At 39.7% G+C, this 142,972-nt stretch overlaps 3 protein-coding genes across 12 annotated transcripts; 1 reads left to right on the plus strand and 2 right to left on the minus strand.

The window, feature by feature from the left end:
* Nucleotides 1–7,447: 7,447 nt before the first annotated feature.
* Nucleotides 7,448–39,124, minus strand: ANAPC10 (anaphase promoting complex subunit 10). 5 transcript variants are annotated; one of them, XM_084204480.1, is made up of 5 exons: nucleotides 39,022–39,124; nucleotides 33,382–33,498; nucleotides 31,984–32,074; nucleotides 31,133–31,253; nucleotides 7,448–7,834 (listed from the first exon to the last, which is right to left on the minus strand). In XM_084204480.1, the coding sequence occupies exons 2-5, from the start codon at nucleotides 33,494–33,496 to the stop codon at nucleotides 7,604–7,606; spliced, it is 558 nt and encodes a 185-aa protein (XP_084060606.1). In that variant the 5' UTR covers nucleotides 33,497–33,498; nucleotides 39,022–39,124; the 3' UTR covers nucleotides 7,448–7,603. The 5 variants fall into 5 exon arrangements, with proteins under 5 accessions (XP_084060606.1, XP_084060608.1, XP_084060610.1 ...); XM_084204482.1 differs by having other exon boundaries at nucleotides 39,031–39,085; XM_084204484.1 differs by lacking the exon at nucleotides 39,022–39,124 and adding an exon at nucleotides 38,811–38,996.
* A 78-nt stretch (nucleotides 39,125–39,202) lies between these two features.
* Nucleotides 39,203–57,141, plus strand: ABCE1 (ATP binding cassette subfamily E member 1). Of its 2 annotated transcripts, none has more exons than XM_084204250.1 (18): nucleotides 39,203–39,339; nucleotides 46,200–46,367; nucleotides 46,687–46,772; nucleotides 47,280–47,377; nucleotides 47,768–47,885; nucleotides 49,704–49,841; nucleotides 49,986–50,055; nucleotides 51,125–51,221; nucleotides 52,183–52,272; nucleotides 52,865–52,986; nucleotides 53,635–53,856; nucleotides 54,285–54,344; nucleotides 54,433–54,491; nucleotides 54,725–54,835; nucleotides 54,926–55,068; nucleotides 55,160–55,282; nucleotides 56,257–56,368; nucleotides 56,609–57,141. In XM_084204250.1, the coding sequence occupies exons 2-18, from the start codon at nucleotides 46,265–46,267 to the stop codon at nucleotides 56,654–56,656; spliced, it is 1,800 nt and encodes a 599-aa protein (XP_084060376.1). In that variant the 5' UTR covers nucleotides 39,203–39,339; nucleotides 46,200–46,264; the 3' UTR covers nucleotides 56,657–57,141. The 2 variants fall into 2 exon arrangements, with proteins under 2 accessions (XP_084060376.1, XP_084060375.1); XM_084204249.1 differs by lacking the exon at nucleotides 39,203–39,339 and adding an exon at nucleotides 39,989–40,158.
* Nucleotides 57,142–58,709: 1,568 nt separating this feature from the next.
* Nucleotides 58,710–87,147, minus strand: OTUD4 (OTU deubiquitinase 4). 5 transcript variants are annotated; one of them, XM_084205088.1, is made up of 23 exons: nucleotides 87,007–87,147; nucleotides 83,587–84,079; nucleotides 81,967–82,050; nucleotides 79,043–79,093; nucleotides 78,690–78,736; nucleotides 76,911–76,983; nucleotides 76,338–76,419; nucleotides 75,962–76,106; nucleotides 74,035–74,092; nucleotides 73,537–73,654; nucleotides 73,245–73,309; nucleotides 71,464–71,564; nucleotides 70,099–70,223; nucleotides 69,801–69,981; nucleotides 69,083–69,248; nucleotides 68,128–68,248; nucleotides 66,398–66,453; nucleotides 65,694–65,852; nucleotides 65,065–65,203; nucleotides 63,985–64,064; nucleotides 63,795–63,909; nucleotides 63,063–63,103; nucleotides 58,710–61,415 (listed from the first exon to the last, which is right to left on the minus strand). In XM_084205088.1, exons 2-23 carry the CDS (start codon nucleotides 83,749–83,751, stop codon nucleotides 60,189–60,191), a joined length of 3,399 nt encoding a protein of 1,132 aa, XP_084061214.1. In that variant the 5' UTR covers nucleotides 83,752–84,079; nucleotides 87,007–87,147; the 3' UTR covers nucleotides 58,710–60,188. The 5 variants fall into 5 exon arrangements, with proteins under 5 accessions (XP_084061214.1, XP_084061212.1, XP_084061213.1 ...); XM_084205086.1 differs by having other exon boundaries at nucleotides 63,795–64,064; nucleotides 65,694–65,849; XM_084205087.1 differs by having other exon boundaries at nucleotides 63,795–64,064; nucleotides 65,769–65,852.
* Nucleotides 87,148–142,972: the final 55,825 nt, after the last annotated feature.

The following is a 142,972-nucleotide window of genomic DNA, read 5'->3' on the forward strand; positions in this document are numbered from 1 at the left end:
AGGCTGAATTTATTTTTGAAAACTCCAGCCAAAACTATTCAGCCATTTCAGAGAAATGCTCTCACAATCTTTTATTTGGAAACTTTAAGCACTCAAATGCTTAAGAGATTCTGAAATTAGATGGGAACAGAGAGAGAGTAGGAGATATGCATAGAACCATTTATGAAAGTCTGCTCAATTTTGGCCAAGACTAAAAATGCACACCCCACAGAACAATCCTGAACATGATCTGGTGTGAAGCTGCTGGGCAAAGTCAACCTTTTGCTGTAATAGCTGCTTTCAGGTATTGTATCCTTGGGCTGGGTTGAGTATTATAACCAAAAGCAGAAAAATCTCTCCCCTGTGCTCTCAGTAATTTCATCATCTGTGACTTCATCAGGATGGGAAGAGAGCTGACAGGCAGAATATGTATTATGCAATGTGGGGAAGAAGCATGTGGTATTAGCTGGGACTAGCTGGGAAAGAAAGGAAAATCTCCAGGAGTAGTAGAGGGAAAATGGAAAATTAGGGAATTTGGGGGGGATATCAGGAAAATGAGTAGTGGGTGAGAAAATATATGACTAAATAGGATACAAAATACTGCCACAGTGACTGGGAAAGGGACAGACAAAGAGTTCTGTAAAAGGAAAATAGGGGTGAGGGGAAACCTAAAGCCTAGGGTGGAAAAGACTTGGAGATGAGACTGGGGCCAGTTTGAAGACTGGGTAGGAAGCAAGCACTGCAAATGAGCAAAGCAGGGTCCAGACACAATGACTTCTAGAGGAAAAAAAATAAGGGCCATCAGAAGCCAGAGAAATCAACTAATTGAATGCAAACTTTTGTCCCCAATAAGTAAGTGACATTGTTTTTAATGGAAAGATTTTTTTTTTCAGTTTATCTCTTGAGCTGAATAGAATGAATGATGCAGCAAGCCTCTGCCCTCAACAACATCTGAGAATGCCAGGTACTTCCACTAAAACTTTAGAAAATCTGAACCAGAGTTCCCAGAGTAAATCCTCCAAGAAACAGACAATGAGTGATCACCTATGAAAATATTCAAGTGACTTTGCTAGAGTCATTGTGTGGGAAAATAAAGATGGAGTCCAATTTTCCAAACAGCAATCTGTCTTAATCAAAAAACCATGTCCTCCCTTTCTGCAAGACTTCACCTCATTCACTCCATACTTTTCAAATTTCCAGAAGTAATAGACTCCTTCCACTATGTTATTTTGATTCACTGCTAAAATAAGGTGGGGAAAAAAGAACACATAATCATATAAAAAAGGCAGCATAGTACAAACTATTAACATAGATAAACCTGTCATTACAAACTTCCCAAGACACGCATATCAATCTTTTCTCATTTAGTATGCAAGAATTGACTCTCTCCTGGCTTTCACTGTTCCACTGGTTTAATGAGGTTGCCTTTGCTTTATGTTAACAAGAGAACACTGTTAATTTTTCTATCTGGAAGAAATGAAAACTGCAGTATGTGGAGGAAAGCCGTCTATACAGCCATTTATATACTCAAAAAATATTTCCAAGATATCTAGGGATGACACAAACACTGTATTGGTAAATATAATAGACAAATAATTTCCTGGTTTTTTCAGGTATATCCAGATGAACTTATCTCCTTTTAGAAGTAAAACTACTTGATAAAAACCCCTCATAAAATATGAAAACGAAGGAAACAAACGAAAAAACCGCATCACAAACAAGGAAGAACAAAAAGCATATTGTTACTGCAGGTAGAAAAATTAGGTTACGGAAGAATTAAAAAAACCAAAAGACCAGAAAACTAAAAGAAAAAATATTTTTTATTACCTACCTCACTGCTTTATTGTAAGGCCTTAAAAACTACATTGAATAATCAGAGCATGGAAATACAGTAGGATTGGGAATGTGGGATACAGCAACATCTGAGCACACGTACTCCCACTGAGATTTACATCTCTACCTACGAGGAAGGTTTAGAATAACTTGAGACTTAGTTGAGAAGAGACAAGAATATAAAGACTGCTGGTTTCTCAATAAACTAATGATAGAAAATCAAACAGAACAAAGATATACATAACTTGTACTGAGAGATGAGCTATCTCTGCTAGAAGATTAACAATAGCCTGGAACTTTCAGTAAGATTTCAGTTTAAACCTTTGTCTCACTAGCATTCCCACTGGTTTTCCAATGGAAAAATGCACCTTTAGAAAGTGCTGTAATTCTCTCCTGTCAACTGCCAAATAATGGGAAATAGTAGCAGATGGAACAGATAAGAGGCGTAACATCTGAAAAATTTAAGACTAGTCTCAACTAAAAATAGAATAAGTTTTATCTATATAACTGGGGAGTCACTGATCCCACTTAATTTCCTTAAATTAGAGTATTAAATATTGGCTAAACTGTTCCTTTACAGTTATTTATAATTATTATTATAATCATATAGTTATTTATAATTAACAGCAGTAATTCACTTCATTGGGATCAGAGTTCAGGTATTTAATGCTTCCAACAATCCCAAACTTACTTTCTCACTTCATATATAATTGCATCTGGATTATATCTTCTAGCTGCATCAAGTATTAGCATAATTTTCATTACGTGGGCTTTGGGGTTGGGGCTTTTTTTTTCCATTCTTCCATTAAACTAAACCATGCTAATACTGTTGACTGCCGCAAGAGAGGTTTATTCTTTGGTGCAAATGGAGAAACTGTCACAGGCAATTGTTAGGCTGACGTAAAACAGCTCGTTGAAATGTCAGCCTGGAGTTACGGCAAGTATGTCACGTGAAGGATGACTTTCAATTTGCTTCCATGAACAATGTTTAATGATGCTTTATGCAGCTTTATAAAAGCACCTTAACACCTTTCTGATTTAAACCAGAACACTTAAGTATTCCAAACCAACAGCAGACCACCCAATACCTTTGCCTGGAAGCCACAGCAATCCCATCTTTAGAGGGACATACTCTTCATATTATGAACATTTTAATTGCATTTCGACTTTTATCTCATGCTCCAGCAAAAAACTATTGCATTTAATTCAAGAAGTAATGTGGTAGTTAAATATTAAATAAACAGCTATTTTTGTGTATACATGCAAAGGAATGCCAAGCATTCTTGTAATCAACGCATCAATGTTAATTAACCATTAACACAGTATGACAAAAATTAGGAATAAGACCACAAAGGTTACCAGGAATTAAACAAGTCAGGCTCTGAAAGCACAGCACTGCACTGCTTGTTATAATCATGGTTTCTTCAGAGCCCAAACCTCTACTTCCCCCATGCAGGCAAGCACATGCCGAGGTCAGTCTGGGTGATCCAGTGATCCCAAAGATCCAGATAGATTATCCTAAAGCTGCAGAGCTTACTGGTAAATTCTGTAAAAATATCCACTAAAAATCATCTCCATAATTCATTGACATAGCAAAACACAGTAACACTATGATGAGCATTTATGCTTTCATTTAGGCCTGCCAGAGCAATGAACTCTTCTTTTGTGTATTACTAAGCAGACCCATCCTGAAAATACAGTTTATAGAAAAAAACCCTCACCCTTTTTGAAGCAAAGACACATATTTATGGTTGACAAATGGCTGAAGTGTTTGGAGCTTCCTGAGAAGTTTACTAGAGGAGCTTCTGGCTCTCCTTCTTTCTTTACAGGGTGTAGTACAATTCTGCTCTAATTACGAGGTCCAGTCTTATCACCCTGACTCACTTCAGGTGACACGAATTGCCTGAGCACCTGTTTCACTTGCAGTTTTTGAGTCCAGGCAATTACAATTACTGCTGGCTACTGCTGTGTGAAAGGTGGGGATTTTCCAAGCAATGACCTAATGCCTGGAGCTGTGGCTTGCCCTATTAGGTGAGGCAACAATTTGCCTTCCCAATACCCAGTAGCTCTCCATGGTCCTTCAGTCTTTTCCATCGCATCATCCATTATGCCCAAATTCATAAGGTTTTGCTAATCAATACTGGCAATCTCAGTATCTGTCTCTCTCTCTAAAACATATAAACAGATTTCAAGCCTGAATAATGGTTCAATTACTTCCCTTAAACTGTTTTGACTCGGGTGAAGAAAAACAACTACCAACAGTAAGACTCACTTGAGGGAGGTAAGAACAAGCACCAAGGCTCAGCTGAAGTTTCAGTTGTGCATCTATAGTCAGAGTGCTGGCAAAAGGATCTCCCCTACAGACTAAACCAGAACAGCAAAACTCAAAATAGGTGTAAACTTTTAAATGGAATTATGAACAGAAATTGCATTACTGAAAAATTTGTCTTGGAAATAGGATCATTATCTGAAAATCAGTTTCACAGTGAAAAGAGAAGATAGATAGTGATGATATGCCTTTAACATCCAGCTTTGCCAGAGATTCCCTACGTGAATTTAAACAAAACATAAATGTTTTGCTGTTCTCCATTTGAGAAACCAGGAGCAGCAAATACCTCCTTTTCTCCCTCTCCTGCCATCTGCCTTTTTTATTTACACAGTAGTGCTAAAAAGACACACAGACATGACTTAGTCAAAACACAGGTACAGTCCTTCATTTCAACAGGAGTTCAAGATCCTGGTGACTCAGTTACCTCCCTCTTCTTAGCATCTGCAAAGGAAATAAGCTAAAGTTAAATAAAAAGGAAAGCTTTTACACTTACACTGGGAACCAAATTTCTTTTCAGTGAGGCAGAAAGGACTACTGACCTTCCAAGAAAAGGTTTTAAAACCCCTAAATTACTACTATTTAAAGTGATGAGTCAGATCACTGCCAAGTCATGATTTTTCAGGACAAATACATCTTCCATTTTGTCTGTCATTTATTCCAGTATTACTTGCACTACTCAATATTTATAAGGTGCTTCTTATACAAGAGAAAAGGAGAAAATGATAAGATTCCAGGCAACTGCATTGCCTGAAAACAATGAGCAAGGAAAAGAAGCAGCAGCTAAACACAACGTATGTGTAAGTAACTTCCTGAATGACTTGGCAGCCCAGTTTGTTTATCCCAATTCAAAGTACCATATTCATACACAAAGGCAACAACTTACTTTATTTTCAGACACACTTATCTAGGATCTCATCACTTAAAATCAGCAGCCTTATGTGACCAAGTGCCAAAGTGTTAAAAACCAAATGTACTTCCACAGATGTTAAATACCAATGCAATGTAATGTATCTACAATTGCTACAAAACAACACAGAAAATATTTCATATGGATTTAGAATGGCCACTGCACTTGTTTTCAAGTGCAGAAACTTCCCCAACACTAAAGCTTGACATAACCCAGCTTACCATGGGTATCAAGGATTCTTAAAACCACTTGAAGACAATCTGTAATTTCAGAAGAGCAAGATAAGTGGTCAAGCTATATTTCAGCTTATTCAACGACGCTGCCAGAAATAACAATTCCAAATTTTTGACACAAATGCTAACCACTATCCTGCATGAGCATCGATGTCCTGAAAAAAAAAATCAACAAAAGCTAGAATAGCTCTCTAAAAATCCAAAAATTATGCCTCCTGATGGAAGGACAGAAATAAGAAGAATAAGACTGTGCTGACTGGCTTGTTCCTAGCTTACTGGATAATGTTTGGCACAGAGCAGCATTAGTCTAGATATAACACTTGCAGAGTGACATGTATGAAAAAATAAATGTCACTGACCAAAGCACAAAATTACCAAAGAATTATCTGTGGTAGAATCCTTAGGTAGGAAACAGTGGCTTGACAATGCAAAACTAGGATGGATAACTGACATCTTAACTTCTGGGAGAAAACCAGGGAAATTCCATGCCTAATTATCTCCCTTCTTAAAAAACAATCCACAACTTAGCAAAAGTAACTGGATAAACCCAGGAGAGGTATATTGTTGTTTTTGTAAACAGAAGACTGAAGTGGACATCAAGAGTACATAATTTGCTTTTATTAAGTGAATAGGAATGCACAACTCTCTAACACTAGGTAAGAAAATCCATGGAAGTGACAAACTTGGTGAAAGGCAAAAGTTCAGCCAGCTTCTGCTGAACAGGAATTCTGCACTTGATCCATCCTCTACAGGGAAAGGCAAAGTTCCATTAAAGTCCTCCTGAAATGACTGAATCCACATTTAAATAGGAATCCCAAACTAGTCATGCACTTCTCTACACGGTTATCAGGAAGCACCCTGTTTAATGACCCTCCTAACTACTGTGGAATTCAGCCACTGATAAAACTTTTCAGTAAACAACTTCATCAAGTATATAAAACAAATTTCGACAGTTAAATCTTCCTCCTTCTTTGACAATCTTCCCATTTTCCTCTATTTCACCTCCTTTCTCCTCTGCAGAATGATGCACCATTGTTTGATGAGCCTCCACTATTATTAGCCTTTCCTTGCTCACAAATAAGAAGAGTGACAAAAATTTTCCTTGGCTGAGATTAGTCTAGATTGACCATCAACTTTCCTGGTGCTATGAGGAGGAATGGGTTTGATCAGTGCCAAACACTTTAAAAGAAACCTTTGTACTTCAACGTCTCATTCTAAAATCTACTCAATTTTTTTAAAAGTTTAAATAACTAGTGATTAGATTATGAGACATTAGTAGAGGTGTTAAATATTCCTATTCACAGCAAGCAGACATAGCACACATTTTTCTTGCAATGCCCTTTATTTAAAACACACATAAAAAGAATTCTGTGCTCTAACCATGAGATTACTTGTGTTATAGTTGAGTTCCCAGTACTTTAGAAGGTACATTGAACAACCACATTCATTCCTACATGGCTGTAGGATGCCAGAGCATGCCTAAATCACCTATTTTCAACAGCTATCATGGTCTAGATGACCTACACTCAATCTATCTATATAATTGCATATACTAAGTTGAATAATTTGGAAAGGTTTGATTTTCTCCATGTCATTGTCATCTTCACTGCATCATCAGTCACTAGAACAGGCTCCCCAGGAAAATGGTTATGACACCAAGCCTGTTACATTTCAAGGAGCATCTGGACAACATTTAGTCATATGGATCAGTTTTAGGTAGTCCTGCAAGAAGCAGCAAATTGGACTCTATGATCTTTCCATGTCCCTTCCAACTGGAGATATTCTGCAACTCTATTATTTACTTTGTAGTTACGCTGAAGGCTAAATCCATGCACACAGACACTGAGCAGAAACAACCCTCTAGAGAAAAGGGTACAACACATTAGCATTAGTAATAATAGGAAAATACTACTGATAATGTCTTTAGATCATACCTGTTCAAGAAGAGGAGCAACCTTTTAAAGGTAAAGGAATGAACTATTTCCATGCATGACCATTAGGGGAAGAAATCCTCCCCCAAAATATCTGTATTATATCAAATAAATTATTGATTCCTGCCCCAGTCAAATACATTCTTTTAAGACTGCCTGGATTGTTTTTTCTCTCTCAGAGAGTACAAGAACACTCAGACTCCTAGAAAAAGAAACAAAATTACAGACTACAACATACTGTAACACAAGATTATCTTTATTTCAAAATTGTACAAAGTATGAACAGAAAGATATAATTACACTGAAGTAAACTCTGCTCTTTAAGTATCTGAATACTTTAGCAATGATATGGTCGTGAAAAAATACCTTTATTGTTCCTCATGAGGAAATTTTATCTGATGGAGCGATACATCATGAAATCAATTGTTGTACATCTGGGGAATTTACCAATGGAGCTCTCCTCCACAGGGGTGTACACTTTGATTTGCCTCATGTGAGTGTCTCTTCCATTTTGGTGATTTGCTAGAACAGCAATCTGGATCATAAAGGTGCGAATGGGCTTCTTGTGGGTATCTGTTAGAGGAACATGGATCCAGCCACTGGGTTCCACTAATTCCAGTTGCTGCCAAAAACAAGACAGAAGAGCAAAACATTCAGAAACAGTTCACATACTTCACATAAATATCACATCTTAAACCCATTTAATAAAGCAGTCTTGTTAATCACATTTTAGTTACTTTTTCAAAATAATTTGAAATAACAGAGTTGAATACTCATAGCTGATTTACTGCTCATGTAAATGTATAGAAATTAATTTGGTTGTCTGCAGTTGTGTTTGCTTTTGCCTTTCAGAATTTATTCCTCATTTTGTTCCCTAATCTTAAAATAAAAATCAATATAAAAGAATACAGACTTCAGTAAAAATTTAAGAAAGTAAAAATGGACCTTCTTACAGAAGAAAAATGCTCAAACATGACATAATATGCATTTTAAATTGTTTTATCTAGGTACTCTGAAGTACAATATACTGGAGTGACTAATGTAGGAGACTAAATGCACACAAAGTTCTCAGAAAGTTTTCAGAAATTCCTTATATTATTAGGGGGACTGGGGAAGAAGAAAAGGAAGGTGACAGAGGAAAAAGCAGAGGATACCTCTAACTTTATCTAATGTATCATGACCAATTAATAATTGCTGCACAGCCACTAAATCACATTCTAATCACATTTGACTTGCCTTTTATACAACATACCCAGTGTGACATGATGATTTTTTCTTTTTCAATTTTAATCCTACACAAACCAATCAAGGCAAGCAAAGAACAGCATTTTTTTTAACTCTAAACCACATCACTCACACAAGAGATTGCTGAAATCAAACTGGATGCTATGCAGAGCATGGTAACAGCTTTTGTTTAAAACTAGCTGTCCAACTTCAAAGCACAGCTCAAAACACAAATGGAAGAGCACACAAGTAAGGGGGGGGGGGGGGGGGGGGGGAAGAAAACAAAACACAAAACAATTGTCCACTAGCAAGTGGATTCACACAGCTAAACAAATAAGAGTGCTGTTCTTAGCAGCTGAGTTCCCCTAAGGAAGATGTATGTGCTTTGAGCAGCTCAAAATTCCCATCTTTCTCCCAAAAACACTGCATGGTACATTCTGTCAAATGCCTTGTTTATGCTGAAGCTTTCAAAAGACCCATCTGAGAGCTACTGGCTCAGAGCAGACACCCTGAGAAAACAACCCAAGAAACAAGTAAAAAAGTTTGATGACAACTTCAGCCTAAAGTAGCAGACAAAAAAATCTTTTATACCTCCACCTTAAAAGAAAGAACAAGAAAAAAAACCAACAAATAACCACAACCCAAAACTCTCCACTGCTGCAGACTCTCCTACAAATTATTTCCAAAGCATTAAATTCACTAAACTTTAGTAGCAAATCATTTCACTTTGGGAGCTAGACATTTCCACAAACACACAGTCACTTATTTGTTGTAGCACTGTCCCTTTCAAAAAACTTTATTTTTTTTTTTCCATAGGAAACTTCAGGTCATGGCTGACTTTACAAGGGGATAAAAAATAGATGTCTTGTTGAAGCAACTTTACAAAGGGGAAATTTATCATGGTGAGGTGGCAGTAAACAGCTTAAACAAGGATGCTTTCCATCTTCATAGTAAACAGAGGAGGAGGATCCTCCTAACACTTTATTCAGCTACTACTAACGTCAAGTGACTGTGATTTTGAAGAGAATTACAAGGCCATTGCTAATTAAACTTGCATTTTAATATTATCCTCAGTGTTTACAAGTTTTGACTGCTAATTCAAAGTGGAAAATTTGAGTTCAAGAGCTAAGATACTGAGATTTTTATGCTTAGATCAGTATGAAACAGATTAGTTAACACTAAGTAACTTTAAAAAAAAAGGTAGGAAAGATAAAAGTATGGCATATTTCCCAACGCTTTGTTTCATCCCTGATCAAAGGAAGTGGTTCTATGTTCTATTTACAGCATGTTATTTTCCAGTGCTGTTACAAAGGCAATCAGTTTGTCCCCAAGTCTTTCTACAGGGATGGGACAAGTCATTCCTTCACCTGTAAAACTGGCAACTGAGGCATTAGGCTAATCAGACTAAAAGGTTCCCTGGCTCCAGATGTCAAACTTCACATACTCTGAGCCAGTTTTTACTGTCGTAAGGGCAATACAGGATTTTACAGGAGGTTTAGCTCCCACTGAGTTCACTTGCAGTTCTGCATTTCCGCAAATGGATACAAGTTCTCGAGCCAGCCACAACACAGAGTCTGAGCAGCCACCTAGGAACAGCCACTTGAGTGCCTCTTGTAGAAACACCAAGACTGAGCACAGACAGCACACAATTCATCAAGCACCACTGAGCTGTCTTAGCCACAAAGACTTTTTTTTATTTCCCCAAATCTCAGCTTCCCTCACTCTACATTTCTCAACTTCCCTAACAGATGAATACACAGCCTTTACTCATACAAATCCTGGACTCATCCTCAAAATAGGCGCCTTTCCCCATTCCAGTCAAATAGTTGCCTCTTGGACAAAACACACAACACTTGTGATGAAGTTGGAGGCTTAAGTTTAATAAGTGCAAATGTCAGACTTCAGTGTTTGAAAAAAGTAAGCTCTTGATTTCTGCCCTCTAACATTCCTGTACTGACATTTGAGACTAACCTTTTTTTTTTTGAAATTGATGCTCACATAGTTCATTAAAACCTTGATACCCACTCAGCTACTGAGGTTTAAATGCAACAAAACCAAACTGAACACTCAGTAGAAAAGGAAGTGTTGTTTTGCCAGTATAATACACACATTTTCTGTGACCAAAGGAATGGTATAAACCAGACACACACACTCTCCCAAATTCTTCTCCTCCACATCTGTCATGCTCTTTCAGATGAGTGAAACATTTTCTGTTTCCAGAGGGCCCAGGTCCGTCACCAGGGAGAAGGAACAGGACATGGGAAGAGGCAGGGGTGATAAAAGACACAATGCTGCCCACTCCTAGCTCAATGTCAGCACCCAGACCCAGCCGTCACAAGTCCAAGCAGAAGTGGGATGAAATATGTGGCTCTACTCTGCCCGGAGCATTCCCAGTGTGAACAGAATCTAAAGGAAGCTTACTGTGAAGTTTTAAGAAATTCCTATTAAGCCCATGCAAATGGCAATCTTTCAAAGCCTTGTAAACTGGTCTGGAAATTTGGGTGGATTTTTACAGGGAGGCAAAAGGCACATCCTCAACACAAAGGCTGAACTATTGCCAAATTTCAAATCCTTGCTTTAGAGCTTGGGGGCACTGGAGCATCAAAGAAGGACACCAGAATATTCTCACACAAGCAAAACAGCATACTTTTCGCTAGCCTTGTTCTTGGAACAGAACTGCTTTGGCTGAAACTTTCAAAAAATTCAACCCAAAGCAGATATCTCGCATGGAAAAATCTGTCTGAACGGAACTTTGGCAAAAGTCAAAGTAGCCAAGAGTTAAGCCTTAAAATGGAAAAGGTCACACAGCCTTAAGTACAGGTGGCACTGGCAGCTCCATCCATAATAAAGTACTATACTTGAAATCCATTTCAGTTGACTTTGCTCAAAATCAAGCTTGCTCTTTAAAAGCACAAACCACTGTATATACATACAGATACACACACATAGAGATATATTTACATTTCACCTCAACTCTAGAGCATCAGTCCACTACGAGCAAATACCAGATTAAGTTGCCTCCTGTATTTTTAATCTTATGCAGATCATTAAGACTCAGTCATAGTAAAAACACTGTCTTCCAAGAAATTTTTTAAAATGAGCATTATTACTGATCATCTGAGTGAAATTAAAAATTTAAAATTTCTGCTATGTGTTTTTCTAGAAAAGTCTTTTTTTCAACAACAACAACAAAAAAACATAGGAATGAATCAGTGCAAGCTAAGTATTGGTAACTCAGGACAGTTCTTGCAGCTCTAGTCTAATCTTACTGTACAATATACTAAAAGCCCAGGGTTTGTGGCTTTTTTATATTTGCTTCTAATACTATAAATTTTGTGACAATTGGAAAACAAGAAAACCATGAAAGTCAAAATAAAAGAACAAAGGCATAAAAATTGAAATGGAAAAATCACTCACTTGTCCTTGCTGCTGTTATACTCTAGCTCTTCTTCTGCTTTCTCTCCGTTGCTTTCTTATTTTTCCTGTCTTCTGCATGCTACAGCTTTATCTATGGACATATACTCTCAACTCCAGGAATCCAAATTATTTGGAAAGCCAAAGGAAAATTAATGTTCTCATTGGAATTCTCCTTTCCAGCCTCTTTAACAGACCTTTTTCTTCACTTTATTGTACAGTCCAGAGGTTCTACAGAATTCCATACATATTTGGCAAGGCTACTATTGCAACTAATGGGTGTCCTACCACAGAAGATGCAAACCACACAACAAAATAAAAATAAAAAAAAAAAGAAAATAAGACCAAGGGAACTTGAGGCTATACTTCAGAGAGATGACTGAACACAAGACTAGAGCTTTTAGGTGGAAACTTCTTCTACAGTCACCAGCCCCCTTATAGGCTAGGAAGTTATTTACCCAAAGAATACTTTTCTATAGTATTAATCCTACCTAAATTGAATATTGATCTCTTTTCCATAAGTAGTGATAATTTGTTTACATTCTGTGGTGTCTCCAAATGGCATATAACTCCAACTGCTACTCCTACTAGGGCTACAAATGCAACCCAAGTTTTTGGCTATATTTAAAATAGGCTAACACCCTTGAAATAAGACTTGATTTTCCCTGCCCTTTAAAAGTGTCCTTTGTGAAGATATAGAGAGAAAAAAACTCACTGTAAGTAGTTTCACATTTAGTGTAATTACAAACACATCCCAGATGTATGCTAGACAGGGCTCCCAGTTCAGGGGAATAAATATATATAGGAAGAAAAAGCAACTCATTGTTTCCCCCTGGGAAGCATGTGCAGAAGAGGACCTATGTATTGACAGAAAGCTGAGAATTCTTGCTGCCATCACAGCTTCAGCATGAAACATTATTCTGAGATGTTTGTACCTCATCAAATTTCCATTTCATCAACTTTACTACTAGATTCAAATGGCTGTGAAATTAAACACCATTTAATTTTACTCCTTCTACTTTTCTCATAAAAATGTTAAAGCTGCTTTTTGTTTTAGTGACTCAGCCAACTATGAAATGCAAAGTAGTGGCTAGACTCTTCTTCACACATATAATTTTGTCTATGTGCATAGCTAGTTCTTACAATACCGTTATTATAAAAACCTAAGCTTTTCAAAGCTGGTGTTCTCAATAAATAATGTATTCTTCCAAGTAGCAGATTATAAAACTAAGTTTCAGGGAAAAGAAATGCTATGTTCAGAAATGAAATCAGTACATGAACTTTCCCATGCAGAAAAAGGCTTTTTCCTGTTTAGCCATTGTTTTTTACAGCTATCCAAATATGTTTTCACAACAACTGGCAAGGAGAAAGAAGGGCGGCTTAATTTCCAAAATCCTGTTTCCATAACGGCCATGTCCTACCATTTAGTTACCAGGACTGAGAATCTGTGTGCTTCTGCATAATTCCAAGTATTGGAACTGTCAACACACGAAGTAGCAGAGCTTGGGCTTCAGCCATCACTTCACTTAGGAAGGAAGAGAACCAGTTAATAGCAGTGATGCACCAGTTCCAGCAGAAAAAATGAAGCATATCCAAAAGAAACTTGGTGAGTTCCAAGTGAGCCAAAGGAGGGACACCACATTAGCAACTTAACAGGGAACACAGCAACAGGCTCAAAGGACCCACTGTGAACAGCACACTTGTGTGCTCGGATGAAGCAACGACCACCTAAGGAGGTGCCTCTGTGGTCTTAATCAGCCACCTCCTTAAACGGTCAAGAAATCTCATTTCAGTCCATTAGGCAAGAGAAGTTTTCCATTCTTTTAAACAGCAGTTCCTGAAGAGTCTAAAGGAGCACAGTCCACCCCCTTAGGAAGAGTCAGCTGTGGATACGGTAGACTGAGATCAGTTGCAGAATAAGCTATATTAGAGAGTGAAACCTGCAAACACTAGAAGTTCCTATCTGTTAGTATCCAATAAGCTCTTTGTTCAAATAAAGCAAAAGAAATTACCTGTGGGAAGACTGGGAAGGTTAAAAAAAGGTCCAAAAGATCCTTGCAAGAAGCTTTCTAGAACCGCCTTCAGACTATTTTGGTCCAGATTAAAACACTAAAAATTAATCAATGCCCAGGTGTTAGAAAGTTGTATGCAATAAAGACAACTTAACACTTAAATCAAGATATAAAGAATATGTAGGAAAGGAAGAAAAGTAAATATAGAAATCCTTGGTGGGTCAAGGATTAGTATTCACAATGCTTAAATATAGATTGTTATAGTGCCTTTCTAAATTTCCTGTTTGGATTGAGCAGCACAAATATGTTGGTCAACATCAGTGGGTTGTGTCCCATTGCTGCTTTCTGAAGGGAGGCAGATGATGTCAATTGAGCCATGTGTGAGGCAACCTAAACTTCATTTGGCAGAATGACTCACCAGCAAATTCATGAAATGGTCTCAGTGACTGGTCCATTTTGATATTCTTTAGAATTGGGTGCCCTGATTATCATTTCCCCATTAAATGTTAAAAAGGAACCCTTTTATTTGGTTCTGCTGAGAAACCAATGCAATATCTTTTAAGATGCACACACTTGATGCAGGCAGAATTTCAATATTACAGCAGGAATAAAGTTAGGAAGAACTGAAATTTAATCCATGGAATGGTTAACAGGGAAAGTCAGCTTTATGAATGCCCTTATATTCTGTCTTTGAATTCTGCTGAAGTCGGATGAAGAACACCTAAGAGGACAACAATTAATCCTTAGACACGATGGGGAGCCTCTGGTGAGGAAGCACGCACATAAGCCTCCTGTTAAATGGAGGAAATGGGGTACAGGTGGCACACATTGTGGAATACCAAGAGCTTTAGGACATGGATTCACAGAAAACCAGCTCTTTCAAAAGCATCAAGTGACGAAGAATCCCAAACAATGATGTCTGCAAAAGGGTGAAGGCTGTGCTGAACTGCCCACATACAAAACTCCTGAGAGATGAAGTCATGGATGATCTGGACACGTGTGGAGGAGCCCCTGTCCGTGGTACTTAAACAACCACCACCCTGCCCTCACAGTCCCACCTCTGCATCTGCTCACAGCACTTGCGTAGTCAGGTACATCCAGCCTGACAGACAAATAAATAACTTGCCAAATGCTCAACCTCTGTGAAACTGTCAACCACAACTGTCTGACTCAATTGCAATTTCAGAAAATATCGTCTGTTTAACTCTGGGTGGCAGGAAAAAAAAGGCAAAAGGAAATGGAAAAAAATTGACAACAGTTTTTGAATACTTAATTCTCTAGAACGTGGCTGAAAACAGCTCTTCATTCTAGAAAATTTACCTGCAGAAACCATCAGGAATTTGTCACAGACTGTTTACTAGGAAAATCTCTCTGGAAGAAAGAAACACTGTTTTCCCATTTGCTGTGCCATATGCACTTTTTTTTTAGTATGTTCTGTGAAGAATGAGAGACAGGCAGCTCAACATTCATTACAAAAATACATACTTCAAGAGGTATATACTGCTTCAGAGAAGGACAAAAATGTTGAATAGTCTTGGACAGTTTGCTTTTCAGTCTCACCTTTTCAAGTCCTACTGTTAAGTGAGGTCATTTGAACTCTCACATAACACTTTATGCTGGACACATCCATAAATTAAAACTCGTTAGAGAAGGATTGCTATGCTGTGTATCCCTTAAGTGGCAACCATCCACTGGAACCTCAGAAAAAAATAAAAAACCTTCTCCCTGTCCCTTTGAAAAGCAGAATGATCCAACCAGCAAATACAGAATGACAATGCAGTCTAGAATGGAGTTTCATATGTGCAAGTACGGGATTAAGGCCTGAAACTCCAACACAAGCCTTCTACCCACAGCAGGAAGCTATCTAAGTTTAGTTTGGTATCAGCTAAAAGGGATTCCACTTTCCATCTGTTGCTCCAGAAGGAATACTATCTCCAATTGAAATCAGCCATAACAGCTGCAAAATTTTGGATCTCTGATTTAAAGAAAAACGGGTTTCATAACTCATTTAAGAAGCAGTCGAGAGTGGAGGAAGGGAAGGCAAACACACCCTAAGTGCAGTACTATGCTCCTGCAGGGACCTAATCTCACTGAACAGCTGTCACAACCCACAGGAATGCCATACCTTTGCAAGGGCATTGCAACTCTGAGAAGATTCCTGGTATCAGGGGAAATCCTTCACACGTACGTGACTCCAGTGTGAACCCATTACTTCCCCTGAGCTTGGCAGACAGTAAACTGAAGATGAAAAACCTACCAAAAAATTCTTGGCTGACAGCATCAAAAAACAGGTAATGCAGCCCAAAACAAGCTTTCTGCCTCAGTTTGTCTATTTCTGGTACCTAAGGTAAAGTTTTAGTTGCAGACATACTGAAACAGACTGCATTTGGACAGTCTGGCCTTAAAAATGAATGGAAGAAAATCCATGGTTTGCTGTGTCTTTTCAAAACTCCAGCATTTTGAAAGAAGAATGAGGGACTTTTAAAATATTTTTTTAAACAGGGTACTTTACAACTCAAATTATCAGTAATTTAGAGTTTTATAGATGCAGATGTGAGAAAAGAAACAGTACATTTAAAAAACCAAAAACCAACCAAGAAGTTACTATAAAATAAATAGCCAATGCTGCACATTGCACATTTAGAAAGAACTGCAAATCTCCTTTAGTGAAAACAAATGTTTTACACCTTTAGGGAAAGCACTTCAAATCAAAGTTTATCTAACTGCAATATTTCTTCATTTTATGGACAAGTAAGTAACTAAGGAGAAGTCCCCATGTGTACAAGGTAGCTGTGTAGGGATGCTTCTAAGTAGAAACCTGGCAGATGATGACCAACGTCCTTTTGAAAACCCTCAGTAACTTTTACCTGATCAGAAGCTTGGGAAAAAAACCAACTGTCAAACATAACAAAAGCCACTACAACTTCCCATGTTCACTCAAACAAATAGTACCATCTGCATTCAAAAGTTTTTAGTCATAACACAAAACAGTGACAAAAGTATCAAAAACCCCATCTGGTTAAGTTTGTGAGCCAAGGTTTTCATAACAACAGAAACAGGGCACACAGTTCTTAAAAATTACTTAAGACAATAAATTACTAACACTTTTATTTAAGTTTGTATCTTAGTCATAAATTCGAATTCTCACCCCCAAGCACTGAAAAGCCCTAAGATTTCCCTATACTGAGATAACAAAATCTTAGTCCCTCCCTTCAGAGCAGCACCCACCCAAAGCAAAGACATCATCTCCTACAACTTGCAGGTGAGTCAGGCTGCTCTCAGGGAAGAGTAGCACTTCAACCATCTACTGAGGAGAGGCAGGGGAAACCAGCAATGAAAGAGGAGACAGCTGCACAAAGAGAACAGAATCAGTTTGAACTGGGGTAGTGGAACATTCTACTGCAAAGTCTGAACATATATTTAAAAAACCATTCTGAAGCTCAGGTGAATTTGCATTACAAATGGAACTGTTGACTGAAGAATGGAACAAAGCAGCTGCCTTTTATGAAAGGCAACAGAACAGGCTGAACTTGATGATCTTAGAGGTCTTTTCCAACTTAAACGATTCTATGGTTAACACCACAGAATCTTCCAAGAAAGGGAGTATAGACAGAATTTTCTATGAGCAAGAAACAAGTGCTTTGAACAATGGCCTTATACAAGAGGACCTTAAGGCAAATAGAATGAACACATTAAAACCTAGAAGATAGCAAAGCATAAAGGGAGAAGTCTTGTGAATTTTTTTCAAGCTAGAACTGCTGGGGAGAAGCAGGAACAATGTAAATGTATTCTATAGGTGCACTGCACAAATTGTTTGAAAATGGAAGTAAAGGCTGGAAAACATTTCTGGGAAATAACCAATTTTACAAAGGGGCAGAAGTTTGCAAATTTGATGAAAACTGTATTGCAGATGTCTGCAGTTCCCATTTCTCCTACATACATAATGGAATGATACTATGTGTGTGAGAAAGTGCAAAAAAAAAAAAAAACCCAGGTCATAATTTACCTTGAAAATTGTTTAGCCATATCCAGGAAATATGTCTAGACATAGCTACAGTTAAATTATACAAAGAAAGTATTTGAAAAAAAAATTGTGCAAGGAATATTAAAGATTAAAGTGCCTGAAAACCGGCCACACTGAGTTAATTCTCTATCAAACCATCTCAAATAACTTCGTGGCAAAAACCTAGGGACCATATTTCATGCCATGTACTTTGCTTCCCAGAGAATGCAGAAAATTAATATGGTAAATGAACAAATGTAGAAAAAAAGGGAATATCATGATATTTAAAGAAAGTCCATAGTAGTAGCAGCCAGCTGCTAGCTCTCATTATAGGTTAGGGGAAGAAAGTACATCAAAACCAAAAAACCCCTCATTCCACTCACTGAGAAGGGCTATTACCAAACACTGAAGAGAACTAGATTTCTTATCTTCTACTAGAAGACAGGCCCATAAAACTGCATGGCTCTAACTTTTTACCTGTTACACAAGACTGTAGTTCCTGAGCTACTTCATTTGTCAGGAAAAGACTGGAACAAATTATACCTGAGTGCTACCAAATTAAAAAAACCCTACTCATTCTTTACCAGCAAGAGGAGAGGTTGTTGATTTAAGAGACAAAAAGCACTGGGCTTAAGAGAAAGCATTTCTCCTGGTTTCAAAGGGGTGGCTTGTTTCTGAGAATTACAGAGGGTTACCTCTCCCAAAAATCAAGGAATTTAAAGATCCTAAACCTCTGTAAATAATCTCCAAATCCTGCAGAAGTACAGTATGCAAACACTTCTGTGTCTGGATAAAGAATCCGTTGATGCTCAGTAAAGGCAAGTGGGGCAAAACCTGATGAACTTCAAGATTACTCAAGTGTGTTGTAGCACACAATAAGCAAATGCAGAGTAGCATTTCACAGGATCCAGAGCGTAATGCTCAGCTCAAGGAATATTTACTCATTAGAAACAAATCCAAAAGACTGTTGTGAAAACTATTTTGTGCAAATTTAAAATGCAATGCAGAGTCTCATCTCAGAAAGATCCCAAATTCATAAACATGTCTCACTGGAGATATATTTTCATACAAATGAACTTTAAAAGAGAAGAAATATATCTGTCAGAGATTCAGCTGGATAGTTTTATGTGAGCCAGAATACACTTCCATAAATTTGCAAAGCTGGAATCAGAACTGTTGCCCAATGGAAGCATTTAATTTTACATCTAAACAGAATTTCTTTAATGTACTGGAACAAATGCAGGAGAGCTTTTATTTTTGCTTGTGCTTTCTTACAAATCAATAAGAAGGCATGTCCAAAAAAAAAACCCACAAGGCTTTTATCTGTTATTTTATGTGGAGGTCAGACTTGAGACTCTGCTTCTTTCAATCTAAGTGAATTTTATTTCTTGACTTCTTTCTGGGAGTCAAAGGTCCCTCAAGTCACCATTCACTCAAAAAATATACAATTTAAAAAGGTATTCAGTGGTGCTATGCACTGTCCCTTGCTGCAACAGCATTTCTGCTACAAACAGCATCTGGAATAGCCTTTGTGCTACATCCTACAGACCAAGAACATGAGCTCTTCACCACGACCTGTGTAAGAATCAAAATAAAATTGCATCCTAAGTAGGCTCCTGAAAAATGAAGGGGCAGTGGAAAACAAAGCATGAGAATGAGTTAATTAAAAACTTGTTTACCAGCAGGCTTGCTATGTCCTCTAGAGCTACTGTGGGGTGTCATCTTACTGCTTAGCAAAGTGCGGTCAACAACAAGCAGATGGAATTGGATTGCAAATCTATGTGACTTACTGTACATCTACTGTGGCTACATATGCTCCTCTGCTTAATTTATTTCTGCTATGCAAGTAAATCTTTTAACTCCTCATGACAGTATAAAGAAATAGAAGAAAGCCCAGTAATTCCACAATAGAAGTTCCTACCCCACCAATGCCAGATTTACCAAGAACTGATTTATGAAAACCTCTGTTATAAATGGTGACCATAATAATCACAACAGAGACCTGGTCAAGGAGAGGGAAACCTACTTCAAATTTTTACTACATCATTTCTTCTGATACTGAATTGCAACTCTTTTTGAAACAATGAAAAAAAAAAAAGCATGATTTGATTTTTGCCTTACTAAGGTAAAAATGATGCACAGCAACATCACCTTTCTAAGTAACAGATTAATCTCAACTAAGAGAAACAAATTAGAGTTTTCTGCATTTGCTAGCAGAAATAATCCAAAATATTCTTCATACTTACAGTTGAATTTCATCTCTGACAAATACAGAGGGGGGAAAAATAACAATTTAAAAACAGGTATTAGGGCCTATGCCACATGATTCACTCAAAAACTGTGACTGAAAACAGCATTCATAAAAAGCTTCAATAAAAACTGTATTTGATAACATTCCTTTGACATGAGACATAAAACACTCCAGAATTCATTCTGAAATAAAATAGGACTGTTAGATAAACCTACTTTAGGAATTGGATGAAGGCAGATAGAGAGCACAGGCCCTCAAGCCAGACACATATGATACATTACTATTCTCACTCCACCCTCTCTTGCATGTTTGCACGGAAAATGGAAAAAGCCTGGGAAAGGTTTTTCCGATTCAAACACATGATCTTGGTTATCTTATGACAGATTAAGACAGAGAACAGCCCTCAGAAAGAAATAAATTTATACTTCATATCTCTAGAAACATTTCCATGCACTACTTGAGATAAGGAACAGGATAACGGCACATTCAATCCCTTCCCACCCAATAAAACTCAGCAAAGAATTGAATGTAGACCCTGTGTAGCAGTGTTCTCATCAAAGCTACACACAGACGTGATCTCTGACCAAAATAACATTTCAGTAATCACAGGAGCAAGACCTCCCTCTGGAAAGAACTGCCATGGTGACAGCTCTAAAGCAGCTGAGTCTTATGGTCCAGAACTCTGGATTTGTTCTAGATCTCTACCACCTGCCAGGTAGCATTTTCTTCTGAACACTGAGGATTGCTTTAATTTACCTTATTAACAGAATTCCTTTCAGCACTACTTTCCTAGTGACACTATGAATAATCTCAGCTTTCCATTAGAATGTTAGGCTTCAGAATGAAAAAAAAAAAAAAGAAAAAAGACTGATGGTAATTATAAAATGCCCCCATTTTTGGTTGTTTCTTTTTAGTGCTGACCTGACAAAGCATGGCACATGGCATGGCACATCCAGTGCATTTAATGGATTTGGTTTGGATTTTTTTTTAATTCTAATTAATAGCCATACCTGATAACTTTGCCACAAGGCAGTATGTACTATAAATAGCCAAGTGGGACTGCACTTCTACAGATGCAAATAAAGGTATTATAGCGTGGAAACCACACATACAGAGAATAATAAGTGGTGGGCAAATTGGCTCCTATATTCTTCTAAACTGGGGCCACTTCCTCCCTCCACCCTGCTGCCAAACTGGTGGTTTGGCAAAGGGTGGTGAACACAGTCACAAGAGGTTTCCAGCTGCTGGTGCCTACAAGTTGTTCAAGTGAAACAGAAAATGAGGCGTGCTGTGCCAGCTGACCAGCACCAGTTGAGATGGCAGCATAAAACTTTCTTAGGTATCCAAGAAAATTCCCATTCCTTTCATATCTTTTCTTAGGCTTAAACCAAATTAAATGTTGACTGCTGGCTTTACTCTTTGGAGGATTTTAATACTATGTTAGTAGGAGCACCCAGAGGGATCAGAATCAGTCTTGGATTCTGATCTAAATACTGCATGTATTTAGCACTTCTTAATTTTTGAAAATATCTAGTGCTCCCTCCAAGGATTACTCTCCACAGTTAAGTCTATGAAGGCAATCAGGAAAATCAAAGATGATTGTTTATAATTCACTGACTTTATCCTCCCAATCCTATTTCACAGTGTAGAAAAAATTGCTTAAAGGCAAGAAGTTTCCCAGTGGTGAGCAACCTCTCCAGAAAGAGGAAAGCAGGAGTGAGTGAGCAGCATCTTACTGTCAGCTTTGACATAAATTTAAGGATTTTTTTACATCCTTTAAGGAAAAGATGGTGGTGTGACTCCCACAGTGTTTTCACATTTGGAATCCAAAACTAGGAGATAATTTTGGATTACTCAGGCCTAGGGAATTTATAGAATGGGAAAGAGCCTGACTATGGAATGTGGTATGGTAGAAGCAGAAGAAAAATGAGATCGAGAAACAGCTCTTTATTTAACAACTCCAATGCAGGGCCCTTTACTACAGAAAAATATAATTTCCCTTCCAAATACAGGTCTGCTGCACTTTTCCAAGATCTCCTTCCTAATGTGCTGCCTTCTTGAGATCAAAGAAGCGTCCCTTGTTTCACACAGTTTCTTCAATGGTACCCACCTTCTTGCTCTGCTAAGTAACTGCAAGGTCAAATGTCTAGAGTTCACTTCCCCTAAAGCCAATAAATGATACAGCCAGACAAGAAAGATTTTCATTTTCCCTAGCTCAAACCTTGAAACCTTATGAAGGAACTCCTTGAAGGAACTCCTTCAAACACCCAAGTAAAAAGTTGCATTAAACAGTTTGCCTAGCAGGGTCTCTATCCTTCTATCCAAGTGCAGAGAAATCAAACACAAGAAATAAAGTAGATGCTGCTACATGCTCCAGTTTGCAAGTGCACAGTATCACATGTTTTGTAAACAACAGTTCAAATTAAATCTGATCAGCTGAGGGGGTTCACCTGACTGAGCACCATGAAGATGTTCTAGATGAGCATCACACTGACACCCACCATAAGCTGTAATGCTGGAGGCACTTGCATGTTTTAAAATGTAAACTAGACCCCACACTTGCATTAAAAAAGGAGGGGGGAGGAAGGGAAGGGGTTAAATACTGAAGAAGGGGTACCAGGTATGTGAATGTCTCCTGTCATGCTGTCACCGCCCCCTCCATCCACCCACCTTATTCCTCACTCCCATGTTCAGTCTCAGAGCTTAAATGAAGAGAAGAGCACCCAGATCTTTCTTGTTACAGTTTTTCTGTTGCCAAATCCCTGCTTGCTTCTCTTTCTTCTGAAACATTAATGATTATCTGCAAGAAGTATCTCGTGAGCCTACACTGGTACACTGTAATTAGAAATCCCTACAAATTTTGAAAAACCATTGACCAACAAGTATCCCTGTGCACTCTCCAAACACAGAACCTTTATTCCAACAGGAACTTCCAGTAAAAAATGATGTGTGAACAGCAGACACTGATGTTCACACAAGCTTACTGCATACAACCCAGCAGGCGATTTTTCTGGTTTTTTTGGATTATGCCCCAGAGGTGCTGGCACAATGGAATTTCAATACCATAACTGCTTATTTCTCTGTGTGCCAGCCTCTGAAATAACAGGTAAAAAGAAAAAAAAAATACACATAAAACAAACATTCTCATTTTTAAAATTACAGGAATCACAAAATGAAATGTTTTTAATTCTCTAGTTCAAACGATGTAATTTATAACCATGACACAAATAGAGAAGAAGCACAAAAGAAGGGAAAATACAGAAATAACATAACGTTCCCAAGGTTCAGTTTACAAGGACCTCACACAAAGTTTTTTTTTGCAACTCTTACTAGAAACAGTATTATTTGCTAAAAATGCAGTAGCTGCCAAAAGCTATGATCCATCTAAAGCAAACATGTTTAAGATGGAAATAGAGTGTTAATGCTGAAGAAAGACAGAATTGAGTATACAAGTTTTCTTTTTAAATTGTGGAAGCAACTCCAGTACAAAGTTAAATTTGTTTTTCATCTTCCTGAGCAAAAATGGATTGCATTTGCAGATAAGCACCTAAATTAGAGAGAAGTGCATTAAGACAATAACAGAAGTAATCAAATTTCAAACTTTCTAATTAAACCTCTTTTTCCTGCAGAAGGTTATTGGGAATTCAACACTAGCCTTGGTTCACATGATAGAACAATGGGAAAATTTTCCGAATGGTTGAACGCTAACCCTGACAAGTGTGGAGAGCCAACTACAATACATTATATGGTAGCATAACCTGCCACCCACGTTGCTGAGAGAACAGCTTTCAAACACATGCACCGAGCTGTAAAACCACAAAATCCCTTATTACACATTGTCCCTTACTTAAGGTGAAATACACTATTCCCCCCCGCCTCCTTTTACAAATCTTGGTGGTTTTTTTTAAACCTTCCTCTCTGAAGTTTATTTAGCAGCTAACTGGACCATTTTTCAGACTTTATTTTCCAAATGCCATTTTTCCTGTTTTGTTTTCTAACCAAAATAAAATCATGTTTTTATAGTACACAGTGAAGCCTGTTGTGTCTTTCACTGTTGTTTTTTTTTTCATGTTACTTCCACCTGTGTGACATTATCCAAACTTTTAAAAGGAAATGTCTGATATATGACTAATTCACTTGTGAAGACTTATTTCTGGAGTGAAATATTTTCCTTTTTTTAATGGGAAGATACATGACTCATCACTGGGTAAAGTAAAAAAAAAATGGTTCCATCGTGCTTTTTATTGGAAGATCAGATATTCTAATATTTACTGCGATTCTTTTCCACTGTTATGCAATCTGAATATATTCAAAAAGATAAACTGCCACAGCCTGTGTGGTTATAGACACTGGCATTCATGGAAGTCAACCATTGCTGCAGAATGACAAACACACCCCACCCTCATTACAACATGCTGTGGTTACCAGCCAAACACCTTTGCCTTTTCTGAAAAGGCTGCATTATAATAAAAGCAGAACAGCAAAACAAATCATACAGGGGGACCCAAGGGATGGTAAAAGTAGTAACAACTGGTAGAAAGCATAACTCTGAATATGCAAAGTGAGCTACTTAATGACTTGAGGAATGCATACAGCCTCACGCTGCAAAAGGAGCCCACTGAAAACTGCTGGTATGTACAACTTTCTTGGTTAATGATTCCCCCCTCCTGCCCCCTCCCACCGCACATGTCTGCTGCCTGAATCATTGCATTCCAAGATAGTTAGAGGATATACACAGTTTCTTCAGGGGTTTTCAGTTGCAACTTCGCTGGCAATGGGAATTTTATTTGCAAGTGTTTCTATTCTACTGACAAGGTCAATTAGTCCAATGAACTATTGGTTGTTCTGTCTGATAGCTCTGTGTATTTATTCAAGCAAGCACTTTTATAACCCACAATTGAATGCAGACAGTTACCCTTGTAAACACGACTGTCCACTGGGATTTTCACTACATTTTGAGCATGTAAAAGAAAAACATGCTTTTCTTCCCTCAGCCTGATAGCACATAAGTTTGATTACAACTTGGAAATTTCAGGCAGTGAAGGGCATGGGGGCTACTGTTTTAAATAGATATGATCTACAGTCATATCTACATATCATCAGTATACATATTTGGACCAATTCCTAGAAGATAAAGAACACAGAAATTTGACTGATCACTCTAAGAGCTCTAAAAATTTGGTAATGCTATCAAAGGGAGACAGATCAGCATCTCTGCTCTACCCAGGCATTAAAAAGAAAAAGCCATGGTTTAAAAGAAACTAAGCTATATGTAGCACTAAGGGCTAAAGGCTACAAAAAGTGTTTTCACAAAAGCCAGAAGCACAATGGTGCGTATGTGCGTGTGAATCAGCTGCAGAAGTTGGCAGAGTTAAAGATAAAATTAGGAAAAAAAACCCAAGACTATTCCACAGCTCTAGCTAGAACTTTTGTACACGAGCAGCATGGCCATGGCATGGGCAAAATGTGCAGACAGACCCTACTCTCACAGAACTTTTATTAACATATACATGCGCTCCCTTCCCCATACAGGTACTCCCTCCATAACAGTATCTTCTTGTAAAAAAGAGACCCTTCATTTATACTAATTAGGAATGGCAAAGGGGTTGGTCTATTGGTACACTCCATTATTGAAGACTTCCCTGCATAAATCTTTCAGGTATATAGAGAAGGTAAGAAACTATCAAGGAAAACCAGCAATTTTTCCCCTAACTAATACAATTACTACTCTACAACAGTATTATTATACTGCATACTTCAAAAGAGTGCTAGAGAATATGTTCACCAAAATTTGCAGTTGGTTTTCAATATAAAAAGTTCAAGCATCTGACTCCTTTGCCTCACACACAGAGCACTATGTGCAACCTGTTCACATCCACTAGAGAATTTGTTTAAAGTATTGTAATTAGAATACAGTAGTGAAAGCTTGCATCAAAGCCAATTAAAAATTCCCCCTTCATGCTGGAGGACAGTTTACCTGCACTGATAACACACAGTTTTAAAAATCTGAATTTTTAAGCCACTAGTACCAGAAAGATTTTTACAGAAGTAAAATATTTAAAAACAAAGATTTGGGGCAAATCTTTGTAAATCCTCCTACAAGAACTTCATATACAGAAAAGAGATGAAACAAGGTAATCAAACACTTGCTACAGGAAGGGAAGGTAGCAATGTGACCTAATTGTGGCCTTCCAGTACCTAAGGGAGCCTACAAAAAAGAGCAACAGAGACATTTTACAAGGGCATGTAATGATAGGACAAGGGGGAATGGCCTTAAACTAAGGTTTAGATTAGATGTTAGCAAGAAATTCTTTACTGTGAGGGTGTTGATTTTCCAATTTCTTTTCCATAGTGGAATTTAAATGAATAATCACGAAAAAGGTTGTAAGTGCAGGAGAGGTTTTCACACATATGTAACACTCAATGCTTCCATCAGTTCCTAGGCTCTCTGTACTCGAGTTCCCCCGAGGAAAGCTCTGTACTTCATCAACTTCCTGCCTTCCATAGAGCTGTTGCCACATTGTTTCACATGGCTTTTCCTCTGCTTCAGAGAGTAAAGTCAGACTGACAGAATTAAAAATACAGGGCCTCTTTAAGGTACCCTTGCCTAATTGAGCCCTTCTGGGTCAAGAAAAGGTTCCTTCATAGATTTGTTTCTGAATGCTCAGACACAAAAGAAAAAATATCTTTTATATGTACCACAGCATAAAAACCATGTTTAGTTTTCCTCTATAGAAGAGATGCTTATTTCTCTTTAAATACTACTTCGTAACAAGGTAAGATAAAAATGCTTAACAATTTTATAGTGTGTGGGCCAAAATAATCGTCCAGTGGTCTACGAGCTCTAATGTGGGCCTCCCTATTTGTATACACACACCTCATATACATAAAAGGCTATTTCAGTACCTGCACTTTTCATGACTGCACAGTAAACTCTGCTCTGATGTCTTACCATTCCACAGTATCAAAGGGCAGGAAAATTGTAATCCTGTTTATAATTTCCACAGTTTGAAGCATATATTAGTTATTTCCATAAACCCATGCATGATGAAAAGGTCATATCACCTACAGTGATGATGATATTGGCAGGGAACAGTGATGTTACATCATTTAATTTGCCTTCTTTTTGTAAAGATGAGTTCACATGAACATCTCAGCTGGGGATTCACAAAATATCCTCTGCTGGAAGGTGGAAATTTGCACAGAGTACAAATGGAAATAGCCTTTTTTTCTAAAATTTGATTCCTACCCATGACAGGGCTTAATAAGTAACCAATACCAGTGGAGCATCCTACTCCCCTGCTTTGCAGATTTTCACCACCTTTAGATGTACAGAACAGTCCATCTGTGTGCATCCTGATGAAACAAATCCATGCTCAGCCAGCATTAACAGCAAGATAACAATCAAAATGAACAACTGGTGTGATGATTGTGCTTACAGAATATCCTAGAGTCAGACAGGAAAGATTGAAATTCTATAAAACTAAAGTTTACTCAGTCTTTTCTTAGCATCAAGATTAGTTTGCAGAGAGCAGACTGACTATTTTTAATTGACATTGTGAACCCAAGGAATAATTAGGGGTCAGAAATGCCTCTTTTCTTGAATGGAACATAGAACACAGAGGAATGGTTTCAAACCTAAGTACCTGAAGCTTAGTCAGGAATCTAAAGGAGTAACAACTCCTTTAGAGTTGTTCCACCTTCAGTGGAAAGCAGCTGAAATGCACCTTAGAGATGTTTGAATAGATACTCACAAGAACACATTTTCTTGGTTGATTACCTTGCAGCAGCCCTATGATGAGCCAGCATGTCCTCACTCCTCAGGATCTAAGTCTACTCCTCATACAGAAAACAGGTGAAGATTGATCACTCCTGGATTTCAGAAAATGCCTGGCTAAGTCCAATCCCTTCACTACAGTCACTGGACATCAGAGGAGTAAAGGCATTACACTGGGGTCACTTCCTTAACTACCTCTTGGAAAAGCCTCCCAGCTTGGGCATTCCTCCAGTTGGTAATTCCCCTCTCCAGTGCAGAATCTCTTCAAACAGTGAAGGAGGAGCCCTGTCCGTGGTGCTCAGCCACAACCCCATGCCACCAGGGAGGCTGCTGTGCTTGCACCTGGTTACAAAAGACCAGGCAAGGCCAAAAGGGATAGAAGAGAAACTGAAAACAAACCAGACAGCAGTCCAAAGGAAAAGCAAACAAACAAACAAAACACTCCAACAAAAACCTAAAACAAAGGCCTCATACTGTTGCCAACAAAGGTGTATTAAGATTAAAGGGCTTTCACCTCAGTCTGTGTAAAGATCCTACTTTATAGGCTGACAGCAGAAAGCACTATTAACTACAACGTGTGTGTATATATATATATTATATATGGATTGAGACTATACCCTGAAATACCACCTGCACTTAGCATCAAAACACTTAATCTCCTTACAGCAAAATGAATTGCTGAACATTTAAATGCTTTGGAGAGGTAAAATGCAATTAACAAGAGAGCATCACTTGACAAGACCAGAGATCTCTCACAGACAGCATTTCACTCATATCCTTTGCAGTGAGTTATTTTCACATAATGAAAAAGTGTAGTAACTTAAATCATATCCCGAGGAGTCTGGATGCTGTTCCAAAAATGCCTCTGCAGACTATCTGGTCCATCCAGACTGTTTGTACCATCATGTGAGAAAACTCCATGACTGCAAATGAGAAAATATTTGCTCTCCAAGCTTGACAGCTGTGATACAATGGCACTTATGTGCCATAGGAGAAGGCTGGGTGCACACACCTTAACTGCAGTGAGCAAGGGAATAATCCTGCCAGATTGCAAGGGCTGTTCTCACTCCAACAATGGGGTACAAATGAGGGGGAAGAAACCTTTCATTCTGAAAATAAATTCATTTTAGGTTCCAAACAAGATATGCCTACAACTAGAATACAAACCAAAGCTGAGCTTATATTTGTGACAAAGTTTAGCTCAACAGCATATTGCATAGTGTTGAAAATTAGACCATTAGGAAAGAAAACACATTCATTACACACACTGAGTTGGGCAAGCATCCATGGAAAAATATAAAATGCTTTAGCCTGATTTTCCACCCAGTTAATCAGTACTGAAGCCAATGGAATCACTGTATAATTAAGCAGATTTCTGTAAAGAGCTCATAACAGTTCACACTGCTTTAATAACCTCCCCATGTGTCAGAGAAGCTGAAGAAAGTTTCAAGACTGAAAGAAAATTCAAGAAACAATATCAAGCAGTTTAGAAAATAAGAAAATTGATGGCAACATGTAACATCATGGTGATGACAGTCACAAGCATTTTACAGCATCGGAATATTTTATCTCATTAATAAGAAGCGTGACCATATCTTCTCCTCGGTTTAGAAGTAAAAAAAGCACAAGAGCATGTGGTATGCATAAGAATTACTCTGTCATGCATCATATTATAGTCACATTCACATACCATAAAAAATGTTAGTAACTTGTTTCATATAGAAGCACCATTTTTAACTACATACATTATGCATAGAATCCCGTGTTTGGCAAGAAAAGAGCTAAAGAAATACTGCCTGAGACACTGGAAAAAACTAATACACTTGTTATACATTTTATTGCTTTACAGATCTTTAATACATTAATCACACACATACTCTCAAAAGCGGGAGTTTACCGCTGTATGAAAAACTTAAGTTAGGCAGCAAGATGTACAGTGCTGTACTAAGCATGACTACAAAAACGACAATAATCATTTAGTTATTGAAAGGGCAGATAAAAGTGCAAAAATCAAAGTGATCATTAAGGACAACAATGACATCTAGTGGATACTCGGGAAACTGACCCACAGCCTAACAGGTGAAAGGATCCAGCTGCCCTTCCTCAGATACTGTGCAGCTCCCAAATTACTACAATACAATTAGGAAGATGGAAAGAATTTACAGCTGATGAAAGTCAAAATAACGTGATGGTTTATTTCTTCAAAAAGAACATTTAATTAATTAAAGAAAAATAAAACATGTCAAGAGCTTTCCATTTACTATTTAGGATAAAAGTGTAAGTCAAAACTTGAGAGAATATCACAAATCATTGAAAGGATATAGATAGATACATAATGCTAACCGATATCTCTACTACACTATTTTTTACTCCCACAGTATCTACAGCTTTGTACTTACAACTTCCTCTTGGGACTTTGGTTTTCAGTCCCAACAATCCAAAGTGAAAAAATAAAAATCCCAGAAGTAAACTTCAAGCCACCATTTAGCACCACCCTTTTCTCATCATCCCAATCCTTCTGCTATTGTAATACTTGCCATATAAGGCTGCTAAGTTAAACTTTCCCAAAATACCAGCCAGTAACTGCTGAGCTCCAGAGAAGAAGAATTTGAAACATGAGGCTACCCTGACTCAGAAAGATACCTGCTTATAAGTAACCCGATTAGTTTCCAAGGTGGACATCTACCAGGATCATGGATTATTTCAAATCTGCTTTTACTGTTAACCAAAAGGTTGGCAAAACTAAGCACTTAAAGCAATTTGAATTTTATCACAGTTCTGACTAGAAGCATCACCATAAAAAATACTGGATTTGATGTTTTAATAAATAAAACACTAACAAAACACTACAACTCTGTCTCATTCAAAATCTTAAGCCAATCTGAAGAATAGAAAATTTGATTTTGCTTCATATTGTTAAAAAACCTCATCCCATCCAAAATTTTTGCCTCTCAGTAACTACTGAGTATTAAAAAGAAAAATAATAGAAACAATACTTAAAAGTAAAACTTAATTTATGAACATATTCAATTATAATGATGTTTGGTAAAAAGAGTCTGATAAAAAATAACAGAAACCAATCTACAAGACAAAAACTAAAAGCAAATATCAAAATAAATCCAGCCATTTTCCGCCTTCAACACAATGCCATATTTTACCTCCAAGACCACTTTATTACATCAGATGTCCTAACAAGAGAGAACTGTTTTAAGACAGAATGTAAAGCATCATTTACCTACCCGGATTTCCTGGAGATTATGAAAATTATTTCCTACTCTGACAGAGATCTTGCTTGGAGTGTAACTTTCGTCAGATTTGTAGTCTGCATAAATACATAAGGTCTTCACTGTTGTTTTTCTTCTGCAAGATGCAACATAAACTATGTAAGCATCATAAAGAAAAATATTCGGGATGAGTTTGTTGCTAGCTTGCAATAACTAAGGATTTAAATGTTCTGAAAATTAATATAAGCGTGCCTAGTGATTCATAAGAAACTTGTTGTTGAAGAACTAGGTGAGTTTCCACATTACATTATGCACACAGTTGATTTTCACCATTCTCCTTTGCCTGCCTTCAGAAATATCAGCATACCAAGAAACAGATGCCAAATAAGCACTTGTACATAATGAAGCTTAAGTTAGGCTTTTCAAATATGGGCTCTCTTAATAGACCAAGGCCTTCTCAAGAAAGTAAATTAAAAAGGGGGACAAACATCTCAAGTTTGTTTAAAGTACTGAAAGAATCCTATGCAGGACGGAATAAAAAAGGTTTCTCAAACTCATTTGTTAGGTTACATAGGAGCCATCTACCCTTCAAATGACTCTCAAAGACACAAAATCAGGACATAAGTCACCTTACATGACTAAATGAGCAAATGTGATGCTGTCACAACTGACATACCATTAAACATTAATTTCTGTTGCTTATTTACACATTTAGTGATCATAACATTTGAAAATCTCATTTTTAGAAATGCTGTCTGACTTCTTACCAGTTGGGTAAGAGAACCCAGGAGCTCTTGCACTTCCAGAATTCCTATCTTACTGAATGGTACAAAGCACCCTAACCCACAGGGAGTATATTTTCATACCTAAATTGGATGTTCACCAAATGAGGCTGTGATCCATCTGACTGCCAGTAAGTTTCTAGATTATCATCTCGTAACTGATCCACTCCAAAGCCTAAGAAAAAGAAAATGTGATAATCTTGAACATCCCATTTCTGTAATGCACATGTAGCTCTTCTTCAACTGTTACAAATTAATGTCTCCTGAGTTATAACATATTAGGAAACACATCTAGATATCCAAGGTGCACCTATACTTTTCTGACATGAAACTGAAATAGGGGAATCTGCACAGGTTCAATACTGTTGAGGTCTTTGGGGTTCAAATCCATATCAACATGTCCTGAAATTTCAAGTGGTTAAGTAGTAATTTATATTGGTTGCCAAAGCAATAATTACAGTTAGACTTTTCCACATCTTCTGTAACTTAACTGCTGAACTAAAGAAAACTCATTAGCAGAGACCATTCACTATAAAATTTTAGCCAAATGTAACATTTTCAAGTCATGTCCTGAAATATTGTTGCTTTTTCAAGTACTAGCTAGAACACGCGATAGATAGCAAAAGCAGTATTCCTAAAAGTTAATGCCATCACATTTGAAGAAGCAACTCCAGCTTTGTATTTTCTATTCCCTCATTATCCTTTCACAAATCACATCCATTTATTGATTGTCCATACTAGCTACAGTTCCAATATAGCAGCTGAAGTTTCATCTGCAATAAAAATATTCCTTCACCCTGTTTAAGCAACAAAACCATGAGACATTTTTTCTCCAATATTCCAAGATTTCAGACCAAAGTCATTCAGCCTGAGCAAAATACTGTGACATAAAGGGATCACTAACCCTAGGCTGCAGCAAGACAGCTGATCAATTGCCAATAGATATTTCTGAAATAGCAACTCAACCACCCCAAAGGGAAAGAATACAGATTTTCAGATATTCTGAGCAGGTATCACTTACTGCCCCTCAGGACCACAGGTTTATTTTACTTACAGGGTTTTAGGGCCACCCTGTAACAGCTAAGCTCACACAAAGTTACAAAGTTCAGGCAGAACACTTAGGTCTCCCAGCTGCATGGTCATCCTTAGTTAAAAATGGAAGACATACAGACAAAATGCCAAAGCATAGAAACAATTTCACTGTGCTGGGTGTGATTCTGCTTACATGGCTTAGTTTGTTCACCATGTAAATGAAAAAAAAAATAATATAAAATATGTAAGAATTCTGTTTAGTTCATATCAGATAGTTCCCATAGAAGGATTTCTGATACAGTTATAACTTTCATATTGTATCACATACAGAGAAGGCCAACATTATTTGTAGTAACTACAGCCTACACTACAGCAGTTTTACTGCTGTGGGTGTCTTCCTCCCAAAACATAAATGTACATTCAACTTTTTACATCATTGTTGTGATTTACCTGGCTTACAGGATGAAAGAGACCAAACTGCTTGTGAGCCTATTTCTCTAACAGTACCAGTCCTCTCTAACTGCTTTGGATCAGCACCAGGTGGGGTCTTGTTTGGGGTGGTCATTTCTAGTGAGAGAAAACAAGTGAGTTAGTTGACATATTTTTAGATTAATGGGAAAATAAAAGGATTTTATTGGTTCACATAGTCAGTTTAATTCTTCGGCCTCAGACTTTTATAACAGCCTACAGAATCTGTGTTTTATACATATACACACGTACATTTTTGCATGTCTGTTGAACATTTCATTTATATATAAAAAGTAATATGTATACATATACAGAATATATATGTGCAATATATGTAAGAGGCTACTTACACATATCTGTAAATTTTGTATCCTTAAGAACTCAATAGATGCTTGCAACATTCATAAGACATACTTTACTTGTATCATTCTAATTTATGCATATAGACTTAGGGTTTCAGAGTTTGGTTTTTACAGGCTAGCAGTACAACTTCATTCTCTCCCACAGATACACTTAAAGTTCCCTTAATCTACAAATTCAGAAACTAGAGCAAGAGATACTTCTCCCCCAAAATAGGAAATGGAAGTTTAAACAAATTGTGTAATTTGTAGCAATTGGTTATAGCCACATTTATTCACGGACCATTTCCTGAACTTTACAACTTCATCTGGAATCATTAACTTGTAATTTGCATTGTTCAAGTAATCACACTCAGCCTCAACACCCAGACTATCACCACATACACGACAACTTAATTAAGCTGGGTTTTGTGAAGTACAGAGCACTGACTATTTCCTAGGAAGTAGCTTAAAATATTTTTTTTAAAAATTCCAAAGAAACATAAATTCCATGAAAATAACTACATTAAAGCTTAAAATTAAACATAGAGCACTAAAGAGTCAGAGAATTAGAGCTGACCTCCCATCCTTTGCTTACATGCATGACATCACATCATGCTCTGCTAATCTCAGAAAGTCTTCCAGTGCCTCTCAGATAGCAAGTAAGGGACTGAGTTAGGCTGGGACCCACAAGATCCACACCTTACCCATACAGAACTGACACCAGGCAGAGACAACATCGTCTATGTATCAGTGAATCTGCAGCTAAAAAGTCCCACAGGAAATCTGAATTCTCTAGCGCACCAAACACTTTCTATTGGCCCTTGAGTATTTCCTTTTAATTTTGCAAACATAGGCGTGACACAGATATTTTACCTGCTTTCTCATATACAAGACTGTAGTCCTAACTACCATAAACAAAATCTGAGGAAATAATTGCAAGTGTAGATAAACCTAAATACTGTCAACAGCGAGTGTCACAAAAGGCTTCAGACAAAATCCTTGTTCAAACACCATCCTCTCAGAAGAGACGTTGGACACTACACAGCTAATCCTACAGATGTCATATATATATTCACAGACATTAATTCTAATGCCATCTAAATTAAAAAAAACTTGGAAAAAAAATTTAAAAACATTAAGTTCACAGCTACACGAAAAACAAACATTTTTAACAAAATGGTTTGGAGTGGTAGAAGGGACCTTCAAAATCAACTAGTCGACCCCCCATGCTGCACCAAAATTCAAACTATGTTTATTAAGCACTGAGGAGACCATTATCCTGGACTTCTGAATTTTAACGCTCAAATGACCTACTAATCCAAACTCTGAACAATTTTTTTTTACTTTTGTGACAGTGAACTAAGAGAGGTTGAGTTGCATTCATTTTAATTCTCAGATTTACATAGACACCAAAAATACTTCTCTTCCAACCTCTAAAAATATACGTAGAAATTTCAACCTCACAAAGTAAAGCTAAATTGTTCACTTGTAATTCAAGTGATCACATGTCAAAAACATCATAGAAAACATATTTTGAATATTATCACCAGCAAGACTTGGCACTCTTTTGACTTAGAGAGAAAATGAATTAACAACACCAAATCCTACCCGTAAGACACAAAGACTATGCAAACATCCCATCAAAACAAGGTAAATCACAGAAATTACATTGAGCAATCAGATTACATCACAAACTTGATTATATAGGCTTTTAGAAAAAAATTACTGGAATTTTCAAAGTATGCAGAACACATTAAGATAATGATGTTGAGCTTCCTTATAAGCTTCAGCACACAGAGCAAAATTCTAAACAGCTTAATAATGCAAGACTTGTATTGCACTGGTTCTCAAAAGTTGGAGGCATTACATTTTCGGGGTCTGAAATACACAGCAATAAACACCATTCCAGTTCCCTACAGTTTTAAACTAAGCTTATTTCTTTTTAACTAACAGGAAAGGATTCTCAAACCCCAAATTTCAGCTCCAAACCACTGCTAGCAAATAAATCAGCCACAGATTACGTACTATTGATGAGAAAGACTGAAAATTTTCAATGGCTGAACTAAATGAGTCAGATTTCCATGAGGCAAGTTCTGCTCAAGAACAATACATTCTGGATAGAATGTAGCTCTCCAATACTCAGAACTTTAAAACCTGAAAGCTGATAGAAGTACTAAGGAAAAATAATGTAGCAACAGGCCAGGTCACTCAAGTAACACTTCTGGACATTTTACTAGCAGAAGTAAAAGTACCTCATTTTAAATGAGACATAAATACTTAGCTCTAAAAGGAATTTAAGCCACCTAATAAAATTTTTCTTTGTTTTTTTAGGCTGTGTAAAAACAGGTAATTTTTTTAGAAGGCCTTCTCCTTGGCATGTGCTGTGTCCTTATTAACAGCATGAATATATTAATGTCTTCACAACGTGATCAATGCCACACTTTCATTTTGCCATTTTCCCCTCTGTGGTTTGCACATCCTTTGCTCAAGACAAAGCAGCAGCTTTCCCCCCCCTCCTTGAACTCTTTATCCCTCAATCTCTCATCTTTCTCACCAAAGTTCTCTCTTTTCCAGAAAACATTCCAGCCCTGTAACAGCCAATTGAAGATGTTTTAGCAAGCACAGTTTATGAAGAGAGTGAAATGGATTTAAATGGTTGGACTTCCTTCTGGAATGGTTGGTCTGCCTTCCCCAACCAAACCAGCCAGGTTGTTCTCAGGGTACCAGCAGAAGACACCTTTAAAAGCTGCACACCTGGAAGCAAACCCTTCTGTAAGCACACAACACATCCAAGAGAAGATACTGAAGGATTCATCATGGGCCTTCCCTACTAAAGCTCCATAAAAATCCAGGCTCAAGGAAACTTGCAGATTCCAAACCAGTTTTCCCCTATTAAAACTTTCAATTCCACCACGTTGTATGCACAGAACTATTTAAATACACACCTGTAAGGGCCCTTGAGAGACCTGACTGTGCCTGAGAGATATCTGTCCAGACATTTACTTCTCCAGCAAGAGATCTGTGGACACCCAGCTTCAGGTTTCATCCACCTAAAAGCTAAAGATTTTCCTTTAGCATCCAAATCAAATATCACCACCTAAAAACAAGCGTCTCTTGAACTACAGAGAACTCAAAGATTTGTTAATCACTGGCCTTTACACAGCAACCCTTCTATTAATGTGAAGGCACTCATCAAATTTTATCTTAGTTTCCTCTTTTCTAGAATGTCTATGCCTTTCAAGTTCCCCTCATAAAATTTAATAAACCTAATATTCTTGCAGAATCTAGCTATCCAGGACTGTTGTTTTAAAAACTAACCAGACCATTTTAGCTAAGGCTCTTTATCATCAGAGTAATCACTTCCCTTGTCTTTATATTTACCCATTACTTGTAAATGTGACAAAGCAACACCTGGGTAGTCGAAACAACATAATTCTCAGTTAATATGGGTTTAACTATGCATTATAGTGCTCAAATGCAGTATAAGTGCCCAGTATTTTTTGGGATACTGTTTGCTGTTCATTGACACTCTTCTATTAATCAGGCCTTTGATTTTTTTATTCCTGTGAACTGAGCTTAGTTACACTGATTTCCAACCTGCCACCAAGCTTCTCAAGGTGGCTTTTAATTCCACCCCTTAGCTGTACAGTGCTTGCAATCCTTTCAACTTTGTATTCCACATTCCAGGGAACAGTGAAAATACACTCAAAACTGAACTCTCCAGGAGCATGTTTCATGACACCACTGTTTAAAAGTGAGTCATTTACAAGTCAGATTCAAAAGCTCTTAAAAAAATCTTTAAAAAGAATTCTTTTCAGAGCACACTTCAGTAGCTTGAACAATGGCAGAAATCCTATAAAACTCAGACTCCTCATATTCCCCCTTATTAAGTGCATTGGCTACTGTAAAAAAAAAAAAAGTTTAATCCAGATTGCTCTCAACAAGCCACACTAGAATATTTCCTGTGTACACACTGATTTTAATTGTCCTCTACTTACTGACAAATTCCCTTCCCAAACCACCTCCCCAGAATCATTCAAGAGATCAGAGATCACCTGGCCTTTTTCATTCTTTTAAGAAGTAATACACTGATTGCATTCCAATCATATAATTTTATTCAGTTTTAGCAAATATCTGACTACAGCCATTCCAGGAAGACTGAACAAAGGTTGCACTGACTACTTCAGCATTTTTACAACATCCATAAGACTGTTTTTCTTGTTCTTAACAGAAGAGAATTTCATATCTAATATTCCCTGATTTTCTTAACTGCCCTACTCATTTTACTACTCATTTACAAGCTCTTACCCCTGCTCTCATTTTCTTTGGCTGGACCCTTGCTCTTCTAAGGCCTTTAAAAATCTCAAGATATATCTGAAAACCAGCCTCTCACTATGCTTTCTATTTTTTAAATAGATGAAAGATTAAACATTAGATATTAAAATTACTAATGCTTAATTAATATTTAATAATGATAGTGTTCAGCAGCACCCTATTTTAACTAGCTCACCTGTACATTTGATCTCTCAGATTATTCTCTCAATCCAACTTTAATAAACTTAGTATTTTTACCCTGCCTCCAGTGCATAGCTTTAAGCCTATTAGTAAAAATTACCAGACTTTTATTGTCAAAAATAATTTCATTAAAAGTAAAGATAATTACAAGAATTATATTAGCAGTATTTCTCATCAATCTAAAATTTTTTTTTTTTAAAAAATATGTTTTTGTGAAAGCCCAGACTTTCCAAAGTTACTTAGTAAGGCTACAAGCTGTTCCTTAAAGGAGGCGAGCACATCTTTGCAAGGAGTGTAAAGTGTAAATATTAGGTGGAAGCTGTCGTGAAAACCAAGAGCAACCAGAGGATGAAGCCGCTTTGAAAAACAAACCGGTAACCATCCCCCCACGATTTGTTTGTAGGGCTTTCAATCAATATTAATTTTATTAGTTATAATTGTAACAATTAGGAATAAACATAATGAAAATTAACCAGGTTTACAACACTATATTGAGGCCGTGCCCCCCAGGCCTACAAACCGCTTTAGTATCGGAAATGAAGCAGCAGCACCTACTCACGGCACGGGCCCCGCCGGATCCCCAGCCCGGCTCCGCTCTCCGGCCGCGGGGGCGACGCGAGAGCCCCGCAGGCACGGCGGGAGGCACCCGGCTGGGCAGCCCCCACACCCGGTGCAAACACGCCGCCTCACCCAGCCCAGCTTCTGCCCGGGCTGGACCTTCCTCCTTCTCCTCCCCGCACGGTGCCGGTAGAGCCGCAGCTCCCACCTTTCCCACCTGATCCCGCCGGGAGCAGCCACAGCCGCTGCTGCCGCCGCCGCAGCGGAGGCGCCGCAGATGCGCGCGCGCCGCCCCGCCCGCTCCCCCTCAGGCGCCGGGGCCGCCCCTCACACGACGCCATGGGCGGGGCGGGGCCGGCGGGAGCACCGCGTCCCGGCTCCTCCGGAGTGGGAACGAGCCTGGGACGTGCTCGGTGCTGGGCATGGAACCGGAGTTCCCGAGGTGGCTCCTGGAAATGCATCCCCACGGGAAGGAAAGCGCATAGTCCCAGTGTTTCAGATGCAGATGACGTGCTGCCCAGGGCAGGTAAAGGCCGGCAAGACCTGAGTGTCGTGGCGTCCCTTGTGTGGGAGCAATCTGTGGGCATGATCACTATTGGGGGTGGTATCCTTGGAGAGGTGATGGACTCCCGAAAGCGAATGACAGTTCTTCCCGATGGGAATGAAAGCACGTAGCCCCAGTGTTCCAGGTGCAGAAGACACGCTGCCCAGGACAGGTAAAGGCTAGCAAGACCATTATACCTTGGTACCTTTCGCGTCGTATCAATCAATCCAATCGCGTATCCGATATTGGAGCTCGGTTCCAAATGCCGAAACCACGGTCGTGAAAGGGTATGGAACACCTTTCCTTGAGAAGAGAAGCAACTCACTGTTGCTACTGCCCGTCACCACCTACCCAGCAGAGGCACAGGCCAGCGAGACCTTTCTGTTCCGGGAACGCGCCGTGGAGACCCGGGAGCTCCCCTCGGAGCGGGGCCGCCGCTCGCAGGGCGGGCTCTGGGAGCTCGGGCGCCCCAACCCGCCCCGGGAGGCTGCACTCCCGCACGGCCGCGCTCCAGGTCTCCATGGTGAGAAGGGCCGCCCTTCCCTCCCGTGCTGTCTCTGGCGAGGGCCGCCCTTCCTTCCTTCCCTTCCTTCCCCGCCCCTCCGTGGCGCGCGCCAGGCCCCGCCCCGCGGGCCCGACGGCCATCTTGGCCGGGTGGCGGCGGTGGCGCGAGCACGTTGCGCGCGCGGGCCCGCGCGCGGGATCACCGGACGCCGTTTCCCCGCCGCGGCGCGAGGGCGCCGCGCGCGCTCCCACCCCTCCTGCCCCCGGCCCCGCCGCATCCCCCCCTCACAGCTCCCGGTAAGTAACCCCGGGGGGGAATCCCCACCTTCCCGCACGGGAATCGAGGCGGTAGGGAAGGGGCCCCGCTCCTCATGGTGTGCTGCCGGCCCGGCCGCCGCCGCCGTGCTCGGCCTGGGCGGCGGCCTCGCCCGTAGCACCGTGGGAAAAGGGTCGGCTCGACCGCGCCCTGCCCGGGCCTCAGGGCCGGAGGCTCCCGGGGATCGGGGCTCGCTGCCGGCGTGGGCACGGCCCGGGCCGGCACTGCCTGCACACGCGGTACGTCATCCCCGACGCCTCGGGTTTTGTGGCAGCCGGGGTCAGAGATCGCCGGCCCTGCTGCTGCTCCCGGCCGCGGGTATGGCTTCCCTGTGGATGCAGCGCGGGATGCTAGTCTGGCGGCTGTGGTCTGGCTCTGGGAAAGGGAACGCCGGCATTTTGCTCCTATGAAAACTGGGAACTTCCTTCTCGGGCTGGGGAGGAAGGCCCTATTTTGCCTTTTTTTGAGGGAAGGTGATATCCACGTGGGCGCTTGTGGGGCGGTGAGGAGATCAAGCCTTCCTGCAGGTGCGATAAGATAGCGGGGTAAAGCTGTTTTCTGCGAGGTATGTGTAAAAACAAGAAGTCGGCAGGGCTTTTCTCAAGGACTGTGGTGGTGTTTCCTGCCTGGAATGCACTTGGATACTTCACCTGCAAGTTCCTGTGACAGTTTTCACGTCCTAATTAAAATTTCCCTGGTGTGGTTCCTTCCATAAACTGCAGTCCTAAACCAGTGGTCATGAAATACTTTCATTAGTTTCATTAGATTACTAATTTATGGTTCGTTCTCATGCATTTCACTTCATGTTAAGGGGAAACGTTAAAGATTGAGTGATAATTAACACTGCTCAGTACAAGCTAAACACACCCACTCGTTCTGCAGCGTCAGTATACTTGACCATATGCTTTCATGTTTTCTTATTCATGTCGTGTCTTATGAGTAATGTAATAATTTAATACAGTAGGGAAATCTGGGGCATGTCTAAACTTCTTTTTTTTTTTACATTGCCTCAGTTTCTAAAAGAAATGTGAAAACCTTAAGCATAGACTAGTTCTTGTATCACTGTTGTTTCTGCTTTGATACTTACAGATATAGTGATCTCCCACCAAACTCCCATCTGTGCAATTTGAAAATCTGTTTTACCTTTAATTTCAATTTTCTTTGGGTATTCTAGTTCTTGGCTTTATTGTTCTTGTTATGGTGTGACTGTATGTAGTCCATTGGCAGTGGAATTGAGAGGCAATTCTTGAGCTTGTTTTCAATGGCAGCTGGAAATGCATCCTCACTTCTTTCCACAGCATTTCTCTCTGAGGTCTGATGCAGTGTAATTTTATAAAGTGTTCACTGGTTTTGTGCAAAGTAACCAAAGCATGGCACAATTCTGAACCCAGGCCTTGCCTTCACATCTTTCGTTGAATGGTCTCTGGTTCTGTTTCAGTCTTCATTTACTTTTAATGTTTAAATTTTTCTTTGTTTAGGCCTGAATAATTCAGTGCAATTAAAAATTCTTCTCAGTCATAATTGCCTTGACTTAGTAAATTATAATTTTTCTCTAATGCATGAGAAAGAAATAAATATTGTTAATGCAAGCACATGGCACATGTTCTACAGATTGTACATTGCTTTTGCCTTCTGTGACAGATAGTGAGGTCTGCACGTGGGCAACTTTTTTTTTTTTTTGTAATCTGGTGTGTCAGGGTGGGCAGCAGCTGTGTCAGACAGCCTAAGAATGCTGGTTTAGAATGCTTGTGATAACATGTTTTGTGTCTTATTTTTAGACATGTTTTATTTTTTGTATTTAATTACATAGTTGATCATAATGGGCAGCTTGTGGCTTTAATGGATGATACTAACAGGGTTTTTACAACATTTTCTTTTTTCTCTAGCTAGCAGTTTTTAGTCATTCTCTCCTTTCTTCACCTTTGTTGTCAGTCCATTCTGGGAAGATTTTCTGCTGCCACGCCATCATCATTCAATAACTCAAAACAGGTCTTTACCCTAGTAGTTAGTAGAAGTTAGTATTTTCATACTCAATTTTTTATTCTGTTCTTCTTGATATGGAAAGGAGAAGCACAGTCATGAAGTCAAATGCTTCTGAGTACCAGTTTCTCCTGCCCCTAAAGTGCTGACTGCCCTGCTTGGTTACTGGTATGCTGTACTGTAACATTGCTGATCTGTGTTCAGTCTCCTGAGAGTTCTACATCTGTTCCTTGGAGTCAAACCATCCTATTCCATATGTTAATTTAAATGCCACTCAGCTAACTGAATGTAAATATGTAATTTGAGTTCAGTCTGGTTTTGGACAGTTTGTTTATTTGTTTCTGAGTTCTAAGTAGATGTTATTATTTTCTTTTGTGGACAGTTGTCATTGTAGATATCAGAACAGTCCTGGAAATATTACAGAAGTTCTGGGAGTCACTTTTTTTTTTTTTTTTTCTGAAAATGGTTAAGACCACTACAGAGTTTTGGATAAACTGACACTGCTGTCACATAGATGGGAGCAGAGTGGGAGGAGTGTGTATCTTCCTGCTGCTTCATTACTTTTATTCCCCCCACTATGTACTCTAATAAATGCTTAGTGTACATACTTAATTCATTGACCCCTTCAAAACTATTCACCACAGATTGGGCATTTTCCTGTAAGTTAGAATGGAACTTACATGGGCATTTTCCCAAGTAAGTTAGAATTAGAAAAATACCCACACTTGGGCTGCTTTATTGCTTACCAACCACAGTCTGGTTCAGCAGTGAGTGAGTCTGATTATCCCGCCAAGACTGTGGAAAGCTTGCTGAGGAACTTGGCAAGAATTGCTTGTTTCAAGCCGTGTTTGCCCCGTCCCGCTCTCCTGCTGTGGAGCTGCAGGCTAAACCCCAGCTGGAAGGTGGGTGGCTGAGGGGAGATGTCCAGGCTGAACTTCGAGCAGGGTTTGGGGGGCTGGGGAGGGCGGCCTGCTGAGCCTCAGCAGGTTTGGTTCTGGGGCAACCCACAGAACTGGTTCACTGCTGCCTACAGTTCAGGTGGAAGATCCACAGTGCCCTGTCTGCTCAGGCCTGGGAGAAAAGGCTGACCCATGTTAGGCACTTCCCTTGGGAAAACAGAGAGGGAATGATTTGCCCCCAAATACTCTTTGTAAACTGCAGAATTTTAGTGAAAGGCACTGGGATGTCTTCCCAAAGAATGTATCTTTATTTAAGTAGTGACAACATCCAGTATCTGTCCCCAAGAAAATTACCCTGACTAAAGCACCTTTATAGTCTTCAAAAATAAGGCTTTCAGTTTGTTGTTTCCTGATGTATTAAAGTGAGAAGTGCAGACTCATTATTCCATGCCTGTTTGCCTGGTCTACAGAAGCAATTTCAATGTTCAGCCCTAATTTGTCAGTCTGGTCTGACAACACAGAACTGTTGAATCACTTTTAATTTTTTTTCTTATATTCAGTCATTTATTTGAAAACATCAGCTGTGTTAATAGGACTTTCTGGCTTAGGAAATTTAAAATAGTAAAGGGAAAAAAAAGAAACGTAAATAGAAACTGGCACAGTATGGTTAGCACTGTGAGTAATAGTTACCTTCATTTGTAGGTGATGAAGAATATCTTTTGACATTAGTTTACAAATACTTTGGAAACTGAATAAAGGAATAAGACTACCACTTTTTAAAGGAGCCACTTAAAATATTGGTGCCTATGTTAGTAATGGATTTAAGGATACAATAACATCAGCTTTTCTGACCTTTGCTGTTGGATGTCCATCTTCCAGATATTGCAGCAGTAGCTGGAGGATTCCTTCCAGCTGAAGTTTATAGAAAGGTAGAATTTAACATGATGAATGTGCCATACACCCATTTTATTCTTGCTTCCTTCATGAGTCTGCAAGTCATCTTCTTCATCCAGTAGCCTTATGTAGTACGTATAGTCTGTAAATCACTGCAGGATGCTTTGGTTTGGTGAAGCAAAGATGAGCTGGACATCCAAAAAAACCCTCCCTTAATTAGAAATGTTGGAATCCTTTGGATGCAGCTGCACCTTTGCATTGTATGGAAACCTGAAGTATTTCCAGACTCCTTCCCAGTTATATCATTGAACTACAGATACTGCATTGAAATTATTTTGAACATGCATCATCTGTAGGGCTGCCATCCCTTTATTTAGTGAGATGGAAATGCTTTGTACTTTATGGCATTTATTTTTACAAAAAAAAAAAGTCATCTGCAATATCTTAAAATCTTTCAAGGGCCTCATAAGTCAGTTGTCTTTGTTGTTCTGGAGCTGGAGGGAGTTGTCCTTAGGTGTGTCTTGTTCATAGGAAGGTAAAAATCATTATTATTGTTATTTTCATTATTATGAGCGAATATAGTAAAGGAAATAGAAATATGCTTTTAAACACGCTTTTTTGTCTATCAAGACTTAAATTTAAAATTCTCTGACCTTCCCTCCATTTGCTGCAACTGTACAAAGTCCCTTTACAATCCAGTACTTGTCAATGTACATTACAAAGAGCAAAGAGGGGCTTATAGAGAGGAATACAAGTCATAATTTCCCTTCTCTGCATGCATCTATTTGTGATTTCAGGAATATTTAATCATCTTGTACTCCACGGAATTGTAGAGTTTTTTAGGTTGGAAAAGACCTCCAAGATTATTGAGTCCAACCATTAACCCAGGGATGGTGACTCTTCCCTGAGCTGCCTGTTGCAATGCTTGTCCACCTTTCAGGGAAGATAGTTTTCCTGACATGCAATCTAAACCTCCCCTGGTGGTATCTGAGGCTATTTCTTCTTGTCCTGTCTTGTGTTATTTTGAAGAAGAGCCCAACCCACTCCTGTCAATACCCTCCTTTCAGACAGTAGTAGAGAGTGAGAAGGGCTCTCTTGAGCCTCCCTTTCTGGACTGAACATCCACAGCTCCCCCAGCTGTTCCTCAGACTGGTGTTCCAGACCCTTCCCCAGCTCCACTGCTCTTCCTGGGCTCACTCCAGCCCCTCAGTGACTTTCTTTGGTGAGGGGCCCAGAACAGGACACAGCACTCAAGGTGCACCCCCCGCAAGTGCAGGGGGACAATCCCTGCCCTGGTCCTGCTGGCCACACTGTTGCTGATCCAGGCCAGGATCAGCCTTCTTGGCCACCTGGGCACTGCTGCATGTTCAGTCACTGTCACCAGCCACACCCAGGTCCTATTCCACCAGGCAATTTTCCTTACACTCTTCCTCAGCCTGTGGCACTGCCTGGGGTGGTTATGTCCCAAGGGCAGGACCCAGCGCTTGGCCTTACTGATCCTCATGATCCAGCTTGGCCAGATCCCTTTGCTGAGCCTTTCTATGTTCTTTATAAAGAATTTTACTTATTTTTATTTGAATCTGTTATAGGCATTGATACCATATTAGGAAATGCAGAAGGTAACTGTAGTTATTCAAATGCTAATGAAACTCAAGATTAAAGAATCAAGCATCATCATGACTGTCTACTCACATTGCCTGGTTTACTTTTTATACTCATTTACAAATTTTCACTTTGAAAACTGGTTTACATTTTACACTGTCTTAATCCTTTAATACAGAATATTGGCATACAGTTTGTAAATGTATATTCAATCATATTCTTGGAGTAATATTTGTAGTCACAATTTGTCAATGTGAACAAGGATGCTTCATACCAAGCAATTTGTAAAACTAAAATTTGGAGTTGTATAGATTCTTATGTTTTTACTACATCGTGTTTTTTTGGAAACAAATCCATTTTCAGATAAATCACAATTTTATTTTTACACTGTAAACATAGTAATGGGATGGAAAGATGATGTTAAAAATTTGTGCAGTTATCTACACATCAGTACCCTTGTTATTTGTGTCTCTAATTTTGCTGTTTGGCATGTTGCTTAAAGGAAGAAAAGAAATAAAATAATTTTGCATTTTTCATCTCTGCACACCACTAGCAATAAATTAGGTTAGAGTCTGTTCTCTGTGCTGTCAGTGACCTGGTCTCTTACAGTGTTTTTTTCTTTTGTTTTTTTCTTTTTTTCCTTTAAGGTCTGGAAGACTCCCACTACTCCTTCTTATGATTGGTGTATGTGTTTAACCCTAAATTGTGCATTATGGCCGACAAATTAACAAGAATTGCTATAGTCAACCATGACAAATGTAAGCCAAAGAAATGTCGTCAGGAATGCAAGAAGAGTTGTCCTGTGGTTCGAATGGGTAAGAGATACAATGTGACAAAGTATTGAAGCAATTAGAGACCTTTTAAATCAGTTCTACTCCAAAGAATGAGCTTTTTTTAACTGATAGATTTTTGTGTATCATTCAAGCCTTTTTTTTTCATAAAGCCTTTAGAAATATCACAAAAAGCATAAACAATTCTTAGTAATAATGGCACCTTTCATAAAAAGTGTCGTCTTTGGATAATCTGAAGCTTCAGTGAACATTAATCAGTTACAAGTTCCTCTGTGGAATTTAGTAGACAGGAATTCTGATTCGCCAGAAACTTTGCTGATCTTATCTTAATTCTTTTCACCAGGAAAACTTTGCATAGAAGTCACATCACAGAGCAAAATAGCATGGATTTCAGAAACACTTTGTATTGGCTGTGGTATTTGCATCAAGGTAAAAATTAAACTGCTTTATTTAAAGCGCTAAGTTTTCCTTCTTTTGCTATTATATTTAGCAATGCATACTGTAACTTCAAAAAGCAGTTTTCTTTCCTGGATTAATCAGACCAAGTTAAGTTACTGTTCATAGAAAGTGAAGAACTGTGTCACTTGACTGAACTGGTTGGATTGTAAGGTGTGGGTTTTTCTTTGTTTGTTTTTGTTTGGCTTTGTTTGGGTTTTTTGTTTGTGTCTGTAGACAATTAGCAGCAGAAAGATGTTTTTTGTGAAAAGTGGAGAATATATGCAGTGTGCCTTATTCCTATTGTAGACTGACAGTCTAAATTGCAGACTATTAATTTGAAAAATGTGGTACAGAACTTCCTTGGCAGGTTGGCCATGTAAAGGAAATTTAGTAGCAGTCCATTTAAAAATGTAAATGCACAGCTGGGTGCAGTACAAAACATAGGCTTTTGTTAATAAATTGTGTGCACTAATAATCTATAATTGATTTCAATTCCAGAAATGTCCTTTTGGAGCCTTGTCAATTGTTAACTTACCTAGCAACCTGGAGAAAGAAACAACACATAGATACTGTGCCAATGCCTTCAAACTTCACAGGTATTTTATTTTTCAAATATCAAAAAGACAAAAAAATCCAAGTTTTTGATAGTGTAAACATAGCACACATCAAAGTGTTCTTGGTTCTTACCCAAGTAGCTTCTTTTAGAATGTTAATTACATTTTTCTTATTAAAAAGTATTACAATGAATTAAACTAGTGTTAGGGATTATTTTACAGAGTCCCTATTTAAAAACAGACTACCCTTAAGTATTACTTATGCTCTTCTATTTTTAAGGAATTTTTTAATGATTTGGGTTAGATATTTACAAGTTAACAAAGGCTGTAATAATCAGAAGGTCTGAAAATGGGTTGCAACATTTACTTGCCCACTAAATGTTGGTGTGTGATGGCATAAATATAACCCAAACTTACCAATGTTTTGTACAGGTTGCCTATCCCTCGTCCAGGTGAAGTACTGGGATTGGTTGGAACCAATGGTATTGGAAAATCAACTGCCTTGAAAATTTTAGCAGGAAAACAAAAGCCAAATCTTGGAAAATATGATGTATGTATCAGCAATAAAAAAGAGTTAGCATTTTAGATTGCTGTTTATTTTTTTGGACTGAATGTTTGTATCTGTGAATGTGATAGATTTGTGGGGATGTTGGCACTTCAACTATTGACAGCCAGTGACCTACTCCACACAGGACCAATAGTAGAAGGTTATTGCTAATGAGGGCTTTCTTGCAAATTGTGTATATCTCTCAAGAAAGATGAGGGTACTAATTGTAATTGTAACTCACAAAAGATAAAAATCAGAGGTAGGTTTCTTGAAGTCACACTTATGGGCTTGGGGTTTTTTTAATACCAGTCTTTAAAAAACGTCATGTTTTTCTCCCTGCATAATTGACCTGTTCCCATCAGGGATTTCCATAGCCTGAGTATTGGAGTTTCTTCTAAGTTACCTTTGTTTTTATCTGAACAGCTCAAGTGTCTGTGAGCACTTACTGTGTATCCTTGGGATCTCTTTGGCATTTTTATCTTTGATTCTTTTGAGGAAGATTTCTCATAAAGTGTGTTGTTATTGTAAGTTGTGGTTAAAGGTATTTCCCACTGTACACTTGAATACTGAGCTTTGAAAAATCCTTAGTTGCTTCATGTTGCTAGTTACTTAGAAATAAGACTTTTTGAGAGCCAGACTTAACATTTAATCTGCTGGTATTCATGGGAATTCATAATTCATTTTCCTTTGTGTTTACTCCAAGGCAAACTGCAGCCAGTGAACAAAATATTCTACAAGGGCTGAATGCATTAGAGAAAAGGCATAAATAATAACTATTAGGACTCCTCTTTATCAGTATTTCAGATGTTACTTTCTTGCCTTCAGATTGCATGGGGACAGTTGAATTCTGATGCACACTTTTGTCCTTCAAGAAGCACTTGTAAGAACAAGTGTGTTGAAACTTTCTTCAGCAGTTTCTTTACCTGAAAGAGTAATGTTTTAATATATTGTTCATTCATGGCTGCTACATAAAGCTGCAAAGAAATAGTAATTTCCCAGCTACATTATTCTCTTTCAAGTTTGGTTTATATTATTTTGTGGACTTCTTGTTTCAGGTGGTAGTATTGCAGAAATAGCAAAACTTTTGACTTTCTGAATGTGTACTTAATTGAATTACCATGCTTCCAAAATCAGACTTTGCTGTGAAGGAGCCATATCAGTATGACCACAGAAACACGTGGTATGAATTGAATCTTCCATGTTGCTTCTGCTCTAAAACTGATGAAGCATTTCCTCTGTGTATTTGCTTGGTTTGGAAATACGACTGTGTCAGTCTGATCCATACTGTTTATCATCAAAGTAATTAACTCAGCACCCCTCAGAGTAGTACAGTGTGCAAGGGGGAACTTTTTCCTGGGTAATTGCTCTGAATAGTTCCTTTTATTTTCAATTTGTCATTTTTCCTTTCTTTTTTTTCCTTCTGTTTCCTTGGAAATGTTTGCTAGAAGCAGAGAAAATTACCAGATTTGTTGCATCTTCTGTGCTAGTTTGTGCTTTTATCATTCCAGTCCTTTTCCTTTGGATTAGCTGTATCAGATAGCTAATAAGTGTGGTTACACTAATCCATGCTGTCATTTTCCACATGAAGTTGTTTCAGTTCAGTAGCTTCTTAGCTGTGCAAATTTAATTTTTTTTTGAAGATTAGTAAAGCCTGGAAAAAGAAGGTCTCTAAACTGTGTTTTTAGAATGTTTTTGTGGATTTTTTTGGTGTGTTCTCTTACAAGCATATTGTATTTTGCCTTATTGATTGGAATTTGAAATTAGGGTTCCTTACTATGTTTTTAAAGGTATAAGTAAACCCAGGCTTTAATTTTGTCACAGGATCCACCTGACTGGCAAGAAATTTTGACTTACTTCCGAGGATCTGAATTACAGAATTATTTTACCAAGATCCTGGAAGATGACCTTAAAGCTATCATTAAACCTCAGTACGTGGACCAGATCCCTAAAGCTGCAAAGGTGAGACATTCCATGAGTTAACAGAAAGCTGGGAGCTTCTTCTGTAGTACTTCTTGTGTGTTTAAGGGTTTTATTTAGCTGCATAATTCAGAACTGCTTGAAATTTTTAATGTTGGTTGGGGTTTTTTATTATTTATCACGCAGGGAACAGTGGGATCAATTCTGGATAGGAAGGATGAAACTAAGACACAAACTGTTGTGTGTCAGCAGCTTGGTAAGTAATTTTGTACAGTCAAATTTTAAAGCATTTGAGAAGTTCATATTTACTGAAACAATCCAAGTTATCATAATATGATCGAACATGTAAATTATACCAACTCAAAGAGAGAAAAAGTAAAAGTGCTTTAGTGTAAAGCCCAGGGAATGCTGTAATATAAATAACACAAATAATACTTTCTGGTGGCAAACTAGTTTATACATTCTAGCTAATGGAAACTAATGCTGTTTCTACTATGAAACAGAAAGTGCTTATTTTTAAATCTGTAAAAATTCCACTTAACATCTGCTGCTCTTGCTTGCTTACAAATGTGGCAAAATCTGAGTATCCCCCTTTCTACACTGCATGTAAAAAATTTTATCTTAATATACCACACTCCCCCCAAAGCTCGTATGTATCTAATTTTAGTGGGAGTAACACTGACTTCTGAGATTAATACAATTAATAAGAACATCTGTATAGTCCAGCCCTAGTAATGTTTTGTCGGTGTTTTGTATTTACTTGTTACTAAATTTAGTTGTTGCTAAATTCACAATGGGATTGTTTTTGGTAGAACTGGGTAGTGAAGGTGGGGCTGCCATTGTGCCACCAAGAATGTGGTCTTGAGTCCCACTTTATTTATTAATGACACAACCTGTTCTTGAAATGTGTTCATTAACCTGCTTAGAAAATATCTGCTTCACCCATCTCCTGTAAGGTGTGAGGGACTTGATTTTCCTGAAAATCAAAACTCTCCAGCCAAGTCTGACAAGAAGTGCTTTTTGAACTGGTATAGTTTCTTTTTAGGGCCAGAAATCTTCACCAGTGTGGTGGAAAAAGAAATAGAAATATATTCTACACAATAGGAAGCAGCCATGCAACTAATGCTGCAGAGAAGCCAAAGCTTGCTATGGCTTAGTATTAGCAGTATGATACTGATGCTGTATAAAGTGAAAGCTAATTCTCCTTCTGTTTTCTTTCCCTCTCTATAGAATGTTTGCTATGTTTATTCATGTTTCTATAGGCAATAAAAATATGGATTGTTCTGTTGGTTATCACATACCTAAAATTAATCACTTATTTGCAGACTTAACACATCTGAAAGAAAGAAATGTTGAGGACCTTTCAGGAGGAGAACTTCAGAGATTTGCTTGTGCAGTTGTTTGCATTCAGAAGGCTGATATGTATGTTAAATTTACTTCTGTTACACATTGCTTTTAATAATCTGTCTCAGAATATGGTCCTCAAATTTACACTTATTCTTAACAATAATATTTTGTATGAAATATTGAAGAATTTTTAAAAATTATAAAATAATGGTTTTTAATTATTTTTTAAAATTTTGCCAGCTCATCAGCTGAAAGCTGCTTTTACTTTATGTGTAATCTCTGGATTCTGTATATTTTTATTTATCCAAGTGGAAATAGCTGATTTCAGAAGCCAGTGTTAGATTTCAGTATCTCAACCTCATAACCTCTCCCTAATCCCACCTAAATGTATCCTGTTGGACAGCACACCTCCAGTAGCTCTCTGAATGAGAAAGGTACAACTGCTTCCCCACCTCTTAGAACTTGAGTCCCTCCTCTCCTGTCTTGCAAGCAGGAAAGTACTGTCTAATCTTTGTTGTTTCCTGACTCCTTGGGACCAAGAAAGCAAGATCAGAAGAGTTACAGGATTTGGGGTTTTTTTTTGCTTTCATGAATTTTTGGTTGGTTGGTTTTGTTCTGCTTGGGCTGCTGTTTTTTGTTTGGTTGGTGTGAATTTCAAGTGGGTTTCCTTGTTCAGTTTTCTGTTTTTGGAAAATGTCGTTCTTCCAGTCTTCTAAAGTATTTTTGCACTTTTTAGTTCATGTTAAATTTTAGGTAACTCAGAGTGAGTGCATGGGAATCCCTAACTGCTGATTCTTGTAACTTTTGGTAACTTTGTCAGAACTTTTGGGAAAGTAATACTTAACTCACTTTAACTCACTTTCACTACAGAGAATAAAGGCAGGTGTGCACAATTCTCATTTTTTGTCTCCCTTTCTCAGTATAAATAATGATTCTTTTTTATTTGCATTTACTTAATGGCTGTAATGTTAATATTATGTTTGAATAAGTAGAAAGCTTGCATTCACTAAGACTTCACTCTTCCTTTTGGGATTAGCTTCATGTTTGATGAACCTTCCAGCTACTTGGATGTCAAGCAGCGCTTGAAGGCTGCCATTACTATTCGGTCCCTCATAAACCCTGACAGGTAAATACAAGCTTCAGATGTTTCACCAGACTGTAATAATGCATGACTGCTTACAGAGGGAAGAAACATCCAGTCCATCCCCTCAGAAGGGCTCACTCCTCAGTATGGTACACTAACAGATGTTTCAGATATTCCAAGTCAGTAATATTCTATTCTTTTGCACTTTGGAAACTTATTTCCTGTAGTTTCTTGTCCCGTTTCAAAATTTTGTAATAAGGATGGGAAAACATTGGTGGTTACTTTTCAGCTGAATATGCTGTTTCATCCCTTTCTCACAAAGATTTTTATTTTCTTAAAATGTGCTAAATATTTTTCACTCAAATCAATCAACATCCTTCCACTTAATATACATAAAGAAGCTGCCAATTCATGTTGAAAATGGACTTTAAATTTATCATTCATGAGTTTATTGACAGTTTAAAAAATGCTTGTGGGAGATTTGAATTCCTTTGCTTTTTTAGTATAAAGTGAAGAAACCATATTAACTAAAAATCGTGTTGATAGCTCTTGTTATGAAAGACCAGAGTAAGAAAAAGAAAGAAAAATGTTTTGCATTGAGGTAAAAAAGCATCTCTCTGGCTTTGTTTTTCAGGTACATTATTGTTGTAGAGCATGATCTAAGTGTATTAGATTATCTCTCTGACTTTATCTGCTGCCTGTATGGTGTGCCAAGTGCTTATGGTGTTGTTACCATGCCTTTCAGCGTAAGAGAAGGTAATTCTTGCCATATTTCTCTTTTTAAACTTTCCCAAAAGTTCCCAGCAAAATGCCAGTTGTCTGCTATATAAACATGTCCTCATCCTGTCACAGTTCAGCAATGAAAAAACTGTTTTATTTCTTGCAGAATTTCTGTGTTACATGATACTTAATTTGTAACTCAACCCAAAAGCCTTCATTTTCACTTGCTATGGACATAATTTTGATACTTGCAGGTGTTTTGTAAACAGTGGAGTTTACAAAAGACCCTGTAAGTAGTAGAGAAAGGGCAGGAGAGAGGTTGCACAGTGCAGAGGTAGGTAGTGTTCAACTGAATTGACCCCACTTGTAGTACTGAGACTCAGTAAAAACTGGCTTTGAGAGAGTGGGTCCAACAGCAGGAGTTCCTTTAAACCCCACACACATCACTAACAGTGGGTTTTCAGAAAGAGCTGCTCCAGCCATTTTGTAGTTTAGTAAGGCTCTTCTTCATTTAGTTTGCAATGTGCACAGCTTAAAAGAGGAGTTCTTGTTGTTTCTTTTATCACAGCATTAAAAATCCAGCATTCTCATTATCAGAATGGAATTTGCAGCTAGGAATTGAAATTCATCTTGTTTTAGTTTGTTGCAGACCTCTTGTAATGATCTTTGTTCCTCCCACCATAGGCATAAATATTTTCCTAGATGGCTATGTTCCAACAGAAAATCTAAGGTTTCGAGATGCATCTCTGGTATTTAAAGTAGCTGAGACAGCTAACGAAGAAGAGGTCAAAAAGATGTGTATGTACAAATATCCAGGAATGAAAAAAAAGATGGGAGAATTTGAACTATCCATAGTAGCTGGAGAATTCACAGATTCTGAAATTATGGTGATGTTAGGGGAAAATGGTAAGTGCAATTTATGTTGGATACTACTTCACCAGCCCTGAATATGCTCCTAAAGCCCTTCTTCACTTTGGGCTTCGCAATTACTTTTGTAATTGTTTTTGGTTTGAGTCAGGTTGAGCTGCTTGTTCCCTGGTGAAGATATCACAGCATGAGCCCCCTGACTAGGAAGAATGTGAAGTTACTGAGTGTTAACAGTGCCACTGTGTCGTGTTTGTTATCTACACTGTTTTAAAAACTCAGGTGGCGGTTTTAAGATATCTCTTAGTGCTATCTAGTGCTGGAAGATAATATAGCAATTCTCAAAGCAGTCTAATTTTAAAATGTATTCTTTATTAAAATAGTCTTAGTTGTTGTTGTATCAGTGTCTTGTTAGAGGTCTAAATTACTGAAAATTATTAATGTGTAACTTGTATTTTATTTTATTTTAGGAACTGGCAAAACAACATTTATCCGAATGCTTGCAGGAAGACTTACACCTGATGAAGGAGGTAATGTGTTGTTACACCCAAGGTGAAGCCTGTTTTTAAGGATACTGGAAGTTTTCTTGTTTACATTAATAATTTTGTCTTTTTATAGGTGAAGTCCCAGTCCTAAATGTCAGCTACAAACCACAGAAAATCAGCCCTAAATCTACGGTACATTTCAGCCTTATTTATTAAGTATTGTGTTTGCTACAAAACACACAGATAGAAATTATTTTATGCCTATTTTGTATCTGTATCTATTTAGATATTATTATTATTATTATTATTATTATTATTATTATTATTATTATTATTATTATTATTATTATTATTATTATTATTATTATTATTACTTGTTTTCTTGTGGTGCATAAAACTGAATGGCAACATTTTCCTTTTGCTAGGGAAGTGTCCGTCAGCTGCTGCACGAGAAGATCAGAGATGCCTATACACACCCCCAGTTTGTAACTGATGTGATGAAACCTCTTCAGATAGAAAACATCATTGACCAGGAGGTATTAATTGCTTGAATCGACATCCTCATTGTTTTAACTCTCAACCGGTACCTGAACTAAGCATGGCCTTGTTTCCCCCTGCCCCACCAGGTTCAGACGCTGTCTGGTGGTGAGTTGCAGCGTGTGGCGTTAGCTCTTTGTCTGGGTAAACCTGCAGATGTGTATCTGATTGATGAGCCCTCAGCTTATCTGGACTCTGAACAGCGTCTGATGGCTGCCAGAGTCATTAAACGGTGAGTGCACGTGCTGGGCAAGGAACTGAAATTTGCAGTAGTATTACAATGAGTTCACATTACTCTCTCTTCTTCTTTTCCCTCATTTCAGTTTCATTCTCCATGCTAAAAAAACAGCTTTTGTGGTAGAACATGATTTTATCATGGCTACATATCTTGCTGATCGTGTGATTGTTTTTGATGGCATTCCTTCCAAGAACACGCTGGCAAACAGGTAAGAGATTCATTGGGATTACTAAGTAAGATTTGTCATCCCTGCCTGTGGAAATTAAAGCTGCTTCCAGGACTGTCCTGAGGGTTCTGACTTTGTTTTGAATCATGGAACAGAAAATGGGATTGATCCTTACCTACAGGCTGCCTGAACCAGAGTTGGGGCAGGGTTGAAGAACATAATCAAACACTCAAAAACTAGACCAGCCTTAAGCAATTGCATGATGGCTAAATAACAATCAGAAGAGATCAAGGAATGAAAAAAGTACCAACTGTAAACTACTCTTCTGAAAATAACTTTCAGATGCACTAGAAGAAAACAGTGTACTAATGGTACCTGTATGCAGATGTGGTGAAGGGCAAGTCTTGATGCCAGTGTGCAGTGTGCATTGCTTTACTCTTTCAGAGCTGTCCCTTTTGATGTCTACTTTTGTTCCTGTAAATAATTACATGTAGACTATGGAGACTTTTTGATGAGCAGCCTCATCAGAAAACTGACTTTTAGAACAGTGAGTACTTTGCACAAGGTAGATGAAGTAAACGCACTGGTCTGCCATGGCAATCCCCTGCTACCCTGGCTTAGGTGGTATTCCTTCCGACACACTTTGGAATTCAAAAATCACAATCATTCATGGATATTGATAAAGTTATGTTACAGTCTTTGCTAGATTTTACTTATGGTGCAAGTGTTGGGTTTTTGCTTCCTTGAATGTAAGTGTTCCAGCACACACATGTAGATACAAAATAAAAAGAAAGAAAAGGTCACAGCTGGAAACCACAATGAGATCCTACTCTCATCTTTCAGCAGCATCTGAGGTGGGGTTTGACTAAAAATGTAGCATGTCATGGTATGTCAAATACAGCTTACATTTGCATTTCCAGACCTGAGTGAGGCTCAGGATGGAGATCAAAGTTGCCTGTAATCATACGATATAAAACTTCTGAAAATATAGCTAAAATATTCTTCTGTCTCAACAGTCCACAGACTCTCTTGGCTGGAATGAATAAGTTTTTATCTCAGCTTGAAATCACTTTTAGAAGAGACCCCAACAATTACAGACCAAGAATAAATAAACTCAATTCCATCAAGGTAAGAGAGGAGCACCTTTGCAGTACAGGAGCTATGATTGTTTGATAGAAAGCCAGATTTTAAAATATGGAACAAAATTAAGATTGACAGGGTAGTTCTGCTGTGCTGGAAAAACAGCATGTGAAACTAGTAAGAGTAATAAAGGAAGCAGAAAGGAGTTTAGATAAGTGTCTTTTATTTTAGTTATGTTCAAGTCTGCCAGAGACTTCAAGTAATGGTGACCTTTTTTCTCTTCCCAAGGATGTGGAACAGAAGAAGAGTGGAAACTACTTCTTCCTGGATGACTAAATACTGAATCCCAGCATCTTTTTAACTGGCATCTAGACATGCGTATTGGAATCTAAACAGCTGTGATGAGATGGCTCAGATCAGGTTTTAGAACAATTAATCTTTTGGAGCTTAAAATCTCTTGCTGCATTTAACATCTGAGGTAGTAGCAGTAAACATCCTAGTCTGAGTAAAACTGCCACTTTCTATATTTTGGTGACACAGCCCTATTTTCAGTGTAATGATTTCAAAATAGACCACCTTGAAATTGTGCAAATGGGTCTCCTGATTTTTCGAAATTTAAGGGAGGTTTTCAATTCAATATATCCTACTCATGTACCAAGTACTGACTGAACTTCCTATTTTAAAATAAATCTTTGAAGCTGTTTTCTGTATAAGAGGGAAGTTTACTAAGAATGTAATGCTACAAGAGCAACTCCTCTTTTAAAAAGGTTGAATCTCTCTGGCTGAGGGTTTCAAAAATAAAATACCCATGTGACTTGTGACACTGCAGAATTTCTTCAATTACTAATTCAGAAGTGTGTATATTTATATAATGTCACACACCCCTTTCTCACACTGAAGGTAGCTACACCTTTTTTTAATCATCTGTCCCTGTGCATGTTCTCAGACCTAGTGAGATGAAAATAATCAGTGAAATAATCCTAAAGAATATAAACATTCTTTCCATCTATCCAATTCACTCTTCCATGAAGTTTTTATAAGGCTAAGATGCAGGAATTACTTTTCCCTAAAGTAAAAAGCTTTGATCCTTACTATGACAAAAACCAAAAAAATTAAAGAAACCTTGTGAAAAACTTACTTCCCTATGCAGTAAGGTCCTTCAGGGAACCAGAAGGAAAATTTAAATATTTCTGCTTACTTAAGCAGACATGTGAAAAACAACTTTCAGCTATGTGTCTTAAAAGGAAGGAAGGAAGGAAGGGCACTTTCCATTCAAGTTCTCTGCCTTCACTGGCATGTGAAAAACATGATGAGAAAACATGGCTTTGTTCCTTGTTTACATTTTTGCCTCAGAAGCTACGGAAAGGAGTGGGGGTAATTTGTGGGTTTTTGCCATTCTGTGTGTTAGTAACATGGTTATTTCATAACTTTGGCAGTTCTGTGCATTATATACACACTGCCTCTGTCTGTAACAGCAATGCACCTGTACTACACCAGCAGAGGGACTGAAGAAGGGCAGGTACTGAGTACAGCCCTACACAACTGTGCTGGTCAGACAAAAGGCTGACTAAACTTGTTCTCATCTGCACAGCTTAACTCCTTTTGGACTGGAGTTGTGCAATCTTCTCTGAATCAGTTGTGATAAGGATAAGGTAAAGATGTGGTTCAGCTGTGTGTCACACAGCTGAATATTACATATATTAACAGGAGGATCCTGCAGTCTTAAACATCTTGCCACAGGCTAGGGGTTGGGCCAGTCAGTCTACTACTACTCCTTTGGCAAGAGAGGAAACCAGGCTTACTTGATCAGCATCAGAGAAAATACACCTACACCTTCCAGTCCTTCACTGTCCTAGAGTAGCAAGGCAGTGTAGGCCCATGTGAAGGAAGTTGTTTTTTAAATGCAAATTCTAAAAGCACATCCCTCCCAGTTACTGCCATGCTGCTCTTCCCCAGTGTTTCCCAAGAGATTTCTGTAAGAAGTGGTACTGGCTTCATTCTTGCAACAAAGCTTGTGATGAACTATCTGCTCTAGGACAGAACAATTAGTTCAGTGACTGCTGCACAAATGTGGGGTAGAGCTAGACTTTAAAATTCACCAGTAAACTCAACAAGCAGCCCTCTTTATGATTTTGAAAGGAGTTGAAATAAACAGAGAATCCCAATGGTAACAACAGTTAAATGCTTCAGTGCTTGCTTCATTCTCAACCTGAAAAAGTGAAGATTTCCATTCAGGATTTCAAAAGAGGCAAAGTGTTGAGATAAAAAAAGAAAAACCAAAAAGCCTCCAGCATAACTCCTATGAACAAAAATTCCAAATTCAGTTTACGGCTTCTTTTTGTTTGCTACCTGCCATACGCTACATCATTTTACTGTTTACGACAACTGGCCCTGTAAGAACAATATTTCATTTAATGCCATTGCAACAGGTTTAAATACATACATATAATTTAGAAAACAAGTGAAAAGACAAAACATTTATTTTAATTAGGGTTTTATACATAGCATGCATCTGAAAACAAACTCTTTTATCGTGTAACTATCACTCTGGTATCTGCACCAAGGGCGTACAATCTCAGACACAATGAATGGGTACCGTCACCTACACTACTGTATACAGAGATATAAAAATATACACAACAGTTCAATTTTACAGAGCAACAGAGCTGAGTGAATACTGTGCACACTGCACTCTCCGAGCCTGGACAGCTGAACATCCAGACTGCAAAGGCAACAGGAACACTGCGGAGATCGTAACTGGGCTCAGAAGAAACAGCATCAGAACTCTGACACAGTGTAAAAATATAAGGCAGAAGCCACTTTCTTCTGAATTGTAGGGAAAAGCAGAGCACAATGAGACTCTCCATTCTTGCTTTTAAAAGTAGTTCCAGCAAGGAGTTGTACATGCAAAACATCAACAGTGCAACAACAAAAGAATACTGAACAGTAGCTCAATCGTACAAACTTAAAAAAATGTAACATGTACTTTATGCATCTCCTCACAAAATATCTAGGATTTGTCAGTGCATTAGTGTTAAAGTGGCATTAAAAAAACTTCTGCTATTTTAACAGATGCAGAATTATTTTGGAAATGCATAGCATCTACATTTTTATTGTCTTTGTAATTATTCAGTTGGCATAGGCACCATTCTAGTCACACCAGCATTAAGAAGAATTCATGGTGGAAACAGCCATTCTTAACAGTTCATACACAGGTATTCTTGACCGCTTGTCTTGATTTTGATTTCAACAAATAAATGCTTTTTAAAATTCAAAAATATACCCTATGATTATGAAAAGAACTATATACAACATACCTAAGACACAGGGTTAGCTGGCTGCCATACGTGTAACACACAAGAGAAACATTCAAGTTTGACAGATATTTTTCTTTTTGAGATGAAAGGCCTTTGGGTTGGAAGCATATCAGAGACAACAGTGCAGTAGGCTGAGAATTCCTTTAGCTCAGTTCAGAACTAAGGCATTGTATGATAAAATATACATTTATATTTGGTGCAATGTTACTGTCAATTTTAAAATCTAGATCACATCAAATGCTGTCATTTGTCACTCTAGTAAACGCACATACCCATCTTTTATCACAAACGGAAACCTTTGTGGGGAAAAAAATTAACAAACACTAAACCTATTTTTTTTCCTAATTTGACCTTGAAGAAAAACTGCTAAGCCAAACAAATTCTAGAATCCCCCCATGAACCCTATGGTAGGACTTAACATCCTCCTAGTCTTTACTTGCCAGAAATTAGCCCAAAATTAAACATCATTGAACTTCACTAAAAAGAAATTAAGATTTTAAACTGCTACTTCAAATTACTTTTTGCTAAAATTTTCCAATTGTCCACTCATTTTATGCTTGCTGCCCCCTCTGATTATCTCCCAGTGTTGCCCTTCTCCTGTCATTCCTATATGGCTGCCCTCTAAAGTTTCTCTGATACTGGTAGCCGTCATCTCTGCTTCTGCTGGGTGGTCCTTTCCAGGCCTCCTCATTTCTTTGGAACTGGTATCCTCCCCTGCTGGAATAACCCCTGTCAGGTCTGGGCCTTCTGCCTCCTCCGTAAGTCTGGTTATAGAACTGCTTGGATCTCCCACTCCTCAGCATGTCAGAAACCTCAGTGTCATCTTCAGAGCTCTCCTCCCTCGTTCTCTGGGCCCTGCTTTCCGTCTGCAGGTTCCCAGCGCCCTTGGACTCTCTCCCTTTAGCAGGCCTCTCCTTCCGGCCAGGAGTGCTGGGTTTCAGTTCATTTTTGGGAGGTTCTGCCAGCAGTGGCTGCGTGCTGGGCCCTGCCATCGGCCTCTCTGGGCCCTGTGTCTGTGGAGGGCGATGCTGCTGCCCGGCTGCTTTCTGCTTAGGAGTGGCCGAAGGACAGGTTTGCTCCAGCTGAGGTGCCCTGGCTGAAGTGTCTTTTGGGGTCCCTGCAGCAGCCACTGGGAATGGGACGGTATTGGAGCCACTGCCACTGCTTGCTTTCTGGAGCTGCTCTGCACAGTTCACTCCAGGAACTGGAGGGCTGCATTCTTTGCCCACGTACATGCTGGCAGAGGTGCCGGCTGCTGCCTCTTTGTCCTCAGGAGACAAGACAAGATTAGGTCTCGCTACTGAATTCTCAATGAAACCCTGAACTGGGTACCCATACCAGAAGTGAGGAAAGAAAGGAGGTGCTATTGGAACAGCTCCTAGAAAGTGATTGTGTCCAAAGGGTGGCTGCGGGAACATATTTTTCCCTCTCAGGGACTCCTCATAGTTCGCATGAAGAGCTTGCACTGGATTCTCCGGTTCGACACACACCTGTCCTTGACTTTCCGTCACCTGAGCTGAAGGTATGATCAGAGGCAGTGATGGAGATCTGTCAACCTGTGGAATCTGACCATTGGACCTGGCCTCGGTCTGGACAGCAAAGTGCCTGTTTGGTCGTGCAGTTTCATTTTCGTTCTGAGCAGGAGCAGCCTCCTGGAACCAGGGGTTGTGCGGATACACAGGAAGGGACACGTTTGGGTACATTCTACAAGCAGCTAAATAGGCCTGGTGCAGGGGGTACAGGTAAGAATGGGGTGCCCACATGGGACAACTATATGCCTGCAAGACAGCAGGGGGAAAAAAATTAAATCAGTTATTTTGTCTTTTGAATGTTCAGAGAGACATAAAAGCACATCAGTCATTTACCATTTCAAATCAATTATAAGAGATAAAAGTGAATTTTATTTACAGTGACTGCCCTCCATTCTAAATCATATGACTCTAGGATGGTGTTCTTATTTTTTGTTTCCCTTCCAAATGCAGTTGAAATGGGCAACAGTTATGACCAGTAAGAAAACTTAGTAACGATTTCTATACAGTTAAAGACATAAAGCTTGACTTAGTAAGTCATGCTCTAGCTATGTGTTTGAAGAGAAACATTTCAAACTCATTTTCCAGACTCACACTTAATAAGTGGCAATTTCTTCTACTAGACCTCACTTTGCAAAGGCCACTACACTGAAGTTGTCCACCTCAGGTGGTGACCCCTTCCCTTTTCTCAACCTCCACGTTACTGAACTGGGCTCTGTAGAAACAGTTGCTGGAGCAAACCATCCTGGAAAACCTATGCAGACCTCCTCTGCAGGAGCCCCTTCCCTCTCAATGTGCAGTGGAAGGGTGTGGGCAGGGCAGGGTCTGGAGCAGAGCAGCAGACAGACAATGCAGAGGGTATTTCCCTGGCCTGTTGTACCCTGTGACACCAGCGAAGCAGCACAGCCACTAGAACGTGGGCTGGGACCAGCAGATGGTGCTGAAGCACCAAACGACAGGCTAGAATAATCCACAGTGGCAGTAAGGAGAGTCCCAAGCATGTCAGCTTAGGAAACTCAGGCTGTTTAAATGCAATGTAGTGACAACTTGCTAATTAATGACTTAGGGTTTTCCTATTAAGCACAGAGACTTATACTAGGCAGAGGTATCAAATTTACATTGGAAACTGTGCTCAATATTCCCTTTCCGTGCCCAGACAGGAAACAATATCGTTGCTATGGCCAAAGTCCCATCAAATAAGCCCAAGAGCTCTCAGCACCTTGCCCCAAGTAGTTTGCCTGACAGAAGGAGTAAGAAGGTAAAAAAAAAGCATTATTTTGTGCAGAAGGGAGAAAGAAAGCAAACAACTTTGCCTTGCCAAGCAATGGAAAATGTTGGGTTTTGGCTAAGCCTCTTCCCCAACCACACCACAGATTTGCATCACACTTACACATACGCACTACTATAATTACTGAAAAAGTAGAATACTATCATCATTAACCTGAGCAGAAAGAACAGACATGCAGGGTACTTAAGGGGGTGTCCCCAGGGAAAGATTTTGGGATCTGCACTGCAGTGGCGTTGCCAGTACACAGCCAAAGCTGAAGTCTGAGGGCATTTTCTCATTCCCTATGCATGTCGTCCAAAAGAACCATCTTCACATTCCCAATTTATCTGTGACTTTGTAAAGCACAATTTGCTGGCTGTGCAGCCACAGCTGGAAGCCAATAGGTCTCACTATGCTACTGACATGAATTTGAATTCTGCTGGCTTGAAGTACACTGTGGACAATTGCTGGAATCCCAGTTAACAGAAAATAAGGAAGTATTTCAATATGAAAGATGGACTTGAAATGTACACCTGCAGCAAGAAATTTTCTGCACTCTGAGTACCAATAATTATTCACAAGCAATTTTTGTAACAAAAATGAAAACATAAGGAAGTCTGAAGAGTTACCTTCACACCAAGATTGAAGAAAAATCTAAGAATATTCTTATCTAAAAAAAAAAAAAGGAAGAGTATTTATAAGGACCTAAAAAATTTCATCTGATATGAAAACTGCATGAAGTTCCATTTCAGTAGAAAACACCAATATTAAGTTACTACTTGCATGCCTTCAATTGATTAAGTTGGGGTTTTTTGTCACAGTAAGGTATCTAGAACACAACAGCAGTTTAAATTTCAGTTTTAACAGTCTGTGAACTTCTAGTTGTTAAACAGTTCACTAAACAAACACCACTGCGCAGTCAGACATGAGATGTTCCTTATGGACATACCTTGCATTCATAATGTGCCAAAACCTGTATCTTCCCAGATCAGTAAGGAAATGCTCAACAGCTTCCAAGCTTTTACATGACATGAGTAAACCTATTACTCTGACAGGAGCAGTTCTCCAAAGGAAATTCTTTACATGCACAATATCTCAGGTTGTGATGGGGCAAGCTAAGAACTACAAAATTATTCTATCAGATTTCCAGGTGTAACCACTTGAAACAGTCACAATGTTGGCAATGCAAACTAAAGAGTTACAACTCTATTCAATATTCCCTCCCACATCTTAAATCACAGATGACAACTATTGGATCTTTGGACAAAGAATGACAACAGGACCAAAAAAAGTTGTGTTTATCTACATTTTAAGAAAAGAAGACCTATTAGAAAAAATGGTGTCAAATTCAGACTTCTCACCTTTAGGTAAGTCATCCCCAGTACTGCACAGGGAGTAAGGAGGTGCGACGGCTCTTTCTCCCTTTTCATTAAAAGGGAATCCGGGGTATAATGGATCCTGGTAGGGATTCAGAGTCTGAGGCAAAGGCATTAAAGGCTGGTTAACTGCTTGTAGCCACACAGGAACTCCAGCACCTGAAGCAGATGTTACCTGAGCCTGTGATACTATAGAGTCAGGTCCCGTGGCTGGTCCTGGCATCAGTGAAGAAGCAGGTATTTGAGTTGGAATACCTAGAGGGAAAAAAATCCAAAATAGATACATATATATGTACAGAAATAGAACAGGTATGAGTGCATATCTATAGATATGTATATATAGATAAATAATCACAAACCAAAAGACATCAGAAAAGCAGGATTCAAAATGCACAGAATAGTTTTCAGAAAGATTGAAACAATTTAGCTAAGCTTTCAAAAAATAGCTGAACTGATCCCATGTTTCTTTTTAAAATTATGGATGCCAGAAGGAAATAGGAAGGAGGAAAAAATGGGGGAACTGAAACTTTCACGTGAATCCCTGAAGTTCTCATTCTGACTAGTCATTTAGAGTAAACTCTGAATCTGAGCTTAGATCAACTGGGCTGCACATCTTCTGTCACAGACACAGTCAAGTAAGATAGGATTGTGACTGTCTCATGTGAACAAAGCAGGCTGATCTGAAAGCTGGTTCTTGTACAAGAAACAGCAGTGTGGGAGAAAATGCAGCACCTGATCTAATGAGCACTACTGATTCTAAGCTAACTTCACAGACCACAAGATATGCACAGCACACCAAAACCCATTACACTGGCTCTGCAGCTCAGGTCCAAATGGATCTCATTAGTTTCAGACATACAAGTCCCAAGCTGAGTCCTCAGGAGTAAACCAAGGAGCCTATTGTTACATGGGACACAGAGCACAAACACTTACCAGGTTACAATATGTTCTACCTTAAGCAGATCCTCAAAACTCAAAACTGCTATCCCACTAAAGAGGAAAAACAGCCAATTAAGTACACAACCCTCTTGTACCTTCAGGTTGGGAGTCAAGCAAACTGTACATACAGGCAATCAAAGATCTGTTAGAACTCTCACTAGCTTTCAGCAGTGAGAAACTACATTCCTATGAATGCCTGCCTTTGGAATGTGAGATTATACCAGACAGTGTCTCCTGGAACTATCTTCAACTTAGTAAGAGAGTTAAAGTATTTTCCAGGGTTAGTAATTTGATTTATGTTAGTATTTCTGCAAACCTGCTGGTCCATATGTTGCTGGCTCACTTGGCCAAGCTGGCACAATGGCTGGTACAGAAGGCACTGCTGGAGGTAAATGCACCTCAGAGAAGACTGGAGAGGGTGTCGGAGTTACACTCGGCAAGCACTCAGTCAGGTTCTGGAAAAACAAACAAATCTGAATCCCGTCATGGCTGGTGACAGCCTTATCTGGAGTACCACCATCCCCACAGGGAAGTACTGACTTGGAACATGCCCAAAGAGACCTAAGCTGCATCACTGCGTGGAGAGATCTGCTCTGAGCTCTGTCCAGCCATGCCTGTACCACAGAGCCATCAGTGCTAGAACCACCTCCTCAAGCTTTACATTTAAGTATCTCCCACCCAAAATAAAAGCCACCCTCACAAGCAATTACCAATAACCTCAGAAAAACCTGAAAAGGAAAAGCTAAAGAATTTAAATTTCTACCTTGGTAGAAAGATAGGAAATAACCCCTCTCTCAGAAAACAATAGATTTACTTTTCTATCAAGGGTTGTCCTTTTACAATCTATATGCTGGACATAACAGATTCCTAACTGTAAGTTTGAAATTTTAGCATTATCACCATAGAAATGACTGTGTAATTAAAAGCCAGTATTGTAATACATACGTGGCTGTGATGAAGCTCCCCTTTGTCTGAAGTCTCCTGACTGGAAAACTTTGAAATCAAACAAACATTTCTTACTTGCTCAGCAAGAATCGGAGAATCTGTTTTTACTTGTTCCAAAGGAGATGAAGCTTTTGGATAACTCTCATCTTGACTATTCTTCTAAAGCAAAGTTAGAAACAACATACACAGCTAGTCTAATAGTAAGATTAACTTTACAAAGAGTTATTCACAAACAGTAAACCACACTCCATACAAAGTGGGCTAAGCACCCATCACATATTAAACTAGTGTGACATTTTGCTCATTGAAAGGACAGCAAAGGTTAAAAGCCAACAGAGGCCATAAATCTTCACTGAACTTCAGAGCTCACGGTCTGTTAGCACAATAGCTATTAGCAAACATCAAATCTTCTGTGGTCCCATTATACTGGAAGTACAGACTGTACTAAGCAATTACAAATCCAGATTTATAAGTGCTCTCAATAGCCCAGGTTTGAGGACTCTGATTGCAGAGAAAGACTAAGTATAGGTTACAGGGCTGAGGAAAACTGACAGAAATACAAGCTTCCAGCCTTAGGAGTATTTCACTAAAAGCTGTAAAGCAGCAGCAGCAATCACAGCTCTAAAGGCAGCTATTGCTCTGCTAATCATGTATCAGAGAAGCAATAACATTAAAAAAAATTTTGGTCTTTTCTTTAAGATTACCTCAGATGAATTTGGCTCAAGCTTCTGACTTAAGTGGATCTGCCTGGAATTTGACTCTGCAACACCAAGACATAACCTAGTAAATGAACCATTACACCACTTATGGCTATCACAACTTAAGCCAGTTAGTTTGTCTTTCCAAAATTAAAGTTTCAAAACTAAACCTATACCTTAAGTATATAATTACTTCAGAAAACTTAAATTTCTATTTTTACCAAAGATCAAAGCATCCTAAAACAAACAGTTATTCAGGCAGTAACAGAGCAGCTACTTCAACCTGGATTCTGCAACTCTACAGGAGTTCTTTAGTGATGTTTGGAAACCATTTCAGTGATGCTTGGGGAAAGCAGGAATGAAATGCAGCTGTCCCTTTAAATATATTCAGCCTAAATTGCTCCTAATGAAACAAAAGTTTGTACTTTTCTTCAAGGGAAAGTGCTCTGATTGGCATTTTCATATTCAAGTGTTAAGATAAAAGTAGCTCAAAGTCTTGTCTACTTTTGACTGATTAAAAAAAAAAGTTTAGAATGTTCCAGTGGATTGAAAGATCTAAAAAAGTTTTCAGGCTGCTGCACAAAGTTTCATTCCTCAAGCACCAGCAAACACTTTGGTGGGGAAGACAGTGTTAAAAAACAGTCATGACATAGTAAGATCTGAACAAATTCTTCACATTCTGGCTTATGTTCAGACCTGGCTATCATTGCTTGTCAATCAAACTCATGCCCAGATTATCAGTAGTAGATATAGACTTTTTAAAAGCTTGTTATATACTCTGTCACAACCAGACAGCAGTATAAATGGAAACAGTATTGATTTTGAGAATTACTGCCAAATCCCCGAGCAGCAATAAGAATCCCTAAACACTCAGAAGGAAGTATACTTGATTCCCATAAGATTGTTAACCTAGTTTCAGAAGAGGCAATGCAAATCTGAGTGTCACAAAAAGCAGAGAAAGCTGGACATGCCATGCCCTTCAGCCAAATTCATCATGACAGTGGAGTCTTTACTTTCTCTCCAGCTTTCTCTACGTGAACATTCGTTAAAAAACGTGAACGTTCCTTAAAAAATTCCTTTGCAATTAGCAGAGATTTACTAACTACCTCCTCCTGGCACCTACAGCTTTCTTCTATTACTGCCATGTTCCACTTCCTCACAGAGGAGGAAAAGCTTTAAGTCCATGAAGAGAAGCTGAAGTGTTGTAAGCGACTGGGGGGAGAAAGAAAACCCAAACAAAATTTTGACCATGTGACAGAGCTTTCTACTGTAAACAGGTTTGTTTTTCCAACCCTTGTGTACCCTTCTTCTCCCCCTCCTGTACCAACGTATGCTAATTCTTAACTATGCCACAGTGAATACTTTCACCTGGTTCATAAACTACTCTTAAGGCTCTTCCCACTGGCACTTTCTGCCACAAACTCTAGAATTTCAAAAGGATCTAATTTAGGGTAGCTCTGGTAAGTCTTTTAGTTTTTCTCATTTCTCTTCCCATTTACTACAAAAATTCCAGCCAGGAGTCTACTCTCTCAGCCACATTCAGAAAGCAGGAAAATGTACTTTCTTCACAAACCACACCCTTGCTACCTCCAGCCCAGTTTAGTTTGGCACTGCTACTCAGGATAACTTTCCCCTCATTGCCTAAGCAGATGCCCCATCTTGAATAAATTCAGAGGCTGGTAACAAAACCAAGAAATTAAAAAAACCAGCCATTATCTAAACCCATTTAGTTTTACCTTTCTCCTTCTGCTCTTCCACCTCTGCTGTCCACTTGCTGTTTCTTCTTTCACTGTTGGAGAACTTTTTCTGGTTTACATTATCCACAGTCTGTGTAGCAGCCTGACAGACTAACTGGTTCTGAAGAAGTTGACGAAAGCAGAAATATCACTTTATGTAATCAGTCCAGTGACACTTTACCATCATCTGCTATGATACTATTATGCCTTCATGACAAATAATATTTATGTCTGTGATTGGCAGAAAGGGGAAGGGGGGGGGAAGTCTGGCTCGGTATCCTGCAGATTCATCCCCTCTTTCTCATTCATTGCTACATTTTGCCAAGTGCCCTTTAAGAGCATTCATGTCACGAGCTGACGTGACAAAATCTGTCTCACTCAGACAGTAAATCACATCCTCCTCCTGCAGGTGAGCAAATACAGCAAACTGTTACTGCCCATCTGAGAGCGACCTCTGTCCCTTAGGCTTCAGTCTTTCTCCTAGTCATTCTTCCCAGCCTTGTTCTTGTTTCTGTTTGCCCTAGGATTTAAACCCAAAAAATCCCACACATCTCTGGAAGAAACCTATGTGGAGAGCAGCTCTTATCCCACAGGATCTGCTCACTTCCCTGGATGTACTGGGACTCCCACCCGCTTTCATTAAAATTGCGTCAGTAGAATGATCTCTCCAAAATCCTACAAATACAGATGCTCATGTGTCTCCCATACTTACACACCTAAAGCACTGTGTGGTGGATGTTCAATTATTCCCAGGATAAACTATTAGGTGTATTTTCTTATCTCTAACATATAAAGAATTGTAGATACCTGTACTTCTAATTACAAAGCCAGTGCAAAATGAATATCCCTAATTTTTGAATTGCAGTGTGATTCAAGGACAGCAAACCAATGGCTAATGAAAGGTTCACAGACAAGTATGGAAAGTGCAGTGCTAATTACAAGGAATACAGCATACATTGCAAAGAGCAGGAAAAGCTTGTTCATCCCGCTGCTGGATCTCATACAGGGACCGAGACTCCTCTATGGCCTGCTTCTCCCTGCGCTCCTCCGGAGACAGCCCAAAGTAGTTACAGTCCCTGCTGCCGTGGCTCAGCTCCTCACTGCGCTCGCGCTCCGCCTTCCTGCGCACGGAAAAACAGAGAGGATCGCTCTGACTAAGAAATTCTGCATCCAACCCAACACAAACTCCTAGCTTAGGAGAAAGGAAGAAGATGCAGGTATGGAAATAGAAACTCTGCTGCAGCAGCCTAAGGAATCAAAAGGTCACTACCAACAAATGCAGGCAAAACACTCTTTAATACTCCTTTTAAACCTTAAGTCAGAACACAAAGCAGTCCCCTATGACAAGTTCACCAAAGCTGAGGGAAGATTTTAGCCATGCCCAAGCATTATTTCAGCCCCAGCCAAAAAAAACACTAACTACAACATAATCTACACCAACATCCACTTTCCAAGAAAACATGTGACTTTGTAGGCAGTTTCTGCCATGCACAAAAAAATATATATTATTCTTCCTGTGCTTGTGTGCATTCTTAAGGACTTGGGACACTTCCTAAGCATTCAATGGCAATGTATTTCAAAAAAGTATGCTGGAAACATCTGAAGCAGGTACCTGGGCTTCCAGAAGCTCAGTTAAGAGTTCAAGCCAGGGAAGATGCTGTTTGCAGTTTTACCTTGTGGACTGGGAAGGATTCCTGCCCGGGGCTTTTTGCTCAGTTGAGGTCTGATGAGGTTGGGGCCCAGAACACAAGAACTGGTGCTGCCTGGTTCCCACAGTATGCTGAAGTCGAGGAGGTAGTGCTGACTGGGGTTTGATTGACTTGCTCTGATTCTTTGGCCCTCTGCACTCTGCATCTGTGATAACAAGGCGAAAACAGGTAAGACTTTTGTTTTAATCATTTTTTTTAAGCTCTTTGCGACAAAACATCTGACAAAGAAGATTTTGCCACACAAAGACAGGTACAGTCCTACCAGGCTGAGCATTCTGCCCCCATGTTGGGTAAAACTTTTTTATCTTCTTCCCTGGCACAGTGTTCCAGCCCTCCATAGGAGAGGTCTGTGGAAGAGGTTTAAGGCTCTTCAGTGAGACAGCATGCCTACAAAACAAGGAATTATGGAGGGAATAATATCTTAAAAGACCAGACAGGGGCTTGCACTAAATTAATACCACATGTTTACTAATACTGACAGATCTTTCCATTTTTGAGAACATTGTTTTCAAAGTTCTTTGCCTTTATGATTACACTCAAGCAACGTGTAGAACAGCAAACCCTTTTTATTCCTTTTTACATAAAACTAGCAAGTTGACACCAATTTAGTAAAGAATGATCAGCCATTTGTGAAGTGCTTTCAGGGCAGACAAAAAAGCAAATGATCCCAAAAAAGCAATATGCTTAGATAAAAAAGCTATACTTAAATAAATTTATTACCAATGCTGCAATAGGTGCCAAGATTGAAAGAGTTACACTGATGGTGTATATCCCAGAACAATTACTGCCTTTTTAATTGAGGATGTTAGAGATGATCCAAGCAACTCTTTACATTATTTGAAAGGCAGACATTCCAACAGGTTAAATTGCAATTTTAAAAGGGTTCAAACTGCAAGATACTCTTCAGATCTCATAATTCTTTTTAATAGTAGCCAAATGAGATAAATGGGCATCTTTCTCATTTACCTTGACTGAAAGTGCTTCCTCTTCCCAAACTACAATCAGTGTGGGGTTTTTTGACCCAGAAGTCACAGAAATTATAGCAGAGCTCAAGATGTCTCAAACTGCTCTCTCCCTGCCCCTCCCCACCAAAACACCCCGACAAACAAAAAACCCCACCCCACACAACCAACAAATCCACAACCCACAAGAACAACTTCAAACACTTTTTTGTCCCAGGTAGGGCAAAGATGATGCTGATCTAAAGAGCAACTTGGCACTCTGTATGAAATCAGGCAAAGCTACTCAACCACCAGATGAGCTCTAATGGATCTTTCAATACGAAAAGCTTGTCACAAATCTAGCATCTAATTATTAAGTCCAAGCAACACCCAGTGTCAATCTGTTTAGGAATGAATCTTTTGCACAAAGATTAAAATACTATTGATGTAATTAATTACTATTCTACTCTGCAAGTAATACCCAGACTACTTGGCACTACAGAAAGAAGTATGAAATTATAATAAATTTTTCCTTTTTTAAATAGCATGCTGCTTTCTTAACAAATTTGTGGTAGTACTGCTCCAAGTAAAGAAACAGATATATTTCAGGGGCTGAAGTGAACTCTGAACCAAAGTAATGCTTTCTTCAGTTTGGTGCTCCCTTCCAAAAGAGATTAAGCACTCACTTTGCTCCAAGCTCTTCTACAAATACAACAACTGGCCCATTCTCTGAAAAAACTTCTTGAATATGGGCATTATAAAATTTCCCATTATGGTCTAAGCGCACCTGTAAAGAACAAGAGTAAGAAAAAAGTGGATTAGCTCCAAAGACGACTGTGAGAGGAGCTAACTCTTTAAAATATAAACAATAAGAAACAGAAATTTTCCTCTGGGCAACTGAAGACCTGAGAAATACACATCACAGTTCAATAAATGAATCAAAAGCCAATCCTCAATCCCTACTGCTTCTTCAAAACAAAATAAAAATACTATTAAAACAAACACACTCACACAATGCTAAACAAACAGCCCACAAACAAACAGCTTGCTGAGGAACCCTACTTAATGAAATATGCTTTTCAAAACCACATGAGAAAGTTAAAAGCAATCAGTGCAGCCAGGCTTTTCAGCTTTACTGAAAACACTCTCTCTCACAATAAAACTCAAAGCTTTTCCCTATTAAAATCCACTTCACTTCAGTGAAATGTAGTCTAATTAGTAACATAATGAACCCCAATTACTTCAGGAGTTATTCTTCAGAAGGTTTTTTTAAGAACAATCGAAAAAAGTTCTTTAGACATGATCATAGTGTTAGTTGACTGACTGACATTCTATGTTCTTAAAATTCTTCTGTTGAATAAAAATTAAATTTCTTAATGTTTCACCATAGTATTTGGCTTTACAGTTGTATTAATTTGGTCAACTCTAATTTTCACTATTCACTTCATGTTTTCTTCCCATGTTTTTATACTATATATTTACTGTCTTGCCACATACTCAGAAAATTTGACAGATAGAGTATGTAATTACCAGAGTGTTTTCTCCTAACAATATCTGTAAATAAATACCACGCAAGACAGCCTTAGGGTCTTAAATGCACATTTTAAGCCTGTACTATTAAGCAATAAATAATCAACTCAGCATTAGGTTGGTTTGGTCTGGGGGCCAGGGGGTTTGAGGGCTTGTGGCTTTGTGGAGTATTTTGTGGCTGGGGTTTTTTGTAGGTTTGGAGATGTGTTTTCCCTGCAGTTTAGTCAATATGGTTGATTCCATTACACAAATAAAAAAGTACAAACTGAAAGAGCCCCTGTGCTGCATGATTAACCCAACTGAATATTTTGTCATTAATAACTTTAATAGATGGCCAAATGTCCTAGAAAGAAACATGTTCAGCCGAGTACCACCGGTTTAATTAACACACTTAAGGAGACTAATCTACAAATTCAGAATTTAATGGCAAACCTTGATTGTTCTTAAGCAGCAACACTTAATAAAAATCTTTATAGAATTTGAAGACCAACTGTGTAATACACTTGCAACACCCTGAGAGGAAGAACTGCCCAAAACTTCAGGATCTGCAGTAACTAAAGCAAGCTGTACTTCATTACTTGGAAGTGCTGAGATTTTTATCAAAGCCAATATACACAGAGTAATCACTATTTCTAGTGTCAAACATAAACACATGGATATACAGTTCCATGCTTAACATTGAGGCTCCCAGTCACCTTACTACATATACTCTCAGAGTTACCTTGTGATTTTTTAATGGAGCAAAACTGCACTGATCATGCTGTAAGTCATGAACACTGCCAACAATTAAAGAACAAGTACATCCTCAGCTGAAGACACAAGCCAAGAGTACACAGTACTTTACTTTATAAAGTAGCAATATCAAAAGAGTTAACAAAGAGGGAAAATGGACATCCTGAATTAACGTGTCTATAAACTACAATTTAATATTACTTACTTTACATTTATCTCCAATGGAGTATTGCATGCCAGCAGCAATAGAAAAATCTTGTTTTTGCTGATCTGTAAACACAGAAGCAGTAAAACACTTTAGTTTAAAATACCAAAAGGATTACTTTCTTGATGCGGTAAAAATGCAAACCAGGTGCTCAGGCCCCAAATCTGCCCAGTGACCCATGTGAGGAAAACCAAACTAAAAACCCAAACTGCCACTTGCATCAGTTCTTCAAGAGGGCTTCACTTCACACAGCTTGCAAAAAGCTGCAACTTTGAAGTGTTCTGTTACTCACCCCATTTGGATCGGAGCCAAACATCGTATTCAATGTTTCTGTAAACCAAGGGATCAAGTGATTTCAGAACCTTTTTAGGCAGCACCAACGAGGTGAGATTCCCATTGCTCTCAAGGTGCTGCATGGAACAGAACAAAGTGCTAAATGGGCAACTACACAGACATGTCCAGCTTTGCATATTTCCATCACAGTGCTCAAGCCTTATACTGACACACAGAAATGCTGAAAATATATACAGCATAAAGAGCTTTGAAAAAAAAATATATAAATTGTATTCTTTTAACCATGACAGAACAAATCGAAGAACTAAGCAGTACTAAAAAGGACACTTACTCACCTCTAAGCACATCAAAAATATCCATTACTCTCCAAAGAAACAGGTAGTTTTTAGGATATTACATGTTAGGAAAGCTATTAACTCAAGAATCTCATGAACATTAAATACCAAAAATACAGTACAAGTTATTAGAAAGAAAATAAATCTCAGTGGATAAATACCTTGTTGCCAGAAAGAGACTTCATTCCATTCATATCACTAACTGTTGTAGCTTTACTTCTGTAATAGGACAGAGGGAAGTCATGTTTTCATAATGAATTACAGCATCACTAAGCCCTGAAAATCACGTAAGACAGATCTAAAGAGGATAAAAATAGCGACACTACCATTCTCTATATATTCTCCTGACTAAGCATATCACAGAATATCTTCATCTCTTGAAGTGAAAAAGCTGTCTAAAACAGAAACTGTAGCTTTCTTTGATAAAGAAGTAAGATTTTGGATTTAAGTATAAATTTTAGGAAGTGTATCTTATGTGTGCTTTGCTGTCACTTGGGGAAAAAAATAGCAAGGGGTGGACGACAAAGGAAACAAAAGTCCTCTTAAAATTTTTGCAACTACATGAGGAAATCCTTGCAAAAGTAGACATAAAAAACCCCTCAAAACCAAAGCCTACTGTGTTAGTTAACTTCCATCAGGCATTCTAATTCACTCTTATTTTCTACACCTGACATCACCAGAAAAAAACTTTCCACAGAGAAAGTTCCAAGTACTTTTCCTACAACAGCGGTAGGCAACAGTCAGCACTAACTTCTCCCAAAACTATTGCACTTAATAACAACATAATTGAAAAGTTTATAAAATAAAAAGAATCTTCTGGAAAACTTGCTTATGAAACATGCTGAAATCAACTTTAAGACAAGCAAAACATTTAGGCCTTCATAAATTCAGCAAAGTGTCTGTAATTTGTGTTAACTGGGTCAAGAGTCACATACACACACACACCAGCCCCTGCATTATAAGACATATGGTTTAAATCAAAAACATTGAGTTTCACAGTCTCCAGTGAGCACATGACCTTATTTCCAAAGGTGCTAAGGAGGTTAGCAGGATATTTTCTTAGGAATCCCAAAGATACAGGGTAAGGCTACTGCATTTGAACCCTAGGAAAGCTCCAAGAACAGAAAGGAATAAAGATTTCCATTAGCTGACATTTAGCTATAATAATTGTTTCCTCAGGCAGAAATACTTTGTATTTTAATTGGCAACATTCCCTAGCATTTTTTTCCAAACACAAAAATAAGCTAATCCATTTCCCAGAACTTTTTTTTTTTTCTGTGATGATTTCCATTATCTTCTTTTCTGTTGTTTTCAAACTGTTGGAGAAACCAGCTTCCAACAGCTCTAAGAATTTCTTCTGCCACATGCCACATAGCAGAGCCCTAGGGAAAGACTGTGACAATCAGTGGGAGGAGGGGACAGGATCCACTGATGCAGCATCAACTCTGCAGTTTCAGTGGAATTTCATACAGGCCAGAGTCAAGAACCTTATTAAACACAAGAAAAACTGCCAATATGAAACTGCAAAAATGGCACTGTGAATGAGCAAAAGGAGTCAGGTCGAAATCTCAAAGCTTGCTAAGAGCATCCAGCAAAAAGATGGATGCTTCTTTATGATCCAGATCAAAATGGAGCAAGCTGTACCCGTGTGTCTTCATCAGCTTCACCTCAAGCAGGTATTCCAGCCCCCAGATATGGAAGCCACACAAGCTGGATCAGATTCCTGTAACTCTACTCAGCTGCAGAGTAAGCCAAGTCATTCTCAGAGAGACTGGCACACTGACAGTTCTCCGAGGGAATTCTGCTACTCTAAACAGGAAGAGGCACATGTTGCAATGGCAATAATCCATTATGTAAAGAGACTCAAATCTAGATTGCAGGAAGAACAGAGGAAGGCCAGAAGCCTGTCCTTAGGTGAGTGAAGGTAACACATTGCATTCTTTCACACTTCTAACCCTACCTCTTCGTGCTTCTTTTCTTAGTAATTTCTAAATGTTTTCAACACTGACTATTGGATTCTACTACCCACCAGAAATTCAGAAAATTCATTTAACATATGTTCACAGGCAACTTTTCCATTTCATTTACCTGTAGTTGTCATCTTCCGAATCCGAAGCAGACACTTCACTGCTCCCATTACTTTCCTCTGTCACACCAACAGCACTAAGTTCTGCCATGATTTTCTTTACATCCATATCAAACACTTTCTCATAGAGCAACTCATACAGCAGCGCTGGGGAAGAGAAGGAGAAAGTGGAAGAGCAAAATCAGTTACCAGCTAAATCAGTTTTCACTCCCCCATTTCAGATGATAATCATACAGTCATCGACAAGTCAAACAGAAAACCAAGCCACTGAAAATGACTACAATAAACTTCCATAGAGAGCCTTTTCCTGAAACCTAACAATGATAGCTTCAACATTTTTGGTAAAAATACGTTTTTAACAAACAGATTGATACTTACACTGGCATAGAGCAGCCTTCTCTGCATACTCTATGGGATACACAATATCATAGTGGTTTCCATTTGAGAAGCACAGCAATACCTATTAAAAAAAATCACACAGATATTTTAGGCTTTGCATCTCAATTTTTCATAAGCGCTACCTTTAAATTCAATTTAAGGCACCCATGTGCTTTGTTATCTTTCAAGATCTCCATGTATCAATAAAACAATCAAAATGTTTACTGGATGTCCTTTAAACCAAACAGAATCTGAACAAAAGCAAATATATATATATATATATATATATATGATAAAGATTAATGCATGAAAATAGATTTTTACAGAATTTTATATTAGTAGGAAGATATGTCACACCCTAAATACATCCCATCTATTTAAAAAGAAGTGTTACATGTATTAACAGCATAACTGCCTTAAACATGTACAAAATAAACTGCTAAAACTGAATTCTCAGAACTTTTCATTGTGTTGAATAATGAAAGCCACACACAACTACTTAGTGTTTATAAAATAGTCTTACTTCAGCCTGTCACAACAGCCATGTTGTTTGTTTGTTTGGTTTTTTTTTACCTTATCAGAAAAGCCATTTTCAGTTACACGTGAAGGAGAAGCATTTGGCTCCTGGTATATTATGAAATCTTTCCTGGAAAAAAAAAATAACAGTGGAGAATTTATTTTAAAAGTAGTATCAATCAACATTTGAGCATTGAAGTCGAATTCAAAGGAGATACATAACCAGAGAAAACACCTAGTGGCTTCTCTGCTATAATTAAACTCTATTGTGATTTTAAAATTAAATATTTTCTCTCTCTCCCTTTCATCCATAATGTTCTCTTAGAGCTCTTTGCTTAACAGCCTGTCACCTCCTTCAAATTCTGACATAGGCAAAAATGTTATCAATCTTGCAAAATAATTGAGTATATTCACAGTTTCTGGATTTTAAAAAAATTGTACAACTACTCAGAAAAAGCAATTCTCAAAGGAAAAAAAGACTCACCCACTTCTGGGAGCAAAGAAAAATTTACTAGATAACCAACCGATATTTTTGAGAGGTCTGAGGAGTGAAAGGGAAATCAAACCTATTTGTACTGAATTTCTATCCTATGCCTGAAAAGTCTGAAGGTCACTTACTGGAACAGAACAGGAAATTCTTACTTCCCTTGAGTCTGCCAGCACACAGGAGAGGGAGCAGCTCTTTCCCTCTACCTCCACCACTATTCCTACTTTCCCTGAGACTCTAAATTGCCTCTTCAATAGAAGCCTGTCTTCCCAAAACAAGCACAGCAATGACTACTCTTGTGTGTTCACCTCTGCAGGGAAATACTACATAAGAGTTGCATCTGTGCCACAAAACCCTCCTGATGCTTTCAATGGATATTTTAAAAACCCACTGTTATTAAGCAGGATTTGTCTCTATTCATTTATCAGCTGTGGCCCTGGATACCAGTGTGGCACGACTGCAAAATAAACTATTCCTGCTTATGAGAATACATTTCTCATGGCCAGAAATACAACAGATCATGACCATCCAGTTTCTGATGTGATTAAGCACCCAATTCTGCTGGCTTAAACTAAGTTATATCCCTCTACAACCTGGCTTAGTGTAACCATCAGACCTTCTCACTAAGCCTCTTGAGTCAAGCTTTGCTCTGACTTTCAGCTCAGTCCTCCCCCATCCACGCAGGACACGCAACTCTGAGCTGGCCCATTCACCTCACAAAATGCAAAGACAGAATTCCATACAACTTCCCACACGCAGCACTCAAAGTGCCCAAAGGTAATATTTAACTAGTCTGATTCTTTCCTCTTATCAGCTGTCTCATCAATAGACAAAGCCATTAATTTACAGTAAACATTTTGAAATTCTGAATTTTTAATGAGTTTATAAACAGCAGACAGTGAAGATGCTGTGGATTACTCACTCCCTTGCACAATAGTTAGAAAGCAGTTATAAATACTCAGCACGTTGTTTCTCACTATTTTGTGAAGAAAGATTTAGTATATAGGAAATGGGTACAGCTCACTTATGAGCAATAGGGTTAGTACTAAAGCCTTGGTGAGTAACAGGAAGAAAAGCAATGTACACAGAAAAACCAGGATATTGAAATTAACAAAGTACAACTGTATGAAATTACCCACACACAGCTGCGCAGGTGAGATACACGGCATTATTGCAAACTCACTTTTCTATTTTTATTTCATCTATTGAGCTGCAATTCTCAAATATATTTATAATTTTACAGAGGATTATGGCATGGTATAACATAATTCTATCTTTGGTGTTCCAACTGATTTACTAACAAAACAACAGAAATTATCTCAGTAAAATATATTGAAAGGTTTTCTTACTTGTACATAAGAGAAAGGGCACTTATTTCTACTTGTCCAACCCATTCCTGTATTGAAAGCAAAAGAAATTTTAAGTTCAAACAAATACACAATTATACCTCCTCATAAGCAGATCAAGAGATGCAAGAAATCATTGTTGAAAATAAATATACGAACACTGAATCTGGAGTTCAGCAAGACATAAAAACACAATTCCCCAAGTCATTTTACAGTAGAGAGTACATACATAAAACTATATATTCATGTAATTCAAAGACCTAAGCTCAGTCAAAAACACTTCAGAGGAAAAAATCCAATTAGCCATCAACTTCAACAAAGTACTTGCTTTCTATCATAAGTCAGGTCTGACATACCTGTGGATTTTCCAAACTTTTTAAATAATCTTCAAATGGCCCCTCTATGAACTGTATTAAAAAAAAAAAAAAAAAAAACAAGAGAAAACAACCAGCAGTAATTAGTGATTTTTAATAGTGCAGCGTATGGAATCCCCAGCCTGTGACCCACTGTACCAATGGGAATGTACCACTGGAAATGGAAGTCTCCCCTGCCCTCACAAAGCTCACTACACAAATATATAGGGGTGCCAAGATGAAGGAATGAACAGTCAAACACACAGGTTTGCCTTGTAGAAAATAACCACATAAACAGCTTTCAAAATCATCACACAAGTAAAATAAACCAAACAACCCCCACGAAAAAAGAAACTCAGCAGTCAAATGAGGAATGTGTAAGAAAGCAGAGATGAAGTGATGTAGATGTTTATGGGCAATTCATCTAAGGCATGCAGAGCATCACTGAAGAGAGAATTGTGGGCTTGAACTCAAACATCTTGTTAAATAGCAATGGACAATCAGAAAGAGGAGTCCCATTTCTGTAGTACAGCAGCAATGGTAAGACTAGTACAGCCACCTCACACAGCATTTTTTCCTCTGTTCTGTATCACCTCAAACTGCTTTTACTTTCAGCAAAGGATGCAAACAATGAGGCTACACTTCAAGTGCCAGCCCAAGAGAGTGATCCTTCAGCTGCACTCCCTAACACACGTGAGGCCAAATTCACATCTGCCAAGAGTAGAGAAAGATGCTGCAGTAGTTGAGATATCTTAACTTCAAAGTATTTCAGCCACAAAGGCCACAGAAAGGCTGATTTTAAAAACTTACAGTCTTCAGTCTCTATCTGCTTGATTTACCTAAAATAAAGATCCACAGAGGGGCAAACCAAGAAGGAAATCTCTTAATGAACTTGAGCTACAAGCTGGATGGACTCTTTACCCACAGTGATTAAGAAACAAGAAAGTAAGGAGAACTGAGTGGAGCACTGAGATTAAAAGTTCTGCTTTACCATTTGGAAGTGAGAAGAACTAACAAGCCTGGCCCAAAATTTTTAGTTTGAAGTTAAAAAAGGTCGATCAGCCAAATATAATCACAGAGAGCAGTTACTTTTAGTGTCAAAATTAAATGACATGAAGATAATGCACAGAGGAAGAAAGGAAGGACAACAGGAAGTTCTCACAGGAAACTGAAGAGTTAGAGAATGAATGCAATACAGCAGCAATTCAAGATAACACTGCAAGAAAGGCTGAGGATGGAAATGAAGATGGTGGCTATACTCCTGAAATCTTGGTTATAACAGTATCAGTGGAAAGAAAGACACAAATTTAAGCTTAAATTTTAACAATAGGCAGAGAGAAGAGGAACGCTAGGAAGCACCACCATGTCAATAGAGCATAACTACTGAGGAGGCAGCAAGTACACAGCTAAACCAGGAGATTAGGGAAAGAAGCATTTGTTGTTTATGCTGTTTGGGTTTTTCAAAGATAGATAACTGGTATATTCCAGACAGAAAACACAAAGCAGAATGAGAGACAGAGGCAGCAAAGGAGATCAGCAGAGCTGAAGCAAGGTATCCGTAGGAGGAAGAACACTGGGAAATGAGAACAAATATGAAACACCTACTCTCACAAGAAACTTTTAAAAAGGAGACTTTTCAGAAGGACAGCAAAGATGGACAAAGGACAGGTCATACCTTGGGATAATGTCTGAGAGGGAAAAAAGAACACTGGGACCAGGAGTTTGGATGAGAGAGACCAAAACAATACTAAAACCAGCTAGGGCTAATAAAGCAGGGCTTATTAGCTAGGGCTAATAAGTGTGTGATTCAACACACAGAGTCAAAAAGGGCATGGAATTTCAAAACACTACACAATGGAAAAAGAGAACAGAAGTAGAGAAGCAGATATTGGAATGAGCAGGGTAATTCTGGAAAGAAAGGGATTAAAAAGTCAGCAGTGAAAAAATGAAGCAAGAAGAGAGACATCCAAGAGTTAGAAACAACCAGAAGGAGTCAAGTCAGAGCAGCATTGCCCCCAGAGAGACCTGCTGTATTTTATATCATTAATTTCTAGTAACTCCCACATTTATGTGATCACTCACACAAGAGCTGAGGGTACTATGTCAGAAATTACAGCACAAAGACACACCCTTATTCCTGCTTTCCTTCTCTTCCCTATGCTAGTGCATACCTAAAACAGTCGTTGTATTTTGGGTCTGGGTAAATTTAGAACAGAAAAATAGAGTAATAATCTTCTAGTAGCAAATCCTTACACATACTCACTCCCCTTCTGTCTGTCCTGGAAATCAGGTAACAGTATATACACTAAAACCCATACAAACAGAAGCACCATTATTGATTAATGATTCTTTTAAAAGGAAGGGAAAAAAAGGAATTTTTAATGTTACACCAACAGCATTGACCAAGTATAATGAATATCAAAATATTTTACATCTATGGTTGATGAAAAGCTTAAGTTACAGATGCTTAGGGAAAAAAACCCTATAATGCCAATGCATAATAAACTGCAGACCCTGAAAAAAATTCACTAATCTGATCAGTCAAATCCCTTATACACTGGAAAAGCTATTAATTAGCACAACAAGAACATTTTAAAACTTTAATAAAAGCAGGCATTATAACAAACTAAAATCCCAATTATAGTAGCTTCACTATAGACTATTGAAGATTAAGTTTGCTTTTCTTTCTTCATGAGCATTAAAAACTTCTCCCACACCACATCACTCCAGTCCAAGGAATACATAAGTGTCTCCAGGCTTATGAAAATGAGTTACTACCACATATGTGCTAATTAACTTAAATAGCACCAACTGGCATTTAGCTATGATGAATATTGCCACAAACATAGGGAAGTGCAGAATATACCAAAGTGGAAGGAATAAAGTAACTTTTCTTAAATGCTGGCAAAGAAAACAAAAATACTTACTGCTTCAAATTTCTCCCTATTTTTCCGAAGATAGTCTACACAAGCCATCCTAACATCAATGTGCCGAGACTGAGAGTGCAACACCTACAAAGGGAAAAACACAACAAGGTGACATTGGATCTCAGGAGTTTTGATGACAGGCCACAAATAATTAATGACTGCTGTCTAAATACAGCCTTGGAAATACTCTAGTTTTATTTTTAAGAATATTTAATATGCATACTCATTCAGCAGCAACATCTTCAGGCAAGTCAAACCTCAATTACTTAATAAAAAATTAAGTAACTGCAGAATTCACTGGTTTGCTAAATTCAAACCTTCAGTTTTATGAGGATTTACGAAGCAAATGAATAGCATTTATTGTTAATCTTTAACTGCCTCCTTTGTAAAGGACTTCAGTTAATTGAAGGAAGTTACAGCAGGAATGGATGAGGAAGCTGCCTACCAACATGCATTCATTCAAATGAAATCCAACCAAGCCTCACAGCGCATGTTTACCTTCTCTACAAGAGGCCTGTTGGCCAAACACTTTTTCTGGAAGCCAGGAATTCAGTTCCCTAAATATGACACCTGACTTCTACCTCCTGTTCAAATCTTTACTGGAAAACTATTACTTTCATCACATGTTACAAGTTATCTCAGTACAACATAGGGAAGTCCCAAACAATTTAAGTTGCAGTGTCTCTTGCAGTCCTTACAAGCCACCCTCAAAATAAATCATTTCCAAACTCAGTTTTTCTAAATGAAAAGTACACAAATGAGAACAAATTTGCAGAGAAACACTTAACAACTCTGAATTAAAGACCTTACTTTCTTAGAGGTCATTTCCAACCTAAATGATTCCATAATATGAATGGGATGTTAAAAACATAACAGCTTAAAAAAAGTTCTATCCAACACTGAAGCATGAGAGAAACTTTCTATGTATTAATGAAAAAGTCAGAATAGCAATATATATTATGTATATATCTATTCCCTTGAGATAAGAAAACCCCACCTACTTCCAATCAGTAGTGTTTGCTTGCCTGAACTTATCAATTCAGTGGAGAAAGGAATTTTTTTTAAAAAAGTGATCTGTGTATAATTAGCACAGGAATCTGGGTTCCCACAATCAGAAGCACCAGAGCTCCCACTGCTGTTTGCTTGTACTTAAGACAAGATGACGCTGTCCCTTTTTTCCTTTAACACTAACACTGAAATGGGGGAGGGGAATTCAACAGGAAGAACAGAAAATAAATTACTCACTTTCCCTAATTTTACACTCAACTGATTAACAAAACTAAGAACGTGGCTTTTCAGCTCTAAATTCCTTTTCCTAGACAATCTCATACCCAGCAGCTGTATTTCGGTGTTGAGATCTTACACTGAAAAAAGCTCTGAGGAGGCGGTGGAAGGTCAAAACAGATAAGGATTTCTTGGTGGCAAGAGGCAGCTGAACACACATAACTTCTCTCACCTCGCAAGGTGGAAATTATTTTTAAAAACTCACGTTTTTCACTGGCACATGACCGCATAACCTTAACCTATACCTGTCTGCGTTTCAACTCTAATTACCACCCACTAATGAGATCCACTTCCCATGCTTTCGTGAGAAGGAGCTTTGTTTATGTAATCAGTTACCTGCTCGGCCACAGCCCTGAAAAGGCAGGAGCCATCCTTGGCCACTTTCTTCCTGTACAAGCCCTGAGATCGCAGGTAGCGGTCCATGGACGTGTCCCCGGGGGCGTCCCTGCCGCTGCCGGGACGGCTCTGCTCCCCTCCGCCGGCCCTGCCCGCCGCATCCATGTTCACCGCGGAGAACGCCGCACCCCTCCTAGTCCCACATGGCGAGGAGAAGCCGCGGCGCAGCTGCGGGGCCGGGCACAGGTGCAGCGGCCGGAGCGGGGGGCAGCGCTGCAGGAGCAGGAACGGGAGCGGCAGGAAGAGCAGCAGCCGGCTTCACGGTGTCCACTCGCATGTGGGGAGCGCGGAAAGAAGCGGCAAAGTTTCCTGCGCAGCCCGGACTCGCAGCTCCGTCACTGCCGCGGCTTCCCGGCTGCTGCGGAGGGCCGGGGGCAGCTCCGGCGGGTCCCGGTGCCGGGGGGAGCGGGCGCGTCCCGGGCGCGCAGCCGGCCTGCGGGCGGAAAACAAAAGGGAAAGGAAGGACACGTGCGGCCCGCCGGGAGGGAGGGAGAGAGAGAGGCGGAGGGCGCAAACAGGAGCGTAACCTGGCGCTTATTTTCACTTTCACCCGGGCGCTGCTGGGAGCCGTAGTCCCGGAGGAGGAGGAGGAAGCAGGAGGAGGCGGACACAGCGCCCGGGGCCGGGCTGTCAGCCTTGCTCCCGGCCAGGATCATTCCACTGTTTCTTAGTTTAAAACCAGCACCGGGGCGGTGGTTGGTAAAAACCAACGTTAACCCGGTAGTGTGCGCTCGCAGCCCACAAAGCCAGATGTATCCTGGGTTGGATCCAAAGCAGCGTGGGCAGCAGGGCAAGCGGGGGTGGGGGGATTGTCTCCTCCTCTATTCCCCTCTGCTGAAACCCCACCTGGAATATTGTGTCCAGCTCTGGTGCTCCCAGCACAAGGAGAACACGGAACTGTTGGAGCAAGTCCAGAGGAGGCCACGAAGTTGATAATGGGACTGGGGCACCTCCCCTACAAACACAGGCTGAGAAAGTTTGGGCTGGTCAGCCTGGGGAAGAGAAGGCTGCAAGGAAATCTAACTTCCAGTATCTGAAAGAGACCTAACAGGAAGCAGAAGAGGGACTCGGAACTGTATCGATGGGACAAAAAATAACAGGTTCAAACTCACAGGGTGGAAATTTAAGTTGGATATCAGGAAGAAATTCTCCACTGTGAGAATGGTGAGACACTGGAGCAGGTTGCCCAGAGAAGCTGTGAATGCCCCGTCCCTAGAAGTGTTCAAGGCCAGGCTGGATAAGGCCTTGGGCAACCTGGTCTAGAGGGAGGGAAGTGGAGCTGGGACTAGATGATCTTTAAAGTCCATTCCAACCACTTCATGTTCTATGATTTTGTCTGAAACCTAATCCACAGTATGTGGGGTATGCATGTTTAGTTAGGCTTTGTTTGGTTTGGGGTTTTCCCCCAAGAGATGAGATTTTAAGATTATTTTTTAACTCCATGCACTTGCAGGAAAGAAGATGAAAATAAAACAGAGATAGTAAAAGAGGGCTTGATTGAAAATGGGATTTTAAAAAGCCACAGCCATTCAATACTTTTAATGTATTACTTTTCTTGTATGCCACTCCTAGTTGTAAGAAGCTCAAACATTCATATCACAATTGCACAATCAAATTTTGCTTGGCATTGTAAACAGGATTTAGAAGGTTTTGATGCACAAAATGTGACAAGAAAGGATGCTCTTCAAACTTGTAAGGCAGCTTGAATGGAAACCCTGATTTTTACTTTCAGCTGAGAGTAATAAGCCTAGGGAGGGTGGTGACTTGAGATCCCTAGGTAATAATAAAAGTAACTTATTAAATAAACACAAGTTACAAGGCAACCTAAGTCTAGTGCTCCAGAAGCACCACACCATCTTTCCTAACAGAAGCTCAGGTTTGCCTTAAAGGAACAAGAAACAAATGCCAGTTCCTGATATCTCTGTTTCTGTACACAAGGAGAACTGAAAGTGAAAGAAGTGAAAGCAAAGCTCTACCCACAGCCAAGCCTCCAAGACACAGCGAGGTAGCACGGGGATGGGTGTTTTAGATAAGGAAGGGGATAAAAATACCAGCAAGGGGCTGGAGGGAAAGATTCAACTTCCCCCAGAAGATGGGAAACATCATCTAACAAGACTGAACTATAAACAGTTGCTGCCACTGACTCAGCTACCACATTCACTCAAGGAACTCGGGGTAGCAGAGTCCTGCATATGAGAACTGCTTCTTCTGTAGATAAAAGTAATTTGGAAAGATGCTTTTGAGACCTATCCAAACTGGTGTCCAGTTACCGACTTTCTTAGGGATATCCAGTTTTTTACTCACTCAATTTATCATGGTTAGAGACAGTACTATGCTCTAATATTTAAAAAAAAAATCTACCTTCTCATATATTTCAGCCTTTTGTTACTGGGATTCTATAGGCTGGTGAGGGGAAGGGCAAATGCCTTTCATCACATCTGTTAGACTCAAGAATGCCTATACATACCAGGCCATTCAGTATGTGACAGGATGTAAATGTGGTTTTGATAAGTGAATACACAGAAAATTAGAGCATTAAAGTCGTCTGGCTGTCAGTGTTCTAAAATCCTGCTCTTCCTGCAATCAGCCCCAGAAGCTGATCAAGTGATGATGACCCACAGAGTTTTTTTCCCAAGTGCTGCTATACAAGAATCAATCAATTTCTAAAGAGGTTTCATTCTCGATGAAGACATCTACTCCATACACATATTTGCTAAGGCTCAAGGAGAAATGCACCCACCCAAAGGCACCTGGAACACCTCAGCATTAAAATAAATGCTCCTTCAAGATAAGAATGACCAAATTATAACTCAAGAGTCATTACAGATGTTCTAACTAGAGTTCCTGCAGATGCTCTAATTAGAGTTAATACAGATGTTCTAATTAGCCGGCAGCTTTATTAACACTTTCGACCAGCACTTACACCACGTGCATCAGCTCCAGCCACGAGTTTCTCCTCTCGCTGCCCCTACCCTGAATCAGCCCAGGAAGCTGACTCAAGCTGAAAAAATTTTTTCAGGGAAAAAAAATAAATCTAACTTTATCTTAAAACCAAGATTGCTTTTGTGATCCAGGTCACGGCCTGCCTGTCCCAACACCTGGGCCAGCAACCTTGGGCAGAGCAGCCCGGCGTTCCCCGCCTCGCGCGCCCTTTCCCGGTTCGCCACGCGCCTTCTCCCACCCGCAGGTCGGGCACGGGCGGCTCGGCGCGGCAGGCCGGGGACAAACACCCGGGCAGGGCTGGACCCCCGGCCTCCCGGAGCCGCGGCCGCTGCCCCGCCGTGCCCTGCCCGCCCCCACGGCACCGGCACCGCTGCCGCCGGGGCCGCACTCCCGCTGCCGCCGGCCCATGGCACTTACCGGCCCCCTCCTCCTATTCTCCTCCCCACGGGCGACGCTGGCAGTGGCGGCAAACGCCTCACGCTCCTCGCCCCGCCGCGGCCCCGGCACTTCAATCTCCCGCGGCGGCCGCTCCGCCCGCTTCGCTCCCGGTGATGCGCCCGCTGCCAGCCCCGTCCCGTCCCGTCCCGCCCTCCCGCCGCGCCGATCCCCCCCCTGCGCGCTGTTGGTTTGTCCCGCCGGCCACACCTGCGGCTCACACCATTCGCCGCGCGGGGGGGGCGCCGAAGGAGGGAAGAGGCGGGTGGGGAGCGCGCCCAGGCGCCGCGGCAGCGAGCGGGGTGTAGCGCTGAGATGCTGCGCTGGGATCCGGCCTGGTCGGCTCGGGGGAGTGGGATGGTGCCGAGGCGGGCGGCAGTCGCCTCATGTCGTCCTCACCCGCAAGGCCCACAGTGGTACAGCCGAGGAACCTTTCCTTCCCCTCACCCAGCAGGTCCCAGCGAGGGGCGGGAACTGCCATGTGCCGCGGCTTCCCTCAGCGGTGCCGCCCGGCCGGAGCGCCCCGCTCCGCCTGTGGGGCGCGACGCGAAACGTTTCCAAGCGTGTTCCTGACGGGTCAATGCTTTTCTTAGTGAGGTAGCAGCCCGGAGAATAGATGTGGGGTAGGACAGGGGACACCCCGCGTCACGCTGGCCGCAGGGACCACGCCACAGCCACAGAGGTCGGAGGGGACTCCCCACAGCCATACGGGTTTGGAGGGGACATGCCACAGCCACACAGATTGATGGGGACATGCCACAGCCACACAGATTGAAGGGGACATGCCAAACCACACTGGTTGGAGGGATCTTGCCACACCAAAAAGGTTGGGGGGACGCCCCTCAGCCGCACAGGCTGGAGGGCCCATCCCGCAGCTGGTTGTGCTGCCAGAGGGAGAAGCTGCTGAACTGTGCCCTCAGTAGGTGCGTGCTGCCACTGTAATTGTGTATATTTCTGAAATGTGACCATATGCAAAGAGTGTATTCTCATATTCCATTGCTCTTCCTCGGAAATGCTCTAGCAGACATGAAGAAATATGTGAAATGCTTGTAAAGAAATAGTGGGAAGGTTGTGAGAAGAGTAAGGAAGTGTGTAGCAAATTCAAATTCAATTTTTTTTTTCCCTTGACTAAAAAGCTTATTTAGGCTGGGAACTCAAAAGCGGCGTAGTCAGCAGGGCAAGGGAGGCAATTCTGCCCTCTGCTCTGCTCTGCTGAGAACCCACCTGCAATGCTGCATCAGCTCTGGGGTCCCCAACATCAGAAGGGTGTGGAACTGTTGGAGCGAGTCTAGAGGAGGAACATGGACAAGCTCAGAGGATTGGAGCACCTCTCCTATCAAGACAGGCTGGGAGGATTGGGTTTTTCAGCTAGGAGAAGGTTCTGGGGAGACCTTACCTGCAGCCATTCAGTACCTAAAAGGGGCTACAAGAAAGCTGCAGAGGGATTTTTTACAAGGGCCTGTTGCAATAGAACAAGGGGACATGGCTTTAAACTGAAAGAGGGTAGGTTTATATTAGAAACTAGGAAGAAATTCTTTACTCTGGGAATGGTGAAAGACTGGCACAAGTCCCCAATAGAAGGTGTGGATGCTCCATCCCTGGAATTGTTCAAGGCCATGTTTGATGGGACCCTGAGCAACCTGATCTAGTGGAAGATGCCTGTGGCAGAGGTGCTGGAACTAGAACCCCTTCCAATCCAAAGCATTCTGTGATTCTGTGAGTCAGCTGTCCTGGCCATCCTCCCTCCCAGCTTTTCATGCACTTCCTCACTGGCAGAGCATGAGACACTGAAAAGTCCTTGACTAAGGGTAAGCACTACTTAGCAACAACCAAAACATCAGAGTATTTTTCTCATACTGTATCCAAAACAGAGCACTGTACCAACTACTTAAAAAAAAATGAACTCTATCCCAGCCAAATCCAGGACATCAGGCAGAGGTGTTGGAACTAGGTGATCTTCAAGGTCACTTTCAACCGAAACCATTCCATGATTCTGTGATTTTCTGATCAGCACTCAAACACATGATCAAGCCAAAGAGTTTAGGGGGGCATTAATAAATAAATACTTCAAGCTAGCTAGCACGAATATTAATAGTGGTGATAAAGCCTGATGCTTAAGGGAACACAGTTAAAAAAAAAAAAAAAGAAGAGGATGATCTGGTTATAAAAAAATATTTAAGTTGCCTATTTGCTTAGTAGTCCATGAGGAGATTTGTGTCCTGTCAAACCCCAGCCTGAGAGACAAAGAATGTTAGAGTTTGAGTTGTCCCAGCCCCTTCTGAACTGAATCTGAAGAGCCTGTTAAAAGTTTTAGTTTAATTCTTGCATGATACCATTTTATTTATGGATGTCTGTGTGTGGACAAACTTGGATTTCATTCTGTTGATGAAGACTAGGCCTGGATTTCGTGTCCCTCGGGCAGAATAGAAGTTCAGTTATAGCAGAATAAAGTAATGGTTGCATTATTCCAACAGGCTATTTATAGCTGACTGCATCTTTGTACTTTATGTGTGAGCCAAAGGTTTTAGACTCCCAGGATCTGCATTCCTTCAGTGCATCTCAGAGAACTACAAAAAATGCAGTCTGCTTGACTTTGAAATAATGATTCCTCAAAAATATAGTAATCATGTAACATTTTTCCTTCTGGAGAGCTTTGGTCAAGACCAGAATTTTAAAAGATTTAATACCACATCAGATTCAAAGTGTTCAACATTCGGGTAGGCAGCACCCAAAAAATGATGGGCTGATCTCATGAGCAGCAGCTTAGTATCTCAGCACAACAGAGCAAGCAAAAGAAGGGCTGGTTTGAGTTTGTGGAATGAATTCCTGTGGGAACAACTAATTAATGCTGTCCCACATAGTGTGAAAAAGACAGGATAAAAGGGCTGCATGTGACACGAGGGTCATACTTCTTAGTTATACTAGAAGTATTATTTATGCTGCTGTGAAAGGCGTATCTTCAGGTTCTGGACAGAATATCCCATTGCAGTCTCTCATTTGGGGAAGAATATTTTCCTTGGTTGGATTTTTTTTTTTTTTTTTGACAAATGGTTACCATTCAGTGTAACACAAATGACAAAAAGCATGTTGTGGCAAAAGCTGTTCCTTCCACCCGTGAGGAACATTTCATAAACTGTCTTGAAGATGTTGGTCTGAAGATTTGTAAAGTCAAGAACTGCTGAGAGTTGAGGCAAGAAGGTATTTGAGGTAAATTGAGGCTTTTAAAAGCTTTCAGAACTCCTGAATGGTGGTACTGTAAGCACCAGAGGAAGATGGCAGAACCATATCAATTTGAAACAGCATTTTTAGTGGTGTAAAGATAGAACATGAGTAATTGGCTGTGAATTGGGGGCTATCACTTTAGGTAATGTGAATGGGTAGGTACACTGTACTAAAAAAGTACTCTTTTCACAGTTTCTTTATGCTACCAGAGCTTTGTATGGGGTTTGTGTGGCAAGGTTTTGGCAGAGGAGGCCCACAGGGGTGGGTTCTGCAAGAGGCTGCCAGGAGCCTCCCACACGTCCAAGGGAACCAATGCCATAATCCTGTTTACAGAAGTAACTGTGTGACTGCAGCTAGAAAAAGCCAGGAGTCTGGCAGCAGTGTTTGCAGAAAAAATATTTCCTGTAACTTGGAATGAGTAAACAGTAACACTTTGGAGGAGTGCTTCAAATCAGTCATCATGAAAATTAGTCCTAGGCCGGTGAACAGAAAAGTTTGATTTAAATGATTGTTTATATTAAATTACAGTTATTTTGTGTCTTAAAGACTGATTTTTCACTGTTTGATAACCATTAAAATGTGCTGATTATGGTTTTCATGCATAATTTACCATTTGTTTTTGCTAGCAAAGAGGATGTGGTATAGTTACATTCATCTGAGACATTTCAGACTTTAACATAACATCCTAATTTATACATACATTTTACTGTTTGGGAAGATGAGGGCTGTTTAAGTTCTTTTTTTTTTTCCCTAGTAGTTGTTACACTTTTTCTTGTGGTTCATACCAAACTCCTAGTGGATAAATACGAGAACTGAAAGAAAATAATGAGGAAAAAAAACCTCTTTATAGTTGCTTTTAGTTGAATAAGATGGATGTATTTGATTCTTCTTCTTAAGGAGATTCTCTAAATATGTTTTGCATTGAAAAAGCTTTTATTAAAAAATGGAAGCATACTTGCAGAAAGAGAATGTGGTTGGTTTGATCTCTCAGTCATTCTAGTGTGTGGAACTAGTAGAGATCATCCTGTAATCTCCACCTCTTTTTTTATTTATGAATGGAAAGAATGAAAAAATATCAGCAGAGAGAGTCCATTTAAGTGAGCTGGTTGAATGAACAGAAATGCAGGAAATACTGCCACCTTGCTTGCAGAAAAAGATGCTTGTCAGAAACTGGTTCAACACTTCAGCAAACCAAGATTAATCCTTCAGCAGCTTGAACAGAAAGTCCATCATGCCTAATAATGCTCCTTCTGTAGTATTAGTATTATTATTTTCTTTGGCAAAGCAAACATGTTTAAAATTAAACTTTAAATTAACCAACCTGATTGATTTTATTCCTGTTATTTTATTGTAGAGACCCAGAGAAGTTACCAGGGAAGAACCATTTTTTTGCCTTACATTTAAATCAGGCGCAAAATCAGAATCTTACAGAATCCAGGTACTTTTCTTCATGAGTATGGAGGCTGTATGTGATTGGAGGAGCCTGTCTTTTAACAAGGCAGGAAAAAATATCATTCAAATATATAAATCTCTAATATTGCAGCAGAATATTTATTCTTTGAAGTGTTTTGGAAGGGGCAGCAGTTTGTAGCACTATCAACTTTGTTTAAAGTAAGTGCAAGTGCATGAAATGATATTCATTAATAAAATCAGAGTAAGTCATGTTAGTAATAGACATCTAGTGGTAAATAGAAAAAAAATACAAAGAGATGGACTTTGTAGGAGCCAGTCTTGCTGAGTAATAAGTTTGGGGGTTTTGGGGTTTTTTTTTTTGTATTTTGGCATTCTGTCGCCTCTGCCGTTTTGAGCTCCCGAACAAGGAAGGAAAAGAAAATCTGTGGCGTTTAGGGGCAGTGGTTTTCCTGTGGCTGGTAGGGCCGGGGGCCGTGGGTTGTAGTTCAGCTTTTGGTCGTTAGATGCCGGTAGCTCCCCGGGCATTTCGGGCTCTGGGTTTTCTGACGTGTTCAAGTGCAGGGACTTCGGGCTGGTGTTTCGGTAGTGGAACACAGGCAGCGCACTCCATGCACGCTGTCCGACTCCAAAAAAACCCAAACACAACCTCCCTCCCCCTCCCCAAAAATCCCCAACAAAACAAACCAAAACCACCCCACAACAGAAAATGACGTTTTTGACTGAAAATGAAGGGTGCAGCCCGGCTCCAGAACACAGGGCTAAATAATGTCCATTTCTCTGAGCTCATTCTGTCCCCAGCCATTTGCTACAGCAGCTCTGAGGTGTAAATAAAGCAGCAAGGGATTGCCAGGTTGTTCTCCCATTTGTTGTGCCCCTGCCAGCTGAGCACAGACGCAGAAATGCACTCTTGTTGGCTTGATGCCACCAGAGGGTCTTTGTATGCATTAGTGGCTCCCTGGGCTGTGGCAAGGTCTAGTCCTACTGTTGATGTGTGCAGGGACAGAATTGCAGTATCTGCTTGTGATTAGGATTGTGCAAAGGAGTGCCACTGACAGCACCCTGCTTTGCTGAAAATACCACTATGATCTTAGGTTCTGTCAGTGACTTCAAGCAATGCTCTTTGAAACTGTAGATTTCCCACATGCTGTGTTGCGTTTCAGTGGGATGCAGGCCTTCTGCACATTTTCAAGTGCAACATTCACATGCATTTTGTGTAAGAGTTAGTATTAATTCAGCTGATGATGACACTTAGGGGCATTTAAACTGTGTATGCCTTTGACTGCAGAATGTTTTCCGTGATAAACCAAATTAACTGAATAACAGATTAACTGAAAAGGAAAACAATTAAGTAAGGCTGCCGTAGTTAACAATGTGCAGTTCCTCCTTAACTGCAGACCTTTTAAGCCTTTTTTTCTTCTCAGTCTCAAAGCACAGAACCTCTGAACAAGAGCTTCCCTGTCCATTTTGTAGATGAGGAAACTGGAACAACAAAGTTTGATGATATGTACATCATCATGCAGGAAGTGTCTGATACATCTGGAAGCGAAGCCTGGGTGGGTTCCTGATCTCTATTCTTGTGCCTTCACTGCCACATTAATTTTTCCATTTGCTGTACAGCTTTATATGGTAACAGTGGTGTTGCTGTTTTTCACAAGACAGTCTGAGCTGGTGTCGAGATTAGAACAATAGCCATGACAACTGTTTTCTCTTAGATAAAGTACCATAAAAATGCACAGTGCTTTCAAGCAAGCACATGTGTCAACAAAGAATGCGATCCCTGTTCTTTGACTTAAAAGTTTCTTTTGTGAGTATGGAGTTCAGACTTCACAGGATGCTACTCCATGGACTTCCATAGTTTTTTCTGAAGTCAGTGAGGCTGCAGCTACACAAGTGAAGTCTGAATTTTGCCTTCTAGTTTCAAAGTAAGCATTTAATAATCAAGCAGACATCAGAGTGTATTTTATGCTGGCTTTTAACTCAATGATATGCAGCACTGCAGCTGAGAAGGCTTTCATTGCAGCTATGTCTCAGCTTGACTTGTAAGGTTGCTAAAGGAATGTCTTGTTCTCATGCCATATTTGTCTTGCTCTTTTTTTTTTTTTTTTTTTTTTGTAATTTGTTTGCTTTAGAGAACAGAACCAGACATAAGCATCTGTTTCTGAATGAGGTTGGGTATTTTGGGGGGGATTTGGGGGTATTTTGACCCAGTGTTACAGATGGTTTCACTAAAGAACAGTTAACTGAGTAACCCAAGGTGATTCAGTGAACTGATCAAACTCCCTGAAAATGTTAAACTCCTCTGGCTCCTTGTCTTTTAAACTTGTCTAGCCACTAAATCATATTGGCTCCCAAATGAAACAAAACTTTGGGAACTGGAAGTCACTTTTCATACTGTTTAATTGCCATTCTTATGTGGGAAAAGTAGTATAAAAATCCTGCCTGGGAATGCTACCAAAATTGTTTTAATAATGTTAAACAAACTCTTTGCATCAAATAATTTATTATCTGTTGACAGTAATTCACACAGAGTATACGTAGGAGAAGTTGAGCATGTTTTACGGGGCCAAAGCAGGAGTGTGTGAGGTGATGTTGTATTGATCTGCCCAGCAGAAAACAGATGCTGTTTTAGAAAAAGACAACAGTTTCTGCCAGTGTAAGAACAAAGGGGAAGAATTCTCTCAGAAAGCATCTTTTCTTGTATAATGATTTTAAAAAACAAATATTTCCAGTTACTCTAAATTTTTCTTTCCAACTATTATTCAAAGACTTTCTTCTCTCTATGCTTTTTCCTTTCCCATTCCTTCTGTTCCAGTTTGGAAAGTGCTATGATGACCATGACAGTTTGAGGCAGTAAGTGAGGAAAGGTTTTTGAGGAGAATCAGTATTAGACTGATAGAGTGGTAAAAAATGACCATACTTTAAGGCACAGGTGTGATCTGAGGAAAGATTTGTTTGTTCAGTACCTTATCTGTGTTCGTTACTGTGTCACCTGATCTAATAACGGGGAAAAAACCCAAAACCTTGACTTTTATTTTCCGTTTGTCTGTCCAATTTCTCTGCCCATCATCTGTTTTCAACTCTGAAAACAAATGGTGAAAACAAATGGAGACAAAATATGGAGAAAGTTGAATAGAAAGGGAATGCTAAAACTTTTTTCTTACTTATTCATGGTGTGGGGAGGGGCTTGTTTGCTTTTGGGAGAGGGAGATGACTTTTAATAGCAAAACTGCTTAAAAACAAATGAAAAAATGCTACTGCATAAATAAATTTTGCATATAAATTTATGTAAGACAAAATCCATTAACTGAAAATATACACCTCAGGTTAAAGCTGAGCTCACATCTTTGTGTCCTTTGAAAAATACCATTTCATTTTGCACACCAACTTTTAAAACAAATTATGTGTCTTTCATTTATGTGGCTTACAATGTAGTATTAGCTACTGATGTAAAGGTATTTTACCCACATTTCTTCATATTTCTTTTCACTCTCTTAAAATACAAACTTTTATGTAAATGCTTGTCTAAAATGCTCTAAATGCTTCTTCTCTATAAAAATCTTTCCTGATTTGCTAATAAAGGAAATGTAAAGATATATACTCCAAGGTGGATTGACATAGCTGTTGCATAATCAACTATTCCAGGGTAACAATTCTTGCTTGGATAAGGTTTTCCAGAACAAATGATCGGTTTACTCCAAAATAATAAATCTTTTTCCAAAGTAGAATTACTCTTCACTGATTAGGTTCTTGTGTGCTGAAATAAAATACTTACCTGAGAATAGGTGTATACAAATAACCCTTTGTAACAAATATTTTAGTTTGTTTTTCTAGGGCAGCTCAGGCAAGATGTTGGCATCCCAAGGTTTTCCAACAGGGGGAAATTATGTAAGATTTGACTGACCTACCTAGCTCATTGTATCATTCTTAACTCACCGAGACATGCAGTTTGGAATTTCAGAAGAACAATAATTGGGAGATATTTCTCTACAACAAAATGTTTTTGTTCAGGTGGAGATTGCTTGATTTCTTGTTCAGTAACATTCACATTCCGTCCTCTTCAACGTTATCTTATTTACTCTAGCAACAAACTCAGCTGATGTGTTTGGCTGGCACTGTTCACTTCTGCTCTGAGTCTTAGCCAGACTTTTTTAACATTTTAACATTTTTAACATTTCCAAAGGGGTTTCCAGGGGTCACAGAGTTGGAGTTCTTCCTGATGACCAGCAGATCATCATCTCATCCAGATATTAGTCCAGTGCTCAGGCAGCAGAGTGGTGACTGAGGGAGACAGATAGTGTCTTCTCCTGCTAGATTAATCACATAATTGTCTGTCAGATTACTCAACTTTCCTCCACTGGCACTGGAACTGAGACTGTCTCTATTCCTGCCAAAGAGTATTCCCCTATCTTTGGCTGTATTTTAAGCTTTTCCAACTTGTGCAGGCTATCTCTGCCTATTATTTTTCTGACATCATACATTTTGCTGTCAGTAATCCTGCAACACACAAATAATTTGTTTTTTATGTCTGTAATTTATGCTCCAGAGTTGAGTAAATTGCTGCACTTCAGACCCAATCCAGAGTCTAATTAAGTCATTGGAAACATTCCAGTTGACTTCACTAGGCTTTACATCAGGCCCATAAGTAGTATTTGCCTGCCACTGAGTCAGAACTTATAAAAGACAAACAAAGCAGAACAGTTTTTTACCATTCTTAGTCAGAAAATGCCAAGGTAAGAAAAAACAGTTAAAAAGAATCAGACTGAAGTTTAAATTGCAACTCTTTCAGCTGCTAGTCCTAAATAGTGCTTCATTCAAGTTAAAAAAAAATTAAAAAGCTATTTAAGCATCACTATATTAAAGGATTTATGAAGAAGTTTCTTTTATTTATTTCTGGGTTTTTTCTTGTATTTTAATTGCCTATTTAGTGGATTCTACATCATGCTAACATGAGTAGAGCTCTTGTGATTGCTAAATGCTACTTTTATTTTCAAAGTCTTGTTTTATATGCTATGGGCATCACAGTGCTGCAGGTAACACCAAATGTGTGACTCACTTGATGAACAAGAAAAATTGAATAGATAAGGAAAAAAACCCCAGTATTTATTATTTCTTCTACTGAATCCAGGTTACAGTGTGAGAAACAGGCACTCTTACTCCTCCTAGTAATGCTAACAATTGTGCAAACTGTTAAAACTCTCTTGAAAAAACTGAATTTGAAATGTTTAAAAGAAAATACCCACCCCACTGATTTTTTCCCCAGGGGTGCAGCAGATTCTATAAGGTAAACAAGCTGTAGCACTGTGCTGTGGGTGCAGGTGGCTAATTAGTGCTCATCCCTATCTTTAATCCCAGGAGAAAGGAAAAAAACCTTTTAAATCTCTCTATCAAAAATGGATGTAGTCAAGCTTGAAAGGAGACCATGACAAGCTGACTGTAGAAGCTGTGTGAACAGTTAATTCAATTAGATCTTTAATGCAAATATCTTTGGAATACAGTTACATTTGCATATCCCTCAGCTAGGACTTAAGCCAACATTTTTAGTACATTTTCCAGCATCTGCTGAAATTAAATTAGTGAAATATTTGTGAAATGTAACTGCAGCATCTAGAAAACAACAGATTAAAATGCCATTTATGAAATAAATGGAAAAGAAGATTACTGAGTTTTAGGGTGCCAGGGAAGAATCTGAAGAACCTGCCAGAATCCAAAGAGCTGGATTCTCACAATTCTAAATAGGTCATATAAAGTCAGATTCACAGATTTAATTAGGTATCTCATTTCCTTTGGGCTTCTTAGTGATGCTATAAGGATCTGGTTCCTAGCTTTGCAGCTCTTGGTTCTGTGGATGTTTCTCTGAACAGCATGTCTTCAAAAATAGGAAAAAAAGGGGAGGGGAGGAGGAGAGCTTTTAATGTTGGGTCAGCTCTCTGCTCTGGTTTGTTACTCAGCTCCACAGACAATCGCAGTAGAACAAACAGGGCGTGGGCACAGGAGTGCAAGTGATCAGGGATGAGGAAAGGGGGCTGGAAGCACTTAGCTCTGCCCGTGTGAGAGGTGGCCTTGGAACCAGAGAGCCTCATTTCCTCAGGCCTCAGCTGCACCACAAAGTTTTCCAAGCAAAGTTGCCTCGTGTTCCCACACGAGTTTGTAAGCTGGCAAAACATAACCCTTACTCTAGGTGAAACTTCCCACACTACAGCAGCCCTCAGCCACCAACCCCTCTGCTTGTGACATAGCAGCAGTGGCATCCAGGAGCTCCTGCCCCAGCTCATAGCAAACATTTTTTAAGCAGTCATTTTTTATACAGGGGTGCATATCTAACAAGTCTTCTGAGAGATGGTGTCAAAGTGTTCTGGTTATATAGATAATACCTATTTTGTTCCATTTTTCTATGGAGTCCTTTGCAGTCAGACGTTTGTTGCTGGTAATACACTGTAAAAATCTTTAAATGCTTTCTATCAGGAAAATCTTCCATTTAAAGACAACTTGTAAGTCATCATTATCAAGTATGAATACCCAAGTTTAAAAAAAGAGAAAACATTTTCTATTCCTTTCTATCTGTGAATGAGAGGAACGAGAGAAAAAAAGGAATTTTCTCTCTGTGAGCAGGTTTCCAGAATTTAATTTCATTTCATTCGGGAGACTTGTCTGTTGGTGTTGTAGCACTTACACTGTGTGGTGACTGACACTGCATTGCTTGGTAACTGTTTGGACAGGAAAAACAATCTGGTACAGAAGCAGAAACACCTGCAGTAAACCAGCTTGGTGCACACAAGAGCAGGAAATCCTTGTGAATGCAACAAGTGTATGAGGTGGATACCATAGCAAAGAAGCCAAAACCAGGGTAAATATTTTGTGCTGATTTCCTTAAGCAAGGTACTTGGATCAGTTGCACTCTCCCGTGTTTAAGCCAACAATGTGCTCCTTTTCTGTGAATACTGACAGTGGCATGTGGTTATGCAAAGAGGTCCTCACCAGGGAAAGCAGCAGAACTGAATGAAAAGTCTGTTCCTGTTTCTCACCTCAATGTTCAATCAAATACACTAAATGGAGAGAATGGGTTTTATTTTTAAAACTTTATTAGTTGTCTGAAGAATGTCGCTGCACAAATAGGACGACTGTTTGCACTTTGAAACGGATTTTTTTTGCTACATCAGTTCAGTTCTAGAAATGCTGGCTAAAATTTGCACAGGAGCATTCTAAGTCCTCAAAATGTCCTTATTTAGTGGAAACTTGAAAAAGTAGGCCACAACATACAAATGTATACATCTGTACTAATATAGGCTAGGCTAAGGCTTTTACAAACTTGATAGTAGTTCTCATTCTGATGGCAATTGCTGAGAACTCTGTGGAACAACAGTCCAATTTGGAAAAATAAGACCAAAGTATGCAAAATTTCAAAATTAGGAAGACTTCTGCTCTTGATTTACCTTATTAGCTCTTCTTTATGCAGTAGTATCAGTAAACACACTATCATGGCAGATTTTATCTCAGTCGTAATGAATGTAGTTCTTTCCTCATCCTTGACTATACCTATATAAACCATTGTTATCAAAAGCACAGAAAAAGCTAAGAAATCTTTTCATATTTCTTCACTCACTCCATCCTCATCAAAATGCGTGATTGCTGCAATCAGAACACAACTTTCCCTGAGATCGTAATTTCTGGCAGTTTTGAGTTTAAGATTAAGACCTCTTTTATACACTGATCACATTGGCTCTTTATTTCAACTCAAAGCCCTCATTCTGTGATTCTGTGATCATATAGATTTAAAAACCTTTTTTTAAAAAAAATTCTAAAATTTCTTTAAAAATTACAATAGCTACAGTTGATAGATATGGGATGTAACACTATGGAATAACTATTTTATATGAAGAAAAGAGAAACAATGAACAGGCAATTCAACCCTGCAGCTCTAGCCCTTCTTTACTATCAAATAAATCTTTACATATACTTTCAAACACCACTTCTATCTAGACTCTGCAAAATTTGAAAATAATGTAACTTTAGACTGAGAAATGTTGTCCCTGTCAGCTGTAGTGAGAATAATGTACAGGAAAAGGTGATGTAATGATCATATCACTTACATTATTCTCTCCCTAATGAATAATCTTCCACACGAACGATGAGCTCACTTACTATTATTGGAGCCACATCTGTAGGCCACAGCACACTGCTGAATGTAGCAGAGCTTGGATGCTGGATAATCTGCCTGTAGCTAACACTTTCCATTAGAATTGCAAACAAAACCATTATATGTGCTACATATGGAGTAAATTTTTCTCATGAGGAATCGGACAGAATCAAAGAAACAAAGCTTTTATTCACAGCAGTTGTACTTGGGATTCACACACTTCCTAAGCACAGCTATGTCTTTCTTTGAAAACCGGTCCCAGACTATTATTAGTTTGAAACATCTAAAACATGTGATGAATGTTTTCTCTTCTTATTTCGGCCAGAGCTCACATGATTAGTACAGTAGTCTAAGTTTGATTTCAAACTAAGGATAGAAAATCTGCTCTATTTCCATTCCTATTCCTGTTTGTACCTTCAATGCAGACAGTCCGTGTGCTCTGTTGTGCAACTGTGGAACTGACTTATGTAATGTGCTTTCTGTAAATGATGAATCATATTCTTATTTATACCTGGTAATATGAGTACGGCTGGGAGTCAATTTGGAACTCAAGAAATAACATAATTAGAGCCACTGAGTAATGTAATTCAGTATTACAAATGTCTTGAATACACAAGCTTTTATTAATATTAATGAAGCAGGAATGGACAAGGAAGAATACAGTGTGTGTAGAAAGTCTAAAATAAATAGTCTGTCCCATAGAATAGGCACATTCCCTTATGCTGTTCTCCTCATGTATCTCATCCAGTAATTGTACTGGGCTGGAAGGAATACTGGGAACATTTTAGCCTCCAATTCAGGAAGAGTTAAGCATGTGCTTAAAATGACGTGTTTCTATGTGTTTTGCTGAGTGCAGTACTAGGAGCAGAACATAACAGACCAGATTCCCTTTTTGTGCTGGCAGTGTATGTGTCTGTGGGAGCAGTGTTTCTATGGGTAACTATAAATTTCTCATTTCAGTAACTATGGGTAACTATAATTTTCTCATTTCAGTGTTTTGGCTCTGTACTCATAAAATCGGTTTGAGAAGTCAATTTTCATAAAAATTTTTGAACTAAAAATATATCAAGGATTTCAAAGGAAACTTGAAAACCATTTCTTTTCCAAATATGGTCCTAACACTGGGATCTTCCACCTTAGCTAAACCACCTGTCATCACAAATCCCAAACTAGACTTCCATGTGTGTGCCCCCATGTACACAGGCACACCCTTGTGTAAGCAGTAGTTACACTGTTTCAGGTTTGAGAAGTTGAACCTCCAGGGGTAGTGATGGCCCTCTCCAGCTGCCCCACGCTGACACTGATGTCCCCATTGGCACAAGAGCTGACCCAGCTCCCAGCCCACCTCGACTCCTCTGTAGCACTCTGGCTCCTGGTGTTCACAGAATGAGCCTGTGCTGTCCCTGGGAATTCAGGTGAAGTCAGTGAGCTGCTGGCCTGATCTGTTGACTAGATACCCAGCTTTGGAGAGTTCTTCCCAGCTGACTCCTGCTGGAAGCTGGAGCAGCTTGTCACATTTGTGCTGAGGCCTGCAGCAGCCTCAGGACTTGCCCAGCTGGACTGTGCTAACAGAAAAGTTCCCGGTTTGGATTCAGCCTAGGAGGTACCACAGCTCCTTGAGGATTGCCGATCATCTGTCTCTGTGGTTATCTGTGGGAATAAAGCACCGACAACTGGCATTAGTGGAACCTGGGCCACTCACTGTGAGAAAGACATTGAGGGGCTGGAGCGAGTTCAGAGAAGGACAATGGAGCTGGGGGAGGGTCTGGAGCACAGGTCTGATGAGGAGCAACTGAGGGAGCTGAGGATCTTTAGCCTGGAGGAGGCTCAGGGATGACCTTTTCACTCTCTGCAAGTGCCTGAGAGGAGTTTGGAACCAGGTGGGATTGAGCCTTTTCTCCCAGGTAACAAAGCAACGAGACAGCCTCAGGTTGTGCCAGAGGAGGCTGAGATAGGACATTAGGAAAAATTTCTTCCCCAGAAGAGAGGTGGCAGTGGTTCCAGGCAGTGGAACAGGCTGCCCAGGGAAGTCATGGAAGTGTCCCTGGAAATGTTTAAGTATGGTTGTGCCACTTAGGGTCGTGGTTTAGTGGTAGACTTGGCAGTTCTGGCTTAATAGTGCAAATCAATGATCTTAGAGGCCTTTTGCAGCATTATCAATTCTGTGATTCTATAGTCCTATGTGTAAGCAAATTCTCATTTGCTTACTAAAATTTGAACTGGACTCATTGCAATGCCGTGACATTTTGTCTTCCTCTCTTATTCTTAACTGGACATCTTTCTTCTATCACTTCCATCACAAAACATTTTAAACTTTAATTTTTGGGATAAGGATGTTTCTTCTAGATTTACTAATTGGAGCCTACAATGCTTGCCTTGACACATTTCATAAACATTTTTTATGTTCTGTTTCTATTAGCTCTCTTTCCCCTAGCTGTCTCCTCACCATTTCCTTTGAGAGGCATCAAGATTGTTCCTCTGCCCTATTTCAAGACCTGAATAATTCTACAAAATTAATGCATGATGTCAAGTATGGGTAGAAATAAGCCATTATGTCCCTCATCACTATATTAGTCATTGATTTATTCAGCTCACTCTCAACCTTCATACAAATATATCACATCTTATAAAATTTCTGTCTGTTGCTATTTTTAGTGGATAAACATCAGCCAACAAAATAAACATTTCCATTCCATAGTATAAGATAGAATGGAGGAAAATATATTTGGCTCCTCCTATTAATTTCAGTTGTCCAAGTGGTTTTTTTCTCACTGTTTGTGTCTAGTCTTTGCCTGTGTAGACATATTTCTATAAATTCTGGAACAGGTCAGTTTTATTCTGTGCACTGCAACATCAAGTGAAAGCATCAGCCCCCTACACTGAAAAGCCAGTGAGTAACCTTCCCCTCTCAGCCTGCAAAATATTCAGAAGTATATATGTATATATGTGCATTTTTTTATGACAATATATTTTTTCAGAGAATGTGAAATTTCTATAATTGCAGCAGTGGGTACAGTAAAACAAGAGTACAGACAATTACAATTTGCACAAAGTGAATGGAAGTTTGTTTTCCCATAGTGCAGCAGGTAAGGAAAAGACATAAAACCTCTTTGTTGAAAAGGGATGATGTTTCCCTATCTCTTACAAAAAGCACTTGTTTTGTAAAAAAATCAGGCTCAAGAAGGGTGAATTGAATGCAAAATAGAAATAAAACTCCTTACTGTAAAAAAAATTAGTACAGGGGTAGAAGTAGAGTGTTCCAAGACACTAGTCAGGCTGCTTTTGTACCCCTCAGTCCTGCTTCAGCATTTACTGCCATGCCTCATTTCCTTTCTCAAAGCTGCAGCAATCCTTGAAAGGGATTTTTTTTTCCCTCGTTGATTTGAAATTTGCGAGTCAATGCTTAATAAACTGGTGAATGACTTGCAAGAGCCGTGTGATGAGGACGTGCTTCTTTAGGAGCATCTGACATTGAAGTATCTGCCATGCAACCCGGAGTTAGTTGTCTGTTTAGGAGACTGCTTACTGCCTCTTACACTACATAGTAAAAGACAGTCCAAAAAAAGAATATAGATCATTGGAATTCTGGTGTTGCTGTAAAAAGAGGAGAAGTTCTTTCAAGCATAAAATTTATGAGTTCAGCTGGATATTTTCCCTGTAAGAATCCAGATTAAATTAGTTTCTGAAGTAAATCTAAATGGTTTCGTTTGAAAATCAGATTGAAAACCTCAGCATCTTGCATGACTTAAGTTCTTTCTTGTTTCATTTTGTTTGACATACCACAAGAGTCATACCCTTTTGTGTTCATGTTTCAGTGAACACAGTACTCAGGATAAATCAGTATTTGCACATGAAATGTCTTCACAGTTAATGTTAAAAGGCAGCTACTTCTGAGCTTAATCGTGGCTACTGGGTGTCAGTGCAGAGCAAAACCGAGGGACAGCTAGGAGAGAAGTGAGGTTCAGCTCAATGGAATACAGTTACCCAAGCCAGATTGTCCCTGTTTGTCTTCCTTTCAATCACAGAGTGCTACAAGCTGTCTCTTTTCCTGGTAGGGAACCAGCTGTATCCTTCTTGCACACATGGAATCCACTAGGCCAGGACACAAGGGATACAGTGTCCAGCTCAACCATGCAACGGTATTCGGGTATTCACCGTAAGGAAGCTGAAACTCAGAGAGAGAAACACGATTTTCTCAACCATCTCTCTAGGGCACCTGAGAACCATTCCAAATCATCCCACCATGTTTTCTCTGTCCAATACGGACTTCTTAACCCAATGCCACTATTAGGAATATACACGAAGGTAGATTCTCAGAAGCAAAATAGCAAACACTTAATGAGATATTTCACAACAACCAAACAACACACTGCATACCCTTCTACAAGATGAAAATTATCATATTTCAATTCAATTCAATTTCAATATTTGTTTTTCAAATTGTGCAATAATACAGAAGTAGATTTGATTTCTAAATGATATCACTTATTAGAACAGCTGGTTTCACACACAAAAGCTGTGAATATTTGCTTTGAGTGAATATTAGCTTTGAGTTCTACTTTTTCCAATGCTTTGAGATTCATGACTAATGTATGAATTGTGGAGAGGATGTTTTATAGATTTTATTCAGCCTAATGTATAAATTTGTGATTGATTCTTAAGCTCACTACTGGTAAACATCCATTTGCCATCTTTGAGAACAAATGTTTCAAGTATCTGAAAATTAGCTGTAATTTTAGCTGTATGATACACCAAAAATACAAATATTGTAGCTACTGTTAAAATTCCCTGTGTTACAGATAAGAAATCTGGTGTGCTTTTCTATTTGTATGATGCATTCTGCTAATTGGAAACTTAAATATCTACATTTCAGTAATTTTTTTCATTTCATGTTCCTTTTGTTGAAACTCTACTTCTGACTGTGAAAGGATTTTTGAAGCCAATAACACTAAAATCCATGCAGCTACTGAAAATATTCTCCTCTCTCCAGCTGCAAAGCTTGCTGCCTAGTGCCAGAGAATTAATAAATCATGTCCAAGGGACAGTTAAGGAACAACTTGACAGCTTGGGAAGCACTGTCAGCCCCTCTGCCCATGGGTTCCCTATTGATGTCTACTCCAGTGGCCCAGCTCAGGGCTCTCACCAGATGTGATCAGCCGCATTTCCCACTCGGGGCAGTGGGACACAGAGAGCCCATTCATCCCTCTGCACCATGCATGGGCAACTCCCACCCCCCCAGGCAGATCCCCAGGCAGCTCAGAGCCCCATCTGGTAGCCATTTGGATCATGTGAACCCAAATATTATTTGAAACTACTTCTTTCTTCTTTCACTAGGCCCCATTGTTGTGATGAGACATCACAGCTGATGTGAAGCCCAGAACTTATTTCATGTTACTGCATTAGCAGCAAACAGTATTATGAACTTCTTCCAGCCTGCTCAGAAGCTTTGAGGATGCTTCAATGTGGAAACTGCCAAATTTCATCAAAAGTTTAAATAAAAGGATTGATTTAAGTATCTGTAATATAATTTATTTCAAAAACATCTAGGAAAGGAACTGGATAATTATCAACCACTTTGGTTACCATCATCAAACATTGCTGGCAGTGAAAAGCATCTAAATTGTCGTTCTCTCCTGGTGTTTAATGGGTTACACCAAAATAGGAACAGAAGAAATATTTCCATCTGTGGGCAGCAGTATCTTTCACCTCTCATTTTACATGTTGGCACTGCATTATAGATTACGATAAATGGGAGGAGCTAGGCAGATTTTCCAGATACTTCTCTGACTGTCACTGCCTGTAAATTATGGTACATTATGTAGTACTTCAACTTATTTATGTAATACCAAGTTCCCCCTAATTTTACTCAATTTGTCAATGAGATTGCTGTAGAAATAGATCTGAAAACAGGAAAAAGTATGATATAATCAGAAGAGAAATGAGTCATATTTGCTGCCCTGAGGTCTAGCCTGACCTATTGACACCATACACTCTAAGATCTTAATTAGCTGGTCAATTGTAAAATGCATCTCTTGGTACATGTGAAGTCTTCAGCTGTGCACAAAAAAAAAAAAAAGGATTACATCAGCCTGATTTGGTTATGAAATCAAAGGGTAGGATTTTAAAGTAAGAATTTTAACTAAAAGTTATGTGGAATGACTTGGATTTAAAAAATGAGAATTTTTAAATACAGAGATAATTATAGTAGTCTTATGTGCAGTCTGAGAAACAAATGCCTTCTTTGAAAAAGAAGGTGAAGTGAGGATCAGAAATTAAGGTTTACCAATTCAGAATTTGTCTACCTTAGGCCTTGCATCTGAACACACGAAAATCTTCAGCTCTCCAAGTCCACTATAGGTAATAGTAGTCTCCTTATAGACAAGGAAAGCCCTACTTTACTTGCATAAATGCCAAGAAAAAGGTCCTGAAATGTGTAACTTGGAATCAGAGGTGTCACCACCAAGTTTCTTCAGGAAAATACCTGACTTTAATTAATTCCCTTAATACAAACTCGACAAGTCTGCTTTTCACTGAGGCAGATCTTGAGCTAGAAGTATCCTGTTATCAGATGCAGCTCAATGCAATAGAAAGCCAGTAAAAAGGCACAGGGTTTGCAATAGCTCCTAGAATGGTATTCCAATATAGCCAACTCCCCATCTCAATTTTGATGTCAAATTTGGCTAATTCAACCCTATCCCAATCCTAAAGTGTATGTGCTTTCCCATGGTGCCTCAGTATATGACACAGTCTTGCATATTTAAAGACTTTAAAGGCAGGATTAAGAACTGGTTGGCTCTTAGAGCTTTAAATGTATGAGTGTTTCAGAGCACTCTACTGAACTGCTGTGAAACTTCAAGCACAACCAAACCCTGTTACACTTCACTACTGCTGGTGCACTTTAATAATAGAGATATCCACACCAGAATCCTCAAGTGTGGTGCCAGGATCACTTGCACTAATCTAAACTCAGGGCTGGTGCCAAAAGGAAAGATCCTACTCTGCCCTGAGGTGTGCATTTCCACAGCCTCCCTCAGGCTTGACATAGGCATTAGAGCAGCCAGGAAACAGACTAGATGACAAAATGGATGTGGCTTTAAACTATCTCACTAGAAGAGAAGAATCCATCCAAAAAAAAAAAAAAAAAGTGAGCTGGAATAGAATATTTTCTTTATCATATAATGATCATATGGGCTTTTTAAGATACAGGCTGGAAATCTTCCTGGTAAAAAATGTCCTATGGGTGCTCAACAGCCCCTGACTACGAACCAGCTGTGCCCAGGTGTCCCAGAAGGCCAATGGCATTCCAGCCTGGATCAGCAACAGTTTGGCCAGCAGGACCAGGGCAGGGACTGTCCCCCTGTTCTGGGCCCTGGAGAGGCCTCACCTCAAGCTCTGTGTCCTGTTCTGGGCTCCTCACTAAAGAAAGTCACTGAGGGTCTGGAGTGAGCCCAGGAAAGGCAGTGGAGCTGGGGGAGGGTCTGGAGCACCAGTCTGATGAGGGAAGTCACAGAAGTCCCCTAACTGTGTGGAACAATGAGCAATGGCATATGAATAGATTCTTTTTTTTGAGAATGCTGTTGCAACATAAATTTGTTTTAAAAGGCATTGTAAATAAAAGATTATTTTGCAGAGGCCTATAAAAGTATAATTCACAGGATAAATGCTTCAAATGAGTTAATGTAAAAAGTAATTTGCAATATTGGGTCATAAATGAAAATGAACATTTAGGCACCTTTTTCTCCAACTACTCCCAGCACCAGAATAGGAGACCCTTTAGCAGAGGCCTATGCAAAGAATAATCTCTCCTCCAAAAAGCTCAAGATAGTGATAGTGGGAATCCTACAAGCCAACAGTGGGAACAGGGTCATCAGTATTTGTATGGGCACGCACAAAGTCTGTCTGTGCTAAGCTTGGCTGAAGCCACCGCCATGAGTCACTCACAAATTTAAACAAAAAGTGTTGTGGAAGATTAAATAGAGACTGAATAAGGAGTTCACAGTCTTCACCATGTGTATTTAAGATCCTGGTCATTTTACTACAGATTGACAACATGAATAAAACAAGGGGGCATTTAACAAGTGTTGAAGACAAACGCCTTCAGTGTTCCAGGTTTTGCCTCATTCTCCCTTCTACTCCTTGCAGCAACTGAAGGTATCTAAAATAATTTGTTTAAAATAAGTACTTTCTCATCAAAAACTTTCTTCATATTTCAGTGGGATAGAGAACAAAATTTAAGATATGTTATTTGGAATGGTTATTGACAAATATTTTGAAAATTTAGGTCTCTCCCATCTTTCTTCCTTACTGAGGAATGCAGAATGTTGAGAAGGGACATCTCCAGGTTTGTGGGTGGAAAGGCAGTAAGATGGGACATTTCTGTCAGCTTTGTATAAACCAAAGAGGTAGAAAGCTGCAACAAGCGATACAATAGCTGTTATTCTGTTACTTTACCAGTAAGTACTGGTAGTTTCAGAAGGATGCAGAAAAAAGGGGATTGATTCTTCACCCTTCCTGTTCTGGTTTTATAGATCTCTGATGTTAAGGCCTGGTATTCATTTTTCATTATTGGAGGCTTTCTAGGTATCTAGAATAGATAAAAAATAAATACAGTTTAATATACTAGAAAAAAGATCCTATCTTCTTTGCCTTTTAGGTGACTGTCTAGTTAAGTTTGTACTTACACTGTGGATGTTTGTCAGTTGCCCCTCTGGAAGTAACAAATGCAGGAGATCGTTCCATTATCTTGTAAAATAAATTACATTCTAGTTAGCTGAGATGTGACACCACCAGTGTACTGCAGCACATAATTCAATCTGATTTCATTTTTCTCATCTATGTGTGCCACTTGTAAAATCCAGCTGTATTGCCAAGCTCTTCAAACACATTTCCAGCAGCAACATGAGCTGAACAAGAGCCTCTCATTCTTTGACAGACTCCTCAGGCAGCTGCGTGGGTGGCTTTGGAGTTTCTTTGTGGTCTTTCATGTGGTTGAGTTGCTGATGGGCTGTTTTGTCTGCTTTGCCCTCCTGGGTATCAGTTCCCTTTGATTTTGAGGAATTTACACATCTTTATCCATCTGAGAATATAGTTCTGGGTAAAACTCTTCTAAATTATGCAGAATCTACTTCTTTGTTAGAAAAGTGTATCTTCTAAATCCATGACCTGGATTACAGTGGGACTGCATAAAAACTAGAAATCTGGCATTGAACATTTGATTTAAATTATTTATTTATCCATTTTTAACAACAGGCATCCTTATGATACCCTGATTATAGTGTATGAAATATCAACAGAGAAATAGGAAATAGAAATTAAATGTTTTCCTGTGAAGTTTCTCAAGCTAAATTTTATGACTCCTGTATCCAAACAAATCATATGTTTAAGAGATGTTGTTGTGTAGAAACCGGATGGCACTGAATTGTGATTTTAAACAAACTGTCAAAATTTTAAGAGTATTGTTGTTCTTTTTGTTGTTGTTGTTGTTGTTGACTGATTGCAGCTCCTGTCTGTGATCCCCAGAGTTTAGGGGCACTGTTCTTACTGTTCTTCTCTACCTGGCTGCAAAATAATACCATATGTAATCACATTGCCTCTAGCATTTGCTATTTCCCTACACATAATAGGTAACACAGAATTAAACCACGTAGTTAATATGCCAATAAATATATTTTAAAATAGTTAAGATTAGTCGTGGGCTCCTGAAAATCTTTGCTTTGAACTGCTGAAGTGTGACAAACTGTTAGATATAAAATCTTGGAGTGTTTGTCACCACCTGATAGCCTGTTACCACTTGTTACTGAGCTGGGCACTGGTTTTTTCCCTTGAGGGTGGCTGTTTGTCAGGGAAGTTTTATCACAGCAGGGTTCCTGACACAACAATGTTTACCGTGTAGCAGGAACAAATAAGTGCTCCTGGCATCTGCAGATAAATATGGAGAATGTGAACAGCGATGACAGAAGGAGAATGTATTTATGATAGCTCAGCTAATTAGTATGATTAAATTAGAAACAGATGGGATAAACTGCAGCATACAGTCTAGTAGTCTATTTTTTTCTTGACTCTATTTAGTTCTATGAGTTATTTTAGTTCACAAGATATTCTGAGTGAAATGGAAGAAGCCTCTAAACTGAACAAAGCACACTGTTGAGTAAGTAGGATGACATAGTAAATCTTTTTGCCACTAACTCCTGGGCTATATTGTTCTAAGTCTTTATGATCTAGGCATACAGGAAGCTCTCTGACAATAGAAATGGTGGCAGTGAGCATGAGAATATGTTTATTTCTCCCTGACAGACTTACTCTTTTCCATTGGCAAAACTTTATTTGGGGCTCTCTTAAAATTATGTTCCCATAAAGTGGTTTATATTCCCAGCATAAATTTTCAATACACTGGTTTTTAAAAAGAAGAAGTCACAGTAAAATAAAAAGCCCAACAGAACTGATATTGTAAATGACCACATAGCACATCTCTGTCATAACAATGACAGAGCTGGTTCTGTCCATCCATTAACTGCATAAACTGGAATTCATTGAAAGGGCTGCAGCAAAAAAGGTGAGTTGCAGGTCTCCTTTGATATGCCAGTGAAGCCAAGGCTTATTCCTGTCCATTTCACCCCATGGAAAAGTTTGCCTGGTTAAAGTGGGTACAGGTGAGAGTTACCTAGAGATAAGTCTGGGGCAATGCTGGCCCATGGGAAGCAGGAAAAGCTAAGGTGAGAATTGTGTCTGTTTCTGTCACAGATGATACAGAGCTGCCACCTTTGTTCTCCGTGGGAGTAGCTTGACCTTTTGACCAAATCCATCAACCAAATCCATGATAAAACACTGTTGAACTGAGCATGGTTATTATAATTTGCTATTTGGTAGTCATGGTCTCTCTTCCTTTCATGGAGCAGTGAAGAGAGCGGGAGGAAAAATGGGATCCAGAACTCTTTTCTCTCTGTGAAAGTGCCTCTCAGTGCTTTGTCTGTTAAATAAATCAGTTTGTACTCTGTCCATCCACCTTGTAGAAGGGAAGTGCCTTGAGCCACTCTCTGGGCCTAAAAGAGGTGAGGCATAGATGACAATAACAGACTCATCAGCTGCTACACAGAAAATGGAAAGGAATTAGTAGAAATTTTAGGCTACAGTGGTTCTGTCTGTATTGATGATAATTTCACCATCTACCATACAGACTTTAAAAATACGATTTTCAGTAATGGCACAAGGGAGCTGGATTTGGATCTGTCAAATCATGGCTACATGAGATATTCAAACACACCATCTGAGTATACATTTTTCAATCTGTTGTGGTGTTTTTTCAGGCAGATGTTGTAAATTATCTATAAAAATATTTAAGGCAGGCAAAAAATCCCTTCTGGTAGTTTCAGTGTGATGTGGAATCCACAGACTTGCTCGCACAGACACTGAAACTGATATGACTCAGCAAAGATTCTGAAGTGACTTGAAATGATTTTCTGCTGCCATTTGCCCACTTCTTGGCTTACAGCCTCAGCCACACATCTTATTAGCTTCCCAGAAATCTGTGAAGTATAGAGCTCTGATGCTTTCCCTCAGCCACAATGAGACGTGAGTGCTTTAACCATTAGTCTCCTTTAGCACACCAAATAAATACGGTCTAGTGAATTTGAATTAGACTTGTCAGTATAGAGTTCCAGCCCCTTGGCAGTTTAGAAGTAAAATTCCTATGATGCTCATAAAGGAACTTCAAGGAAGCCAAAATTTTGCTCTGTCTTTTAAATAAACTTGTCTATATCACTGGTCAGTTATCAAGTGTTGCATAAAATACTGTCTCCGGTTTTGGTAAAACATGCACACTATTTTAATCAATATTGAAAGTGGTTATCGAGAGGATTTTGGCTGTATCTGCTGACAGATAAATGTGCATGAATAATGTACACAGATATGCTTTTCCTGCTCTGCCAGCTTTCTCTTCTGTAAGCATAGATGCAGCTAATACCGAGTAGCTGTACAGAAAGCAGGTTTTTGCTCCTATTGTCCTGAATTGCTTGTATATAAAGAGCTAATAAGCACCGTCCAAATCATGGTCTTCTACTCAGCAGCTACATCAGTTCCTTATTGTTTGAGCTCTGTTTGAGATAAAACAACACTGATTTGTTACCAGCCTGATACCTGCCAGCACATAAAGTGTGTGACAGCTGGTGATAACCTGCTATGAAAATCAAATTCCCTTCCCCTCTGTCCTCACAGTGAATTGCTGACAGGCTTTCTTGATGCTCTCCTTCAAGTACAAAAGCCGCAAGTATTTAAAAAAATACTTATTCTTGAGGGAAAATAGATTCTGAAAAGCAGGGAGTCTGTGTGCACAAGGCTGCTATTTGGAAGCACTTTGCCTCACCGTCTGTGTGTGTCCCAGCAGTGTGAGGAGGGAGGGCTGCTGTGTGTCAGCAGTTTACCTCATCAGGAACCCAATCCCAGGGGCTATTTATTGGCCTCACTTTCAGAGCAGTGGTCAGGACACGAGTCTCAGCACTTTTTATAGTTTTGGGTAGAAGGACAGAGCTGCTGCTGTGAGGGAAGACCAGTAAGTATCTTTTTAGCAATCTCTTATCTCTATAAAGTGTCTCTTGAAGCTTAAGTTTTAAGGAAGCTTCAAGAGACACTTGAGCATATGAGCACAAGGTAATTTTTTTTTTTCTCGCATCAGGGGACAGATTATGTTAGAGGAGATGTGTAGCTGGAGTCTGGGAGAGTGCAAAGTGCTTTCATCTTTCTGATTGAGGCCTACTGGTTAGGAGAAAGGAGGTTGTGGTAGTGCTGCTTACTAAATATGCCCCCCTCAAAGATATCAGTCTAATCTTTTTCTTCAAAATTTGCTTTTTGATTTTTTATTTATGACAGACCTTCCAGGTGTCCTTAACAAAACAGACAATTTCCTTGCTTTCTCTTCTTGTTTCTGTGAGTACATCATAGCTCTTGTGTGATAATTACTGAGATTTGAACATGAAGTTTATTCATGTTCATTGGAGTAGATTATCCTTTGGGAAAATGACAATATTTGAGCTAACTGGCAAGTATATTATTGTTGCTTGTACCACACCTGGTTAACTAAATATACCTGTGTGGGTTAATTCATTCAGTGTGAGAGGACATATTCTCAAGCAGCACCAGGGGAGATTCAGGTTGGACACCAGGAGGAATTTCTTCACAGAAAGGGTGATTAAAGATTGGAAAAAATTGCCCAGGGACGTGGTGCAGTCACCATCCCTGGAGCTGTTTAAGAAAAGTGCCATAGTCTGGCTGACATGGTGGTGTTCAGAGGTTGAACTCGATGATCTCAGAGGTTTTTTCCAGCCTAATAGATTCTGAAATTCTCTGATTCCTTATTGTAGGCTGCTACTCTGAAAAAAAGACTATGAAAATACATCTTGTATTTTCAAGAATTCTGTGATAAAGCAACTATCTTGCAAGTCAGTCTTGGCTAACAGGAGAAAATCAAGAGCTTACTTTAGTGAGTGGGACAAATAACTGGAATTCATAACAGAAGGAGCACTTGGGTTAAGCCAGAATTTGCCATATATACAAGCCACTCAGAAAAGATGCATCCATACACTTCCTTTCTTATAACTGATGTCAAGCAGTCTGTTGTGTACTAAAGGATGTGTACTTAGCCATGAAGGCCTAGTTCAGCCTTTCCAACACCTAGAAAGCAGAAAGTGGTTATCCCATCAGGATGCCTGTGTTAGGTACCCAGACCCTAGGTGGTGTCACTGGAGAACCAGACCTCTGAGCAGGTCACTTTGGTGTGAGTGGAACCTACGTGGATGGGGAGCATCACAGACCCCTGCTTAACACCCCTGCTGCTGTGTCAAGTCTTAGAGAGACCACAAGCCCCACACATTTTGGCTAGCAATACCACCATTTCCATTTTTGTTTTTTGTAGTTAGTCTACATCGCTTAGAAACTGAATTTTCCATGGAGCTTCTCTATCTTGCAAGCATAATGTTTGTTGCACCTGCAACAAATGTTTAGATGTATCATAGATCTGGGTGTATGTTATCTGTGATTGTAAAACTTCCTTTGTCTAGGTGCTACAATGTCTTGGGGTTTTTTTCCCATCTGAATACAGTAATATATTATTCTTCAGCTTATCTGCTCTCTATATGCCATTTACATATGTTCTCAGTTTTCTTTAAAGGGACTGCCTTTTCCAGGGCTCTGCATGTCAAGATACAGGAATAAGTGGAGGCTGATGAGTTACAGAAGTTGCAATAACATTTCTTTCTAACTCCTCTTTCAGTGGCTTCAAGCTCTACTCAGATAATCAATGTATAACAAATCCTGTAAAAATGCTAACACTGGTCATGTAATTTTTGAGATTTAGAGCCAATGCTCAGCATAAGGTAGCTTGAGGCAGTAGTACACAGTTCCTTAGGTATGCTTCCCAGTTATCAGTATCCTTTCTTAATGTTAATTTTTACATAATTGCTAAAGAATAGCAATATATTTGCCATAAAATAAAAAACTGAAGTGTTTATTAGAAAAAGAACTACACTGACAGAGATAAATTGACAAGTCTGAAAACAACCAGAAATACAGACTTTTGTTTCATATGGTAGGTATTTTCTTTAAACCAGAATACCTAAGAATTTTCTTAAAATAGTATCTAAGTTCTGTATAGACTGAAATACCACAATGTGGCTGCAAGAAAGATTTTAGTAGAATAGATTATTAGCAATTGCTATTCCTATGGCTGCATGAAACTGAAAACAAAATCTAGTGACTTTCTAAATTGTTTGGAATCAGAAGGGCCAAGGTCTCCTCTTATCCTCCAAACAAGCAGTTTCAAAGAATATTTATCATTATGAAAAAAAAAAAAAATATGTATGGATAGGAGTTCTGCATGACACAGCTAAACAACTTGACAGCTATTTCTCTCTCTAGATGTGTGTTTCTGATACCACTGCTCACTTTCAATAATTGCAGCAATAAGGTTTGGGTTATTCTGCACTTTATTCAGATCAAGTGAAAGGTAAGCTGCAGACAGGGTTTGCATCCATAAAGATTGTAGGGTTTTTTTCTCTCTCTTTTAAACAAATTCCCTTGCTATATATGATGCCAAATCAGAAAGCAATATGAACCTGAGTATAAACTTAAGCATTTTAAATCTAAGGTCATTAGCACCAGTTGATCTCAGACAGTTTTTTTAAATTATATGCTCAATAGGAGACAGAGTTCTTAGCTACATTAGGATTAATATGCTTTTCACTCTGAGCCTTTCTAAGCAGTTAATCCTGTGCAAAATCCACTTTCACACTTCTGATAGCTCTTTTTGTTGTTGTTGTTTTGGGGGTTTGGGGGGGGTTTGGCGTTGGTTTTGGTTTTTAGGGGTTTTTTTCTTTTTTTTTTTTTTTCCTTGTTTGTAAGAGATTTTTGAGGTTATTTTTATTTCATTTTTGCATCTAAAAGTATTGGAATGCCTGGTCGTCTATCACAGGTTTAACCTTACTGCTGAGGTTTTTTGATTATGTGCCGCAGGTAATGGAAACAATATAACCGTTCTAGTGTTTTAAGGTTAAAGCTTAGCACCTTTGAAAATGTTCCCAAGTACAGAGGAGTTTATTCCTAGCTGTGGCATTGGCATCTGCTACTACCTTTTCTCTTTATTTCATTTTAATTCTGGTATAAATACATCTGTGGCCTCTGAGAAGAACATATATATATATATATACACACACATATAACAACTTGAGAATATAGGAATATAGGTTCTTTATGACAGGTAGTTTTCTGTTTGTTTTATCTCTTCAACCCTTAATTTAATCATGTGGCTTTTAAAAGTCATTGTCTATATGGTGTTAGAACTCAGAAAGAATAAACCCTGTAGGTTAAAATCCAAGATATTCCCTTTCCTGAATAAGCAGTAAAAAATTTTGTTATGTCCCAACTAAAACTGATAACTGTAGTAGTGATAAGGTCTCTAACAATATTGATATATTAATTGATACAGATAGGATTCAAGGCCAACACACAACAATGACTTTGCAAACTTCTCCAGATATTTCTGTACATGGACCTTGTACAAGCACAGATGGTTCCTCTTTAATTGCTGTTAACAGTCTAGATCAGCCTCCCTGTTTGCAGATTCACAAAACGTTCCTTACAGCAGTGCAGCTATCTGCCCAGCAAACTTTCATTTGCTGGTTTTAATTCCTTATCTCTACATGACCCTTCAGAAGCCACCCAAAGACATCTTGAATTCCACAAGTTCCAGCATTTTTGTGGCTCAGCAGCTGAAAATTGTTCAAGGTTCTAGGCCTATTCAGGGACCTGCTGAAAAAACTGTCAGAAAGATTAAGTGATCTTGAAAATCTGTACTCTTTCACACACGCACAAACACAATCACTTTTATTTTCAGTATGAAACATTAATGGACGTTTATAAAAGTTTTATTAATTCTTTAGCTGGTTAAAATATGAAGAGGAAAATTTGTGAATGTTTTCCATCTTATGTTCTCTTGGTTTTAATCTGCATTTAAAACCAACAGGTTTTTAGAATGGCTTTTATGTTTTTAAAGAAGTTGAAATAAAATTCTGCTAACATAAATGAAAATACTTTACACTGTACTGGCTTGTGTTGGGATTTGAGAGGCTGAAACCATGATTTTCCCACAGATTTTGAAGTGACCCGGACAGCAATAAAACTGCCTATGGCTCTGAAAATCCTGCTGTCGTTGGCCAGAATAGCTCTTCAGAATAATTGTGCATATGTGAACTGTCATCCAAAATAAATCAATGATTTTGTGGAATAAAAATGTCACAGTAGGGAGTCATTCCAGGCTGACACCACCATTCCAGAATAGCTGCAGTCTTTGCTTTTCCTGTGCAGTCCTGCAGTGTTGTCCATGCTTTGCCCATGTTTTATTGCCTTGCCTGATTAAAAGCTTCTACTTGCTTGCATAAAGTAAATTTTAAAAGGAAGAAATATACTAATGGAAAGTCCCAATCTCTTTATGCTAACAACAAATATTAGCTCGAAGCTGGGATCATTTAAAAAGAGTGACATTCTGGAAAGGTGCTTCTCTCCTCACTGCCACCATCACATACAGTGACAGTATTTTTTATGAAGCACGTGTCAATTTTGCAAAGAATGGTTTGGGGTGAAGGGACTTGAAGATTTCTAGTTCACCCACCCCTGTCATGGGCAGGGAGGCCACCCATTAGATTAGGTTTCTCAGGGCCCCCATCCAACACCTGAACGCTTCCAGGGATGGGGCATCCACAATTCTCTGGGCAACCTGTTCCAGTGACACAGCACCCTCTGAGTAGAGAATTTCCTCCTATATCCAATCTCAATCTTGCTCTTCTAGTGTAAAACCTTTTCCCTGTCTGATCAATATCATGTGAAAAGTTGCTCTCCATCTGTTTTACAAGCCCCTTTTTAGATGCTGGAAGCCTGCAATGAGATCATCCTGGAGCCTTCTCCATGCTGAGCAGCCCCAGTTCTCAGCCTGTCTTCACAGGAGAGATGCTCCAGCCCTCTGATAATCTTCATCACCTTCCTCTGGACTCCCTCCAAGAGGTTCATGGCCTTCTGATGTTGGGGGACCCAGAGCTGGCCACAGCTTATGACACAGACTCTGGACAGTGTTGCTTAAACTAGAGGTTGATGAAGAGCTAGGAAGTAATTTAGAACAGTTAGAATACCTGAACATAAGAACTGCTCACATGAAAACACATGAATCTGTGTAGCCTAATTTCCATTTTGGAGCAGCAGTGGGAAGTCAGAAATGCTTACGATAAAGACAATAAGCCAACAGACAGTACTACCTGCTTGTTAATTGTCTGAGCTTGTGTGCCATCGCATTCACAAGGAGCTGGAAATTCAGGTGACCCTTGCATCAGTGTACTAGAGCATTCTAAACAGTTCAGCCCCATTGCCCCATTCAGATGTTAGGTCAGGGTCTCATGTGCCAGGACAAACAGAGTCATTGCGGGCTGGATTTGGAAATTCTTTCAGACAGCTGGTGTGCCAAGGCCAAACGGAACCCGGTAAGATAAACCTGACTGTTCAAGGTTGAAACCCAGGAAAACAAGGACTCTGTTATGTAGGCCAAGTGCTGGAATGAGATGGGCTGGTCTAGGGATGTATTCAGTTTTCCAGTCAGTTTGCATCTTGTTGTTTGACAGAGTGTCCAAGAATGTGCAAGGTCTGACTGAGTTTTGTTTTTCTGATGGTCTCAGGACAATATCCATAAAGGAGGACTCTGTGGATTCCCAGATGTTTAATAATTTTATGCTTCTGCCTTTCCCTGACACATACCTGATAGGCATACATTGAGAAATATTTTCAGAGTGTTTGCCCTTTTGCATTCCCTTTCTGCATAAAACTTTGTAGGAATCGGATTGCCTTGAGATCTCTGTGCTTTATCAAATCCAGCCACATGGATGTGAAAGGTATTCAGGTTGACAGAGAGATGGGCAGGGAGGCACTGGGATCATAATGATTTTGTTTCCATTAAGACAAAAATAAAGAGAAATTTTATTAGTTATTCTTAAGAAGTTCAGTAACCTTTCAGCTTTCCAAAACTACTAATGATAAAGGGAAAATCTCATATGTATTAATGCAGCAGGCCTGTCCTTTACCTTCTCCAAAATGGGCCTTGTCGCAAAATAATTGCAGCTTACTGAGAAGGGTGGTTCAGCCTGAAACCAGAATTCCATCACTGTGCTAAAACAAAGAGCTCCCATTCTCCCATCCTCCCATTCTCAGACTGTGCCTTTTGCTTAGTAACCCAGGGGAGAGGAGAGATGTATTATTGCTGAGGTGGGAGGTGTCAGCATTCCAGCAAGCTGCTGCTCAACTGGAGTACCCCCACTCCGTGTGCATCCCACTGATTCCTCTGTTGCACTTAAATCCTAGGAGTCACAGTGCGTGTGCAGTTAACAAAGAGGGGGTGTGCATGCTCTGAGTTCTGTATAGGGGTGCTGGTAGTGCTTTTCAAGGTGTCACTGTCAGTGGCTGTTTATTTAAGAGAAATAGCTGCATAGCATGACTTCAATTTGTAATTTGGGCAAGAAAAAATATAGTCTGCAAGACATCTCTAGAAAGCTGTCAATCCCAGTCTTTTTTTAGCCATATAGGTATCTTTTTCATGTATTATTGATTAGATCATATTGGTCTTCAAACTGGATGTGCTGCTGTGGAAGCTTTTTCTGTCTGACAGCAAAATCATTACGACTAGCATCACAGCTATTACCTTTGCTGGTAGTAAAGTAAGAAGATAAAGTATCAGCTGCAAGTAAAGGCTAGCATTCTGTAGATTGCCAGAGCCTGTGACTGCCTATCCTCTCCAGTTTGTGAGGCTTGGAAGATTAAAGAGATTTTTAAATACTTCTGGTCTTTTTCCTTATGAAGAGTGCCTTCAAAATATAGCGCGATTAAAAAAAAAAAAAATCAAGTAGAAGACTGGTCACAAATTTTTCTGTGCTTTAATAAGTTATTTGTGGTTCTCTGTCAGAAACTTTGATCTGGAGAGAAAAACATACCTGTATACCACAGTTTTCTGGGAGGGCATTCTGTGATGCTATCAGCCAGAGCAAGAGGCTGTGGCAAACTCCCTAATAGGTATCAGGAAGGATAATCTGAGTATAACACAAGGTGTAGCTTGGCCAGGTGGAGCAGAGAGCACTGATAGTAACTACCTGGCTGGCCTATGTAATATAGGTCAAACATTCAAAGGACATAAAATTGCATTATGTGTTGCATTGTGGTGTTATGGTATCACTGCTTACAAGGTTTTCTTGTTCCAAACAGCATTACAGGATAGGAAAGCTGGATCTTCTCCTACTATGGAAAAAACTTAGGTTTCAGAACCTGTTTTATGTATTGGGAAATTCTGTAAGCCTTACACCTTTGGAAGATTTAGGGCAAAAATGAAAAGTGCTTCTTTCTGGCAATAGGGAAAATACTTTCAGTACCAAGCTTTTATTCTGAAAGCAGGTATAAGCAGACACATTAAGAACAGCTTATCATTTGTGCTGTGCAGGCTCCTTTTTACAGACAGATATCTTTCTCTGGTGTCTATGCAACTCATCCCTGCAGGGACTCTGACCAGCTCCATATTGCTGCTCATGCAACTACAGGCTGCTCATAGCTGACATGCTGACACTCTGCTGTAGTTGGTCTTTTTTTCTGAGCCAGAGTATCTGCAGGCATTACAGTTGAATTGACCAGCATTCTGCTCTGTGGGTCCCTCTTGCCATCAGTGTTGTTGCTGTCACTGTATCTTTGCTTGTCTGGCTGCTTCTACAAAAGATGCTCTTTAATTGTGGTGGCGGCTAAATGCTGGGAATTTGATAGCCAAACACTGAGATGCCAAAACAAAATAGGCTATGACTGAAAATGTCCATCCTAATCCCATGACAGTGTCCTAGCATCAGAGTAGTACTGAAAGGTTGCTGAAAGCCCTAGACCATCTTTATTGGCCACACTTTGTTGTCTCTTGAATTTCTTTCAAGTGCTGTCCATTGTTTTCTGCCAGTCACTCTTGATGAAGTGTTTTTCTCATTAGCAAAGCAACCCTATATGTAATCCTGCCTGATTTACAAGAGAAGATACACAGCAGCCTGGAGCTGAAGCTGCTCCACTCCTGGCATGACTCAGAAGCAACAACATGAGTGGTACTACCAATGTGAAATCAGAACTGCTGGCAGAGGCAGCGCTGTGGAACTGAAAGTACTGAAGGCAGAGAAATGCATTTATGTTGTGGACAACATCAACTATAAATCTTAATTGTCTGTGGCATTTAATAGTCTAGAATTCAGCTCAACATGTAGGCAGCATCACCTCACCTTTCACTGCTGTTAGCTCAGGCCCTGACTTGTTTGGAGAATTGTCATTTGGAGATATTATGTATGCCAGCAATTATGCCAAACTGTTCTGTCAGTGGAGTGGATCAAGCAGTCAAAATGATGCAGCATTTACAAAGCGCTTAGTTTCTCATTTGCTTACTACACCATATGAATAAACATTAAGCCGTGGTCTACTCTGAAGGAAAACTTTCCCACAAATTCTTAGCGCTTCTAACCTATATTTGGGAAAGATTTTTCAAAATCACTGGTGGTGTGCAGCTCCAGCTCTGGGGACACACTGCACTTGGGAAGTGTTTATCGGGCTGGGACACCCTTCTTCACTCTGTTTCCAGTTCAGGATCCCGATGTATCTCAGGCTTTGCTAACAGAAAAGTGTTTCCTTCCAACAGCGCTGTGGGAAAAACACGGGTGCATTTGAATATTGTCTGTATGACAGCTTCCTCAGGCTCTACAGCTGACAGCAATCCTGATTAAGGGTTACACGTTCAAAAAAAATCTCACAGTAGGCAAGGCCCTGCTGACTTTAATAAAAGTTACTCACACGATGACTACAAAATCATCAGTTGTTTTTCCCATATAAAGACCTGCTTGAGAAAAGGTCTTCATGAAGAATTGTTTAAATACAAGCTAAGTATTGGAATTTTTTAAGAAGCTGCCACTCAATTCACACTAGAACAAAGTCGGAATCATTCTTTCAAGGATTTCTGTTTTTTCAATAGAACGCTAGGTAGATTAGCAAAACAAAAGCATTCGTAGCTCAACGTCCTTGCTGCCTATTGTAGCTTTTAAACAAACCCATTTCTGACTTCTCCCTTTGGACCTTTTTCCCTAGACTGATTAGCCAATGTTTGTTGTCTGTAGTTTTGTAATTTCCACTTCTTGGGAGAAATGTAAATGAAGACAACTTTATTATCTCGGAGCTTTGTATTTCCGTGAAAAAAAGGCAAAAGGTTTACTGCTAAGGCTATGTGTGAAAAGCCACCTTCTCATATGTAAAGAGCTCAGCCGTCTGTCTTTGTTTTGATGTGGGTGTGGATTAAGCGTTTAACAAAAAGTGTTGGTAAAGTTCACACTACTTAATGCTTTTGTGAAAGCTTGCTTACATACAAACTTTCTAAAATAAAAAGTAATTCAAGGCTTCTCAATAAACAAACGTATTTTAATTCCTTCTTTAACTCATTGATACTCACCTGGGAGCCTTTGCTCAATTATAATACTGTCTGCATCAAAAAGACGTCCTGTCTTTTATATGTGAAATCTTGGATGATTTTCCCATCCTTAACACTCGTTCTATTAAAAGGCATTACCTCTTCCTGCAAACCTTGGTTTATATTATTGCAAAGCATAGCAGAAATAGATGGAATTCAAGAGGTTATTATGGAGAGATTTTTGAATATGAGTCTGAAAAGATCAGAACTTTTTTAGAGAGGAAACCAAATACCTGGCAAATGTATATTAAAAACAAAAATTAAAAAGCAGAAAGGAAATAAATCTGATCTGGTTTCATTGCACCAGTTTATAGCCTGGTGACCAGAATGAGGTTCATATTAACTGTATTTCTGTTGCATTGGAAGTGAAGTTTGTGTTAATTTAATTTTACCATTTTACCTTGATATAGTGCAGCATTACAGAGCTTCTTTTTTTTTCTTCTTTTTTTTTCTTTCTTTCTTTTTTTTTTTTTTTTTTTTTTAATATAAGGGATTAATAGCTTTACCAGGAAACTTCTGTGATTTGAAAACTCCCCAGGGAAAGGTTTACTTCTTTTTCTTTTGCAGTCAGGTTAAAGTCACTTCCTACATCTGCATGATTATACCATTCATACATGACAAACATGGGCAGTTCATCATGATTTGTAATTAGGACAAGTTTTTGGGACCCAGGAAGATCTTATTTTCCAATACCAACTCTGCAACTGATTTAATGAATAATTGTGGGCAAATCATTTGGTCTTTCTACTTCAGTTGCTGTGTTTATAACATCTCACCTCAGGAATAACATCTGATGAGGCTGTGTGTGAGTTTTGATCAATATAGGAAACATAGAACATATGTTCCTTATGTTAAAAAAGGATTAAAATTTATCTCACATTATATTACAGGAAATATCATTATATCATTATATACTGCAAACATTTTTGAATGTCAGTGGACTGAGACTTGGGAATACATTCTGGGCTAGTACAGTAAGGAGTTGACAATTTTCCTGTGGGGTTTTTTGTCTTAATAGGAGAGCCCAGCTTGTCTTACTCACACTTTTGATATCAATGTGACTGCCATCTTGTAGGATAGGATTGGTGACTTGCAGAGTAAGAGTTGTGAAGTGCTGCCCTATGAGGATAACTTTCTGCAGGATGCAAAAAAATTCTGTGATTTCTAGCAACGCTAGTGGCAGTTATGGGTGAAAAATATTGCCATAGGGCTGGAAAGATAGGGGCATACACTATTCATTTTGATTTTAAAAAAATTATATTAAGTTTTTATCCATTATTTTAACAAGAAATAACATTCCATAGTTCTTTGCTTTAAAAATACATTTCTTGGGGAAATGGGTATAGTCTGTTCAGGTTTTCCTTTTTCACCAGGCTAAACCTATCTGCCTAATTGCATTCCACAGCATCCAGACTCTAGCATTGATTGGAAAAAGCCCCCAAACAAACAACAAACTTCTCTTTGCAACTAGATTATCCTAAAGCATTTAAAATGTATCTTTGTAGAGCCTAGTAAAGCAAACACTTCACCCGGTTAGTAGTTATCATGAGTAATTAACTGTTAACAGTGTTCTCAGGAAAAGCAGGACATTTTGTTAATGTTCTGCAGGAACACAGAAATACAACCAAGGGAGAAGTTTGTTGGGAGCATCACAAAGATAGCTGGCACAGAAGAACGAGAGGAGATTGTAACCTGGGAGGAAAGGAAGAAGATTAATTACTGATACATTTCCTGGCATTCACCTTTATGGTTTCAAATCTTGTGGTAGCATCTCTCCTCCAACCCATAAAGAAATATAGGAGTCTGACTCCTGTAAATTTAGTGAGTTTGTAACAAAGATGTGTTCTGTAGATAGCATTTTTTGTTAAAAGCAGTGTTTCTCTTGAGTTTTCAGAAGCAATTGCCTTTTCCAGGTGATTGATTTCCATTTCACTTAACCAAGCACAGAATTACTGTTTCACTGGCTTAGTAAAACTCTGTAGTAACTGAAAGTTATATTCCTATTTCATTTTTCTGATTCTGACTGGGACATTTTTTAAAGGATATTCTTCTGCTAATAAAAGAGAAATTATTATGACAAAGTGATACAAATCTCATAAGTGCCAGGCCACTGTCTGGCTAAGGGCACCAATGCATATTCCCAGCAGGACACTGGTATTATGTGTATTTCAGTCTTGCACTTCTTTTGGGCCAGGGTGTCACCTCTCCAGGGAGGTCTGCCTAATATTTGAAGAAGCTTTAAAAAGGGAGAGAAAATAATATGCATATCCTGGGAGAGGAGAGAAGTGGGAAGAGAGACGAGGGAAAGGCAGCTTACTGAGAGAAGGCAGGGCAGCAGTTAGCACAGTAAGTGGAAACTGGGGAATAACGTGGCTCACAGAAAAAGCCTTTGCTTTCAAGAGCATCCAAACCACTGCCTCCTTCTCCTCCTCTGTGCCCTTCCCTCTGCTGGCCCAGGGTGAGCAGCGCTGCTGCCACGGCAGCCCGGTGGTTCTTCCTTTGCTGCCCGAGCCCAGGCTCACCGGTTTGGGCACGGCCGCTGTGGCAGGCAGCTCTGAAGGGCAAGGCTGGAGGGCAAGAGGTGGTTGTCTCAGGAGGTGCCTTAGCAAGCAGAAGGTACAGGTATTAGGGAAATGAAGGGAAGGGCCCGGAGGCAGTGCTTTGATGAGGCTCTGAGGAGTACAGAGAACCAGCTGGAGGTGCTGGGGGCTCCTGCTGGAACACGGGCAGCCGGATTGCCTGGATGAAGCCTGCACATACTCTGTTATATATTTTTTCATGCGAAGACTTGGGGCAGGGAGAACAGAAGGTGGGCAGTGTTTCACTTGAAGAGCTGAAGCACCTGGGCTGGGACAGGCAAGAAAGCGAAGATAGGAGTAAACAGGAATGGAACAAAGAAGGATAACAAAAGGACTGAAAATGCCAACAGTACTTTAAAAAAACAAATAGGAGTTCGAAAACTTCCCAAAGCTGGTTGTTACTTAAACATTGTATCAGCCTTGAACTTTCTCTTGCTTTAGCAGCTTGTGAAGACTGTTCTGGGAAGCAAGGCTGGAGATAAAGACACCTCCTTGAATGAAAAGTGGAACATCTCTCTGGCTAGCTAGGGATGGAAGAATTTCCTGTGTCTGTTTCTCCAGAAATTATGTCTGGTCATTTTAAGTACTTAGTCATAGAACTTTTCATGTAAGCAATGTGTCCAGCTGTTCAATATTAGCAATGGCTTTGTCTTGATTGCAAGGTTGTCTTTCAGTGATATGGTTAGGAAAGACACCCTCCTTCTTGTGAGGCAGCTCAATAAACAAATGCAGCTTTTTGGAATACCTGACAAGATCTGCATTTGTGTTACTTAAAACAGATCAAATATCCCACCTGCCTCAGCGGGCTACTGTGGTGTGGGAGGAACAGTCAGTGGCAGGAGCAGAGGAAAACTTAATGCCTGTGTTTCTGTAAAATCCACACAGTTCTTTGGATCTGTATCATTTAGGATCCTATTCTACAGCGGCTTTGTTAGAATATTTGCAAGTTCCTTAAAATTTTTCCCTCTTACTGACATCAGTTTGAATTTGCAAATTGCTTTTCTCACCTTCACTGATCACTTTCTAATACCTGCCTGAGGATGCAAAAGCATGACTCAGTGGATTATCACCTGTTTATTGGTAAAGTCAGTGTATGAGCCTCTAGAATCACTCACTCTTCAAATGTGCATGTCTAGACTTGGATAAAATCTTAATTTTTCAGAACGTGTTAGCTAGCTTCAGCCTTATCATCTAAATCCCATGACCATGCTAATGAAATTGCCCAGTCAGTATCAGAAATTTAGACCATTTCAGAGTTCACTCACCAACAAGTAACAAAATAACCACTCTATTATTGCACAGAAGGCAAAACTTGACAAGTTTGGGGCACGTGATAAAGAGAAAAGAGGGAGTCCTACATCTTAACGGGCTCTGGACAGTAGAAAGATAATTATTGAAAACTAACTCCACACTTCCATGGCTCTCAAATGTGTTGTGCCCTCACTTTTGAATCACTTCTGATATATTCTGCATGCTGTTACACTCTTTGTTCAGAATATTTGCCCTGCAAAAGTCTAGACAATTCCTTTCTGTACTTAGATCCCTTTTCTGTTTGATTGGTGATTTGAACTGGCCTAGGAAACGGGTCTGACAAGCTCTGAGGAGTGCAGCTGGTGAGCAGAGTGATCATGCTGCTGTGAGAAGACTGGGGAGGCCAGGTGAGCAGAAGTGGTGAGCTGTGAACTTCATTTTCACCACTTGAACATTTTTTGAGGGACATCTGACAGCAGTGGAAGCCACAGATGAGTTGAGCACTCTTAAGACTCTCCTAAACTGAGCCCTGTTCATGTGGGTCATAAAAAGACAGTAGGTTGAGTTGCTGCTTTTCTTGCCTGGGCATCTTGATTTGGCTTGAACATGTTTTGAGTTCCATTGAACTTTTTTCTTCAGAGGGACAGAAATCAAGGTAATTCCAAATATTATTGAACTGTGGCACCAAAATGAGACATTGCTCACAGTTAATTGGGCAGGTCTGTGACTTTATCTCCCGCCTACTGCTGAAATAGTTAACGGTGTTGACATGTAAATTATCTTTACTGTTTGTTTAATAAAGAGCAGAAGTTGTTTCTTCCAAACAGGTACAGTCCACCCAATGAACCATTACACAAATACCCCAAAACTTGCTCCCAGCTACTTGGTTGCTTAATTACATACCCCACCTCTTCCTTATCAGACCAGGAACCCTATTTCATCAGCAGCAAAACTATCACAGACACAACATAGCCAGCAGCGCTCCTCGGATAACTGCAATCCCTTCATCTCACACGCACTGCCAAGACACTGCTGGCCAGCTCATCCTCAGGGGACATGGCTCTCACAGTGGACACATCAGTGCTAGGCAGAACCTGCCTACCACAGTGCAGATTTCACCAGGCCTGGGATATTTGGACATGGCAGAATTGCCATCTCCAAGGCTCGCACACTTTCCAGTCTTATTTGTCAGCCCAGCAACCCCAGTAATCAAAACTGACAACAGCAATGGGAAAGAACCTCTGACACTATTTTACTTCTGTATCCGTCCCAGTCAGGTGAACAACCACCTGCCTTTGGGCTCCTTTGCTGCTTCTGGAGCCAGTTGAACTGGTTTGGATCTGGCATGGTCTGCTCTGCCAAAGCCAATAGTGCCTGGGGCACCCAGGACAGCCTGTTGTGCCTGTTGGTAGTGCAGAGAGTGCTTTGCTCTTGTTCAGTAGCTTTTCTGTTCCATGCTGGATGAACTTCTTAAGAAGGTTGCTACAGATTTGGATGACGTTGATTGTTTTGTGACTGTTTGGGTGAGTTTTGGAACTGTTTTAAACCTTGGCTTGGTCAAAATACAAAATGCTTGCATAAATAGTGAAGTGGATGGAGAATTTCTGTTTCTAAAAGCTATCTGCTATTAGAGACTTTGACGCAGAAATCAAATTGCTTGTGTTCTGGCAGAAGGCAGGAAGATGCTCAAGGATGGGAATATGCCAGGGGGAAGCAAAAAGAACAGTGGGGATTTCTGTAAGGAAAATATCTTCAAATATCTGTTTAACTATGGCCTCAGTCAGATGAGCATATTACACTATCTGTGTAGCTTTGCTGTGAACCAGAGAAGGGAATTAAGTGCCTTTAGTTCTTCTTCTTTCTTACAGCTTGATTAGGTTCCTTATTCCCATTCCCAGGCACAGCTGTGCACATTGGCACAAGGGTAAGGATGCTCTAAGTGAAATTTGGACAGGTATAAACTCTGTGTATGTGTGCAGGGGGAAATTGTAGTGTTCAGCTACACAACAAACCAGTATTACTGCTGAAGCTACAGCCTGGGGCACTACCTCCCCTCAAAAATAAAAGGGGGCAGCTGAAATATTTTTATTTTGCCTGAGTTTGGATATCCACTTTGCAGGGTAGTCCCACAAAGTGACAAAGCTGAAGGAACAGGATGCAGCAGCTTGAGGTCGGGACAAACAGAAGGGGGATGCTGGGAGTTTCTGCAGCCTTGGTGTCTGCACAGGGAACCACAGCCTTGGGACTTCTGGCAAGCTGATGAAGTAATTTATGTGAAGGCTTGGACAGTAACTCAGCACAAATGAAGTTGTAGGTGTAATGATGTTTTGAATCAAAACAAACTAGTTCAAAATTTAAATCAATAACAAGTGCTTAAAGCTATTATTCAGGAGAGAACTACTACTGGCATAATGGTCCACCGTTTTGAAATGCAGATCAGCAAACCTCTCTGAAGGCCATTTGTTGGGCTTCCTGTGAAAATATATGTGGTTCCTGAGATAGGGCTTTAATGCAAAATGTGTATCAGCATATTCTTAACTGTAGGTATGTGAAGTCTTGTTTACCTGCATGGCTGAAATGAGACATGGGATGTTGTTTCACAATACTTTTAGCTGACATAAGCCAGCACTGCTGGCCAAAATAGTGCAAGAGTGGAATTAGAAGGTCCAGTTGAGCCAAACTAACAGGTCATTGCTGCTGAAAGGGGGAGATTTTTCTGTCCTTCTCCTCAGCCTGTCTTCCCGCCTGCTGGCCATGCGCTCCTTCCACTTCTCTTGTCCTGGCTCTGTATTCCTCTGCTCCTTCAGTGAGCCATTCCAGCTCCACTGCAGTTAAAACACATCAGCAGTGTCCCACGGTTTAATGAGCTGAGCTGGCTCAGTGCAAGGTCACTTGGACTTTAGGGATGCACAAGCAAGAAGGACCTGGCTCCACAGCTGCAGAGAAGTGCAGAGGAGAGGGGGAAGGAGGGTGTGGAACTGATGTTTTTGGCAGCAGCTACCCAGTAAATCAGCTTGGCTGCCTCTTCTAGCTGGAAGCAGAGCTAACCCTGCTGCAGTCCCACACAGCTCTTGGTTTTTTCTCCCCCCCACCTCCCTCCTTGTGCCAGCACCAGCATCTGCGCAGCCAGCTATGAACTGTGCCAGGCTCCAAAGCCAAACCAGCCAAACAATTGCTCAGCTCTAACCAGATCAGCTTCACAGATGAATGACAAGGGGGCAGGAAGAGTGGGGCATGGGAGGGGAGGGAAAAGACTGTGGGGTTTTATTTCAGCAGCAGAGGCTGCTTAAGGTGTTGGTGAAAGTACATCCCTGCAGGCCTGCTACTGTGGTTAAGCCCTAGAAAATGAGACATAACCGAGTTTCCAGAGCAGATTTGCATGAAGCTCAGAGGATAAAAGCAGTGGGTTCCTCTGTTTCACATTTTGTTCCCTGACTTCTTCCAGAGGGTAACTTGACCCAGTTATCCATGTCAGGCAACCCCAAATTTCTCCTCCTGTTAAAATCACCCCATGATTTAGTAAGGAGTGTGGAAATTAATCACCTTGTCAAACAAGTGGAAAAAAATACACTGCCTTTCACTTTTTGAACAACATCTTAACTGTTTGTTTGATAGATATTTGCTTTAAAACATAATAACTGCTATTACTACTGAGACAAACACAATGCAATGCCAAAAGCTAAACTGGATTCACTGTCAACTTTGCATTTTTAAGTTTCAGTTACCCAGGCTGTCTGTTTTCAGTTCCAAATCAACACAAAACAACCAGTTTTATCTTCTCAAGAAATGTTGGATTTACTTGAAAGAACTTCATAGATATTAAGAGGTTGTTGGATGTATTTTAGTGTTGGCTGTAATGGCTGAAGCTTAAAAGCTTGAATTTTACATTACACAAGTCTAAGGAGGCTAGAGCCAAAAATGGAAAAGCTGGAGTGGCGATGGGAGTGTAGCCCACACATTGGCTGCAGGGCTGAATGCACAATCACACTTTTCCTCAAGAACAGCCCTGATAAGCTGCCCCACAGAACACTCATGATGTGGCTTGGAGGAGAAATGGTGCAACAGCTGGGCCCCTGAAAGGAACATCTGTATGGCTGTAACCTGCAGGGATGTGTTGGTGGGCTGCAGGGGGAGGGAGTAATGGTGATGTGGAGGGTGTGAGGCTACGCTGAGGCTGCCACCAAACACCACCTTCAGGGAAACCTCATCTCCAGCTGTGGCCTTGTTTACATGTTTTTAGGGCAACTGCTTTTTTATTTATGATTGGGGAAAAAAACCCCTCACTTTTCCACATTACAGCATATTTACTGCATCGCTTGCACATTTTAAAACCTCTTTATTATTTGCTTTATGCCAGTGTTTAGCTGGCTGTTATTAGCTAGGTATGCTATTTTAATGTGCAGGAATTTTCTTTTATCTATTTTCTTTCTATCTGTGAAAGTAAATTAAGCTTCTTCTGCAACTGAAATTTCTTTTCTGTATACATGTATACACAAGTGTTCATGGGGAAAAAAGAAGGGTCAAGCAAAAGATGAATAAAACTAATTTTAAAATCTGAATTCACTTTAGATTTATAATTTTTTTTGTGCTGCAATTACGCTTCTGAGTTCCCTTGCTCTAAGTAATCTGGTCCATTAATTGAATGTGTGTGTTTTCAAATTAACCCTTGAATGACAGGCTAGATGAGATCAGAGCATTTTAAAGATGTATTTTATGAGAGTCAGAGCCATAGTTACCACCAAATGCAAGAAATCATTATAAGTCAGTCAAAACTTGGGGTGAGTAAATACAAATCCAAAATACTCATTCCATGAGCATTCCATTTAGTATCAGCTTGAGCCAGGGTGGCCATGTACACAGATTTTTAGCATGTTATAAAATGCTTTTAGGAACAGGCCATCTTTGGGCAAAGTCTGGTAAGAAGCAAGAAGAGAAGAACTTTTTCACTCCAGAAAGAAATATCAAGAAACAGGCCCATATTGTCACATCACTCATGATAATTATGAAGATCGTATTTCATGATGTTAGAGCTGTTTAAAAAGCATCTCCTTCAAAGCAGCAGCTCTTTTTTTCAGTCATCTAAACCAATCTTGCTGCTGCAGCCCTTCCTTTGCGCTAGTGCTGACATCTGTCTGAGCTGCCCCGTTATGCTTATCCAGCAGAAAGTAAATTCAATAGTTTTCTGCCACATAAGGAGTATCTCTACTACTCCTAACATGTCACCACTACATTTGCTTACCTTGTGTCTATAATCCCCTTCTCATTTCTTCTTGAGATATGAAAATGTTATTTGGACAAGGGAAAATGGTTTTAAATTAAAAGAAGAGAGATTTAGATTAGATGTTTGGAAGAAATTCTTTACTGTGAGGGTGGTGAGGCACTGGCACAGGTTGCCCAGAGAAGCTGTGGATGCCCCATCCCTGGAGTGTTCAAGGCCAGGTTGGATGGGGCTCTGAGCAGCCTGATCCAGTGGGAGGTGTCCCTGCCCGTGGCTGGGGGGTTGGAATGAGATGATCTTTAAGGTCCCTTCCAGCCCAAGCCTTTCTATGATTCTGTGATTGCTATGATTCTATTATTCCATTTCTGTAAGGTTCAATTCATATTTGTGGCTCTCCAGAGGAAATCACATGGCATTTCTTCATCTTGCCCAATGGCTATAAATTCAAATTGACTTTTTTTTTTTGTTTGTGTTTGTTCATGCATATATCTGTTTGATATTGGTTACCTATTTATGGCTTTGTGCTCTCCAATCTCTTAGTACATTCAAATTCCATCAATTTGCACTGACCATTTGAAATTTCCCCATTTTTTTTTTAACCTAAGTGTAGTTTTATACTACAATATAGATAAAAAGGAATACAAATATTTTATGAATCAAAAGTTCCACTATTGAAAATGAGGGCAAGTGTAATTACGTTTTTATTTGGTTGGCCTTTTTTATACACATTCAGAACATAATTTAAGAACAATTCCCATATTTTACAAGCATGGGGCAATAACATACAAATATCCCACTGACACCTGAAAATTTAGATCCATATTATTCAAGACTGCTATACTTCAGGGATTTTAGTACTTTGTGTCATGCATGCTGCTGAAATAAAGGCACATTACACCTATGCAATTTCATCACCTTGTCATTTAGACTGGACCATAACAGAACCTGAGAAGATGCAGGCAGGGAAAATACAACATGCCACTCATTTCACTAACTCACATGCAACATGCTGAAAAATGTTGTTGCTCCTTCTGAATAACCCTGTCATACACACTCCTGCTAAGGCTTCACAGCTCAGTCCTTGGAAGTTGCTAGTGAGGTTGAAAATGATGAAGAATGATGAAAATACCATATGAACTAAACTGTGAATCTCTCTGTCCTCTCTCAATCTGTTCCCACTGTTGCTTTCCCTTACACATGGTGTTGTAAGGCAATTAATATAAATTGAGATTATTCATTTTGCTCATCCCAGAAGTATGACGTTTCATGTATGTATGCCAAACTTATTGTCTCCTATATACTGTAGTTCATGTTTATCCATGTTTGGAAGTTTCAGAGAGCTCATCAGAGGAAAATAGATGTAGTTTTTCCATTGCACAGTGGAGCAGACACAGCGTTAGTCCAATATTGTACCTGTGTCCCATTGTAATATCTTTGTTAGTTTAAAGACTCTTAAGTCCTTCTGGGAGTGTCACAAATCCATATAATGTCCCTCAGTGCTAGATTTTTTGTGTTTCTATCTCCGATTTAGTAGACAGATGTGAAAAAGCATATGATGCCAGATAACTCCCTAGTAACCACACAGCTGCAGATGTTGAAGAGAGCAAGTTGTTCTGGCTAAGGTCAATATTAATTTGTGTTCAAGACTTTCCTTCCAGACATGCCATTTTTTGATGGTATAATATATCTTGCTGGTATTTTGGGCTGATCCCTCCCACATTGATCAAACTGTTTCCCCATCTGTGGCCTCTTCTAGCATGGAGCTGCTTTTTCTGGGCAGGGAGAGTAGTCTTAATTCACAGACAAAAGCAAGACTGGGTTAAAAAAGTTGAGACAGCAGAATTTCTAGGCTTTATGATCTTTTATATCTACAAGAGTTTGCAAAACCTGTTTCCTCTCTACCTTCATCGTGTTATTTCTGCTTAGAAGGGCAAAACAATCATCAGAAAATAAATTCTAGGTGTTTTTTTTCTCTTTTCTAGCGGCCAAATTCTGAACATTCATGTCTCTTTTTCTCTTTCTTTTGATTAATCTAAAATTCCTACCAAATTCCCATTCTGCTATGACCCCAGGTTTGGCAGAACCACTTGTTGAACTCTGTTTAATGTGAACAGATAGTACAAAATAAAAGAGCTGCTTTGCAGTCAATTGGTATTAGCTAGTGGTCATTCACAGTAGGGTAATGTGGTTGCATACTACTTTAAAATTTGTGGTGGGCTGGGTAATGATGCAGTTTTAAAAGCTATTTTTAAACCATAAATTTATCTTGTTTAGCTTGGACAACTGCCTTTCCCATAAAAGAAAAAAGTTAGTTTTAAAATTTTAAAGAATATTTTAAAAGATTCTATGTTAGTGAAGGCAATTCAAAAGTCTGAAAGTCCCTTCTGGAATCCTTCTGACTTTAGCAGGAGTCTTCCCACCTTTGTCAAACATCGCAGGTTGTTGAAAAAGCACAAGCATTCCACCTTCAGTGAGAAGGCTTGAAACATGACATGGAATGCTGCAGGCATCTGCCTTTTTGCTGTGCACCAGCCAGCAAAGTTATAGAGCTGCCCTAACCCGGCACTTTTAGCAGTTCTTACTAGTTCCAGCTCAGTACCATGGTCATAAAGCTGAAGGGCTTCAGCTCAGCTTGGAGCATGGAGCAGGAGCAATTTTTATCTGCACATGACAGGTTGTGTAGCTGCACCTACAAAGAACACCCCACGCACACATTGTCCAGTGCTGAATGGATCTATCAGATTAGGTCAGTGTGCCAGCAAATAATCTACTGCCTCTGGGAGTAGAGCAGGAGGAATTCATTTGGGAAGGAATTAATTCAGGTTTGGAAAAGAGTACCAAAAGAAATGTCAAAACCTACTGGGGCAGGCTAAGAATGGTATTAGTGCTATAGTTTCCTTGGTATTGTTACACAGAAATTTATTGTGCCTTGAGATGAATACCTGTCTGTGAAATATATGTCCTCAAACTTTCCTTACCTGGCACATAAACACCAGGTTCCTCACAGGAGAATCTCAGTCTTGGCCCATGATCACAACCAGGAACAGACTTTTAATTGGACCTGTAGCAGCAGGACAAGGGACAAAGGTCTTAAAGCAAAAGAGGGTAGGTTCAGACTAGATATATGAAGGCAGTAGGACAGGGTTGCTCAAAGATGTGGTGGATGCCCCATCCCTTGAAATAATCTGATCTCGTTGAAGATGTCATTGCTGGGGAGGTTGAAGTAGATGATCTTTAAAGGCTCCTTCCAACCCAGTCCATTCTGTGACTCTATGACTTGTGTCACAACACACAGTATTGTGGTGTTCATGCTTGGTGATGGAAACAGCTATTTTGTTTCTGCTCCTTACCAATTTTGCCTGCAGGTTTTCCTCCACATGCAACAAAGGTTCAGTGTTTGCATTTAAGGCAGTGCCAGAGGATTTTTTTTTTCCTTCCTTCCTTGTAGTCACTTGCACTGGAAACTAAGAGACAAAGTCAGAGGGAAAATGTATGGTCTCAAGGGAAAACGACACTAAAAACAGCAGCAGCAACAGCAATAAAAATAAAAAATTGTTTTGGCAAAATCCATATCTGGGGAAAAAAATATGAGTAGACTGTTATTGTTTGTAATTCAGTGACCAGGGATCTGGCCAAAGCATGCCATGATTCCCCATCAGCTAGTGTGCCTGTGTTTCTCCCCCTGTGGTGGAAGGCAAAGTGGGAGCCTGATGAATGAATGTATCTGTCCCACTCAGATAAGGCTGTAGCATAGCTGGCTTGCACACCCAAGAGTTTGGGAGCCTGCTGGGTGCTTAAGTTAAGGTATAGTTTCTGGGATCTTTGGTAACAATGAACCAGCATGTTAACTGAGTGGGTTTAGTGTGGTTGTAACCTTTTGCATTCTTTGGACTTTGGTGTTGATCTGGTATTTGTGCTATCAGATACACATTTAAGGCACTCCCTAGATCCTGGTTTTGTTAGTGTGTGTCTGCTGCTTATGCCAGCGGTTGTGTTCTATTCTGAGAGGTGTTACTTTGTCAATATACACTGCCCCTTAAAATCACTCTTATTTATTGCCTACAGCACACATGTAATACCCATCTCGAGCAATTTGCAGATGATCTCTTGGAAATGCTGCCAAAATTCCAGGAAGGCTTCATGATGGCTCCCTTTACTTGCTGGATAGAGTGTTTAATGGCGAGCTCATTTCTTAAATGCTTGCCATGTTTGTTCAGCTGTGCACCTGCTTTGGAAAGAAATTTGCAGTGGAGCCTGCTGCTGCCCTCACAAGACAGAGCAGGCTAACCCCAGGCGCAGGATCGCACCTGACAGCAGAAATTCCAGTCACCAGGTTTTGCAGATGCCAGATCCTAAGCTTCAGCTCTCCAGCACTGAGCTGCAGCATGCCATGGATCTCATGCCAGAATCAAGGTTGCCTGCTCATAGCATAGACACGTCTTTCATGTTTGAAATTATGTCTAAGGAAGAACCGGAGATAAGACAGATATTGGCAAAGGGAGAGAGGAGAAAGGAATTCCTACACTTATTAGTCATGTTATTGAAGAAAGAGGGAAGATTTTATCGTGCCTGTCTTGCTGAAAGCAAGGCTCTGGGTTAACAAGATTGCTGGCTAGAGTGTGTAACTGAGTCTACTTTCCTGCAGGTTGATGCTCGAAGGTTGCCACTGCTTTCCTCACAAAAGAGGGGGAAAAAAGTTCTGTCAGCAGCGTGTGTGCTGCATGTGTGCCTCGGTAGGCACGGCCAAGAGGTGAGAATGAAGCTGGCATTTTTTCTAACCTTTCTAAAATGTGTATGTGGTGGGGAGGAACACGGGACTAATCCCCACAGGGATGGAAGGAGAGCTATTGCGATGCCCAGCCGGATGAAAGGGCTGAAGTCCTCCCAGCTCCCCACAGCTTGCTAAACAGGTACCTGCTGATTAAAGCACTTATCAAAAACGAAATAAAGACTAATGGTGTGAAGAGAACTACAGTATTCCTACCTATGGAAATCCCTTTAATGGACAAAAAAAAAAAAAAAAAGACTGACTGACTAATGGGTTTTACTGTTTCGCTGGTGAGAGGAGCATGGTCCCTTTAAGAGCCTTGGCCTCCTTTTCTAAACGCTGTTGCTGAGCTGTGCCCCACCCCTGCATAAGCAACACCTGCATACCTGCAGGGTACTGTCTTCTTGATAGCTTGTACACCTTAATAATACCTGGTGGTGGAGTGGTCTAGGTTTGGGATGTTTCTCTATCCAGCCTATTAATGTGAGGACGCTGAGGTAGCATCTGCCAGATCCCCAGTGATGTAATAACACACAGTGCTCCTATATCCTTCCTACAGCATTTGTGTTCGTGGTAGCCACAGAGCTGATGAGTTTTAAAAGGAAAAAAAAGGCACACAAAGGCACCTCCCTCCAAGATAAACTCAAATGGCAAATCCTAGCAAGCAGAATACAAAACAATTCCAGATGATGTGGGAGCTGTGCACCACAGTTTTCTCATCAAACCAAGTGTTCCAGTTTCTCAGTGCTGACTGACTGCTTATGACATATGTTAAGCTGAACTGGGGTATGTGCAATTGCTCTGGATACAGAAATGCATAACATGTCCAGGAATCCTCAAAGTACAGATCCTATGTGGTCTGAGGAAGCCTGATGGATTTTAAGGAGGAATGAGGCATTTGGGAGTGATAGAATATTTGAGGCTTCCAGGAATCTTTCTTCAGCATGCTGTATGTATGTGCATCACTCTGAGAAGAAATAGCTAACTTGCAGAAAAAATGTAAATTGAGTAAATAAGATACTCTTTTGACAGAATTAATGAAATTTTCATTGTGTGGGAAGGAGGAGAGAAAGAACAAAATGTTAGGGGTGAGATCAGGGAGGTAAATACACACAGAAAAGTAGTTCCAGAGCATAAACAAAATGTAAGCTGCAGAAAGACACACAGAAGAAACAAATGTGGGGCTTACTGGGTTAGGACAACAGGAGTCAGGGAGATGGTTGGCAGGAAAAACCAAGCCATGTGCATGCCCACCAGAATGAGCTGCACAAATATTAGCCATGCTCTCCTGGACCAAAGAGCAAGTGCAGTGTTTCAGTGTGTGTTTGTACAGCGTATAACACATGCAATTTCACTCCTGATTACTAGTAAAGACAGTGTATACACAATCAAGAATTATCACATAAAAGCCCCAGTAGGAAACAAAAGACAAGGGGTTGGCAAACCACTGGCTGACCTAGTCTGTCACTCCTTGTTTTGTTCCCAGTTACTCATTGTAGAACTAATTAGTGGCAAATTGCAGAACTGAGGTCATTAAGACTTAGAACTCCTTGTGTCTTCCCCACCTAATTTTAAAACCAACTAGAGTGCTTTGGTACGTTTTCTTTTTGTAGGCAAGGCAATGCCACTGCATTCAAACCCCCGCCCCCCTTATTTTGGCATTTGCACGTGGTCACTGCCATCAGTAGGGCTTCTTTAGACTCAACACACTGGCTGGAGATCTCCCAGTGCAGACACACTGCTGTTCTTTCCTCTGGACTGTAGTCATTCCCTGGAACAGGCAGGAGCAGTACCCAGATTCTGCCCCTCATGCTTCACATCAGAAGGACCTTACCTGGCTGTAGATGGAAAACTGAGCTGCAGTAGGAAAAACTTCCAGGATGACAGCTCTGGAAAATCCAATCAGCTTTAAAGAGAAACACTGCATTCAGCTGTCTCCGTACTGATAATGAGCATTTACAGTCCTGAGATCCTGACAACTGCACCATGCAGGGGTAATTGTCTGTTATAAATGGCACCAGAGTAAGGAGGAGAGCAGTGATCTGTCCTTAATATGATTACACACCACAAACCAACGATAAGGCAGGCATTGCTCCTCTGATTCACTTTCAGCAAAGATGAATGACCATAAGGCAAAGAAAAACAAAAGTCAAAACAAAGCACATAATATGGGGATGCTTTGCAGACTAAAAAAAAAAATCTAGAAATTAATTCTTTTGTAGACTGATAAAATCATAGAGAGAATGCAAGCTTTATAAATTAATTTTGGCCTTAGCATTCACTCGGCAGCATCCTGCACCAAACAGCATGCAGGAGTTGTTCTGCTGAGAGGGCAATTGGAGAGCAGAATGAGTCCTGACCACTTGAAATTACCTAAATCCTTGAGGATCATATTTCTGTTTAGCCCATCATGTAATTTCAGTGTCCTGGCTAAATTTCAGTTTGATTTGTTACATTCTGACTACTTAATTTCCCAAGTAACATACTTGTCATCATCTTTGATTATTTGGAGATAAGAACTTGCATGGTTTTTTTGAGAATAATAGTTATCCATAAAATTCTGTTATAATACTATATTTTTCAGGCAAAGAAAAAGATACAGAATTGAAACCAAGGAGCTGAAAATCATTATAAAAATGAAACCACATTAGACCAGCATCTGGGGAAATGAGTTGAGGTAAAGACTGTTAGGTGGGAGTGTGAATGGATGGGAAATGTGAATGTAAAGGAAAAGGAATGTATCTGTAAACAACAGATAATATAATTTGCTTATTTTGCATGTGTCTTGCTCAAAAGTTCTCATGGTATTTGCAGTCTTAGAGGAATTTAAATATCTTGAGTCTGGTGCCCTAGTATTGAAAAGCTTTAAAATGGGATTTTGCAGAGAGAAGGCTAGCAGGTTGTACTAGGATCATAGAAACCAAACAAGCTCCTTTTCTCCATTTATGTTGCCTCTGAAAATGTCATGTCCACAAGCAAAGACAAGCATGATTTATTTAATTAATCACAAGGCATGACTGTAATTTTATTTCTGGTCTGAAAAATGAGAAATGTGGTTCCAGCAGTACAGTGCCCCTTCTGCATAACAGACCAGGGACCTGTTTGGGTACCTCAGACGTCTGGGAATCTAGCCTAAAATTGGGACTGTGCCCTGGGAGCTCCGTCAGATGAATCCTAAATCTGAATCCTTAACTGTTTCTTACAGTATCCATGTTTTCCCTAGAGTGTATCTCATCTGAACACTGACCAACCTTGACCTATTTTGTGCAAGATTTGATTAGATCACAGTGCAAGCCTGCAAGCCATAAATTGCAATCCTCCATCTGGTTGCTCTCTGACAAGTGAGCATGGTCCATCAGCGCTGTCTGCCAGGTGCTGCAGCCTTGGGCACATGAGCAGGGTGGAGTAGCTGTAGGGTCCCCCAAGATCCTGTCAAGTTCTGTGCAAATGGACATGGTAGCAGCTGGACCAGCTGTGCACTGACTGTGAGGCCTCTTTGACTCCAGGTTTTCAGACAGAATAAGGCACCACTGCTATCCCTTGCTATGTGCAGTTTTCTTCTGGGGCCTTCTGTGGTAATGTCCATACTGAATGTTTGATCCTTTTCTGTAAAAATACGGTATGTTTAGACATCCAGATAAAATGCTTCACACTAAAAGCTACTCTTTGTCTGAAGAGTGGGCCTTAATTTTTTTCTGAAATGTGCCTTTTTTTTTTTTTTTTTCATTTTCACCCTTTCTGAGGAGCCACTGACTGTGGTATTTAAAGCCATGTAGACCTTTCCCTTCTCCCTGACACCTCCAATAACAGCAGGATCTCTGGATGTACACTGAATACTTTGGTCCTTTAAACTATATTATTAGTGGACTGAGATCATCACTTGTAATTCAAGTTGCCCAGTACATCCCCCATTGAGACGATATTGATTTTATGTGTTTAGAACATCATCAAACATTAATTGTACGTGGTGTGTGCTTTGGGCAGAGTCTATATAGAAAATGTCAGTGAAACAGCTTAAGTGTATCCAAACAGAGGATAAAAAGAATGCATTTATTTGTTGGGGGTGAAAATACTAGAGATTTTTTTTTTTTTTTTGAGAAGCTCTAAAGCTCCTGTTCACTCAAGAAGAGAGCTTAAATTTGGCAGGGAAAGGGAAGATGAGGGATGAACTGTGTTGAGGATGAGCTGTGAGTCGCAAGGCAGTCTTAGTTTTGCAACTAAATATTGCAAAACCAGCGTTCATAATGACTAGCTCCAGCATGAACCTGGGTTGAAAACAAAATAATTTCCCATTTTTTGACCACTGTTTGTTCAGTTCACTGAATAAGACAGGGTCTTTGGGAAGGAACACAAATGAGCACTCAGTTAAAGACAGGTACCAGGATGCACTCAAACTGAGTTCTTAACTAAGATTATACTAGCAATGCTAATTTGGATTGGTTGCAACTTTCAAGTGTTTAACTTAATTTTTTTTTCATTACTTATACACAGGATTTACCAATGTGATTTGTGTAACATTTTATGAAATGTGGAGGGTTTTATTTAAAAGCTGCTCAAACCTGTTTGTCAAAAATTTAACAATTTTGGGTGAAGCAAGAAAATAGTGGCATTTAAAATTGGTCTAAAAGCTTTTGTCATGTGGGCAATCTTTTCCAACACTTTGTGGGACTGCCAGGTTGTCTGAAATCTGCAAGGTAATTTCCTCCTCAAAGTGCAAAAGGAAAAAACTAATGTAACACACATACATTCATTGTCAGGGCTGTCTGCTATTGAGAACTCACTAAGAGCCCATTGCCTTGTGATGACTAATTAAATCTGATTTACTTACTCTCCAAAGTTCAGTTTCTTCCACGCCTTAAGCAAAGAGCAAAGGAAGACTCTGGAGAACATGGGAAAGGAAAAAACCCATGGGAATGCAGGCATACCCAGTGCTGAGCTATCGGCTTCTTTTAAGCCAGCTGAGAATAACTGCCTTTTGAAGAGTCAATTAATATTTTTTGGTGGGATCCTTGCAATTCTTTAGCCTCTGGTTGGTTCATGAACAGCAAAAGAGCAACAGGTTTTTTTCTTTTTACCATGTAGTGCAATGTCCAACAGCTGCCTGTGATCACATCAGCTCACTGAATTTCTCAGTCCAGTCACACATTCTCCTTGTCTTTTGTTATTCACCAGTGAGCCCTGTGCATATGGCTAGTGCAGTTCTAAAAACATCTTTGCAGTTATGCTCAAAATTAAAGTATTTTTCCTTGGTTTTATAAAAAAAAAAAAGCTTGCTTATTCTATCACTAAGTTTCATAACCACCTTAAACTGGCTGAAGTCAACAATACAATCAAAAAGATAAGTTTCACCCTTCCTCCTACCTCAGTCCTGCCTCTGCACAAGATCAGCACAAGGATTTGGACAACCACACAACGAGCCAGATCAGGAAACTGATCCAAATTAAAAATGAGCTTGGCCCTTGAAACATTTGCTCTCCCCAGCCATCTGAGTTCCCTAGGCCTGTTCAGCTCACAGCTGCACAACAACTGTGCCAGCACAGAGCGGGTGGGTGACACGGGGTTAGGGCTGAGCAGCCCTTGTGGAGGAGGGAGGGTGGGACTGTTTCACTACTGACTTACTCAGCCAAGAGTGACACTGAGCTCAGGCAACATGACAGAATTCAGAGCCTTTTCCTTTTATGTTTTTAATCATCGTATAAAATGGGCTGACTATTTTGTCACAAAACATCAACAAAAACATGGAAGTGAAGGGATGCATTTAGATGCAATTTGTGTCATTTCATTAGTCTTCCAGTGGTGTGATATAGTGGTCTCCTCTTTGGGTATAAATGAGACAGAACCCTCTGTTGAGACAATTACCATGGCTTTTCCAGCCTTCACACGTTGCCACAAGCAGTCCTGCTCCAAGGCTCCCTATCCCATGGATGCTAGTGCAGCTGGGTGACGGTGGCAGTCCCGAGTCCTGCACAGCAGGCTGTGGCACACAGCCACTCGCACAGCCCAGGCATTTGGACCCTGCTTGTGCAGCCACTGCAACTGAGGGACCAGGAAATAACACCTCAGGATTGCCAAACCACCTTTGATTTCTTTTCTCATAGAGTTATTAGCTTTAATTTTGTCTCTGCCACCTGTCTGAATAAATTTTAATATATCATCCTCTGGTGGTTTTCGCAACAAGATGTAACTGGGACAAGGACTGTAAGAACTTGAAAACAGTAATTAAAGTGGGAGATAAGATTAATCTTAGCGGTGTCTTCCAAGAAACCAGCAATAGAGCTAGGTTATTCCAGTTATGTAAATCTTTTTAAGCTGAATGACTGAAGAGAAATTTAATTTTCAAAGAACCAATAATGTTTGATTGCACCGAATCCATTATCCCTTGCTGAGGTGATAGCCAGGAGAAAGTGAAACTACCTTCAAAAGCTTCTACGTGCATTCAGGCAAGATCCAAAGGGAGAATTCCATTCTCTATAAAGTACAATATTGGTGCAGTGCAGTGGGCAGGAATACTGTGCTTCGTGGAAGCACGTGATGAGCTGTCAGAACAGAGGGCAACCTCCCTTCTTTACCAGAAATGTAACATTCCTGGAGCAAAGTCCTTACATCCAAGTCTGATGAGAAAACAACCAATAAAGGAGGTAAGGGAGTGCCCTACTTAATTCTTTGTTTCGGCCCAAACATTTTGGAATTGTAACTTTTAATAAGGATCTTGGCAGCTTTAGCTGGGTACATTCATCTTAAGAAAGTAATGAATTTAGGTCTGATTCCCATCATCCCAGTGGTGGAAAAGATGAATGACTACTCAATCTGATCCAAGACCTTTCTGGTATCTGCAGATAGATTTATGGCAGAAGCCTTATTTAATATAACAGAGGTATACACGTAATAACCTTGTAAAATTATCAAGTTCCACATTTATTCTATATGAATCCCACTTAATCATGGTGGGCCAGTTTAGGAAGAACTTCTGAGAGTGAAATGGGTTCTCTGGTTTTTTGCCTGTGACAGTGAGTCAGAACACTAAGGCAGGTCCCAAGCAGATATTTGACTCTGTATAGACTCAAACTCATGCAGGGCTTATTCTAGAAAATGGCCAGACTCCCCAAAGCAGGACTACAGAGAGCCCTCGTGTCACAAGTGCTGCCTTCAAGGCCTTTCACAACTTAATTCCTTTTTTCCTGGGCTTGTACTGTAGCTATACAGGACCTTGTATAGCCAGATGGGCTTGGAAAACCATATGCAGTGTTTCACAGTTATGATGACCTCCTAAAATGCTCCCTACCTTCTCCCACATGCTGTCTTGTGCCTGAGGCACCTTTCC

The sequence above is a fragment of the Fringilla coelebs genome, assembly GCF_963513975.1.
Source record: "Fringilla coelebs genome assembly, chromosome: 4".
Classification (NCBI taxonomy): Eukaryota; Metazoa; Chordata; class Aves; order Passeriformes; family Fringillidae; genus Fringilla; species Fringilla coelebs.

Excerpts from the sequence above, each read along its gene's own strand:
- ANAPC10 (XM_084204480.1), bottom strand. The coding sequence starts at position 33,496 with ATGACCACCCCAAACAAGACCCCACCTGGTGCTGATCCAAAGCAGTTA. Across the intron at positions 31,254-31,983 it reads TTGGTGAACATCCAATTTAG|AAGAAAAACAACAGTGAAGA; the intron begins GTATGAAAATAT and ends TGCATCTTGCAG. Across the intron at positions 7,835-31,132 it reads ATAATCTCCAGGAAATCCGG|CAACTGGAATTAGTGGAACC; the intron begins GTAGGTAAATGA and ends TGTTTTTGGCAG.
- ABCE1 (XM_084204250.1), top strand. The coding sequence starts at position 46,265 with ATGGCCGACAAATTAACAAGAATTGCTATAGTCAACCATGACAAATGT. Across the intron at positions 46,773-47,279 it reads GCTGTGGTATTTGCATCAAG|AAATGTCCTTTTGGAGCCTT; the intron begins GTAAAAATTAAA and ends TTTCAATTCCAG. Across the intron at positions 53,857-54,284 it reads GGTGATGTTAGGGGAAAATG|GAACTGGCAAAACAACATTT; the intron begins GTAAGTGCAATT and ends ATTTTATTTTAG.
- OTUD4 (XM_084205084.1), bottom strand. The coding sequence starts at position 83,751 with ATGGATGCGGCGGGCAGGGCCGGCGGAGGGGAGCAGAGCCGTCCCGGC. Across the intron at positions 69,249-69,800 it reads AATCCTTCCCAGTCCACAAG|GAAGGCGGAGCGCGAGCGCA; the intron begins GTAAAACTGCAA and ends TTCCGTGCGCAG. Across the intron at positions 65,853-66,397 it reads TTGAGCCAAATTCATCTGAG|AAGAATAGTCAAGATGAGAG; the intron begins GTAATCTTAAAG and ends ACTTTGCTTTAG.